Below are 142,898 nucleotides of genomic sequence, written 5' to 3'. Positions count from 1 at the left end.
GAATGATGAACACATGGTGTTAGACAACATGTACAAGTTAGATAACATATACAAGGGTGCCACGGAGACAGGATGTTAACTACCTCATCTGGGGTACAGGAGGTCGTGGGTTCGAACCCGATCTTGACGCTTGTAAATTTGGAGTTTGCGTGTCTCTCTCCCCGTGGTCGCGTGACATTTTTCTCCGGGTACTCCGCTGTTTTCCCCTCCACATTTAGAAACACGCTCTTAAGAGTATTGGCCTGCGAAAAATTTTCACGTGATAAGCCACTTCGTTGAGCTATCGTTTGTGGCCAGGTCGCTCCTGACAAGATAGCTATATAGCTCAGTGGGCCTTACCTGGTAAAATAAAATTAGTTCAGTTTAAGTTTCGATTTAAAGCTTTCGTGACTGCATGGATTCATATTCTTGGTTCTTTCGGTAAAGTCACGTAGAAGGCCAACAACTTTAAACGACGAAACGATTGTTTTTATTTTACCACGTAAGGCGCACTGAGCTCTACAGCTCTTTTTGAGAAGACCTGGTCACAAATGATAGCTCAACAAAGTGGCTTATCACGTGGAAGTTTATAGCCGCCAAAATACTCTAAACGCATTTTTCTAAATGTTGAGGGGAAAACCAGAGGACCCGGAGAAAAATCCACGTGACCACGGGGAGAACGTGCAAACTCCGAATATACAGCAGGCGTCAGGGTCGGAATCGAAACCATGACCTCCTGTATACCAGACGGGGGAGTTAACATCTCGCTTTCTTGGTGCCGCAAACGGCCCGCAAAGCACATTTATCCGTGCCACTGAAAGCATCTTAGCCGTACTAATCGGGCACTCGAGGGATAATGTGTTCTCGACCAGGCAACACTGTGTTTCGTAACTCGAGTGCACTCAATCACTGTCGTCACCGCAAGGACCTCTTGCAAGTGGCAAAAGTGACTTGAGGCTTGTGTTAATGCGTGCCACCGCCAAAAAGTATTTGAAAGATAAAAGTTCCCCCACTCCTGGTGCAAAGAGAGTCAGTGTGTGTGTGTGTGCGTGTACGCGAGAGAACGGCGTGAGTGGGAGAGTGTGGTACAGAGTTAGACGTGTGTGTGTATGTGGGATGGGGATGCGTCACGGAGTGTTGAGTGATCGTGTGAGAACCTCAATACATTAGACAATAACATCGTGGCCTCAAAAGAAATAATATGTGTTCGTATTATAGGAGACGTTTCCTGCAGCGGCCCTTCATAGCACAGCTTGAAGAAGGATTATTGCCCGAAACGTCGCATATGCCCCTCTCCCCCAAACCCTGCCAACGCAATCTCACCAAATATGGAAATGGAGATGAGTTTGAGTGTGGGAGAGAGTCTGTAATGTATGTGTACGGGTCGTTAATATGAGCGTGTTTGTGTGCGTGTGATGATAGTGTAGCGTTAAGCGCGCTGCGCTACGAACCAGTGACGATTATATCGGAACCGGTCATGGGCCTCCCCTAGGTCGACTCAGCCTCAAACGAGGACGCGGTGTGGTGCGTGCAAAAAAAAACATCGCCACTCGGGAGACGAAAGCGGCCGGGTGTGGTGCTGGTCACCCACCCCCTCTCGTGCCTTGCCGGCCTTCATAGGTGCTCGCTAACAGCACTTGCCCCTACAGTCTGCTCGGGCTGTAAAGAGAGAGAGGAGACGGCTGGGGCTGGATTGTTGCCGTGGGTGAATGCACCCCCAGGCATTCCGGTAATTGAATAGTTTTTTTAAGTGACGTTAATTAAAATAAACGCCGAGAGCCAAGTTAAAAATACATTTTAAAACAATAACGGAAATATTAAAAGTTAAAATGTAATAGGACGCCGACGCAACACTTCAAAAAAATTCTGCTCGTTGTGAAAAGGATCGGGGAAAAACCAAACCCCAAACCCACCGTTATCAGCTTCACCAGCCTGAAACCTCAATCTTGATTTGAAGCTTTCGTGACTGCAGGTATCCATACTCTTTGGTTCTTTCGGTAAAGTCACGTAGGTAGAAAATAAAATAAATCACGACGTTTCAGCAGCAGACCATGCTTTCCCACCGAAACGTCGTGATTAATTTTATACCTACGTGACTTAGCCTAAAACCTGTGCCCATATCCTCAAACATGCGCCCGACCTTGCAAGCTAAGCATGCGTTGAGCCTGGATAGTCGTTGAACAAACACGTTGCCGTAGGGCTACGTCGTGGGCAGTCGAGGAGAGTGAAGCGACATAACTTGACAACTGTACTGTACTTCTATGCTCCCACGTCTAATGCGTGCGCGCGCGCCCTCCACAAACGCACATTGGCCTTGATTTGGCCACTGTTGTTACCCCCTTGTTGAGTTTTATTTCAACCGGGTAACCTCGACCCAACGTGGTTTTGAGAAATACATATACGAATCGCGAACGTCATCAATGTTTTAAAACAATTGTCAATTTTAGTGAGGTGTACACTAACTAGCTAGAAACTTCAAGCGAATGCAAACATTTGTTCGGGCTCGCTGCTTACTCTTGGAAACCCGCATTGTTCACCCTCAATGAGTTTAGAAAGGTCCAAGAATATGAATCCCTGCAGTCACGAAAGCTTCAAATAAAAAAGTATTTTATACAGTTCTCGGTTACCAAATGGAATTATAATGTTGTAGTTATTTTATATTGACAGACGCACATACGTGATTATTCACCCATGACTCACGTGTACGGTATAATGTCACACATTTATAAATCATCTCACCTAACCCCCCAAGGGGTCCGCGAATCCCCGGTTGAGAACCAATGGCCTAGAGCGGTCAAAGATTTCCAAATTAGTCCCCACGGAGGTGGCACTCATCCAGCAATGGATAGACAATGGTTGGTGATGGTTGTGATGACAGTACTCTCGTAACGCGTAGCGAATTTCTCGCTTGCTTTCTGTCGGCTTTAGCGTCACACTCTGTTGTTGTTTTTTAAAGTACTTAAGCGGTGAAAATTATTCATTTCATCTTTGTAATCTGCGTCTTTCAAAACGCTCCATGATAAAACAAATATTCGTAGGCATATGTGCAATAACGAAACCGGTTAATATCCCTCTGCCTCCACATATTTAGATCTTTAAAATCCAATACAAACGCGATGATGAAAACGCTTTTCGGCCTTCATCCGCAGTGGATTGCTCATCTATGACTAATGATGATGATGATGCAAATTATTTCTATTCATTTCTACCTATTTCTCCGTTATTCCAATTGGAAGTTTATCGTAAACTATCCATGAATCGAAGCGATAATCGATTCCACACACGTATATTTCGATGCGCGTGTGTCAGAATTTTCTTGATAAATGTTAATCGATGCCGGAGTTCCCAAACTCTCGAATCAACAATCACCAACTTCCGTCACATGGCGAGCGATGTAACGGCGGCCGCGTGGCCTAATGGATAAGGCGTCTGACTTCGGATCAGAAGATTGCAGGTTCGAATCCTGCCGTGGTCGTTACTTTATTTTTAATTTTTAAATGAATTCCCACGTGACATTATAATATAATTTATGTCACACGCCCGCAGGGAAACCGTTAAAAAAACCCTGCGACATGTTCTCATTTGTTTTTTTTAAACAAATTAATTATTTGTATAAAAAAACCGACCGCTGGTTTAGGGGCCGTCCATAAATGACGTCACGCACCTAGGGGGGGGGGTGGGGGTCAGACATTTGTGACGATGTGTGACGAGGGGGGGGGTTTGAGAAATGTGACGTCACATCAAAATGCGCAACTTGAAATACATTTAGACAACACGTTCTACTTAATTAAATAGACTTTTTAATAAATGTTTTCTCTTACAACATCAGAGTGCAGCGCCACATTAAATACGCACTACAATGACAATAGTTTAAAGCGATTTGAAGCATGTTTTAACTTCAAAATGGAAATATGTTTTTTGGCGGCGGGGGGGGGCAGAGCTTTGTGACGTCATATTTAAGGTAGGGTCTGAATTTTTGTGACGCCGTGTGACGAGGGGGGGGTTCAAAAATCTTACAAAATCGCGTGACGTCATTTATGGACGGCCCCCTATTACCCCTTCCAAACACTAAATAATAAACCCAACCGGCACTAAGGGCGTTGGGCCGCAACTCCACCAAGCAGCCGGAGACGAGAAAATCTTTTTTTTTAAACCTTTCTATAAAAAATAAATGTGCGTTTAAATGTTGTTTATATATAATTATTACTTCAACGTGAATTGCCCAAATGAAGGTAACGTTTTAAGTTGTTCATATTCTAAACCGCTGCAACACCCACGGTCTGAGTTGTGCGTCGTGGAGGTCTCTGTGCGGCTGTGAAGGCGTCCGAGTGAGAGATTTCCACTCCTTCATCCCTTGCAATTTGCTTTACATTTAGCCACGACGTTTGAGACCCATCCACCAGGATTGTGAAAAATGCGCCCGTGGCTGTAAAACGGCGATGTCACAACGCAAGGGTGCACCGTGCCAATATAGCAGCAGGTCACGGATTTTGGCAGTGTCAAAGGGGTTGTAAACATTTCGATTTAAAGCTTTCGTGACTGCAGGGATTCATCTTCTTGATTCTTTCGGTAAAGTCACGTAGAAGGGAAATAATAAAATAATAAAAATAAAACATAATAAAATAATTCTCACGACGTTTCGGCCACAACGCAAGCAGCCGTCCTCAGGTCTGTCGGAAAGACAGCGTCTGAATGGGCACCACCAGTAAACAGTCTGCCTCAGCAGCAGACCAAGCTTTCCCACCTGATGACGGACGCTTGTGTTGCCCCCGAAACGTCGTGATCTATTTTGTTTTATTTCTACCTACGTGACTTTACCGAAAGAACCAGAGTATGGATTCCTGCAGTCACGAAAGCTTCAAATCAATATTGAGTTGTATAGTGTGGACTTGAGAGTCATGGGGACAGCATTTTACTGCTTTGTTTTGTATTGTTTATAAATGCCATCACTTTCACAGGAAGGCCAATAACACGACGAGATTTTTCTTAATTAGAACACCATCTTTTCAAAGGTCACTCACAACAACCCCACCTAGTAGACAAGTCACGTGCCGCCACTGCCTATTGTAATATAAATATGCTTTCATTAACCCGCACATGAAGGGCTCACAAGTGTTGTCATTACATCTATCCCTCTATTTCAGGAACGAAACAGGAGGATTTTTCCACAAATCTGGCTGATCATGCTAGATGTCATTTCTGGCGAAACGTCGTACTCAAATTGTAAATGTTAGGAATTTGCTCTCCAACACACCGGAAGTAACGATTTGGCACGTTCTGTTTACGTTACAAACATTACTAATTGGTTGTGTCAGGTGGTGGCGGGTTTAACGACACATTTATATTTAATCGATCTAAGCCCCAAAAAAACTGTATTATGGATGATCTTGGTCGCGAAAGCCTACGTATTAAACTCACTATTATCGATGATTCAAATCATTCGTTCTGTGGCGCATCTAAGAAGCAAAACAAAGACCTGCAATGTGTTTAACAAGAGAAGTATCAATAGAGTTTGACGACGAAGCATCCTTCCCAACGGTGGCCGCGTGGCCTAATGGATAAGGCGTCTGACTTCGGATCAGAAGATTGCAGGTTCGAATCCTGCCGTGGTCGAGGTTATTTTATATTGATTTTTGTAAAGGAAGATATGAAAATAAATAGTTCATCTAAGTTTGCAATGCAACAGATGTCAATGACTCAGGCTGTTTCTCAATCTCATCACTTACAGCTCTTCACAATACAATTGCATGCGGTCATCGACTTACGAACACCCACACTTAAGAACCAGCTTCCATGATTTTTTAAAAATATTTACTTAAAACGTGAACTCGCACTTGAGAAATGAACCGTGGAACTATTTTGACTCTTTACATCTCGCGATATGTCTGCCTTCCCAAGTGCCACTCGAAAAAAATCTAAGTGATTTAGTTAATTATGTATTTGTTCTAGAATCATTGTGTTCATCCTTCCGCCCCCCACCGTGATGATGATGAGAGGCACGCAAACTCCAAATCTACAGCAGGCGTCAGGGTCGGGATCGAACCCACGACCTCCTGTACACCAGGCGAGGTAGTTAACATCTCCTAGCCACCGTGATGATGATGATGAGAGAGAGAGACACGCAAACTCCAAATATACAACAGCAGGCGTCGGGGCCGGTATCGAACCCACGACCTCCTGTACACCAGGCGAGGTATTTCAGATCGCCTAGCCACCGTGATGATGATGATGAGAGAGAGACACGCAAACTCCAAATATACAGCAGCAGGCGTCATGGACGGGCTCGAACCCACGACCTCCTGCGTACCAGGCGAGGTAGTTAACATTTCCTAGCCACCTTGATGATGAGTGACGCAAACTCGAACCCACGACCTCCTGTGTACCAGGCGAGGTAGTTAACATCTCCGAGCCACCGTGAAGATGATGAGAGAGAGACACGCAAACTCCAAATCTACAGCAGGCGTCAGGGTCGGGATCGAACCCACGACCTCCTGTACACCAGGTGAGGTAGTCAACATCTCCTGGCCACCGCGGCGTTCCAAGTTTACATTATTAGTATCGTCTTGGCGACGCCTTCATCCAACAGCGGATAGATCATGGACAATGAACGCCGCACAAGAGGCAAAGCGCCTCGACGTTCGACGAGACACATTGGGAGGGGGATGCAGCTCTCAGCTGATGCAAATTCCACGTTCCTATGGCAGGACACGAACCGATCAACCCCGAGTGGAGGGAGAGGAGGGATCAGACGCCCCCAAGTTGGGAGATGACGTCTACCCGTGGAGACGGAGCGATTAAATGAGCTTGCGCGCAGGGTGTTTGATTGACCGATACATCGATGCCTTCGTCCAGCAGTGGATCGATCATGACAGGTGACGGTGAATTCTCGCACGTGATGTACCCCTCCACCACCCCCGTCTCCGTCGACACCGATTCGAACATGAGTGTTTCATTTGCACGTAAAAGAACAACGCGTCGAGCCTTATCATTCAACGTCGTGTTCTCGTGATCGATTTTAATTATCGATTAACATCATCAACTGCGTAGCGCCACGTGGCGTTTCGCTCTCACCAGTGATTACACCAACTTAGTTGCATGGGCACTAGACAGTGGCCGCGTGGCCTAATGGATAAGGCGTCTGACTTCGGATCAGAAGATTGCAGGTTCGAATCCTGCCGTGGTCGATTTTAATTTTTTTAATATTTTTTCAAATAATGTGTTTTAATTTCAATTGACGTCACACAGCCAGATAATTAAAAACAATTATACGACAACTCTACGCGTTCGGCTCTTTAAAACTAATTTAACGATTAAATATTTATTTACAATCCCGCCGGCTGGTTCTGTAATATACGATGGAGACGCTGCAGCAACTTTGTCAACCCAGTGCTGGATGATGGCTTCTTGATGCCGTGTCGGTGGTGTTGGGATTGTGTGTGGTGGGGGGGGTTAGCTGACCATACTTCACCACGCCGGTGAGTGCGGGTTGGTGAAAGGCTGAGAGAAGCGAAGACGCGGGGCAAACTTTGGAATGATCTGCACTTTATCTGCACTGCCCTCTACTGCTCACAGCGTGTTGCTGCAGGCTTACACACCAAGACCAATCACCACGGGACAGACCCACGTGCATATCCGTCAACCCACTTATCAGTGCCATTCCTTATTACAGGCAAATTCAGACAGTATTGGTCACCACGTGTCCTTTATAAATACTCTTAGGTTTTTTCGGTAAAGTCACGTAGGTAAAAAAATAAAATTAATCAAAGTAAAATAAAAATCACGACGTTGCGGAGGCAACACAAGCTTCCGTCTTCAGGCGGAACCGTCACAGCACGATTGCTGTATCAAGTAAAGAGGATATACATCTTTATAAATCCTTTATAAATCTCAACGTCCATCCTACAAAGTCACATCACAAGGGAGAAAGACAAACAAATTGTACTAAATTTCCCTGTACAAGAATTCGGGTAAACCGTATGGATTGACAGGTATGCGTGCGTGTGCCATGGGTTGGCTGACTGAGATGAGTGGTAGATTGCAACAGTTTAGCTGTCAAATCAACCGGTCACGAATATTGTATCAGCGGCCGGTGAATGTCACGCTACGTTCTCCTTTGTCGGAGCATGATGCACTTCACGCAAGGGCCGCGTGGCCTAATGGATAAGGCGTCTGACTTCGGATCAGAAGATTGCAGGTTCGAATCCTGCCGTGGTCGCATTTTTTTTTAACCCCAATTTTTTTGGTAACATTGCAATAAACGTTAAGTGAAACATACTCTTTGGTTTTTTCGATAAAGTCACGTAGGTAATTTTTTTCAAATACATTAAATTACGACGTTTCGGGCGCAACACAAGCGTCCTCCTTCAGGTGGGGACAACTTAGCGAAAGCACACAGCTTCAAGTGTGTCCAAGTTAAGTGAAACATTCAGCGAATGTTCTCATTCAGACGCTGTCTTCCCGACAGACCTGTTCTTCACCTGAGGACGGCTGCTTGCGTTGTGGCCGAAACGTCGTGAGAATTATTTAATTGTTTTATTTTTATTATTTTATTATTCCCTTCTACGTGACTTTATCGAAAGAACCAATAAGATGAATCCCTGCAGTCACGAAAGCTTTAAATCGAAATTTAATGTTCTAAAACTCCATGTGTTCACAGCTCTTCATGCAATTCAATGAAGAAAGATACGCCGTTTGGTTCATCGCAGCCAGTGAAGGTATATTCCTCGGGGTATGTCCATTGTTAATGCACTGCTTAATGAAGGTGGATGGTTGTGGTTGTTTGACCAGGCCCGCTGTTGCGGGTTGATTAATGAAGGCGAGTGGCGCAGACGTGCAGTACAACGAGGGAGTTTGTATCACTGCCCTCTGCTGCCCATAGCGTAGTCCTGCAGCCTTTCACAGTGGCTATGCATGCAGAGGGCGTGACTCAACCATAACACGATTACCCAGGCTCAAGCTTGAGCTCTGTGTTGGTGCATTTGAAAAGCGAAAACAATTCCCTGTTTAGATCAAGCAACGTCTCCAGTGAGTGTTTATATTCTTGGTTCTTTCGGTAAAGTCACGTAGAAGGGAAATACTAAAATAATATAAATATATGAATATTATAAATAAATCATATCTTTCTGTTTTTTTTAATATATTATTTTATTTTAGTATTCCCCTTTCGGTAAAGTCACGTAGAAGGGAAATACTAAAATAATATATATTTATATTATTTTCCCTTCTACGTGACTGTACCCAAAGATCCAAGAATATGAATCCCTGCAGTGACGAAAGCTTTAAATCTCCAGTGAGTGTTTATATGAGGCTGTGGTTGTAAGAAGACACAGTGAGCGATGTGGCCGCGTGGCCTAATGGATAAGGCGTCTGACTTCGGATCAGAAGATTGCAGGTTCGAATCCTGCCGTGGTCGTTATTTTTACGTATTTCTTCTATATACAAACTAATATGTAATATTTACATTGCATTCATGTCAGTAAAATGCCAAGATCATTTCATATTATTCTCGAATCCACGTGTTCCTCTTACTGTGTCTCAGTGTAAATATTCACATATTCATGCTTCTTTGCACCATTTTATTTTCAGTTTTCTTTGTCAAGGTTTATATATTTCCGATTGTACACACATATATTTACACCAGTGGTGGAAATGTTTTGGACGGCATGCAACAGCGGCATGTTCTTAACCTCAAAAATACGAGTATTTATTTATGGTTTAAAATTATTTAGAGTGGCAGAGGCAAAGCGTGGAAGAGAGCGGACCATAAGAGAATGCAATGGATTGGAGAGGCGGTCACCCAGCAGTGGATGTCGAGTGACTTATTTTACCCAAGTGACTCTCATCTGAATATGAAGGCCCTCTCTTTCACTCTCTAAGCATGATGTTACTATAACCACGAGGGCCGCGTGGCCTAATGGATAAGACTTTGGATCAGAAAATCTTCGTGTAAGGTCTTCATTTTTTAAAGTTTTTTTCCGTGGGCTAATCCTGGGCTGCAACGTGTACAATCCCGGAACCTTTTTTTGCCAGTATCAAAGTATAAGAATAGGTTTTACCCTTTCTTGCAATAAAACAGGTTTTAAGATGTTCATCCTTCAATGATCTCTACACGAAGTGGCGGCGTCACCAAACCGCGAGTGGAGACGGGAGACGAGGTCAAGAGACTCTCACGGCTTGCGAGAGAGTGGGGGAGAGCGCCGGGAGAGACATGGAGGAGGAGAGAAGAGGTAGAGAGAGGTGGGAATGGAAGTTCTAGAGGAGAGGGGTGAGGGATGCAGTGTGGGCCGAGTGAGAGACCACACGGTTTGAGTCAACCTTCGCTAAGTGGGAGGTTGCTCATTCTATTCTGCTACCCCCATTGTCTGGAACTCACCCTTTGCATGCTGTCCGTGCCGTTGACTCCCTGAGTCCGATTCAAGTTAAGGCTCCAGGCCTTCCTTTAAGCCTCAACTTATGACTGCCTCTGTACCTACACGTGTATACACACGGAGCAAAAATAGATCAATTGGGAAAGGGAAACACACGGAGGGAGATATGGCCAGACACAGAGAGGGCTTAGTATAGAATTAGGGGAGAGAGATGGTGACTAGAGAGTTGGAGATTTATTATAGGAGAGCTGGGGAAATATATTGTATTCATTCTAGATTTGAAGCTTTCGTGACTGCAAGTATTCATACTTTTAGGTTTTTTCGGTAAAGTCACGTAGGTAAAAAATAAAAATAGAAATAAATGAAATAATAAATGAAAATAAATAAAGAAAAAGTTTTATTTTCTTTCTATTTATCTTTTTTACCTACGTGACTTTACCGAAAAAACCTAAGAGTATAAACATATTGTAGCAGGGGTGCCACGGTGGTGAGATGTTAAGTACTTCGCCTGGTATGCAGGATTTTTTTTGTTCGATCCCGACGACTGTATAATCAGAGTTTGTATGTTCACTCTCCGCGTAGTCGTGTGGATTTTCTCTGGGTCCTTCAGTTTTTCTATCCACATTCAGGAACGTGCGTTTAGAGGTATTTGGCTGCTATACATTTCGACATGATAAGCCACTTCGTTGAGCTATGATTTTTGGTCAGTTCGCTTATGAAAAAGAGCTTTTTAGCTCAGCTTACCTGGTTAAACATTTTTTTTTTAAACCTTGTAGCTTAGTTCACATGCCGGGATGCGTGAGATGCTGAGAGAGATGGAGAGAGAGAGGGGGAGAAGCGGCGAGAGAGAGAGCTCAAGAGAGCGGTGAGAAAAGTGGCAGCTCTTGTTGATGTTTGAGTTTTCTTATTGAAACGCCACGTGAATCAATGACAGCAACACAAACACTGAGTGCTCAGCCAAGCGGAGATGCACAGGTGGGAACGGGGTGGGGGTTGGGGGGGACCCGACCAAATGTGATTATGAAGGACAAACACTCTCCTCACTCTTGTTTTTTTCCACACTTTCCAACTAACTTTAAGAGTGTTTGATACATTACCTCTGTGCGTCCGTCCGTCTGTATGTAACGGCGTGGGGGAGCAGGGGAGAGGAGGGCGGTGCAGGCACGATCATCCAATGTGAAGTCAGCTTTGGTATGACGTTGGGTTTCTATTACAGACTTAAGCAATTAAAAACTAACTAAATAGATCAAAGCGTTGCCCAAATCCTAGAGACGCAAACCAGAGCAAAAAGGACCATTTGCAGATTTGCAAATGCGTTTTGCCCTGGCAGCTTCCTAATTAAATACGATTAATTAAATGCAAGCGAAAAAACACATTTGCTAGCGTTACATGATCCATCCATCTCTCACTCATGACTTAAGAATGTCACATAGTACTGTATTCCTCCCTGTGTCAGAACGTGATGTCGAAGGACTGACTACCTTTCAAGTGACCCCTGACAACTCCGTGAGCTGATCATGGCCTCGAGCGGCCGCAGAACGACGCGCTCCTACAACTATTCAATTCATCGTCGAGTCAATCTCCGATTCTCTTTCGTCTAATTGGTTTTACCATCTCATTGGTATCGTTGCTGTAGTTTAGGCCATGATCCACCAAAGAAATTGTGGCCAACGGCTTCCGTGCCAAGTTTTTTGCTTTTGTTAACCATATATATATATACCTTGGTTGGTGAGCATAGCCCTCGATTGTCCAAAAACCACAAGCAACAAAACGTAACAGAACAAGGCTATGAGTACCGGAGGACACGGGACGACGATAAATTGCGAATTCCCAAGCGGAGCCACGGTCGCTCACTGCGCACGCGGTCTGCCTTGGGATCGACCGTCGCCCACGATTGCCCTGAAATTTCCCTCCATGCATCACGGCCTCCGTGAAACTGCCCTCCTGCCCGGCCGTGACTGGCCGCCAGGCACCGCCGGCGATGACGATGACGCCCGCTAGATGTAGCGGCGCTGCGCGGGCGTGTAATTGAACGTCTCGCCCTCGAAGGGTACGGCCGGCGAGCGGTTCAGGGTGCTGCTCAGGAAGATGGTGATGGTGCCCAGCACCATGACGGGCCCCACCACGAAGAGGCACAGGCGGTCCAGCGTGCGCGCCACCCGGTACCACGCCTCCTTCTCCTGTCGCCGGCGGCAACGACGGAATCGGCATCAGCATCGGCACGGGCGCGGGCAGCAGCAGTAGAAGTCAGCGGCAGGAGTAGAAGCAGCAGCAATAGCGGCAGCAGGAGCAGCATAAGTAATGTGAGCCGCACCGACAACAGCACTGGCAGCAGTAGTGCTACAAGCTGCAGTAGAAGCATCAGCAGTCGAAGCAGTAGTATCACAAGCAGTATGTATGTTGAACGTGTTTCGCACCCTACTTAGCCATCTGTGCTAATAGGAGGTGCGGGGGGAAGGACAACAAACTAAACACAAAAAGCAGTTCTAAAGAAATTAGTTTTCAATCTAGATTTCAAACTTCATAGCTCCCAAAGGCGTCCTAATATCGGAACGAAGAGCGTTCCAGACGGCCGCAGAAGCACAAATGAATGCGACCGATGCGGTGACCGTCTTTTGTTCCGATGGCTAGCCGAAAGTCGCCGTGAGGATAACCGGAGTTCACGTGATGATGATTTATGCTCCTTGACGAGAATAGCAAAGTAGACGCATCAGCAGTCGCAGCAGTAGTACATTAAGTAGCAGCAGTAGATTAATAAGCAACACCGTCGGCAGTAGCGTCAATCACGGTAGCACGAAGCAGTAACAGCAGCAGGACGAGCAGCAGCAAGAGCAGCAGCACAGTAATGAGCGGACTGATAAAACCAGCAGCAGGATGAGTGCGGTTTTGGGGGGTCGAGGAGGTCGCCCACCTCTCCGTGCAGGTTCTTGTCGCGCGTGTGCTGGGCGATGACGAGGGCACCCTGCACAGCGGGCCTCAGCATCTGCAGCAGCAGCTCAGCCTGCTGCTCCACGCCGTCCGCCACCACCTGCCGCACTGAGTACACACACCGCACGCAGCACATGCACCGCACGCACCGCACACACACCGCACACACACCGCACGCACCGCACACAGTGCATAAACCGCACGCACCGCATACACACGCATGTACACACCCCGCACACACCGCACCATGCACACACCGCACACACTCCGCACAAACCACACACACCGCACACACCCCGCACACACAGCGCACACAGCGCATACACACCGCACACACCGCATACACCACGCATGCACCACACACCCCGATTGTGTACACATGCAGACAGAGAGACGGAGGGCGCTCGCAGATCCCCCGCCCCCCCGGCCCCTCCCGAGCGGCAATTAACCCTTTCCCGTTCCGATGACGTACGTGTACGCCATTTTGATTTTCTTCCGGTTCCGTTCCAATCAACCGGCACTGACCAGCGAACTTGAATAACCCTCATTCAGCAGTGCACTGACATAGTGCCGTTTATCAAATCATGAACACCGCGGAGTCCGGTAGAGACGACGGATTCAGCCCGCACGCAGGCGCCAGGTGGACGCAGAACCGTTGAAGAGACGGACACGGCATAGGCAGGCCCTCGTATGTGCACGCATGTACGTTTGTTTGTACGTACGTTGACCTTCTTTCGCAATGTACGCAGCCAACCATGCTAATCCAGCAGCGGGCAGATCACGCTAGGCGACAAGGGTGATAACGGAGACGGACACGCTCGCGGCGCGAAAGTAGTACCGGCGGGTGTGCGGCGCGTGACGAGGCCGTGCCGCTCGCTCATGCGCTCGAACATGAGCTCGCTGCGCGCCTTCACGTGCACGTACTCCTCCGCCGTGGCGATGAGGCCCAGCGAGCTGCGCCTGCGGGGCCCCAGCCCCGGTGCGCCCGAGTCCGGCGAGTCCTCGGGCTGTGACATGTGCAGTATCTGCGGGAGGCGCTCCAGGAAAACCTGGCAGCACGGCGATGGTGGTGTTGGTGGTGAGGCCATAAGCAAGCGAAAGTCGACGACCATCCCCCCCCACTACCACCCCGCTAACCGTGACAATTTGCCAAACGTCTTGGTTTGGATCGTAGGTGTGGAGGGGTTTCCCACCTTCACGAGGCGGGGGCGGAGTTTGAGGAGGGGCGGGCAAACCCCGCCCAAACTGGACGCCTTTATTAATTTACTTTCAGTCATTTACAAGAAAGATAAAAAAATGGATATTCATTATATGCACCCGCGATTCCTAATGTGAGGGACAAAGTGAACCCCTTGCCCCTTCCCCCTCCCCAAATATAGAAGTCAAACTCCGCCTATGAGCGCCAGTGGTCAACGAAAGTAAAGAGTAGAGTGCAATTTTTTTTCCATTGACGAATCGCCGCCTACCTACCACCGCAGTTGTCACCCCATTGTCTTGTCCCGGGTTTTACAAAGGTAAGCGGCAGTGACGGGCTGGGAATTTTTAAAAAATCTGCCCAGCCATTTGTAAACATCCCGGCCACAAAGTCGTGCTATAGGCAACTATTTATTCGTTTTAATGGGTTGTGAGACAAACTGTGTAGTAATAGTCGCTAGGTTTGCGATGTGGTGATGTGTTTGCGTGACTTTGCTGCTCGATCTCATTGGCCCATTTGGGCTGGGTCCAACAAACACAAATGGGCCGGTAAGGAAGAATCTTCGGGGCCACCAGATATACGGGGACTTAATGCCATCCGAGAGCGTAAATAAGCTACGAAGCGTACACATTATAAGTAATAAAAAATGTTAACAATAAAAAAATTATTCATGTTATTAATAAAAGACCGGCCCTCGGAATGGACCGGCCCATCGGGCACTTGCCCCATGGACTGGCCTATCAGCAGTCAGGGCCTGGCAAGAGGTGGTGCCCCGGGACGTTCACGTGTCATTGGTGGACGCCGTGGTGATGGCGTGGATGGAGGCGGCGGTGGTGGTGGCCTCACCTTGCGCATCCAGGGCTGGAGGTGGTGTGTGCTGGGCGAGCGGTGGTGAAGGTTGAGCACCACGACGGAGCTCAGCACCACCATGGTGACGAGCACCATTATGAACATCAGGTACCTGGGGCCACACCGTCATCAAAATGGCCGCCGTAGATCGTTCGTGTCATCATCACGATGTCCGACGTCGTCATCGGTAGAAGTGGCAGCACCGTGGGCATTGCTGTCATATTCATTACCGTACAGCCACTGTCCGTACAACCACTTCCATCGTCGACTTTACAACCACCATTGTCATCGTCGTCGTACAATCACAATTCCTATGACCTGAATTATCATCATTAGAAGTGTAAGGGTGTTGTAAGCACCCTTAGCAAAATAGCATAAGATAGCAGAGCTGTCACATCCATCGACAGGGGATGGGGACATTGTCTGTGGGAGGAGAGGAGGCAAGGAGGGATTAGTTGAGAGGAGGGGCCAGGGAAGGTTTGAGGAGGGGCAAGGAGAGGGGGGGGAGGACAAGGTGGTGGCCGAGTCTGGGAGATCCACGTGTGAATAAAGAGAAACCTTATGTTAAGCCTCCGTGTTACTTCTTACAGAAGCATCTAAATCACCATCACTATCATGGTCGACATCTATATCATCGTCATCACTATCATTATCGTCAGTAGAGAAAGCAACATCCACATGAACGTCATCATCTTCATTGAACAATCACTGTCCCACCACCAACGACAAAGACCACCCCCCCCCGCCCCCTTATAGCCTTAACAGGCTGTTGGGGCAAGTGCAATTAGTGAGCAGCACCTATGAAGGCTAGGCACGGCACACGAGGGGGGTGAGTGACCACCACCACTCCTGACACCCCCCCCCTGCCCCGCCACCACGTGTCCTCACTTGGCGATGATGGGGACCTCGAGGGAGGTCTCGGGGAGCTTCTGGGCCACGAGGAAGAGGAACACGGTCTGAGCGAGCAGCACTGAGATGGACACAGTCATTTTCTCCCCACCTGCTCACACCAGCATCATCATCAACAACAACACAACCACCACGATTAACATCAGCTGCAGCATCCTCATCGCCACAACCATAAGTTTCATAACCTCCATCATTGTCATCAGAAGCATCATCAGAAGCAGCGGCATCATCAGAAGCAGCAATATCAGCAGCAGCATCATCCCCAGTTGAAACTGCCACCATTAACGTCACCGCCATTCCATCGCCGTGACGTCACCAAATCCGGCTCATCACCTCCCGTCCAGCGGCACCTCCCAATTATTTGTATGTTATCCGATGAATCGAACCACTAGTGTAATTGATCACATAATTAAAGGATATCCCAGCTCTAGAACACGCACAGGGCCAGCTTAGGCTTGATGGGGGCCTGGGACAAGGCCCAGACTGGCCATAGGGCAGTCCATTGATGGCCAGCACACAAAGTGCTCGCCACAAATGAACCACAATACCTTGCTGATCTTGCATTGGAGCATAAACTATTACGCCAACTCCGGTAATCCTCACAGCGGCTTTTGGCTGGTCGTCGAACAAAGACGGTCACTGCATCGTGCGCTCTCAGAGCGTCTGGAACGCTCTTATGATATGAAGAAACCACCGGGAGCTATGCACTTTTAAATCTAGATTGAAAACTCATTAATTACAACTGCTTTTGTGTTTAGTTGTCCTTCGCCCCCCCCCCCCACACACAAATCTGTTTAGCACGGTTGGCTATGTACGGCGCGAAAGAAAGTTCAACATACACACACACATACGGCCTTGCACACAGGCACACGGCGCAGGCACACACACACACACACGCCAGTGCCACTGCCATCATGTGGAAACTCACAGTCGCAGGGGAGGTAGTAGGCCAGGCTGGCTATGAGGCTGATGATGACCATGGGGATGATGATGTTAATGACGTAAAAGAGCGGCTTGCGTTGGATGATGACGTAGAAGGTGATGTTCTGGTACTTGGTGTCGTCCTTGGACAAGGCTTTGTTAATGTGCTTCTTGGCTGGCAGGTGCACAATCTCCCATTCGCCGTTTTCTGCGGACAAGCAGAGGAGGAGAGGGCTTAAGGAAGGGAGGGCATTTACTCGCCAACAGCAGACCGTGTCTTTTTTTCACGATCAGAGGAAACAAGAAGATGCTCTGATATAGTTGGACACTTTGCTTCGTTCATCATTTAGGTTTTTTTTTCAATGCTTTGCTTTATGTGCCCCCCCCCCCCCTTTTTAAATGAAAGATTCAACAAAAGATTTCACGCTCTGCATACCGTGTCAACCCATAGGGGTTTAACCATATTCTTGTACAGGGAAATTTAGTTTTCAGGTCCATACGTCGTACAGCCGTTTGAATACGGCCAAACAAAATGTGTCTATTTGTGCGTCTCCCTTGTGATGGGACTTTGTAGGATGAACGTTGAGATTTATAAGGGCACGGGGTGACCAATAAGGTCTGAGTTGGTCTGTAATAAGGTAGGCACTGGTAAGGGGTTGACAGGTATGGTAAGTCGTTACTAGTACAGCACATCGGTGTGTTGGAGAGTAAATCCACAGATTGTAAATGTTGTGGGTTTACTCTCCAATGTGTACTAGTAACGAATGGGCATGTTCTGTTGACGTGACAAACCTTTCTAATTGGCTGTGTCGGGTGGTGGCGGGTTTAACGACACATTTATATTTACGCGATCTAACCCAAAAAGACCTGTATTATGGATGTTGAGTGTCGTGTTATGGTACATCAGTTCGTCTGGCATTTTGTGCTTGGTTTTTTTTATTACGATTACAGTACTGTGAAAATCAGGAACACATCCAAACCTGTGACCCATTGAGGTTGGCCGGGGTGATGATGATGACAAGATTAACTGCTGCTGATGAAGATGCTGATGACAATTCTCCACAAGCAGATGACGATGAATCTGCTGCTGCCGACAATAACAATGGTGATGTTTCTGTAGTTGCACGATCATTAAATTGCAACTTCTGCTCCTGATGATGATACTATTATTGCTTACGGCAATGAAAAGGATCTTTTTTATCGATGCTGATGATGTTTCTGTAGCTTCTGCTGCGAATGATGATTATATGTCTTACGATGATGACGAACCTGTTACTGCTGATACGAATAATCGACAATGGCTTTCTGATGCTGCTAATGATTATGCTGCTTCTGATTATTCTGCTACTGATGATGATGCTGCTGAAGATGATGCCATGATACCCTTGAATATATCATGGGATCTTTTTTCCAGTATAAAAGTATGAAAAATAAGAAGAGATTCTACCCTTTCTGGTAATAAAACAGGTGTTAAGATGTGCAAAGACCAAATAGAAACCTTTTGCAAGAGATCAAGTCTGCATTAACCACACGTACTTGTGGTGAATATGCAAACAAACATGCTCTGATAATAATACGCATTGTTGTTTAAACTGATTGGTCTACACCAGAGACATCTTCTTTACAAGCTTTCTTTTAACTCACTCTGTCTGTTGTTGTTGTCGTTGTTGTTGTTGTATCCTCAAATCTTCTAACTCAATTTTCACCCACTTCCCAATGTGGTATCGACTGCAAACTTGGTATACTTATGTCATACTGATGACAATACTATATTCTATCATAGCAAATAAAAAATATATTTTTAAACATTCTTTTGTGTATGTTATGTTTCAGCTTGGGTCTAATTGTCCACGGTCAACTGACGTTGGCTGTAATTGGCCACGGTCCCTTACGTTATAGCAAGCTTCTGGGCCACTTGCTGGAGTCGTGGAGTTCTTCCATTACGAGTACATTTCATAAAAGCGTGTTTTTTTATAGTTTTTTTTTAATATTACTTATTTATGGCCAAGTCTCACCAGTGTCAGACCAGATAACGCCGAAAGTCGAGCAGTACAGAGACGATGCACGTATCAGAGTATGTATGAGCGTTACCCGTGAAGGCCTCCTTATCGGTCACGATCCACTCCACGGTAAAGAACTTGTTGGGGGGATCCTGATCCTGATCCAACTTGAGCTGCATGTTAATCTCGCGGGCGCTGTACGTAAGCGAGCTGGGATGGACACCAGTAGCAGCAGAAAAGCAATCATCATTGTCATCATAACGGTCAGTCGAAATGTGTAATCATCAGCAACAAGAGTAGCAATGATACCAGTGGTGGCAACTACAGCATCATCATTATCACAGCAACTACAGCATCATCATTATCACAGCAACTACAGCATTATCAGCAGCAACACCCATCAAAAAGGATTTTTTTTTACAAACGGGAACAGGTATAGATAGACAGGGCGCTCTTCTTCCACCTCCAACCCAGCTTAAATATACGCTCCAAGCATGGTGGTGTTTCATTCTTCACCTGAGGACGGCTGCTTGCGTTGTAGCCGAAACGTCGTGAGAATAATTTTATCATGTTTTATTTTTATTATTTTATTACTTCCGTTCTACGTGACTTTACCGAAAGAACCAAGAAGATGAATCCCTGCAGTCACGAAAGCTTTAAATCGAAAAATGGATAGACAGGTTAGAAGGCGTGTAGATAGGTGGGTGCGTGGATAGATGGGAATTATACAGGCAGGTTGTAGGCACGTGGGTTGTCAAGGGGTGGTGGTTACACGAGAAAGTTGGCAGACAGGAATGTGGGGAAATTAAAGCTATCACATTTCTGGGAGGCTCAACCAAGACACACGGTGAGCTGGCAGGCCCACCTCTTGCCCGCACCATGCGTCACGCGCACGAGTCCCGGGACATTTAGGAAAAGACATTTTTTATTGTAGACAGGTAAACCGGTGTGTTGGTAGGTAGGGGCCGTCCATAAATGACTTCACACACCTGGGGGGGGGGGGGGTCAGACATTTGTGACGATGTGTGACGAGGGGGTTTGAGAAATGTGACGTCACATCAAAATGCGCAACTTTAAATAAATATAGACAACACGTTCTACTTAATTAAAGAGACTTTTTAATAAATGTTTTCTCCTCCAATATCAGAGTATAGCGCCACATTGAATACGCACTACAATGATAATAATTTATAGCGATTTGGGGGGGGGGGCAGAGCTTTGTGACGTCATATTTGAATGGGGGGGGGGGTCTGACTTTGTGACGCCGTGTGACGAGGGGGTCAAAAATCGTCCAAAATCGCGTGACGTCATTTATGGACGGCCCCCTATAGGTAAGTGGTAGATGGGCGGGTGGGTATGCAGGTGGGCGGTTACCGGAACACCAGAGTGCAGTTCTGCCAGTCGAAGGGGTAGTTGATGACGCTGATGGAGCAATAGCTGCGGTAGATTGCGGGTGGCAGCCAGTACACAAGTCCGCTGCTGTCCAGTATTACGTTGCAGTACAGCGCCATCGTGTACTGCCCATCGATGCTGCACACGCACGCAACACAACGGCGACAACTCCGTTATGACTTAGGGGGCCGTCCATAAATGACGTCACGCACCTAGAGGGGGGGGTCAGACATTTGTGACGATGTGTGACGAGGGAGGGGGGGGTTTGAGAAATGTGACGTCACATCGAAATGCGCAACTTTAAATAATTATAGACATGTTCTTAATTAAATAGACTTCTTAATAAATGTGTTTTCCTGCAACATCAGTGCAGCGCCACATTAAATACGCACTACAATGACAATCGTTTAAAGCGATTTGAAGCATGTTTTATTTTGGGATGGGGGGGCAGAGCTTTGTGACGTCATATTTGAGAGGGGGGTCTGACTTTGTGTGACGAAGGGGGGGGGGGCAAAAATCGTCCAAAATCGCGTGACGTCATTTATGGACGGCCCCTTACTCCGTCACCTGGGCCGTGACGGTGAGCATATTTGATCGTACACAAAGACCCCCCCCCCCCCCCCCCCCCCCGTGTAGCATGTATGTAACAGACTGTAGGGGCAAGTGCTGTTAGCGAGGACCTATGAAGGCCGATACGGCACGCGGGGAGGTGGGTGGCCAGCACCACGCCCGACCGCCTTTGTCTCCCCATTCGCGATTATATTATTTTTTACACACCAACAGCAGGTACTCATTTGAGGCTGAGTCCACCTAAGGGGGAGGCCCATGAGCGGTTCAAATAATCGTCACCGGCGTTGGCCGTGAGCGAGAATCGGCCTGAGCCTCTGGGCCACCGGGTTTCGCTGCGCTAACCGTGAGCGCCACCGCTCACGACGCGTCTTCTCGATTCGAAGAACGACGACAAGCAGACACGTGCTCGATCAGCAGCCACGCAACACTTCTTCTTCTTGTTCGCCCATCAAAGTTGATGATGACCATGGCACGTTTGTCATTTTGTTGGGTTTTGACGAGTGCGCAGATGGCTGAACAGGCCAATCCTAGCCCGGAATTCTCTGTGGCACACTGGACAGAGACACTGACGGCATGCAATGCCAACGCACGCGCACGCACGCCAACACACACGCACTGACGCGCTTACTTGTTCTCCAAGACGATTTCGGGCAGCCACACTTTAGACGGCGGAACGCGGAGTTCGAGTATTCCGCCGTATTCCTCGGGGTCCCAACTCAGCCGGTAGTCGGTCCACGTCTGCACAGAGGACAAAGTCAGCGAGCGGCTATTAAGTAGCGATGTTGCGGGTTGGCATAGATGTTAGCCCATACAGTTTACGGTCATATTATTTAGAGGGAAATTGAGTTTCAGGTGAAGGGGCCGTCCATAAATGACATCACGTGATTTTGGACGATTTTTGACCCCTCCCCCCGTCACAATAAGTCAGACCCCCCTCTCAAATACGACGTCACAAAGCTCTGCCCCCCATCCCAAAATAAAACATGCTTCAAATCGCTTTAAACGATTGTCATTGTAGTGCGTATTTAATGTGGCGCTGCACTCTGATGTTGTAAGAGAAAACATTTATTTATTTTATTTTCTACCTACGTGACTTTACCGAAAGAACCAAGGAGTATGGATTCCTGCAGCCACGAAAGCTTCAAATCAAGATTTATTTAAAAGTCTATTTCATTAAGTAGAACGTGTTGTCTAATTTATTGAAAGTTGCGCATTTTGATGTGATGTCACATTTCTCAAACCCCCCACTCCCCTCGTCACACATCGTCACAAATATCTGACCCCCCCACCTCCCCCCAGGTGCGCGTGACGTCATTTATGGACGGCCCCTAAATACAGCGTTCAGCCGTTTCAATACGGGGGGAATTGGGGTAAAAAAAAATAGCGACCACGGCAGGATTCGAACCTGCAATCTTCTGATCCGAAGTCAGACGCCTAATCCATTAGGCCACGCGGCCCTTGCGTGAAGTGCATCATGCTCCGACAAAGGAGAACGTAGCGTGACATTCACCGGCCGCTGATACAATATTCGTGACCGGTTGATTTGACAGCCAAACTGTTGCAATCTACCACTCATCTTCTTGGTTTTTTCGGTAAAGTCACGTAAAAGGGAAGTAATAAAATAATAAAAAGAAAACATAATAAAATATATTATTATATTATTTTATTATTTTATTATATTATATTATTTTATTATGTTTTATTTTTATTATTGTATTACTTCCCTTCTACGTGACTTTACCGAAAAAACCAAGAAGATGAATCCCTGCAGTCACGAAAGCTTTAAATCAAAATCTACCACTCATCTCAGTCAGCCAACCCATGGCACATGCACGCATACCTGTCAATCCATACGGTTTACCAGAATTCTTGTACAGGGAAATTGAGCCTTTTGGTTTGACTTTCTCCCCTGTGATGGGACTTTGCAGGATGAACGTTGAGATTTATAAGGAGCACGGGGTGACCAGTACTGTCTGAATTGGTGTGTAATAAGGTAGGGCACTTATAAGGGGTCGGCGGGGCCGGAAAATATTCACAGACAGACACCGTCTTCTCGGTTCTTTCGGTGAAGTCACGTAGAAGGGAAATAATAAAATAAAGCAAAAAATTGTATTTTTTTTATTATTATAAAATAATAAAAATAAAACATAATAAAATATGTTATAATGTTTTATTATATTTATTATTTTATTATTTCCCTTCTACGTGACTTTACCGAAAGAACCAAGAAGATGAATCCCTGCAGTCACGAAAGCTTTAAATCGAGACAGACACTGCTTCGTCAACTGCTTCTGTCAGTGTCTGTAGTGAACAATGCGATGTGGTGGCTACTTCCCGTGGTGGAGTCGGATGAATTAAAAATCTTACAAATTACAATGTCGAATATTACGGGCGAAGACTGCACCCATTGGCTTTTCCCCAGTAGCTCAATATTTGAAAACTAAGGTTGTTATCTGGTTGTATTACTCTGGGATTATTATTCACTTTTATCATAGTTCTTCATTTTATTGGAATTTCGAGAGTAGTCATTGCTATTTTTATTATCAGCTTTGTATTTCTGCTTAGATTGTATCTATACTTGTGAGTACTCTTTGGTTCTTTCGGTAAAGTCACGTAGGTATCAAATAAAATAAATCACGACGTTTCGATTGCAACAAGCAATCATCATCAGGTGGGAAAACCACAGCAATAATTATTTTTTTTGCTGAATTTTTTTTTTGCTGTGGTTTTCCCACCTGATGATGATTGCTTGTGTTGTAATCGAAACGTCGTGATTTATTTTATACCTCCGTGACTTTACCGAAACAACCACAGAGTATGGATTCCTGCAGTCACGAAAGCTTCAAATCTACTTGTGAGTAGTTTTATTTTTACGTACAGCGCTTTGGGATACTTCGAAATGAAAGGCGCTTTATAAAGCAGTGGTTATTGTTATTGGCTGTCCCATCATCGTTCGTGCCAACCACTGCATTTATAGGTAAGATGGAATTGGGAACCGAAGTAAATTGAGATGTCAAGATGCGACGACTCACTTGATCGATCCACACGTTGGTGAGAAGCGTTTCATCGGCCTCTTTCTGAAATAAAAACAAAACGATTGAAAAACGTCAATGAAGTTCCCACCGTGGCCGTGTACACAAGGAGGGCCCATCCTGACATTTGTTTTTTTTTATAGTGGCCAACGTGTTTGTAATACATGAAGAGTGAGAGATCAGCAAGATTTTGCGGATAATTTGTGGCAAGCACTTTGTGTGCAATGAGTGTGACCTTGTAATGCATTTGTTGGTCAACCTGAAGCCAATTCAGCTCGGCGAGCCCTGGACGGACAGGGCCCGGATCTTGCAGTACCCGTCACGACACGTGCCAAAGAATGTTCTACACGCCGCTGCCTGCTTGTGTTTTTTTTGCCAGACGTTGCAAAAATCGAGCCTTGTCGATACTATGCCACGTGCCACCGTGCGTGTAACATCGTATCGACCGTTCATCGTCGTCATGATGTGTGTCGGCCCCCGGATTTGCCATGGAGGTATATTCACACACGCGTGAGAGCATGATCGAGAGACGCCGCCCACCAGAGAGATGAGGTTGGAGAGCGAGAGCCCCAGAGAGATGTCCACGGGGACGTCTTTGTCGTGCGTAGGACGGACGTCGCGGTTGTAGTTTTTGAAGAGGTCGTTGTAAAGTCGCTGCTCCTCGTTTTCCGCCAGGGACTCACCCACTCCTGGGAAGGACAACGGGAGGGGCGGCGAGGGATGATGGTTTTCTGCACGTGGGACACGGCAATGATCGTTTCACGTTATTGTTCCGACGACGATGTAACCCGCGGACGGTGTCGGAACTCGAGAATGAAACCGGCGCTGCTGCAGCTTCCGTTGAAGCGTGCCCGTGCTGAGACACTTGGAAAGATTGAGCTTCTTAACTGCGTATATAATGATCTTCCCCCCCACCCCATACCGCTTGTATATATATGTACATGTGTTATATATATACAACATTCATATAAAACACAAGATACTTTCGTGGTGCATTGATTAGCCTGTGGGGTGTTAGCTGCGATATGGCTATACGATGATATATACTCTTAGTTCTTTCGGTAAAGTCACGTAGGTAAAAAATGAAATTAATAAAAATAAAACAATAAAAATCACGACGTTTCGTAGACTTGTGCTGCCTCCGAAACGTCGTGATTTTTATTGTTTTATTTTTATTAATTTCATTTTTTACCTACGTGACTTTACCGAAAGAACTAAGAGTATGAATCCTTGCAGTCACGAAAGCTTCAAATCTAGAATTATACGATGATATGTCGTACGATAGAAGATCAATGCTAATCAGTATCGTCTATTAAGCAAAATATCGCCCATATTGTGATTGCCGTTGCTCGTAATTGTTTGTTCATTGTTCAATTTCATGACGAAACATTGAGGAAATAAAAGTCCACATCTATTCTTATGAAGTTCACGAAAAAATATAAAGCTATTACCGATTAAAGTGGAGATTTGCTAAAAAAATTAAAATTCTGATCTTGCCCCCTCCCCCCCCCCCCCCCCCCCACTTTCCCCCACTTAAAATGTGATACCAATCATGCCATCAGCGCTCATGTCAAGCGGCACAAAGTCGTGTTGGAAGACCTCGCGGGGCAGTACGACCTCGTGCGTCAGTATGTACGTGCTGGATGTCAAACTTCTTTCGCACAGTACGTTAGCCAACCGTGCCAATCTCGGCCGGCTACGTACGGTGAGAAGCAAATTCAACGCAGGTATATTTTCGGAGCCTCTTCGGAAAAAATAACCCTTCAGGCGGTCATCTTTCTCACGTACATTACTGCTATATTCTTGGGTTTTTTCGGTAAAGTCACGTAGGTAAAAAATTTAAATAAAAATTAATAAAATAAAAATAAAATAAAAATCACGACGTTTCGGAGGCAACACAAGCCTATAAAAAAATCACATCGTGATTGATTTTTCTTTTATTTTTATTTTACTTTTATTAATTTTAATTTAATTTTTTACCTACGTGACTTTACCGAAAAAACCCAAGAATATGAATCATTGCAGTCACGAAAGCTTCAAACATAGAATTACTGCTATACTAGATTCGTGTTTGTCGTGTGAAATGTGATTATGAGAGTTGCAATCGAGGCCAAATTAAGTGCAAAACCAAAGTAAATGTAAAGTTATTGGGGGTTTTGTGTGTGTGTGCAGTCAACGATCACCGACTATAATTGCGACTCCGATGGCTGAATCACCCGGTGGCTGAAAGGGGCATTCAAATTCAGAATCTCAGCTGTTGTCAACTCAGAGCTGTGACCCCCACGAACCTTCCAGCCATCCGGCCGCCTCCACAAATGGGAGTCAATGCAAGAGCACAGCATCAATGTGTATTTATAACCAGGAGAGTGAGAGAGCGAGCGCGTTGAGACTGCGAGTCTCGCTGGCAAGGGGCACCTGGGAAAGAAAGCAAATACAAGAGCAGATCCAGAAAAGAACGATCACATTTAAAGGCCAACAGATACGATTCATGGGATTTTCTCAATACATGTCTTATATATACCAGATTAATACAAAACACAGGATATTGCCGTGGTATATTCACACTGATGTGTTAGCCGCGATAATGTGATACAATGATAAATTGTACGATATAAGATCCACGGTAATCGGTATCGTCTATTAAGCAAAATATCGTCATGTTGTGATTGCTGTTATTCGCAATTTTTTGTTCATCGTTCAGTTTTCTGACAATATATTTTGGACGTAAAAGTTCACAATGATGCTTATGAAAAAAATGCTATTCGCCATTAAAGTGGCGCTTTGCAAAAGGTTTTCTGGAGTCATTTCCGGTAGTGGCGATCATATGATGTCTTCATTTTCACGAACAACCTTTGTGCCCATGGCTACACAGCGGGAAGGAGAGTGGAGTTATTGATACAATGCATGGAAAGATAAAAAGAAACGGGACAGGCAAGAGAAAAATATGTTAACTACCTCGCCTGGTATGCAGGATGTGTGGGTTCAATCCTGACCATGACGCCTGCTGCTGTATATTTGGAGTTTGCGTGTCTCTCTCTCCCCGTGGTCGCGTGGATTTTTCTCCGCGTCCTCCGGCTTTTACCTCCACATTTAGAGACATGCGTTCAGAGTATCTGGCTGCTATACATTCCACATGATAAGGCACTTCGTTGAGCCATCATTTGTGGCCAGGCTGATAAAATATCCATATAGCTCAGTGGGCATTTCATGATCAAATAAAATTGCGTTGAGTTTTAGTTTAGTTGAAGAGAAATAATGGGAAAAAAGAGGAAAATGATGGAATAACGGGTGCAAATGTTCAGGAAAGATGAATATCGGGAGGGTTGAGGCTACATCAAGGCCTCTACACTGCTGCACGGAGCAGCGTCTGCGTGCATAGTTCAGAGTGTGGGTGGCCACACAGAAGTAACGTAATTTACGGGAGGCTTGAAGTGATTTAAAGAGATGGTCAATCTGATTATGAGATGATGTATTTTACATACTTTGAAACTGGCAAAAAAAGGCCCCATATTATTGTGTAACTGCCTGCATGTGCACCCTAAGCGTTACTGCAGGTCACAGAGTTGCAATGATTGTCCGGTATAAGATGTATGGGCAGACTTATGTGGAGTGAAATGCAGTGAAATGACTTTGAATTGTTTTTGTTTGTTCCTACTGGAAGAACGAAAACAACACGATAACATGCGAAATTGCAATTACATTACAGTGCAACGTTACGACAAACATTTATTGCGATAATCGTCATCTGCTGAAACGTAATATCGTATCGCATCGTGAAAGTGTATATTGCGGCAACCCTGGTTAGCGCATTGGACTCGTAATCAAGAGGTTGCTGATTCGACCTCCCGCGCGGCAGCTGAAATTCCGTCTTCGCCCCCCCACACACATCCACCTCCCTCCTTCCAGCAGTAGAAATGTACGTGGTGGGGTAAACGTGTGAGTACCCCCACCTCTTTCAAGACGACTGACCGGCATGGAAGAGTAGGCCAAACATACCCCTCTAGAAGGGTGTGTCAAGAGCCCCGCTGTAGGTGGAGGCCCTTCTGCCAGCAGGGGCGGGAGCCGGCTATTTCAGGGCTGCGCTTCTACCTTCTACGCTACACTAACAAAGTGCAAACAAACGCGAAGGCTAGAAGCTAACGATCGAATTCATTTACATTTAGATTACCGGAGCAATGCCAATTGGCAATAATTTACCAAGGCAAGCCTCGCCGTGTCTCGAGACTTATTGTCCAGGCTTGTGCTACTGCATTTAGATGTTTGGACATTTACATTTGCAATCAGAGGTTTTCTTTTTGCTTTGTGTGGGAAGGAACCGATGAACCCGGAGAAAACACCCACCTCGCATCCGAGGTTTACGGGAAGTGGTGGGATGGGTTGGGGTGACACTCAGCAATGCCATCGTCTGGCCACACCTCGTTGCCCCACGCCTAAACTAAAGCTAAACTTTTATATAACCGAGTATAAGGCCCATTGAGCGACATTGATTTGTTTTTTCAGAAGCGACCTGGCCAACAATGATAGCTCAACGAAGTGGCTTATTACCTAGAAATTTGTAGCAGCCAAATACTCGAACCGCATGTTGATTCTAAAATGTGGAGGGAAAACCGGAGGACCCGGAGATAAAACCCACGTGACCACGGAGAGAGACACGCAAACTCCAAATATACAGACGTCAGGGTCGGGTACGAACCCACGACCTCCTGTGTTCAAGTTCAAGTTCATTTATTAGGTATAGCCCTGTGAGCCATTCGGCTACCAGATGAAGTAGTTAACATCTCGCGAACGAGGCCAACGTTTGACTTCGTACGGTGCGAAAGAGGTTCAGCATACAGGTCATACACACGACACAGATCAGAGACGTGAGCAGGCGGCTCAAACCAGCTGAGGCTCAACACGTGCGTGTAGGAAGTCGCTGCAGTCGTGTTGGGTGGGAAATTCGACAAATTCACAGCGTCAAATGTTGACATCAACCACTGCCAGTCCAGAGGCAGTGGTGGACAAAAAATTCCACATTGCTATGGCGGGGGCCACCAAGCCTGGCCACGGGACTGTTGCCACCGTTGACTCAATACTTTACTTTAATCAGCGCGTGGGGGGTTAATGGGACGATGTGTTGGGATTGTAACAACCGATGGCTTGAGACAAGCGCTGGCTTTGGGATGTAGCGCTCCAACCTCACGCAAACACACGCAAAGATCACATTCACATACACACACATTGCTCACACACACACACCTCTCTTAAAGACAAATATCCCCCGTATAGCCTTAACAAATTGCCGTGGCAAGTGCTGTTCATCGAGTACCTATTATGACACACAAAAGGGGTGGGTGGCCAGCAATCACTCACGGCCGCCTTTATCTCCCGAGTGACGATGTTTACAACACACCGCGTTTGACACTGCCTCTGCCGTGGGGAGGAGGGCCAGGACTGATTTCGATATCCGTGGGCGGGAATCGAATTTTCTGTCACCGGTTTCGTAGCGCAGCGCTCTAACCACGGCGCCACCAAATAGACAAAGATCCCCCGTATAGCCTGTAGCAGACTGTTGGGGCAAGTGCTGTTAGCGAGCACATATGAAGGCCTGCACGGTACACGAGGGGGTGGGTGGCCAGCACCACGCGATGTTTACACACCGCACCAGGTACTAATTTGAGGCTAAGTCGACCTAGGGGAGGCCCAGGACCGATTCAGATAATCGTCACCGGGTGTTGGCCGTGAGCGCGAATCGAACTCGGGTCGCCGGATTCGTAGAGAAACGCTCTAACCACTGCGCCACCGCTCCTCTCTCTCTCTATCAATCTCGCCCTCACACAACCTCACAGACTCGCTTCTGTTCCCTCGCCCTCTCACCGATCAGGATGACGGCCAGGAGCAGAGGAGCCCACTTCATGGCGCAGGGTCGCGTCTGCGTATTCTGCGTCTTGCGCTCCCCTTCTCTCTTCGGCTCGACTTCTGCGTCTGCGTCTCTCTGTCTCCTCCGTCTCAGTATCTCGATGCGTCGCTATCAGTACCCCCCCCCCCCACACACCCGCTCCACCGTGTGACTGCGACGACGACCTCCAAAACCATGGACCGCGTTCCCCTTCGCACGGCTCCAAATGTAAACGTGACGGCGAGCGCGTTTTTCGGCAGGAATTCACCAACGCTCTCGGACAGAGCGACCGAACGGCTTAAATTACGGCACAATCGGAGCTCCAATCGGTGTTCTCAACAGACAATAGAACATCTTCTTGGTTCTTTCGGTAAAGTCACGTAGAATGGAAATAATAGAATAATAAATAATAAAACATAATAAAATTATTCTCACGACGTTTTGGCCACAACGCAAGCAGCTGTCCTCAGGTGAAGAACAGGTCTGTCAGAAAGACAGCGTCTGACAATAGAACATCACGATTATGTCTCTGTTTGTCTCCGTGTCCTCCCCCCCACCGTGTCTCAAGTGTCTATTGTCTCTGTAGCTGCGACACTGGGCGTCCAATTGTCTGTGTGACGAAGTGCGTCTCTATCGATGTGTCCGTGTCACACCTCTCCTCCACGGAAGGTGTCTCTCTCTCTCTCTGTCGCTTATCTCTTTGGATTGTGTCTGGGCCTCTCGGTCTCTGCCTCGTTGGTCGTCTCGCTGGCTCCGAGCGGCTGTAGTCTCCCAGTCGCCGGGACTGCGTCCTCAGAAGTTGGCACTCTGCGTGTCAGTGTCGCTCTAGTTTTGTCCCACGAGTTGTAACACCGTGCCACTCACTCTGTGTGAGTGCGCCTGTCTCGATATCTGTGTGCGTCTGTCTGCTGGTCTCAGTGTCTCTGTATCCGTGTCTCTGTGACACCGCCACCACCACCACCATGCAGTTGCTCCCCGCGTCTCTCAAGAGCGTAGCAGCTGCGAGGGGGGTGCGGGTGAGTGAAGAATGAGGAGTGAGTAAGGGATGTGAGTGACGGATGAGTATGGGGGGGGGAGGTGAGATATGGGGGTGAATGAGGAATGAGTGAGTGCGGTGATTGAGAGATTAACAAGGGAGGTGAGTTGGGGTGGGGGGGGGGTGAGTGAAGGGATGAGCGTGAAATGCGTGAGGCGGGTGAGTGAAGGGTGAGTGAGCCGGATGGGTGAGCGGGTTGGGTTTGGGGTCAGGAGTGATGGGTGGTTTACGGGTTAGCGTTAGAAGTTGGGGGTCGTTGAGAAGTGAATGTTGGGAGTTCGGGGTGAGTTGTGAGGGTTGGGAGGGGTTGGTAAGAGGTGAGTGTTTGGGAGTGAGGGGTGGGTGAGGAGTGCTTGGGACTGAGGCGTGGGTGGGTGAGTGAGTTGTGAGATTCGGGAGCGATGGGGTGAGTGTTTATTGAGGGGTGGGTGTTGGGAGTGAGGGGTGGGTGAGGAGTGAGTGTTTTGGAGTGAGGGTGGGTGGGTGAGTGGAGAGATTTGAGAGCGATGGGGTGAGTGAGGGGTGAGTGTTGGAAGTGAGCTGTGGGTGAAGAGTGAGTGTTTGGGAGTGAGGGTGGGTGGGTGAGTTGTGAGATTCGAGAGCGATGGGGTGAGTGAGGGGTGAGTGTTGGAAGTGAGCTGTGGGTGAGGAGTGTTTGGGAGTCAGGGGTGGGTGAGTGGAGAGATTTGAGAGCGATGGGGTGAGTGTTGAGTGAGAGGTGAGTGTTGGGAGTGAGGGATGGGTGAGGGGTGAGTGTTGGAAGTGAGGGGTGGGTGGGTGAGTGTTGAGGGTTGGAATTGAGGGGTGTGTGAGGATTGGGGGGGAAGGGGCATTGCCATTCAATACAATCAGGCCACAGGTGCAGGCTTTTTTAACAGACACGAGTGAATGTGTGTGTATATGCGTCACTGTATTCGCGTGCACATGCCCCCACGTTTGTAAATGCGTGTTCGTGTCAGTTTTTGTCTCCGTGTATGATGTACGTGTGCGTGATAGGATGTTTGTGTGTGTACGTGTCTGTGTGTGTGTACTGTCAATACGACTGTTAAAGTGTTTCTAATTGTGAGAGAATGTGCGAGTGTGTATGTTCTTGTGTATGTGTGCATGTATACGAGAAACGTTGTTGGGTATAAGATTAATATAAATGTACAGCAATTCGTCAATCCACTGCTGGATTAAGGCCTCTTCACGTCACTTTGCTCCGGGGGGCAGGGGGTTCACGATACGTATGTGTGTGCATTAGCTTGTGTATGAGTAGGCCTTCGTAGGTGCTCCCTAACAGGACTTGCCCCTACAGTCTGTTACAGGTTATACGGGGGATCTTTGTATGAGTGTGTGGGGAACGGTGGCGCAGCAATTAGCGCGCTGCGCTTCAGAATCAGAATACAGTATTTATTCATACCGGAGGAATCCGATGAATTCTAAATTTAGTTTTTACAAATATCCAGTAGTTTTACAAACCCGGCAACCCGAGTTCGATTCCCGCACACGGCCAACACCAGGGACGATTATCTGAACCGGTCCTGTTCCTCCCCAATGTCTACTCAGCCTTAAATGGGTACCTGGTGCGGTGTGTAAACATCACCTTTGGGGTGGGGGGGGGGGGACAAAGGCGGCCAGTAGTGGTGCTGGCACACGTATGTATGTTGAACTTCTTTCGCGCCGTACATACCCAACCGTGCTAAATCGGAGGTGCGGGGAAGGACAAACTAAACACAAAAAGCAGAGACACACCAACCCCCTCGTGCGTCGTGTCGGCCTTCATAGGTGCTCGCTAACAGCACTTGCCCTAAAAGTATGTTACGGCTATACGGGGGGTCTTTGTCTCTATACGCGCGCGCGTGCGTGCGCGTGTGTCCGTTGCAACTGAGCAGGGTCAGTGTCTCTCGCGCGTTCAATGGAATTTCCGCTGTTATTTTGGGAGCCGCAGTGGCAGATAGGTGGGGTCGTGGTGGGGGGGGTGGTGGGTGGTGGTGGGATGGTGGTGGTGGAGGGGTGGTGGGTGGTGGTGGGATGGTGGTGGTGGTGGGATGGTGGTGGAGGGGTGGTGGTGGAGGGGAGGTGGTGGGGGGGTGGTGTTGGGGTGGTGGTGGGGGGGTGGTGGTGGTGGGGTGGTGGTGGAGGGGAGGTGGTGGGGGGGTGGTGTTGGGGTGGTGGGGAGGTGGTGGTGGTGGGGTGTTGGTGGTGGGGTGGTGCTGGGGGGGTGGTGGGTGGTGGTGGGATGGTGGTGGTGGGGTGGTGGTGGTGGGGGGGGTGGTGTTTCGGGGGGGGTGGTGGGGTGGTGGGGGGTGGTGATGGTGGTGGGGGGGTGGTGGTGGGGGGTGGTGGTGGAGTGGTGGTGGTGGGGTGGTGGTGGTGGGGGGTGGTGGTGGTGGTGGGGTGGTGGTGGGGGGGTGGTGTTGGGGGGGTGGTGGTGGAGGGGTGGTGGTGGGGTGGTGGGGGGGTGGTGGGGGGGTGTTGGTGGGGTGGGGGGGGGGGCATGGCACGCGCTGCTTCAGCTTCCCGACACACCGCTGCTGCTGCTGCTGCTCACAGGGCATTTATATTTCACCATAATCAGCCGCGTGCTCTATCCACTGCTGGATAATGGTCTCGCCAAAGCCGTCTCGCGGTCGCGAACGAGGAGCTTCGTCAGGCTTCGAGCTGCACTGCCCAGTGAGCAGCAAGTAGTCAGCCTCTAACTCACCGCAGAGCGAGGTCTGCACGGCACGAATGCGGTCGGCTCCTTCGTCGATTAGCAGTCCGCATTGCAACTTGCTGCGGTCACCGTACGGAACCGGTTGCCTGTCAGGGCCGGGATACCTTTGCCGGGCATTCGGCTGGTGATTTGGTGACAATTCTGGTCCAGCGCTGAGTGACAGCTGTCACGCAAACCTCGTCGATACGGACATCAACACCGTACTGGCTATCATCAGCGGCACCGTGCTGAAGTCCCACTCCATGAGTGATTTTACTGTAGTTTAAAACATTAATTCTAGATTTGAAGCTTTCGTGACTGCAAGGATTCATACTCTTAGGTTTTTTCGGTAAAGTCACGTAGGTAAACTTGTATTTAAGGGCTGGTTTTTTCTAATTTTCCTCACTTGATGCAGTAATTTTAGCTGTGACGGTCCCACCTGATGACGGAGACTTGTGTTGCCTCCGAAACGTCGTGATTTATTATTTTATTTTATTTCCATTATTAACTTTTAATTTTATTTTTTACCTACGTGACTTTACCGAAAAAACCTAAGAGTTTAAAACATTGCCACGCGGACTTGCAAATGCGCTGTGTGCGTGATAAGCTCTTGTGTCAATCCACTTGCTGTTTAAGGTGGGCTTCACCACACCGTGCGTGTCTTGGGAGTTATTTGACCCTAACTTCACCACGCTGTTGTTCAAGATTTTCCCGATGTTTATATATTTTTTTGGATACATTTGTTAAAAAAAAAATACTACTCGACCACGGCAGGACTCGAACCTGCAATCTTCTGATTCGAAGTCAGACGCCTTATCCATTAGGCCACGCGGCCCCCACGGGTTATTGGGCTTAACTTCTAACACATAGTGTTGGGAGTCGAGATCTACTTCTGTGTCAGGAAATATATTTTACTTTTATTAATTTAACATTTTTACCTACGTGACTTTACCGAAAAAACCCAAGAATATGAAATATAGGCTGCGATCGTCTTCATTGGCTGCCCTCAACCAGAGGTGGAAATTCCTCATCCCCATGCCGGGGGCCATTAAAGCTGAAGGACGACCACTGTTGACTTCAAAAAAAGTGGTAGTGAATTTATTCACCATTGCGGGATGATGGGCAAAGTCAACCTCTGACTCGAATTGCATTCGCCTACGAAGGAGTCTTGAGACTCGCTTGAGACTTAGCTTGTTTAATATGGCTAATCGTTTCGCTATTCCAATGCACCACACACAGAGCTCAGGATTGAGCCTGGATAATGGCATTGGATAGGGTGAGCACTCTACATATATAGGCGGTGTGAAATGCAGTACTACGCTGTTGGCAGCAGAGTGCCGTCAAGCTAATTTTATTGGACTGTACCGCCTACGCTCCTCATCTTTAACGCGCACTGACCAGCGTGGTATAAAGCGCGCTCAGTCTCGCTCGCACCACCGACACGGCGTGGAAAGTGGCCCCTTTGTGCGAATATTCACAGCCTGCAATAAAAAAAATAGCCGGCGCGATTTTAGACGAACCGTGCATTCGTATGCATTTAAAGGAAACCAACCATATGGAGTTTTAAAAACATCATCGAGCCCAGGGGTCGTAAATCTGCAGCTCTTGAGCCGCATGCGGCTCTTTAAAAGACTGCTTCGTGATGTCATGTATGAAGGACCACCGTTTCGTGTTCGCCACGTGCAATTGCGGCTCTAGAAATATAGCATGTTATTACTTTTACGAATTGGAAAAAATGATCGCTCGAATTGTTATGTTGTTTGCCGACCCCTCTTCTCGCCGATTGACATCTTGTGTAAAATAAAATAACAAATAAAATAAAATTACGACCACGGCAGGATTCGAACCTGCAATCTTCTGATCCGAAGTCAGACGCCTTATCCATTAGGCCACGCGGCCTCACCGGTTATAAAGGAGCCTTTGAGTCTTCAGAGCCAACACAGTGATGGCAGTCTTTGTGTCTCTCGGTTCAAACGGGCAACAGAGCGGCGATCATCTTCATTGGCTTGCCCTAAGCCCGCGATTTAATAGGGAAAAAAAAACTTTATTGTTAATAATATTGGTCGCGAAAGCCTACGTGTTAAACTCCACATTCCTACGATAAGGGACAATTCCATAAACAGGACCAGAGCATGCTGACTTCACACAAAGTGGGTACTGATTTTATTGACCCGTGCGTGGATGATTGGCTGAGTCCACACCCGGCTCCAGGTTTGAGCTCGCGCCCTTCCAACTGCGCGAGTCGGGCGCAAATAACAACAGTGCCAGTCGCAGGTTGGACCATCGTCATCATTAACCGTGATATATCCACTGCTCGATGTAGTCCACCCAAAAACATTCGCCATCTCTCACGGCCCGGCGATGCAACGCTCCAACACGCAGCTGCACACGAGTCGATCTTATCGCTCCAGAACCTTCTCAGATGTCAACCACAACGCCACCGCTCCCCTAACCACAACGCCACCGCTCCTCTAACCACAACGCTACCGCTCCCCTAACCACGCCACCGCTCGCCTAACCACAACGCCACCGCTCCTCTAACCACAACGCCACCGCTCGCCTAACCACAACGCCACCGCTCCTCTAACCACAACGCCACCGCTCCCCTAACCACAACGCCACCACTCCTCTAACCACAACGCCACCGCTCCCCTAACCACAACGCCACCACTCCTCTAACCACAACGCCACCGCTCCCCTAACCACAACGCCACCACTCCTCTAACCACAACGCCACCGCTCCCCTAACCACAACGCCACCACTCCTCTAACCACAACGCCACTACTGCTCTAACCATTGCGCCACCGCTCCTCTAACCACAACGCCACCGCTCCCCTAACCACAACGCCACTACTGCTCTAACCATTGCACCACCGTTCAACCTCAATCCGACAACGTCAATCAACTCACGTTGCATTGCGGATTCGATATTCGATTCGCCTACGCCGCACGCAGATCGATTCCGATTCGTTTAAATTATCCTGCGGTATTACGCGGACTCGGGACGTGCACAGCAATGTTCGCTCGTCACGTTCAATTTGAACGATGGTTCATTTCGCCGCCCTCCGTTGGGTTGAATCGTGCCGACAATTGTCCAACATTGCACAGAGCGGGACACCATCGATTCCGTTCTGAATTGTGCATCGATTGCTGGGAAGCACGCGCTGACGTCCGCGAACACGTGAGTGCCCGCATGCTCATTGTGCGTTAAGTAAAATAGGCAATAACGGCGTGAGTTCCCTTTAATATCTGACGCAATTGGCTTAATCGACGACTAAACACCTCTAAATGTGTGGTAATTAAATTAATTTGTACACGTTTTTTTATCCGGCGTGCGAAATAAAAAAAAACGTCGACCCATATTGTAAAGAAAAGTCAGCCGTCTACAATAGGTTCGCTGTTGACGCGCGCCCGCTTCGTGTAACGAGTTTGATGGTTCAATTTTTGACGGGCTTATTCGGAGCCGAGAGGTTCCTCAAGCCTAAGTGTGGCGCGAAAAAAATAGCCTCAGCTTTCTGCGCGTGTGATGTGCCGTATTTCTGTGCTCTTCCTCTTCGAGACATTTGCTCAAAATTCCATTTTCATATTGCTGCGTTGACACACACTCGTCACTAAACGCAATGTGGATGGTAGATATGTCCAGGAGCTAAATGACATTGTCGAGGTCTGCTGCTAGCCACGCGAAGGATTTTGGAGCGGTTTGTCGCCGAGGCACGGAAGGAGGAACGCCAGCATTCGAGAAGAAATACTAAATTACAATACATTCCTGCGGAGGGAGTTGGTAGGAACGTTGGGTTGCTCGGTCAATGGCCAGGGTCAACGGCCAGGGCGTGGTGTATTCCGCAAATATGGCCGACTGTGAGGGCGGGCACAAGCCGGCGTGAGTAGGTTAAACATTGAGTTTTATAAGGGCACCACGGGGTGACCAGCCCCTCCCCACCCAGCCCCTCCCCACCCTCCCCACCCAGCCCCTCCCCACCCTCCCCACCCAACCCCTCCCCACCCAGCCCCTCCCCACCCTTCCCTCTCCACCCAGCCCCACCCCTCCCATTTTTGGATGCACGACGGACGGACACACACAATAATCCCCTGTGGGCTGGTGTAACCAGGGGGTCTCTACCAGTAAAAAATAACTTTCACTATTCAGAAAAGCAAGTGCCATTTGGGCATGACACATCCTTTAAGCGGTGAGATTGACCAACAACATGGGTCATTGGGATGCGATTTATTGCAGGAGAACGAAAAAACTAAAACAATTTGAATGCGTTTCATTCATAAAACAAAAGTCGAAGTCGACCGCGGCAGGATTCGAACCTGCAATCTTCTGATCCGAAGTCAGACGCCTTATCCATTAGGCCACGCGGCCTCCGTGCTTTGAACTGCATCATCCTACGAATGAGTCTTTAGACTCGCCTGAGGCATTGCTTGTTCAATACCGGTCATTGTTTAGCTATTCCAATGCACCGCACACAGTACTCAGGATTGAGCTTGGCTAATCGTTTTTTGGATGGGTGACCGCTCTATTTGTCTACAGCGATTATCACGGACAGAAACCTGTAGTTTAGACGCATTATTATTTGTGACATGGAGAGAATTGACACTGGTCCCCTGGCTACCTATCGTGTTTTTACACGCTTCAATTTAACTCACTGTCTGTTGTTGTCGTATGCTCAAATCTTGTAACTCAATTTCAACCCACTTCCCAATTTGTTATCGACTGCAAGCTTGGTATACTCATGTCATACTGATGACAATACTATATTCTATCATAAAAAAAGTATTTTTAAGAATGCATTTATGTACGTTATGTTTCGGCTTGGGTCTAATTGTCAACGCTCAACTGACGTTGGCTGTAAATCACCACGGCCCCTTACGTTATGGCAAGCTTCGGGGCCACTTTCTGGAGTTCTGCCATTACGAGTAGGGTACATTTCATTAAAGCGTGTTTAAAAAAAAGTATTTGTTAATATTACTTATTTGTATTGTAACGTCCTGACGTTGTCCCCTAGTGGAGATCTATGAAAAATATATTTAAATCTCATCGGATTCCTCGAGTATAAATAAATGTTGTGATTCTGAAAAAAAAAACTGATTCTGTTACTTTGACGGTTAAGTGAGTGCGAACAAAAATCCGTCATCTTTTGTTTCATCTCCACGATCCTCACCCAGTAATTCCCAATTGGAGATTCATAAGTGTAACACGTGGGCTTTCGCGACCAATATTATTCAAAATAAGGTTGTTTTTTGGGGGTTAGACCGCGAGCTTAGGGCAAGCCAATAAAGATGATCGCCGCTCTGTTGCCCGTTTGAACTGTCATACACAATGACTTCGATCATCCAGCTTATCAAGTGGGGCCGCGTGGCCTAATGGATAAGGCGTCTGACTTCGGATCAGAAGATTGCAGGTTCGAATCCTGCCGTCGTCGAAGTTTTTTAAAATGTTTTCTTTACTATTTTTATTTTACCAGCTCAGGCCCACTGAGCTATGATGCTCTTTTTCAGAAGCGACCTGACCACAAATGAAATCTCATCGAAGTGGCTTATCACGTGCACATTTATAGCAGCCACATGCTCTAAACGCGTGTTTCTAAATTTGGAGGGAAAAACGGGAGGACCCGGATAAAAATCCACGCAATCACGGGGATAACATTCAGACTCAGCAGGCGTCTGGGTCGGGATCGAATCCACAAACTCCTGTATACCAGGCGAGGTAATTAACATCTCATCAACCGACGAGATTTGTTTTTTTAACTACGTAAGTTCGGCTTTTTAAATGCAAATTAAGGAAAGCTTTATATTCTTGGGGTCTTTCGGTAAAGTCATGTAAATAGGCTCAAAGAAAATAACCAAAACCTACGTTTCGATCCCAACACAAGCGTTCGTCATCTTCCTGATGACGAACGACCTATCTACGTGACTTTACCGAAAGACCCCAAACAATATGAATTCCTGCAGCCACGAAAGCTTTAAGTCAACGAAAGGTTTGTCCAAAATCGCGCCGGCTGGATCATTGCATACTATTAGGTTATTTCGGTAAAGTCACGTAGGTAAAAAAAAATAGTAATAAATGAAACTCAATTAAATAATAATAAATGAAACTCAATTAAATCACGACGTTTCGGAGGCAACACAAGTCTCCGTCTTCAGGTGGAACCATCACAGCACAATTTGTGACGGGCCACTGGCGTCCCCTAGTGGCCTTTGATGGGGCCACTTACGTGCAGCCCCTGACAATACACAACTTGTGGCACACACCCCCGCCATCCATAATAGAGGTTTTTGTTGGGTTAGATCGCGTAAATACATAAATGTGTCGTTTAACCCGCCACCACCCGACACAGCCAACTAGTAAGGGCTGTCACGTAAACAGAACGTGCCAATTCATAACAAAATAATATATTAATATATTTTAGTAGGGAAAAGTTGAGATATTTTATTATTTATTTATTGTTTCAACTAATAAAAATAAAACAGAATAAAATAATATATAAATATGTTTTTGTATGTTTACATTTTATTATTTCCCTTCTACGTGACTTTATAAAAGAATATAAAAATATATTTAATTATTTTTCTTTTTATTACTTTATTATTTCCATTCTACGTGACTTTACCGAAAGAACCAAGAAAACGGAGTGCTTTGTTTGAAACCCTTTCAGATGGTCTCCTCCAGAGAGGACCCTTTCCTGTGCGTAGTGTCACAAATCATATCACGCTCACAAATTTTATACCAAAAAATTAAAATTTTATTTACCAACAGAACAAAACTGTACATTTAAAAAAAATAACCGATAAAAAACATGATAGAAAATACTTTACATAAAATAACATTACAATTGTATCGATAATAAACAAGCAGATGTTTTGTACAGATTTGTTTTTAAAGATAAAACTATTTGTTGAATCAGAATCAGAATGTTCATTTAGACTGGAGGGATCCAATGAGCATTGAAGCTCTGTTTTTGCACAGTTGTCCAGCAAGCTACAATTTCACATTTCAGTATGCTTGACCAGGCAAGAGACCGTTGAGACCCATCATCTCTTGTTCACTGACAGCCTTTATTGAACCAGGTGAACGTTCAATTGAGATGCATTGGTCTCTTGCGTTTGACGTCCTGATTCCGACCAGACCAGAGGCCATAACTATTCGTCTTTGCTGCTCCACGTCCTTTGTTACTGGTAGGAACCTTCTGGTTACACCAGCCCACAGGGGATTATTGTGTCCGTCGTGCAGGGAAGGGCTGGGTGGGGAGGGAGAGGCTGGGTGGGGAGGGTGGGGAGGGGCTGGGTGGGGAGGGGCTGGGTGGGGAGGGTGGAGAGGGGCTGGGTGGGGAGGGTGGGGTCGGGCCGGGTGGGGAGGGGCTGGTCACCCCGTGGTGCCCTTATAAAACTCAACGTTTTACCTACTCACGCCGGCTTGTGCCCGCCCTCACAGTCGGGCATATTTGCGGAATACACCACGCCGCCGTTGACTCTGGCCATTGACCGAGCAACCCAACGTTACTACTAGCTCCCTCCGCAGGAATGTAACCAGGCATGAGCTCGAGATTTGAAGCTTTCGTGACTGCAAGGATTCATACTCTTAGGTTTTTTTTCGGTAAAGTCACGTAGGTAAAAAATAAAATTTAAATTAATACAATTAATAAAATTAATAAAAGTAAAATAAAAATCACTTCTATTAATTTTAATTTTATTTTTTACCTACGTGACTTACCGGAAAAAAACCCGAAGAGTTGGCATGAGCTCGCCAATATTATCTTGTCGGCCTTTATTTCACCATGCGAAAGTCTAATGCGAATCATGATCTCCTTGTAATTTGCATCCCTTTATTATTTAAACCAGACAAGGACCCGTCACGATGCGTTAACCTCCTGCGATTGACTCCCTTTATTCACTAAGGCGGGTGAGAGCTCGTTGCGATTCATAATTAATTTTAGTTCACGTCCTTTAACTGAACACCGTCTACGCCGGTTGTCAGAGGCGGTTGCGTGGGCAACTCTGTGTTGTGGGCAGCAGAGGGCGGTGCAGCAAAACCGTTGTTGTGATAACGTCTTGACTGAAAGCTTTCGTGACTGCAGGAATTCATATTGTTTGGGTATTTCGGTAAAGTCATGTAGATAGGTTAAAATAAAATATTATTAAATAATAATAAAATAATAACAACAAATAATAATATTATATTATTATTTAATAATAATATTTTTTTGTCATTTTCTTTGAACCTATCTACGTGACTTTACCGAAAGACCCAAATAATGCGTTGTTGTAATGTACTGTATTTGAATGGGGCCACGTCTATTTCCCCCCCACCCCGCCTTCGCTAACCTGCACTGACAAGCGAGGTCAAATACCCCCCCCCCCCCCCCCACCGTGACCCACGTGGTGGGGGAAGGCCCTCATCCAGCATGGCGAGGCTGTGCGTGGTAGAACACGAGCATCGGCTCAACATTGACCCTGACCACAATCTTGACCGTGATCTTGACCCCTCTGACATCATCGTGACCTTCAATCAGACCTTGACCCTGATTGGCGACGCACCTACACGCTGACTCTGACTCAGCCATGACCTTGACCCCTCAAATCTCCACCAATCCCCACCAACCAAAACCAGTCACGGCATTGACCCGACCCCTCCCGACCTTGAGAGAGCCGAGACATCGGCCCGAACCTCGACTCTTTGACGGCAAAACCCTGACCCCAAAACCCTTTAGCCCGACCTCGACCCAGCCGCACGAGCCTGGCCCTGACCCCGCGTGCCTCGGGGTGCCCGCGCCGCCCTCAGGGCGGGGGCGATTATGCGGATGAGCCGAGTCTGCAGGGAGTCTCCCTCGGGGCCCAGCGCCGTCGAGAAGAGGAGGGCCTCCCCGTTCACCAGGGCCCGGACCCGTGCAATCCTCGTGCGCGACTCCAGCCACACCTAGAGCGGAGGGGGGGGGTACGATGGGATGGGGGGCGGAGGAAATGGGGGGGGGGGGGTGTTGACAAGTGGTGGCGTTGGAGGAGGGGGTGGTTTTATGAATGTAATTATTGATGCGTTCACATGCAGATCATTCAATTTCGAGTGCCTCGACACGGAGGCGTTGGGTCTCTGTGTCTGTGTTGTCTCTCTCTCTGTGTCTCTGTGTTGTCTCCCTCTACTTGTGCGTCTGTCTGTGTGTCTCCGTTGTCTGTGTTTTGTCTCTCTCTCAAATTTAGCAATCTTTGGAAGAACGTAATCAACCAGCTAAGGTGCTGACTGTTGTGTTAGCCGACTCCCTGTGTTGTATTGCATTGCATGTCTAAGTTCACTAGGTTTCATCTTCTTGGTTCTTTCGGTAAAGTCACGTAGAATGGAAATAATAAAATAATAAAAATAATAAAACACGAAAGCTTTAAATCGAAATAAAATTCACTAGGTTTGTTTTCTACCTGATGACGATTGCTTGTGTTCTAAAAACACAGATTCTGTTTCTAGCAATCCGCGGGGTTCGTGTGGGGGCCGGTGGGGCGGGCGAGGGCCTCACGTGCGTGAACTCCATGAGCAGCTTCTCCTCGGGGACCCTGAGGACCCATCTCCAGGAGTCGGTCTCCCGAGAGAGGGCTTCCTCGGCCGCTCGGAGCCCGGGACAGGAGGACGCAGGCGGCAGGAACGGCGGACCCGGGGCCAGCCGGAGGGCTTCATCCACCTGCTGTTGCTCGTGGTGGGATTGATGCACCTGTTGCATTTGATTCGTTTGTTGGGTGTCATTTAGATCCTGGCTGGATCTATTCAGCTGTTGGTAGGGTCGATTCGGTTGTTGGGTTTCACTTAGAAGGTGTCGGGATTGATCGAGCAGTTGGGACCGATTACTTATGTGAGATTGATCCAGTTGCCGATGTGTTTCATTGAGCTGATGCTGGGATTGATTCAACCGTTTAGTGTGATCCAGCTGCTGGTGATATCCATTCAGCTCCGCGTGGGATTGAGTCACTTGTTCGGTTCGATCTAACTCCGGGTGGGATAGGTACCCCTCGCGATGGGACTGATTTAGCTGCTGATTGAGTTGTTCACTTTGATGTAGATCCTCATGGGATGGATCCGATAGATTTTGACTCGGCACCTGCTGAGTTTGATGCGGTTGAGGTTGGGTTAGATCCGGTTGTTGTAAATAATCTGGCTGATGCTGCTGCTGGAACTGATGCTGTTGTAGATGCAGTTCAGTTTGATTCAGTTGCTCGGACAGATCCAGTCCCTGGCTTTGGTTCTGTCTTTGCTTGGTTTGATCCAGCTGCTCGTGAGATTGATCATTTATCCACTGATGAGATTGATACAGCTGGGATTTATTGAGCGGAATAAGACCATTGAGAGTTGTGCTTTCGTTCAGCGGCTGCTGTGTCTGATTGAGGTCTTCTGTTTGATTCAAATGCTGCCATTGCACTTGATATGTATCCTGGGATGGATTCACTTGAAGGGTTTGATTCTGCTGCGCTTGAACCTGATTCAGTTCGTCCTGGGTTTGATTGTGCTGCAGTTGAACCTGATTCAATTCTTCATGGGTTTGATTCTGCTGCACTTGAACCTGATTCAGTTCTTCCCGGGTTTGATTTTGCTGCACTTGAACCTGATTCAGTTCTTCCTGGGTTTGATTCTGCTGCAGTTGAATCTGATTCAGTTCGTCCTGGGTTTGAATCTGCTGCAGTTGAATCTGATTCAGTTCGTCCTGGGTTTGATTTTGCTGCAGTTGAATCTGATTCAGTTCATCCTGGGTTTGATTTTGCTGCAGTTGAATCTGATTTAGTTCGTCCTGGGTTTGATTCTGCTGCAGTTGAATCTGATTCAGTTCTTCCTGGGTTTGATTCTGCTGCAGTTGAATCTGATTCAGTTCTTCCTGGGTTTGATTTTGCTGCAGTTGAATCTGATTCAGTTCGTCCTGGGTTTGATTTTGCTGTAGTTGAATCTGATTCAGTTCGTCCTGGGTTTGATTTTGCTGCAGTTGAACCTGATTCATTTTTTCCTGGGTTTGATCCTGCTGCAGTTGAATCTGATTCAGTTCGTCCTGGGTTTGATTCTGCTGCAGTTGAATCTGATTAAGTTCGTCCTGGGTTTGATTCTGCTGCAGTTGAATCTGATTCAGTTCGTCCTGAGTTTGATTCTGCTGCAGTTGAATCTGATTCAGTTCGTCCTGGGTTTGATTCTGCTGCAGTTGAATCTGATTCAGTTCGTCCTGAGTTTGATTCTGCTGCAGTTGAATCTGATTCAGTTCGTCCTGGGTTTGATCCTGCTGCAGTTGAATCTGATTCAGTTCGTCATGAGTTTGATTCTGCTGCAGTTGAATCTGATTCAGTTGATGTCGTTGCTCGGTTAGATTCGGCTGCTTCTGGCTCTGATTCGTTTGCTGCTTCTGCCGAGTTTGATTCATTTGCTGCTGAAGCAGACTCGTTTGGTGCTGCTGCTGCTGCTGCAGTTGTTGCAGCTGATGTTGCAGTTGATGCTGCGCCTGTTGTTGATGTCGTGGTTGCTGTTGTTGTTGCTGCTCTAGCTGTAGGTGCTGCATGTGAATGAGGTCTGGTTGCTGTCGCCCTAGCATATGTTGTCTCCGATTCAGCGGTTCCAGAAGTTCAGTCACTTTAAATACCCGACGTCGCTGCTGTTCCTGCTGCTGCTGTTCTGGCTGCTGTGGCTGCTGTTGCTGTTCCGGTTGCTGTTCCAGTTGCTGCTGCTGTTCTTGCTGCTGTTGTTGTTCCTGCTGCTGCCGCTGCTCTTGCTGTTCAGGTTGCTGTTCCAGTTGCTGCTGCTGTCCCTGTGGCTGCTGTTGCTGCTGTTGTTGCTGCTGCTGATTCTGTTCCTGCTGCACCTGTTGTTCTGGTTGCTGCTGTCGCACTCCCCGCTGCGGCTGCTGCTGTCGTTGCCACTTCTCATCCTCCTGTTGCTCCCACTGCTGTATCTGCTGCAGTTCTTCCCACTCCTGCTGTTCCTGTTGCTGCTGCTGTAGTGGGTGGGAGATGGGGGCACTCAGAGGCCCCGGGAAGCCCCCGTGTCTCCTCCTCAGCTCCGACTCCCGACCCAGTGATCGCACCAGGCCCCCCAATACATCCCGCAACTCTGTGGAAAAAGAATGAGCACGCACGCAGGCACGAGCGTCAGCGCACGTGCGCCACCTACACACACGTGAACGCACGTGGACACTTCCACACACGTCAACGCATGCGCACGTGAGCCAGTGTGTATGCAGGCGTGGTGTGCACTTGCAAGCCATCGCATGTGAATGAATTGAATGCTCGTATCACTGAAGCCTTGAAGCTGGGTGAGCCTAGGCCCGGGTCCCACTCACCACACGCCCGCTTCTTCTTGGTGCAGGAGACGCGCGACGCACGCTGGCACACGTCGCCAGACGCCGGGGAACCCAGCAGAGGGGCCTGGACACCCCACACAGGACACACACACCGTCAGCATCATCATCAGCACCATCATCAGCACCATCAACACCGTTAGCATCATCAGCACCATCAGCATTCATCATCAGCACCATCACCATCAGCACCATCAGCGTCATCATCGACACCATCATCAGCACCATCATCAGGCCATCATCAGCACCATCAACAACCATTAGCACCATCAGCACCATCAGCATTCATCATCAGCACCATCAACAACCATTAGCATCATCAGCACCGTCAGCATCAGCACCATCATCAGCACCATCAACAACCATTAGCATCATCAACACCATCAGCATTCATCATCGGCACCATCATCACCATCAGCACCATCAGCAGCCATAAAATAACACAAGCCAGAACAAAGCATCGTTCTTCATCATCATGATTAAAACTTTGAGTTGCTGCAGCCTCGTCACCACCACCAAGTGGAAAGAACTCGTGGTTGGCCACCATCAATGGGGATCATCGTTGGTATCTTTCAGGGGTCTCTGGATCGCAGGGATCCCATCGCGGGGTTACCCTCAAGGTAACTGCGAGTGGCTGTCTCTCTGGGCCAGGTCTCTGGCTATGGGGGGTCCCCAGGGGGGCTGTGTGAGTTCTTCTGTCTGGGTTCGGGGTTCTCATCACGGGGGGTCCCCAGGGGGGCTGTGCGAGTGGTGGTCTCCTTTAGAGGTACCTGGGCCAGGTCTCCCGCTACGGGGGGAGGGGGTCCCCAGGGGGGCTGTGTGAGTTATTCTGTCTGGGTTCGGGGGTTCTCATCACGGGGGGTCCCCAGGGGGGCTGTGTGAGTATTTGTCTCCTTTAGAGGTACCTGGGCCAGGTCTCTCGCTACGGGGGGGGGGGGGGGGGGGTCCCCAGGGGGGCTGTGCGAGTTCTTCTGTCCGGGTTCGGGGGTTCTCACCGAGGGGGCCCCTGGGGGCGTCTGCGAGGGGCGGCAGGGCCGGGAGTAGAAGGAGCAGAGCTGCGAGTCTCTGTTCTCGCGCAGTGGCCCGGCCTCGACAGCGCGAAGTTGTCTCAGCTCCGCGCACGTCGGCTCCCGGCTCCCCGCGGGAACTGGGGCAGCAGCAGCAGCAGTAACATCAGGGTCAAAGGTCAATAGTTTTTGTGAATTTTACCCGATTTTCACGCGAAGCTCTCAAATGAGTCGGCGTTCACTGAAATCGATGGAGCGGAGTTCTCCGGACAAACGTTCCAATGTGCACGCGTGCAGGTGGGCCACTTAATCTGTAGACGTCGTGTCATTGTGCTAAGTCGACAAACTGAAGTGGTACAAGGAGTGAGAGACGCGTCGAAAAACAGCAAACCAAATTGAGTGTTCATCGTGGGAGTGGTCAATGGTGAGTGATTGACAGGCGAGCGGTAAGTGGCAGGTGATTGATGAGTGAGTGACAGGCGAGCGGTAAGTGGCAGGTGATTGATGAGTGATTGACAGGCGAGCGGTAAGTGGCAGGTGATTGTAGATTGGAAGTTTTCGTGACTGAAAAGATTCATACCCTTTGGTTTTTTCGGTTAAGTCACGTAGGTAAAAAAAGTTAAATGAAAAAACAACTAAATTAAATCACGACGTTTCGGAGGCAACACAAGCTTCCGTCTTCAGGTGGAACCGTCACAGCAAAATTACTGTATCAAGTGATACAGACGTAAGCTTGTGTTGCCTCCGAAACGTCGTGATTTAATTTAGTTGTTTTTTCATATTTGTTTTACCTACGTGGCTTTACCGAAAAAAACAAAGAGTATGACAGATAATCTTGGTTCTTTCGGTAAAGTCACGTAGAAGGGAAATAATAAAATAATATAAATATAAAACAATAAAAATTCTCACGACGTTTCGACTGCAACACAAGCAATCATCATCAGATGTGAAATCCACAGCAAAAAAAATATTTTTTTCAAATTTTCTTGCGGTGGATTTCACACCTGATGATGATTGCTTGTATTGCAGTCGAAAGGTCGTGAGAATTGGTATTGTTTAATATTTTTATTATTTTATTATTTCCCTTCGACGTGACTTTACCGAAAAAACCAACAATATGAATCCCTGCAGTCACGAAAATTTGAAATCAAAAGTATGAGAGATGATTGATGAGTGAGTGACAGGCGAGCGGCAAGTGACAGATGATTGATGAGTGAGTGACAGGCGAGCGGCGAGCGAGTGACAGGCGAGCGGTAAGTGGCAGGTGATTGCTGAGCGAGTGACAGGCGAGCGGTAAGTGGCAGGTGATTGATGAGTGAATGACAGGCGTGCAGGAGGAGCCTTACGTGCCATCTGCTGCCGGGCCCAGTGCGAGAAGCGAGGCACGCGCGCGTACACTCCGGGCTTCCCCACCTCGGCGCAGCCGTCCCCCCACGACACCACGCCCAGCAGCACCGGGGCGGCGGGGGCGGAGGGGGCCCGCGATGGGTTTGGGGGGGTGCACACCAGGGGCCCCCCAGAATCGCCCTGTCCCCCGACACACACGCGCGTGCGGAGAGTTTGCGTTGCACAAAGCCGGCGAGACGGAGCCTCTGCTGGACGTATGTGAAAAAGAGCTTGATGGCTCATCTGATTCTTCCAGTATAAATACATGTTCTGATTCTGGTACGATTCCGATTCTGCCTCGCGGTAAAAGGGCGCTGTTGTACTGCACGTCTACGCTCCCGCATCTTACTGCCTTCGCCTACCCGCATCGGCCGTCATGGTGAAGTATTACAGGGTGGCCAAAGTAACTCACCCCCCCACGATACGGACGGCATGGGGAGGCCCTCATCCAGCAGTGGATTCACAAAGTGTCGTCTGCGCAGTGGTTAGCGCGCTGCGCTACGAACCCGGCGACTCGAGTTCCATTCCCGCTTGCGACCAAAAACAGTGCCGCACCTCCGATTATCACGGTTGGCTACGTACGATGCGAAAGAAGTTCAACAAACATGCGAATATTTGACCCGGTGCTGGGCCTCCACTAGGTCGACTCAGCCTTAAATAGATACCCTGGTGCTGTGCATAAGCATCAGCAATGGGGGTGACAAAGTCGGCCGTCCACACCACCCCCTGCGTGTGCCATCACCCGGCCTTCGCAGGTGCTCTTTTTTTCAGTTTCATTTTGAGTTTCATTTATTTGGTATAGCCATGTGAGCCATTCGGCTCTTGAATCGGGTGCAACCGCAACAAACAAGAACATGAACAAGAAACCATCTTAAAGTGACTACGCGCAAACAGAAAAATCCAGGAAAAAAACAACAAAGTCTTCCAGAAAAAGCACCGTGTATCAGTGCTGTGTGCAAAAATCCCAGTGGGATGCAAGTCAAACAGCAACAACCAACATCACCTGCCGTCAACAGCCCGTCGAATGCCAACGGGGTTTAGTCGGCGTCTGCGTCGCGTGCGTTGCTGTGGCTGTGGCTGTTGCTGTGGCTGTGGCTGTTGCTGTGGCTGTTGCTGTGGCTGTGGCTGTTGCTGTGGCTCTGGCTTTGGCTGTGGCTGTTGCTGTTGCTGTGGCTGTTGCTGTGGCTGTGGCTGTTACTGTGGCTGTTGCTGTTGCTGTGGCTGTTGCTGTGGTTGTGGCTGTTGCTGTGGCTGTTGCTGTGGCTCTGGCTTTGGCTGTTGCTGTGGCTGTTGCTGTTGCTCTGGCTGTTGCTTTGGCTGTGGCTGTTGCTGTGGCTGTTGCTCTGGCTGTGGCTGTGGCTGTTGCTGTGGCTGTTGCTATGGCTGTTGCTGTGGCTGTGGCTCTGGCTGTGGCTGTGGCTGTTGCTGTGGCTGTGGCTCTGGCTGTGGCTGTGGCTGTGGCTGTTGCTCTGGCTGTGGCTGTGGCTGTTGCTCTGGCTGTGGCTGTGGCTCTGGCTGTGGCTGTGGCTGTGGCTGTTGCTCTGGCTGTGGCTGTGGCTCTGGCTGTGGCTGTGGCTGTTGCTCTGGCTGTTGCTGTGGCTGTTGCTCTGGCTCTGGCTGTGGCTGTGGCTCTGGCTGTGGCTGTGGCTATTGCTCTGGCTGTGGCTGTGGCTGTGGCTGTTGCTCTGGCTGTTGGTGTGGCTGTGGCTGTTGCTGTGGCTGTGGCTGTTGCTCTGGCTGTTGCTGTGGCTGTTGCTCTGGCTCTGGCTGTGGCTGTGGCTCTGGCTGTGGCTGTGGCTATTGCTCTGGCTGTGGCTGTGGTCGCCGTCGTTGCGTGCGCACCTGGCAAGTGTCGGCGGCGCCGTCCATGCGACCCGCGCACAGCATCCCCGCCGTGACGTGGGCCGGGCCCAGCGCAGAGCGGCACAGCGCCTGGGGCTGCAGGGGCAGCCGCGCGGCGAGCAGCACCCGGGAGCCGGGGCCGTCTGCGGGCAGCAGAGGGGGGCAGCAGCAGCGGCAGCGGGAGAGCACGTGGCACTTACAGATTGTACAGCGGTGATTGTGCTGCACGGACTAGGAGGCGATTGATTCTAGATTTGAAGCTTTCGTGACCGCAAGGATTCATATTCTTAGGGGTTTTTTCGGTAAAGTCACGTAGGTAAAAAATAAAAAATAAAATTAATAAAAGTAAAATAAAAATTTATTTCCCTCATTTAGGTGCAAATCAATTTATAACATTTTTGACATGCGTTTTTCTGGATTTTTTTTGTTGTCATTCTGTCTCTCACTGTTCAAATAAACCTACCATTAAAATTATAGACTGATAATTTCTTTGTCAGTGGGCAAACGTACACAATCAGCAGGGGATCAAATACTTTTTTCCCTCACTGTAGCTAAATAAATAATGATGTTTGTTGACTTCGTAATTTTTGTTGCAATATGTAAATACGGACTTAGACCCTTCCCTCCTATCAGCCTCAGGCCCCTCATAACTGCTTGTGCCCGCGCACGGGACGTAGCATTTCACAGCCCCTAACCCGCGCACCTTCCTGCAGGGTGCCCCATCCTGCGACGGTGCAGGGGGTGCCGGGCGGGAGCTGGAGGCTGCTGGGGGGCAGGGCGAGCGTGGAGACGTGGGCGCTGAGCGGTGCCGGCTGAGCCAGCTCCATGAGCGCCACATCGCAGTCGAAGGAGCGAGGGTCGTACTGGAGGACAAGGGCGCGCACGGACACCGGGTTTGCCGAAATCACTTTGTGATCCGAGACGGCGCTGGTAATTCGAATGAGATTAAATATAAATTTTAATTCGTAGCCATCGAACAAAGACGGCCACTGCATCGCGCGCTTTCAGGTGCGCTTCTGCGGCCGTCTGGAACGCTCTTCCTTACGATATTAGGAAGCCACTGGAGTTATGCACTATTAAATCATTGAGATTGAAAACTAATTTCTTTGCAACTGTTTTTTGTGTTTAGTTTGTTGCCCTTCCCCAGCACCTCAGATTAGCACGGTTGGCTACGTACGGAGCGAAAGAAGTTCAACATACATACAAACGAAATTGCGATCAGGATATTAAGCATTTATGGAATAAATACAATTCATGGAGCAGTGAATGGCTTTTAAGATGCAGTAGTGTTATATGTGTGACAGACTCCACCAGTCTGTTATAATCATAAAGCTACGAGCTACACACAATGGAGTCCATCCAAGCGTCGTGGTGTCACCACCGCCGCGTTTCAGTTTCATGTATTAGGTATAGCCCTGTGAGCCATGCGGCTCTTGAATCGGGTGCAACCGCAACAAACAAAAAACAAAAACATGAAACAAAAACATGAACAAAAAAACATCTCAAAGTCACTATGTGACTATGTGCAAACAGAAAATCCGGGAAAAGACAGCAAAATATTCCACAAAAATCACCGTACACCAACGCTGTGTGCAAAAATCCCAGTGAGATGCAAGTCAAACAACAACAACAACCACAATACAACTTAGATTAAGTCCATCAGTCTAACTCCGTACTACAACAAACAAACATGGCCAAAACAAAAAACTTTTCGAAATCACCAAAATAAAGCCATAAAAGCAATGTAACAGTGATCATAGGAATGACGGCGGCTGTCGTTGTTGTTGTGTGTGAGGCTTACGTGCGGGTGGATGATGATGCGGTTGATAGCGATGGTCGACTCGAAGGGATCGACCTCCACCAGGTCATGTTCTCCCAGCACGGCCGCCCAGTCGTCCTCACGTTTGCTCCTGGGACAATCGACGCGGGAGGTTACGGAGGTCAACGCTTGTCGAGCCAGAGGTCACGGGCCCCACGATCCCTAGCAGCCAGCACATTCCGGGAAGCTCAACCAAGACACGTGCACAGCTTTCAGAACTCTCTATCCACCCAACCCCATTCGTGGCCACTCACGTCACAGCCGAGGTATGCTAGAGTGAGACCCCAGGTGAGACGCCACGTGAGTGCCCAGATGAGGGCGAGCCAGTGGCGTAGCTAGGATATTTTGCGCCCGGGGACGAACTATAAAATTGGCGCCCCCCCCCCCCCCCCCCGTTTAATCACATACCAAAATGTAATTACATGACATGTAGGCTGTGTGTGGCGGGATATATAAACTTTTAGGTTGAGGTGTAGATTTGTGCAGTAGTTTCAGGCTGCCGCGCCCGCCGCAATAAGTTATAATGTGACGTTGTAAGCCTCATTTTGGCGCCCCTTTACCTTGGCGCCCAGGGACATATGTACCCCCCTGCCCCCCCCCCCCCCTAGCTACGCCTCTGGGGCGAGCCCGGGTGGAGATAGAACGAGCCGAGCCCATCCCACAGGTGAGACAACCCAGACAAGTGACTTATCCCCGGCGAGCGATCCCAGCTAAAGCGTGGAGCGGTGCCTGGACTGGCGCCCACCTGTGGAAGCAGTGCGCTGCCGTGAGCGCCCACCTGCGTGCCACCAGCACGGCGCCGCACGCGTGCGCCCCGCGGAGACGTGCCGACACGAGCCACGGGAACGCGCCACGGGGGGGCTCCGTGCCCCCCACGATCCGGGGCACCCCGACACCGCGCTGCCTCGTGCCCCTCCCCACTGTGCCCAGCGCCGGCCCGGCCGGTGTTGCCCGCCGCGCGCCTCGAGACGGGGTCGGCGTGGCGACGTCGCCACCACCGGCGTCGGTTGCTTCGTCGCTTGCGACGGCCAGATCTGAAAGGTCAAGAGGTCAACAGTTTCTACTGGCCTTTTAAAACGAGCGGAAATCCCACGTTCCTGCGGCGGGAGGCAACACTTTGGATACTTTAGAATGGCTGTTGGCTTCTAACAAACGCGGTGCTTATTTGTTATCGGTGACCCTGACACCTGCTGTATATTTGGAGTTTGCACTTTTCTCCCTTTCTTCTCGTGGTCACGTGGATTTTTTTCCGGGGCCTCCAGTTTTTCTCTTCACATTTACAATCAACATCACGCGTTTAGAGTATTCGGCTGCGATAAATGTCCACGTGATAAGCCACTTCGTCGAGCAATCATGATGTGTGAGAGCCAGGTCGCTTCTGAAATATAGCTATTGAGAGCTCAGTGGGTCTTATTTGGTAACACAAAAAAAAATTCGGGGGCTTGGATTGACTCCCGACCCGGGAATAGAACTCAATTGTCTACGTACGGCGCGAAAGAAGTTCAACAAACATGTTGTACACACAACTGTGAGTCGACCGAGTCGCGTACCGCACGCGCGCCTCCTCGCGTCGCAGCGCTCCCGCACGAGGTCGCGGCACGTGGACTCCGAGAGCCGGGCCGCCTCGCACAGGCGCACGAAGCGCGCACAGCCACGCGAGGACGACTCCGTGGGGGCCAGGGGTCCCTGCACGGAGCCCGAGGTCTCTGGGCCAGAAGTCTCGGGGGGTTCGTCCCCCGAGCTCATCGTCTTCGAGGTCAGAGACGCCGTCTCTGACTCCGTGCTCTGTCCTCTGGGACCCAGGGTCGCCTCCTCCTCCTCTTCCTCCTTCTCCGCTGCCGCTGCCATCTCTGAGCAGCTTGGCTCTGCCCCTGTGAGACCAGCTGCTGTTGGGAGGGGGGGGAGGGGAGAGACAAACACGGGTGGGCACATAGGTCACGGAGAGGACTGGTGGTTGTGGGTGGTAATGGTGATTATGATGATGTTGGTGGTTGTAAAATGTGGAAATGTGTGATTTATTTCTTTTGGTGGCGATGGTGATAATGACGTTGATGGAGGACAGCGTGATGATCATGAAAGCAGAGTTGTGTTAATGGTAGTGGTTGTAATCATGATGGTGCTGATGATATTCATTATGAGGATGTTCGGGACAATCATTAATTACCATGGGACCTTTTTTGCCAGTATCAAAATTTGAAAGAAATAATCAGTTTTTTGGCAGAAGGAATAACGCCTATTCTTATTTTAATAATAATAATAATCAATGAATGAATGACCATTGTCATTCTCCTGTTGTCAAGAGCGGGGAATAGCTTTAATGATGACTCTGTTCCCGATTATGCCGATGCTACTACTGATGACGATGGCGGTGCCGATGATGATGATGATTCTCCTGCTGCTGCTGCTGAAAACGGCACCTGCGCCGTAGCAGATGAGCAGCTCTCGATTGCGCCTCGCGGTGGAGACGCTGAGCGCGGAGAGCGCGAACTCGCGCGAGGCGCGGAGCAGTGCAGAGCCGCGCTCCGAGAGCACTGCGAACACAACACCGAGCACCCATCGTCAACATCACCGGCACCACTAATATGCCAACATCGTTAACATCACCGGCACCACTAATATACCAACATCGCTAACATCACCGGCACCACTAATATACCAACATCGTCAACATCACCGGCACCACTAATATACCAACATCGCTAACATCACCGGCACCACTAATATACCAACATCGTCAACATCACCGCACCACTAATATACCAACATTGTTAACATCACCGGCACCACTAATATACCAACATCGTCAACATCACCGGCAGAAGAACACCATCACTCGATCACCATATAATTTCACCACTATCATAGGCAGAACATCAACATCATCCGTCATCATTTTCCTGAACATCATCGTGAGAACATCGTTACCACGACCATCGTCATTACAGTCACAATCAGCAGCAGCGTCTACGAGTGGATTGACCAACGGGTTGAACGCGTGCGTGCACACGTTCACATCAGACATGTTCAATCCACTGCTGGATGAAGCCTCCCCCGCCCCGATGCCATCGCCACCTCTTAACGATGTTCATGCGACGACAGATTCCATCGCTCCATCTCCTGAGCGACTGACATATTATTCTTTGGTTCTTTCGGTAAAGTCACGTATAAAGATAAAATAATAAATTAAATAATTGCATACGACGTTTCGATTGCAACACAAGCAATCATCATCAGGCATAAATGAAATAGCAACAAAAAATCTAACCAGAAAACTATAGACAGACATATAAGCAGACATATATCACCAAGATACATAGAAAGAGTAACACAGGTACAGAGAGGGAGATCGTCTCTGTGGGGTGGCCTTAAATAGACAGAGGGGGGCGGGGGCAGAGAGAGGGAGGGGTTAGAGAAAAAAATTACATGTCAATGAGTACGAAGAGACGCGTAGTAAAGTACACGTGACTTTACCGAAAGAACCAAAGAATAATTCCTGCAAGTCACGAAAGCTCCAAAATTAAGATCGACTGACATATTCCTTAAGTAACGTTACTGATCAGCCCTTGCTGGACATGCGTGAAAAAAAGAGCTTCATTGCTCATCGGATTCCTCCCAGTGTAAGTACATGACAGTACCCACAATCACATTCAGATAATTAAGTAGACGTCCTCTTATTCTTGGTTCTTTCGGTAAAGTCACGTAGAAGAGAAATAATAAAATAATATTAATATAAAACAATACAAATTATCACGACGTTTCGACTGCAACACAAGCAATCATCATCAGGTGTTGCAGTCGAAACGTCGTGAGAACTTTAATTGTTTTATATTAATATTATTTTATTATTTTCCTTCTACGTGACTTTACCGAAAGAACCAAGAATATGAATCCCTGCAGTCACGAAAGCTAAGCTTTAAATCAAGATTTAAACGTCCTCTGTCAATGGGATGCCGCTGTAAACTGTGGGGAGCATTCGAAAGCACGTGGAGGGGGGTTGGGGGGTGATGGGGGAAAACCGCTGCGGCCGTACGAGACGACCCCCAGCGGACAGGCAGACCGAGACCCCCACCGACCCCCCCCCCCCGCTGCCCGGCGTCTCTCACCGTCCAGGGCGCTGGGTGGGAGCGCCAGGAGGGGGGCGGCGGAGCGAGGCGGAGCCGCGGTTGGGAGCGCGAAGGAGAGTGCAGAAGAGAGGCTGCACACGAGCAGCGGCAGCAGCAGCAGCAGCAACATCCTCGCCCTGCACAGCCTTTAACGGACTGGTGGGTGCTGAGTGCTGTGAGCGAGCGCCGATGATGACCGGCACGGCCAGAACAACGCCCGGCCGCTTTTGTCTCCCCAGTGGCGATGTTTTTACACACCTCACCAAGTGCTTATTTGAGGCTAAGTCCACCTAGGGGAGGGCCCAGGACCGATTTAGACAATCGCCACTGGGTGTTGGTGGCCGTGGGCGGGAGTCGAACTCGGCTCGCTGGGTTCGTAGCGCAGCGTAGCGATAATCGCTACACAATCGTCACTTGGACAACCTCTCACTCACACACATTCCCCCCCCCCTCTCTCCAAGATAAATACTCAAGCGTGGTCCTCCTGATGATAATCTGTCCCCCATCTCCCGTCATGGCAATGTGGAATTTCCCACCGCTGGCTCAGAAGAGGTATCACTGAGGTTGTTCGTTTGATTTGGCCAATTTATAATTCCACACGCGAGGGGGGGGGGGCTGTAGAAATAACGTTTTGAGACTCATATTCCTGATTCTTTCGGTAAAATCACGTAGAAGGGAACTAATAAAATAATAAAAATATTTAATTCTCACGACGTTTCGACAGCAACACAAGCAATCGTCATCAGGTGTGAAATCCACAGCAAATTTTCTTGCTGATTTTCTTGCTGTGGATTTCACACCTGATGATGATTGCTTGTGTTGCAGTCGAAACGTCGTGAGAATTAAATATTTTATTATTTTATTATTTCCCTTATACGTGACTTTACCAAAAAAAACAATAATATGAATCCCTGCAGTCATGAAAGCTTTAAATCAAAGTTTCGAGACTCGTCGAGATTTGCCTGGAGTTACATCAAGTAACGCGCCACGCGTACGCAGCAGACATCCGAGTCGGTTACGGTGTTGGCAAGAAGATTTCACTTGCCACTGACGTTAGCAGCGGCCACGGAATCGAACTGAGGAGTTCAGGTTCATAGCGCAGTGCGTACGTAAATCAATGCGCCACGGCTCCCCAATCAACGAATGAAATAACAGCACAGCATTTTTTTTAAACGATGATGGGGGCGTTTGTTGTGCCAGTCACTGATGACCCGGATAACACCACCACCGTCATCATCATCATAATTTTCAACTCGTCACACGCCAGAGCCCGTTTTAAGCACTGAAACCCCGGGTTTGACCCCAGGATTGTAATCGGTGCCCCCACTCGGTGCCTCTGACCCGGTGCTATCTTCCCGGAGACGATTTTGACCTTTCACCCAACGTCCCCTTTGAACTCATCTTCTTGGTTCTTTCGGTAAAGTCACGTAGAAGGGACACGTCGTGAGAATTATTTTATTATGTTTTATGTTTATTATTTTATTATTTCCCTTCTACGTGACTTTACCGAAAGAACCAAGAACACGAATCCCTGCAGTCACAAAAGCTTTAAATCGAAATAAAATCCCCCTTGAAGTTCCATCACCCCAGACTGCGCTACCCTGATTCCCAACACCGCCCCTCTCCCCTCCCTATCTCCCCCTGTCTCTCTCCTTCTCTTTGTTTAATGGGCCTTTGAAGTTGCGTTTCACTCTAATTGGTCTTGGCTCTCTCTCTCTCGAAAACGGACACGCACTTACGGGTAATTGCGTTGCGACGAAATTAAGGGTTGAACCATGCAGCAGTATAGGCGCCTCTGACTCCGAGCAAGGATGAGGGTTGGGGATGATGCGCGGGTGATATTTAATGGTATTTTAAGGGGTCAGCGTTCATTCTTGTCTCGGGGGTTAAGATGTTGGTTCAGGGTTAATGATAGAGCAGGTGTTAGGTTTAGGTATTGGGTTAGTGATAGTGTGGAGTTATGGTTATCAATGATAAGGAGAGGGTTTGGATGGGGGTAAGGTTAAGGATAGTGGTGTACGTTTGGGGATAAAGGCATGGTTAGGGATAGTGATAGAGCAATGCGTATAGGGTAATGTGTCATGAGCAGAGTCAGGATTGAGCATAGGGTTTGGGTTAAAGTTACAGTTACTATCCGCACAAAGTGCTCATTAGCCTCCATGCTCATTTCAACACGTTCATATCCCGAGACAACATTGGTCTTCGTATGGAAAAACTTTCCCCGCGATAGATATGTGGAAGTTGCCACCTACTGGCTCAGGCCAGCAAGAGGCTTAAGTCTAAGACTCGCTCCATTGCAAGAATTAGTTGTATTAATCATTTTCATAATCATGGTCCATCCACTGCTAGTTGAAGGCCTTTCTAAATTAAGTCCAGCAAAGTAACAACAACAACAATAATCCACCAAGAACTTGCACATGAGCAGCTTGCAGTGCATACCTGTCAACCCCTTATCAGCGCCCTACCTTATTACAGACCAATTCAAACCCTATTAGTCACCCCGTGCCCCTTATACATCTCAACCTTCATCCTACAAAGTCCCATCGCAAGTAGAGAAACACAAACAAATACACAAACACAATGTTACCCTATTGAAACGGTTGTACGCCGTATAGACCTAAAAACTCAATTTCCCCGTACAAGAATACTGGTTAACCGTATGGATTGACAGCTGTGGCATCGCTCCATCTCCTCGGTGGCCGGCACACAGTCCTAGCCTCAAGCGCCGAACACGATCTACAAAACTCCAGCAGCCCACGTACCTCCGATTAGCAGGGTTGGCAGCGTACGGATCAGAATAAGTTCAACTTAAATTTCGATTTAAAGCTTTCGTGACTGCAGGTATTCATCTTCTTGGTTCTTTCGGTAAAGTCACGTAGAAGGGAAATAATAAAATAATATTATTTTGGTATTTATTTCATTTTATTATTTCCCTTCTACGTGACTTTACCGAAAGAACCAAGAAGTTCAACTTACGTACGGCAATAACGGCCACCACTTTCCTCAACCGAGCATCACCCTTCCAGAAACGCCCAGAACTTTCAGTTGGCAGCGGTGCGCGAGCACAGACGGCCACAAAACCCAACGCATTCGTCAATACCACCGTGGCCTTTTAAATAATATAAATGTACATGACCGTCCGCTTCGTTATCTCTCAGCTATGACCAAGGTGAGTTGCTTGACACGTCACCTATTAAGGTGTGTTTCCCCCTTTTTGAAGGCCACGGTGTAAATTGACGCATGCGCTGAGTTCTAAGTTCAATGTAAAATCGTCTGGTCGGCATCGGGCTAGAGGCGGGCACGATTTGTTTACCAAACTGAAAACAAACAAGAGTTGACGTCATGTCCTAATTGGCGACTTATCGAATTCCGGAAACTCTGCGGAACTAAAGCGCCCCGTGAAATCCTGACCGCCTGCCAGAGACGAACGTGACTGCAGATGTCACAAATAACAACAACAACAGCATCAGCAGCGGTAGCTCAAGGCGGAACACATTCATTAGTGAATTAATTATGATAGCAAAGATAAATATTCCCCGTACAGCTTTTAACAGACTGTTGGGGCGCATGCTGCTAGGGAAGGCCGCCCCTGTCTCCATTGGGATGAGAGCTAGAGAGAGAGGCTGGGTACAAAAGCAGTGTTACTACATTCATTTTATAGTCTACCAAACACGCAAATAGTTGTAAAGATTTACAATAATTCGACGATAAAATCGAATTTCGCTCACCGTGCTCATTCGAAAATTAGAATTCTAACTCTAGTCCGAGTCGATCACTGGTGGTAGATCGACGTCAGTTTAACTCTGCACTACAGTGAGGATGGACACGTGGATCGCATGAAATACACACGTTAGATACACCACATCGATTTGTTGTGAAGGGTGGGCTCAGGAAGTAGAGATCGCTCGCTGAAGGGATGACGGCTCAAGTGGTCGACACTTAACAGCTGAGTGGCATCCACAGAACCGAAACGCGGCCGAGATCACGTCCCCCGCTGGGAGATGGAACGATGAAATGGGACTGCGTTGCACGAACTCGATATGATGATGATGCTGATGATGGATAATTGCATCGCATGCTCGGTTTGGCGGGGGATGCTTTTGTCCAGCCACAGTTAATAATGCTGATGATAAGATGGTCACTGCATCGCGCACTTTGAAATGCGCTTCTGCGGCCGTCTGGAACGCTCTTCCTTGCGACATTCGAAAGCCACTGGAGCTATGCACTATTAAATCACCAAGATTGAAAACTCATTGCTTTAGAACTGCTGTTTGTGTCCGGCTCGTTGTCCTCCCCCCGCACCTCCGATTAGCACGGTTGGCTACGAACGGCGCAAAAAAAGTTCGACATATGTACATAGCCGAGACGAGCAGCCGGTTTTCAAAGATGAACAGCACGTGGAGAGGAGTAGATGGAAAGAGATGAGTGAGTGAGTGATGGTGATGTCTTTACCTCTTAGCGCTGGAGGCGATTCGCGAATGAAGCACCGCTCAGATCGACGGGTGCTTTACATGCTCGTCTAGAGGCGGGGGGTTGAAGATCGGTAAGTGCTGGTCTGGCCAAATTGGGGGGGTGGGGAGAAGCTATTGGGAGGGGAGGAGAAAAGATGAGCGGTGGGGGCGACCCACATCATCATTATCATCATCGCCACCACCACCGTCACCACCTCCTCCCCATCTCAGCAGCTCTTTTGATTTTCCAGCCAAAGAGTTTTACGCGACAACAAAGCGACTGCTCGTGCATGCACTGCCAGTGTGGCAGCGTGCGTGCGTGCGTCTGTGCGTGTGTCGGTGTGTGTTTGTGCGTGTGTCGGTGTGTTTGTGCGTCTGTGTGTGTGTGGGGAGCGGTAGTGTAGCGGTTAGCGCGCTGCGCTACGAACCTGGCGACCCGGGTTCGATATCCGCTCACGGCCAACACCGGTGGCGATTATTTGAACCGGTCCTGGACCTCCCCTAGGTTGACTCAGCCTAAAATGAGTAGCGGTGTGTAAACATCGCTACTAGGGAGACAAAGGCGGCCGGGCGTGGTGTTGGCCACCCACTCCCTCGTGTGCCGTACCGGCCTTCATAGGTGCTCGCTAACAGCACTTGCCCCAACAGTCTGTTAAGGCTACACGGGGGATCTTTGTCTTATCTTTGTCTTTGTGCCAGCGTGACGGTAGTTGAGCGGTGAGCGCGCTGCGCTACGAACCTAGCGACCCGAGTTCGATTCCCGCTCACGGCCAACGTCAGTGACGACTATCTGAATCGATCCTCGGCCTTCCCTAGGTCGACTCAGCCTTAAATAAGTTCCTGGTGCGGTGTGTAAAATCCCAGCACCGGGGAGATCAAGGATACCGGGCGTGGAAACCCACCCCCTCGTGTACCGTTGCCGGCCTTCATATTGGTGATCGATAACATCACTTGCCACAACAGTCTGAAGTAGGCTATACTGGGGATCTATGTATGGGTATTAGCGGTGTATGTGTATGCATCTGCGTCTGTGTGTGAACCTCGTAGCGACTTGTTATGTGGTAGCGGTTCACACACTGCCCTACAATCCTTGCTACCCTAATTCTGCCAGCAATTCACCCGGCCACCCGGGTTCGATTCTGAACCGGTCATTGACCAACCCAGGATTCCAATCTTTCCCCAACCCGCATTTTACCAGCGTGGTCAATTATGGTCAAACAACCCCCATGATCGACACGATCCAGGACACGTCGTTCGAGTCACGATGACCGATGGTGGAGTGACAGCCAAGGAATTGAACGCTTCCGAGACGGAGCGTGTGTCCATGGTGGTGCTGCAGGGTAGATTACTACAAAGCAGGGTCGTGCGATATGGTCAGCAGTGGCTTGTGGAGGCCTTCATCCAGCAGTTGATCGACCACCACTGATGAAGGATGATGCATTGATGGGAGATGTTGAGGGAGGGAGGGAGGCAGTGGAGTTGTGAGCTATGACGGGCGCTGCTTCGTATTCCCCAATTAAAACCTGAATTAAGAAAGCGTTGATCTGAATTTGCATACGGATCGCGCTCGAGCCTACGGAAAGCAGCGACAGAAAGCGGAGAGAGAAAGAGGGGTTTACAAAAATAACACTTCTTTAAAAAAAAAAGTACAAATAACCACAGGGTGGGGGGGGGAGGTAGAAATCACGTTTTATTGACTGCTTTGCGGTGGGTGAATGTTGGAGCGGTTGGTGGTGTGATGGGTGCGTGGGGGGAGGAGAGGGGAGGGGTGAATCATGGGGATTGGGAAGAAGAGCGCCAAGAGTAGGGAGGGAATTGGTGGGGGGAGGGGGGAGGAGAGAGATGGGGGTGGGCGGTGCGATTGATGTGGGGAGTGGACGGGCTGGAGTTGGCCCATTGGCCAGAGGTTGTAGTAGTTGTGGTGGTGGTCGCTGTTGAGTGCCGCGTGAGCGGAACGTCTGGCCCGACCGAAAGACGAGTACTGGGTGGTGGGAGGAAGGGTGGGGGCTGATTTTTTTTTACAATGAGCACGGAAGAGGGGGAGTTATTGTTGTAGAAGGGGCGGTGGCGGGCGGGCAGGGGTTGCATCGTGATTGAGTCACTAAGCTGGATAATGATGGAGAGCTGGGCCAGATAGTTCCACACTTTGTAGGAGTGCATGAGGTCTAAAATGAAATAGTATGAATGGTGGGGGGCATGCCCCCCCCCCCCGTTGCACCCATCACCCTTTTACTAAACCCTGACTCCCCCTGTAGCCACAGCCCTGGATGCAAGCCGCTCACCCCCCCAAAGTCTCTCTCAGACATGACGTCAGCCAGACTCTTAACATCCACGCGGGGAGTCTAATGATCAATGGCGAACTTAATTCATGTGACCCCCCACTCACCACCACCACCACCCCCCTCTCTACCCTTCGTCTCCCGTCATCCTCTCTCTCTCTCTCTCTTTTGTGAGACGTAACGGCCCCCTTTGTGAAGCCACCACTGCAGCCCTGTGCAGCGTGACCTTCATTAAAGGGGTGGGAATCCAAAGACGTGGGGGCGGACACGGCAGTCAATTTTAAATTAAACTGTAAAATAAAATTACGGGCGAAAGAGGATAAGTAACGGCACAATCTGCGCGTGTTTTATCACATATTCCGCTAATGTTTTTTTTGTTACTTGACTATTAGGATTTGTCAGATGGGGAGAGGGGTGAGCAATAAGCCTTCTTATGCAGCCCCAGCTATCGTCACTCGCACACTGATGTTTCCCCTTGGCTAGGGAATCAAACTCAGTTCACCGGGTTCACAGTGCAGTGCGCTAACCACTGCGCCACCGCTCCCCCACCATCTCGTCCCTGCTCCTCATGTTGATTTCGCCGGGTGTGCACCCCCACCCCTCTCTCCCTGTACCCCCTCGGCTCCTTCATCTCCACTCGCTTGCCCCCCCCCCCCCCCGTGCTCCGCCACCATCTCCACACACTCCCTCTCTTTGTTTAATGGGACTTTGATCTTCAATGCGTTCTAATTGCTCTTGGCCAATGCTTTAGGCATCGTCCACTCCCCCCCCCCTCTCTTCCCCCACTCTTTCTCTCTCACCCACATCCAATGCCCTCAACTGTTAATTCCCACCCTTATAACCCGTAATTCAGTCCTCTCGGATACATGTATGACACACATATGCGGGCGCAAAGATACAGATGACCCGTTAAGCTCCCCAAGCTGTAGGGGCAAGTGCCATTAAGCGAGCGCCTATTGGGAAGCCGGCAAAGCGCACGGGGTGTGATTGGGTGATGTGCTTCATGGTCAGGAATTGTACCAAGGGGCCGTCCATAAATGACGTCACGCGATTTTGGACGATTTTTGACCCCCTCGTCACACGGCGTCACAAAAAGTCAGACTACCCCCTCAAATATGACGTCATAAAGCTCTGCCCCCCCCAAATCGCTTTAAACTATTGTCATTGTAGTGCGTATTCAATGTGGCGCTGCACTCTGATATTGTAGGAAAAAACATTTATTAAAAAGTCTATTTAATTAAGTAGAACGTGTTGTCTATATTTAAAGTTGCACATTTTGATGTGACGTCACATTTCTTACCCCCCCCCCCCCTCTCGTCACACATCGTCACAAATGTCTGACCCCCCCCCCCCCCAGGTGCGTGACGTCATTTATGGTCGATCCCCTACCTACCAACACACCGGTTTACCTGACTACCCTAAAGCCACCAAATGTGTCCAGTTTGGCACGGGACATTCAACAAAAAATGTAGGCAATAGGAGGGACTGCCAGCTCACCGTGTGTCTTGGTTGAGCCTCCCAGAAATGTGATAGCTTTAATTTCCCCACATTCCTATCTGCCCCCATTTCTACACTGTGAGGTCTCGGTTTTTATTCATAAACATGCGTTTTATAAACTCGCGTTCAGAGTATTTGGCTGCTATAAATTTCCACATGATAAGCCACTTCGGCGAGTTATCATTTGTGGCCGGGCCACTTCTGAAAAATAGCTCTATATCTCAGTGGGCCTTAAATGGTAAAATAAAATACAAGTTTTAGTTCAGTTTCCATTTGTGATGCAACAATCTCCCCATACGATTGTTTTAAACCGCCAATTTAAAATGTTTCTGCTTAACGTCACGTAATTTGCGTGGCACTTGGCTCCCCAGGAGGCTGGACGACAGACGAGACTTGTCGAGGAATGGCAGCCAAAGGATGGAACGTGGACCGAGAGGAAGACAGCCGATGGTGGCGCCAAGGGATTCGTGTCGGGTGGCGGAGGCGTGGGGACGCCCTCATCCAGAAGCGGAGAGAACACGGCTCGTTACTTTTCTGTCTCGCAAGCATGAAACGATGTGCAATGTAAATCGACCGGTTACGGTTGACAAGAGCACGGAGCCCCTCCTGTTAAGCGGCAAACATAACGAATAAGTTCGGCACACGTGTGATCTTAATTGCCAAAACAGACATTATCGTTCTTTTATTGCAAGATTTAGGCTGGAGGAACCTTTTCGGCTCCGAATAAGCCCTGCAAGAAATGAACACTCAAATTCCGTACGTGGCTCGGTCGTATTGTAAAAGAGATACCGACACAAGGTTGCAGGGGGTTCGTCTTTTAATCCTTTTCTCTCATCCACACCTGTCCCCAGCCGTCCCAATCTCGTTTCCGCCAAAGGCCCCCTCTTCCCGCCCGTTCTCCCCTTATATCTCCTCGATTACCCCTCCCACTAACCCTCCTATTGGTGGAAATCCTTCCCCTGACACCCCTACAGTATTATTGGAGACACAAAACTCATCTTTACAATATGGGGACTCGATTTTAAATACACCAAGGCGTATTTATGAGCTTGTTTAAGAAGTACATTAAAAATAGATTTAATTACAAGCGAAATATTTATTTTGGTACATCGGAGAACGAAATATAAATGCTTTCTCTGTGTTGATTACACACGTCACAAAGATGTTCAACGTCATATCCGGTGAGATCGGCCGCGTTTCACGAATGTCCCGATCGAAGAGACGTTACGCCGGTTAAAATAAATAGATTTTTTTTTAAACGTGCACTTTAAATGCGGGACTGTAAGCCCCAGTCACGTTCTATTTGGAACACAACGAGCTTGCAATTGTATCGTCCACTTAGCAGATTAATAAATCAGCGCAGCGCACGGCGGTTCACAGAATCGAATTTTTTACTCGGCACTTTGAACTGTGTCGGAGGTGTCGTTTTAACCACTTGAGGGCTTCTGCGAGCTGGTGTTGCAGTCGAAACGTCGTGAGAATTGTATTGTTTTATATTTTTATTATTTTATTGTTTCCCTTCTACGTGACTTTACCGAAAGAATAAAAAAAAAATAAAGTGGCATTATTTTATTATCGACCCTCGTTAGTTCCTTATATTTGACTTTGCTTGGCTGTCGAAAAACGCTCTTCTTGCGTTTTAAACCGACAGTAATGTACCCTTCTGAATTGAGAGCAATTGTATGCCGTGTATAAATACGGCCCGGCACATGCAATGGCCATATCACGGTGAATGAAGAGAGCGAAGTGTATTTTTGAACAAGGGACATTATTTGAAAAGTAACAAAGCCTCCGCGTCTCGACATCGTTCTCTTTTGTCTTCGCGCCCTCTCCCACCCTCCTCCAACCCCGCCGAGAGCTAAAATCAGCGACGTTCAACTTTACACGTCTCCGTCTGCCTCTTTTGTCTTCGATGTATTTTTTTTTTACTTCGTTAGGTTTATTTAATGTTTTTTTTCTTTATTCTTCTGAACTCTCCTCCACAAACCAACCCCGGCTCTTCATCCAGCAACCACGCACACGCTTTGTGTTCCTTTAATCTTTTGTTTGATGTAACGTTTGAAGCTCGTTGTATACTAATTGCACTTGGCGTTGCTCTAAGTGTCTCTCTTTAACCCTACCCCCCAACACAAAAAACAAAGATCCCCCGTGTAGCCTACACAGACTTTCGGTGCAAGTGCCGTTAGTGAACACCTATTAAGGTCGGCACGGCACGCGAAGACGATGGGTGATCAGCACCACCACGCCCGGCCCCCTTTGTCTTCCCGATGCCGATGTTTTGCACATGCCACCAGGGACTAATTTAAGGCTGAGTCGACCTAGGAGATGCTCAGGACCGGTTTGAATATTCGTCAGCTATGTTGGCTGTGAGCGGAAATCTAACTCGGGGCACTGGGTTCGTATCGGAGTGCACAAACCACGATACATACGCGTCTCTCTGTTTTCGCAGTCTTCATTTCCATCGAACGCCTCATCCCCCAATCACAACCAACCATCATACCCATGTCTATCTACAACCACGTGAATACACAATTTGACATTGGAAATTTTTGACTTACAACTTTCGTGACTGCAGGAATTCATATTCTTTGGCTCTTTCGGTAAAGTCACGTAGATCGAAAATAATAAAATAATGATGACGACCGCATGTGTTGCGATCGAAACGTCGTGAGTTTTTGGTTTTATTTTTTATTATTTCACATGTTAACAAAGTGTTGAACTCACTCAACAAATACAAAAACACTGGAGTCGTTAACAATCAACGTGAATCTGTTGATTGAATGAATTTCAATCAAATGTTAGCTAACTACCCTTGACAGGAACTTTTATTTCACATCATGTCACTCGCGAGGCAGTCTTGCGAAAAGGCGGCAGCTGCTTTAGTTTTCTCACGTCTCGCACAAACACAAATCTTTATTTGAACAGCAACTCCAATTGTTGTTCATTTTACTTGCACCAAGCAGAGAGCTCTGTATGCCAATTTTTATTTTTTTCTAACTTCACGAGCGGAACCCAAACGAGACGACGTTCATTTGAATCTCCAAGCGTAAAATAAAGTAAGACCACCACTTAAACGTCTTTTGGTTCGCTTAAAATCTAAACACGTTGCTTCATTAATTTAATTATAGTACTGCAAGAGTAAAAAAAAAACCTATTGACAAGACAGCAGCGAAAAGAGACGAGCAATCTTGAGGGAGACTGTGCCTTTAAAAGTGTCGGAAGAATAGAAATAATTCTAGATTTTAAGCTTTCTTGACTGCAAGAATTCATACTCTTAGGTTTTTTCGGCAAAGTCACGTAGGAAAAAAATAAATAATCATAAAATAATTGAAAAATAATTTAAATAAAATAATAAATCACGACGTTTCGGAGGCAACACAAGCTTCCGTCTTCAGGTGGAACCGTCACAGCACGCTTGCTGTATCAAGTAAAGAGAAGTCCCAAGAGACCCGACCTTATACTGGTTAAGGGTGGAGGAGCCAGGGTGGGCCGCGGGAGAGGAGTTGTTGTGAGATGGTTCGTACGACTGCTGCTTGTTGGTACTGAGCCTTTGTCATGTAGATGGCAGGAGCAGATAAGCAAGTCAGGACCAAGCAGCCCCGTGCTATGCTGCTGGGTGGGTAAAAACACAAAATAGCTTTTGTTTTTTTCTTACAAAAATCGAGCAGTTTTAATTGGCACACACAAGCGTGTACAAGTTTAAAAATAAACAGAAAGACAACGGGGGCATCTTTTGTATCGGGTAAAAATGTACCCATAATGCGCATAACTAAAATAATAGAGTAACTCGCTTGACCCTCTTCTTGGTTCTTTCGGTAAAGTCACGTAGAATGGAAATAATAAAATAATAATAAAAATAAAACATTATTAAATAATTCTCACGACGTTTCGGCCACTACGCAAGCAGCCGTCCTCAGGTGGAATTATTTTATTATGTTTTATTTTTATTATTTTATTATTTCCATTCTACGTGACTTTACCGAAAGAACCAAGAAGATGAATCCTTGCAGTCACGAAAGCTTTAAATCGCTTGACCCTCTTGATCCTCTCAATTGCCCAGAAGACCCCAGACACCAACGGAGGAGGAACCAGCAAGACGACACGAGCTCTGTGTCTCTCTGTGCTAAAGCCCTCTCGTCGTGGCATTTAGATCCTGAACATTTTCCTTGCCGCCGTATGCTAGAATATCATTTCTCCTCGGTCACATGTAATGCCCATCAAACAAATATAGAAGAAAATAAATGACGGTAATAACGGGCCAGGACGACTGATTGAATAAGCAGAAAGGGCTGTATGATGAATTAATATAAATATGACCGCAGCTTATGTGTACAGCACGAATCTGACTAGAACTAGCAGCTTAAACGTGTACTTACACAGCACTAAATAATACCGTATTATGATTGCTACGTATATAAAGCCAAACAACTCAAGAAACACAATGAACTAAACATTATTTTTAATTTTACCAGGTAAGGCCCACTGAGCTACATAGCTCTTTATCAGAAGTGACCTAACTACAAATGATAGCTCAACGAAGTGGCTTATTAAGTAGACATTTCTAGCAGCCAAATACTCTAAACGATTGTTTATTAATGTGGCAAGAAGAAACCGGAGGATCCGGAGAAAAGTTCACATGCCAACTCCAAGTATACAGGCATCAGGGTCGGGATCGAACCAATGCCCTCCTGATACCAGGCATGGCAGTTAACATCTCGCCACCGTGGCCACCATACGATTCCAACCAAAGTTCAAATATTTAACGATTCCGACTGAAACAACTTTATATGCTAAGACTGCAGACTCGAATCTCTATCACTCCACTTCCCCGTTCTGTCAGCTCGGTCCGTCCAATCTGACGTCCCCTGTCTCTCCCAGTTCTGCCCGGCAATCAGCTGAACAAATCCCGGCTCCCACCAACACTCCATGCTCACTTCCCATCCAATAATGTCTGAATTGGTCTGTTATAAGTAGGCACTGATAAGGGGCCGTCCATAAATGACGTCACGCACCTGGGGGGGGGGGTCAGACATTTGTGACGATGTGTGACGATGGGGGGGGGGTGAGAAATGTGACGTCACATCAAAATGCGTAACTTTAAATAAATATAGACAACACGTTCTACTTAATTAAATAGACTTTTTAATAAATGTTTTCTCCTACAACATCAGAGTGCAGCGGCACATTAAATACGCACTACAATTGCAATTGTTTAAAGCGATTTGAAGCATGTTTTTTTGGGTGGGGGGCAGAGCTTTGTGACGTCATATTTGAGGGGGGGGGGTCTGACTTTTTGTGACGCCGTGTGACGGGTGGGGGCAGAGCTTTGTGACGTCATACTTGAGGGGGGGGGGTCTGACTTTTTGTGACGCCGTGTGACGGGGGGGGGGCAGAGCTTTGTGACGTCATACTTGAGGGGGGGAGGTCTGACTTTTTGTGACGCCGTGTGACGGGGGGGGGCAGAGCTTTGTGACGTCATACTTGAGGGGGGGGGGGGTCTGACTTTTTGTGACGCCGTGTGACGGGGGGGGGCAGAGCTTTGTGACGTCATACTTGAGGGGGGGAGGTCTGACTTTTTGTGACGCCGTGTGACGGGGGGGGGGCAGAGCTTTGTGACGTCATACTTGAGGGGGGGAGGTCTGACTTTTTGTGACGCCGTGTGACGGGGGGGGGCAGAGCTTTGTGACGTCATACTTGAGGGGGGGGGGGTCTGACTTTTTGTGACGCCGTGTGACGGGGGGGGGCAGAGCTTTGTGACGTCATACTTGAGGGGGGGAGGTCTGACTTTTTGTGACGCCGTGTGACGGGGGGGGGGCAGAGCTTTGTGACGTCATACTTGAGGGGGGGGGGTCTGACTTTTTGTGACGCCGTGTGACGGGGGGGGGAGCAGAGCTTTGTGACGTCATACTTGAGGGGGGGGGGGTCTGACTTTTTGTGACGCCGTGTGACGAGGGGGGGGGGTCAAAAATCGTCCAAAATCGCGTGACGTCATTTATGGACGGCCCCTAAGGGGATGACAGATATGCCGTGGGGGGGGGGGGGCTTCATCCAGCAGTGGATTGAGAAAGCACTGTAAATTGTTATTGTTCTTACGAATCATGATGTAGCAAACATCATTGACGTGGATTCCCGCCAAAAATAAAACGTTGCATTGTTGCTGGTTTGTGCAGCCCCACTCGGCCTGGCACTTGTGACGTCACTTCCCGGATGTCAAGCGCACAGTAACTTAAACATTTTTTGTTCACATTAAATTGGATTAAAAACAGCGAAGGTGTTTAATAGGAAATACATTTACCTTTTTACGTGTATCTGTAAAATGTGTTTTGTCTTTTATGTAAAATAAAGTAGGCCGTAATATGTGGTTCCCATAGCGTTAAATGTCTATTGCTCAATACATATCGGTTTCAATGTCTAAGCACTGTATCCAGAGCCTTCATTTGGCTTATTTTTTGGAGGCCCTGAGCTGAAGCGAGAAGCTTTAAGTTTGGGGTTAAAATATAAGAAAGAATAGTGGATGGCGATGATTTTCTATTTTTGTTGAACGACTGCGTGGTCGTTAAACTTATTTAAAGATTTGACGCTGATATCGAGAAAATGTGTGACGTGCCTTAACAATTCGTTGCACTACAGTAGTTTCAATTTCGAACTATATCGGCTCTCTCCTTACTTTTAGCGGGATTATACAGCATTATATATACACACATTTCAGAAATAAACGTGTCGTAATGTTTTTTTCGAATCTGTACCCAAGCTAAGTAATGTGTTATCGTCTCAATCCTGTCATCCACTGCATACAATCAATTCCATTTCGTAATAATTGTGTTTGTCTCGCTACATATATCTAAAGTATGTATTTTTTAAAGGGCATTAGCCCACAGCCCTTTCAATATTTGACTATCCCCGAAACAGCATTTTTATTCACGCTAACTTTTTTTACGCCTTAAGCAACCCAACTATGGCGACTTTAATGCCCCTTCTTCTTGGTTCTTTCGGTAAAAGTCACGTAGAATTAAAATAATACAATAATAAAATAATTGTCACGACGTTTCGGCCACAACGCAGGTGGAGAACAGGTCTGTCGAGGAGACAGACCTGTTCTCCACCTGAGGACGGCTACTTGCGTTGTGGCCGAAACGTCGTGAGAATTATTTTACTATGTTTTATTATTTTATTATTTCAATTCTACGTGACTTTACCGAAAGAACCAAGAAGATGAATCCCTGCAGTCACGAAAGCTTTAAATCGAGACTTTAATGCTGTTGGTTCTCGGCAGTCCAGAGGGCATTGCATTGCGGCTTCCTTGAAGCACATCCACTGCCCCAACATTCAGGACGTGCTCCCCCGTTCTGTCAGCTCATTCCGTCCAATCTGACGTCCCATGTCTCTCCCAGTTCTGCCCGGCAATCATCTGAACAAATCCCGGCTCCCACCAAACACTCCATGCTCACTTCCCATGTCTATTGTTTGTGCTTCTCCCTTGTGATGGGACTTTGTGGGATGAACGACGAGATTGATCAGGGCACGGGGTGACCACTAATGGCTGAATTGGTCGGTAATAAGTAAGTACTGATAAGGGGCCGTCCATAAATGACGTCACGCACCTGGGGGGGTCAGACATTTGTGACGATGTGTGACGAGGGGGGGGGGGGGGGTGAGAAATGTGACGTCACATCAAAATGTGCAACTTTAAATAAATATAAACACGTTCTACTTATATAAATAGACTTTTTAATAAATGTTTTCTCCTACAACATCAGAGTGCAGCGGCACATTAAATACGCACTACAATGACAATTGTTTAAAGCGATTTGAAGCATGTTTTTTTTGGGGGGGGAGGGGGGCAGAGCTTTGTGACGTCATATTTGAGGGGGGGGTCTGACTTTTTGTGACGTCGTGTGACGAGGAGGGCAGAGCTTTGTGACGTCATACTTGGGGGGGGGGTCTGACTTTTTGTAACGCCGTGTGACGAGGGGGGTCAAAAATCGTCCAAAATCGCGTGACGTCATTTATGGACGGCCCCTAAGGGGTTGACAGATATGCCGTGGGGGGGGGGGGGGCTTCATCCAGCAGTGGATTGAGAAAGCGCTGTAAATTGTTATTGTTCTTACGAATCATGATGTAGCAAACATCATTGAGGTGGATTCCCGCCAAAAATAAAACGTTGCATTGTTGCTGGTTTGTGCAGCCCCACTCGGCCTGGCACTTGTGACGTCACTTCCCGGATGTCAAGCGCACAGTAACTTAAACATTTTTTGTTCACATTAAATTGGATTAAAAACAGCAAAGGTGTTTAATAGGAAAGAAATTTACCTTTATACGTGTATCTGTAAAATGTGTTTGGTGTTTTAGGTAAAATAAAGTAGCCCGTAATATGTGGTTCCCAAAGCGTTAAATGTCTATTGCTCAGTACATATTGGTTTCAATGTCTAGGCACTGTATCCAGAGCCTTCATTTGGCTTATTTTTTGGAGGCCCTGAGCTGAAGCGCGAAGCTTTAAGGTTGGGGTTAAAATCTAATAAAGAATAGTGGCTAGCGATGATTCGCTATTTTTGTTTAACATTTCGTGGCCGTTACATTATTTAAAGATTTGACTATGATATCTAGAAAATGTGTGACGTGCCTTAACAATTCGTTGCACTACAGTATTCTTAGGTTTTTTCAGTTAAGTCACGTAAGTAAAACATCAAAATAAAAATCACGACGTTTCGGCCACAACGCAAGTAGCCGTCCTCAGGTGAAGAACAGGTCTGTCGGAAAGACAGCGTCTGAATGAAGTGTACAGTGTTAGGATTTGAATGTGAGAATGTGTTTGATGGGGGGGGGGGCTCTGTTTCTATGAGTAGAAGCCTCCCCCACCTTCAGCTGCTTGAAACCCCCGTAAGTTCTTCCTCTGCTGATGTTTCACGCCACCACTCGTCACCTGAACCTCTGCCCAGGTTTCTTTGGCACTCGCGCGGTACACGCCTGGTACGCGGTGAAGTTTGAGTCGGTTTATCCCGCGGACGGAGACTGGCTTCCCGCCATAGGAATGTGGAATTCCCACCGCGGGATCAGCGCAGACTATTGCGAATGCATACTGTTCATCCCACGGGTTTGGTTTTGAGACTGTTGGGTTTGTCCGCCGGTTTTTAGATTTATCCTTGGGGTGATGCGGAGTTGTGGAGGTGAGGCTGGGTTAGGATTTAGGCTGCGTTAAGGTTGTTGTTGTGGCTGCTCCCACTCTAAGATAGGATTCGGTTCATCTCTATGGTTGTGGTTTATGTTTAGTACTAAACTCTAAACCTAACACCAATCTCAAAGCTAACATTAACCCTAATACTAACCCTATATGTAGCTGTCGCCCTAACTCTAACCTTACCCCTAACACAAACTCTAAATGTAGCTCTAACACTAACCATATGCGTAGTTCTTACACTCACCTTACAGCTAACACTAACCATATAGCTAGCTGTAATCCTAACTTTACCCCTAACAATAACCCGAACACTCGTCCACACAATAGCTGATACTCCTGTAACAACAATGTCAGAGACAGGCTTTGTTTCAGTAATCGTATCGTTATTCGTCCAAGATCGCGTGACGTCATTTATGGACGGCCCCTAAGGGGATGACATATATTCCGTGGGGTGGGGGGGGGCTTCATCCAGCAGTGGATTGAGAAAGCGCTGTAAATTGTTATTGTTCTTACTAATTATGATGTAGTCAACATCATTGAGGTGGATTCCCGCCAAAAATCGAGCGTTGCATTGTTGCTGCACAGTAACTTAAAAAAAATTTGTTCACATTAAATTGGATTAAAAACAGCGGTGTTAAATAGGAAATAAATTTACCTTTATACGTGTATCTGTAAAATGTGTTGTCTTTTATGTAAAATAAAGTACCACGTAAAATGTGTGTCCCATAGCGTTAAATGTCCCTTGCTCAGTACGTATACGTTTCAAGGTCAGAGTACGGTATCCAGAGCCTTCATTTGGCTCATTTTTTGGAAGCCCCAACTTGAAGCGAGAAGCTTTGAGTTTGGGGTTAAACTTAAATAAAGAATAATGTTGCGCTACGCTTCGTGCTCATTTGATTTATTTAAAGTTTTGTGCTTTGTGATGATGGTGGTGTGTACACACACTGGTATCGATGAAATGTGTGACGCGCCTTAACAATTCGTGGGTTTTATACTGCACGACAATTCATTATGATCAGAAAAATAACGAGCTAGCAATCGTAGGTTTTCGTACTTATTGGGTTTTCATACTCTTTGGGTCTTTCTTTCGGTAAAGCCACGTAGATAATAGTTTTCTTTAAAAGTTGTACTAAACTGTGTGGAAAGAGGCGATGGGGGTGGGTGTTTTAAGTGATGTAAGAGGCTAGGAATATAATAGTTAAATATGACGGGAGGAACTGTGCAATGGTCAATCTTGTGCGACTTTAATGTTCACAGGTTTTTTTTTCGATTATTGCAATCACCCTAGTAAAGAAGCATGATAAAATGAATGGTAACATGACTTTCGCTTTCAACGCTGGCCAACATAATCGTTCATCGCACTACTTTTAGCGGGACTATGCTACATTATATACACACATTATTGCTTCTTTCGGTAAAGTCACGTAGGTAAAAGTAATAAATACATATAATAGGAGTAAAAATTAAATAAAAATATTAGTCCTCTATTATTTTAAAGAAAAAAATTCTTAAATAATAAAATTACTGTTTCATTACTATTTTATTTTCATTATTATTTTTTTTATTACTTATTTTATACCTACGTGACTTTACCGAAAAAAACCTAAGAGCACTTATACAAGTTTAACTTTTTGACCCCACCCCTAGCTTCAAAGCTCATGGGGTTTCTCCAGGATAAATACTGATTCTAACGGGACAAATGTTTGGTGCTGTTAATACCAAACGCGCTGCGGTTTCATTGGCCCTGTCTCGCTCGCCGTATTACGCAAGTGGAGGGGGGGATACAATTAAAAGTTCCAAGTGTCGAAATATTTTCCACAAAAAATAAATACGAGGACAAACATAATTGCGACGTTTCATATAGGTGTACACAACATTTTCTAATCAAAACACAACATTTTGTTAAGTACAAATCTTAATTCCCGCTGACTTCAACCCCCCCCCCCTCCAACCTGACACTTGGAATCGCCACCAACGTCACGTGACGATATTTTCGCGCCAAAAAAAGCGCGGGAAAGTTGCGGCCTGATCGGCGAGTCCAGAGATCGGTTTCCTTTTCGTGGCGGCGCGGGACATCAATTCGCTCGCTAAACTAAACGAGCCAAGCGCTGTTCGTTGCAAAGAGATGGCGCCTAAAGACTACGCTACTGAGAAAGGTAAATTGCTTGCTTTTTGCGCTGTGCGTCTCGAGTCTTACTTTAATCGTCATGAACCGTCATCGATCCACTGCTGGATGAAGGCCTCCCCAAATCCGCCACCATCTCCAGCATTCAATCTAGATTTGAAGTACATCTCCATCGATACGGTGCAATAGTCCCCCCGGGCACGCCAGGTGACGATATACTCGCTGCGTCTCCACGATGAACACCCTCCTAAGCGGTTCCTTAATGAACTATACAAGTCGATTTGTCTCTCTCGCGCTCACCTCATCGCTTTCTTAGCCACCCCTAAGATGCAAATGCAGCGTTGTCACAATGGACGAGTCTATCCACAGGACAATCAAGCGTGTTACGTGTACGTGTCCTTTGTCAATCGACTGCTGGATGAGGGCATGCTCCACTCTGTGACGATCGCGGAGGTTATTTCTCCATACTTCAGCCATTATCGTACACACTCTTAGGGGTTTTTTTCGGTAAAGTCACGTCGGCAAAAATATGAGTAAATAATAAAATATTATAAATAATAATAGAGATAAAATAATAAATCACGACGTTTCGGAGGCAACACAAGCTTCCTTCGTCAGGTGTAAAAAAGGCACAGAAAAATAACTGTAGTGGGAGTTATTTGTGATGGGGCATTAATATATTATCGTGCATTATTTGATTGGTAAAGCCAGGCAGAGTACATGGGAGCATAGCAGTAGGGTACAACAACGGGGTTTTGCTGTCCTGGCCTCCGCAGCCTGTAACAACAACAACCTGTTCCATGCATGGTGGTCACTCATTCGAGTCTCTTTGGAGGCGCTCTGTCCACGATAAAGCTTCTGAGTTTACCCTTCCATACTGGACGTCTGTGAACAAAGAGCTTAATAGCTCATCGGATTCCTCCAGTGTGTATATATATATTTTTTTAAATTCTGTTTTGGGTCCATTCTTACGTATGGTGACATGTTCGGGAGCTAAATGTCAACTTCGAGGCCTGCTGGTCACGAGAGGCCTTCAAGGTGGAAGATTTCGTGTAGTATTTGCCGTTCCCCTCCACCCTTCGTCGAAGGCGCGCACACTAAAGTGATATTATTGTACTCTTTGGTTCTTTAGCTAAAGTCACGTAGGTATACAATAAAATAAAACAGTTTATACCTACGTAACTTTACCGAAAGAACCAAAGAGTATGGATTCCTGCAGTCACGAAAGCTTCAAATCAAGTTTGGTATTATTGTGTATGATCGGTCCATAGTTTTAGGTACATGGCCACAATCGCACACTACTGATACTTGTGTTTAAGTTTCCTTTTACGAAGAGATGCGGCGTATCGGCCTCTTCATATCCTGGTGCGTGCGCTCGATGGTTTTGACACCATTGTGTTGTTGGAGTTTCGGGGAAATTTGGTTCTCGGCTCATAAACTACGTTTCCTAATAACGTCAATTTTGTGTTTAAAGAAACAAACAAATTAAAATGTTTGAGCTTTCTCTCCAGGAAACTTCCGTTGTTAAATGCAAAGTAAAAGATGTAGTTTTTCCACAGGTGGCGTTTTTACTGTTGAAAGTTCATCTTCGGCTGTCTCCGCGAACTCGATATTTTCAACCACACCCCATTATTAAAATAAATAATGACAATATTTAGCTGGTTAATGAACTAATCTTCCCACTTGTGTAGGAGGTTCTACCTTGGGCTGTATGTTGTGCCAGGTTCAGTGACATTGAGACTGATAGACATTACCCCTGTGTGTGTGTGTTGTGTTTGTGTGGTCACAGACACCTGCAAAAAGTTCCTGCAAGAGTTTTACAAGGATGATGGTCTGGGCAAGAAGCAGTTCAAGTATGGTGAGCAGCTGGTAAGAGAGGCATCTTCAGAACCTTTCGTCACATGTCCTTGGAAGAGAAGTGTGTGCGATGTGTCAACATCGCCACTGGCGTGGTACTAGCCAATCACCTCGTCTACAATGTCGGCCTTCATAGGTGCTCGCTAACAGCACTTGCCACAGCAGTCTGTTTAGGCTACACGGGGCAGCTTTGTCTTTGTCTCACTCGTGGTGCCAGACTTAACTGAGGAGAGCTTACCGATCTAATTGTCACATGGTGTGTGTTTTTCATGGCCAAGAAATGAAATTGGGTTTCTGAACCTATTTGGCAAACTTACCGGGCATCACTTTTTGTTTTGCAAATTTTTATTTTGGGGGTAGAGTAGAGTGGTAGCGTGGTGGTTAGTGCACTGCGCTACAGTACTGGCGAACCAAATTCAATTCCTGCCAACGGCTAACGTCAGTCGAGAGTCGTATCGGAATCTTTTCTCAGACCTTCCTGAGCTCGACTCAACCTTTTTAAAAGGGTGCCTCTTGCAGTGTTGTGACAAAGATCGTAAAGGCAGTTGGGCCATGTGTGGTGTCCCTCAAACCACCACATCTTGTGCCGCACCTGCCCCGACATAGCGCCAATGGATAAACTTTTATCCTTGCGCGCAGGTGCATCTGGCTCAGCGCGAGCAGGTGTCTCTCTGCATCGACCTGGATGACCTTGCGGAGTTGGAGCCAGAGCTGGCTGAGCACGTTGTGGAAAACGCGCGCCGCTACGCCGCACTCTTCGCGGACGCTGTGAGCGAGCTGCTGCCCGAGTACCGTCAGGGAGAGGTGAGTGCAGGGGGGCTTTTCCCACCAGTTGTGAACAGCTGTGATGCAGTGGTGAGTGCATTGTGCTATGAGCCCGGCGACCTTAGTTTTTATTCTTGGTTACGGCTAGCTCACATCGGCGGCGAGATATATCTATAACCGGTCCCTTCACCAACCTCCCTTGAAGTTGAGTGAAACAACCCCCACATTGTTCGGGAGGTCTTCATCCTCCAGAGTGAGTGACAAATGAAGAATCTCAATGGACTTCCCGCCATTTGTTATTTAATAGGTGTTTGCCAACTACACTTGCGCCAGTGGGAGCCCTCACCGAGTCTGTGCATCGCTCTGGCTTGCTATTATCCCTGCAGCCAGTGCAGAAGGACGCGCTGGACGTTTACATCGAGCACCGGCTCATGCTGCAGAACCGGCATGGAGACGCGGATGCACACGACCCCAAGAACCAGTACCCACCGGAGCTGATGCGGCGCTTGTACGCACACACACGCATATACACATTTGTTTTCGTGCTCGCTCAAAGGCAAACGTGTCTTGTCATTGTGATTACTATCACCATCGTTTTCTTTATTTTTTGGAGGAATTGCAATGTCCTTGAAATACTGGATTAAATTCACTGTCTCTACCCACACTATTTTGAGGATACATGCCATATCATTATCATTGTTTTGATAGAATAAAATACATTTCAAAAGTAGATATTAGGTACCAACCACTGCACTGTCCATTAATATTTGTGTGTGTCTCAACATTGCGTGTGTACGTGTGTGAGCATCCTGTGCGTGCTGTGTGGTTATGAATGTGCCGTGTGTGTGTGAACTTACCTTGTGTGTATAAGCGTGCCCTGTGTGAACCGTGCCCTGTAAACATGCTGTATGTGCGCGTAAACGTGCCACACGTGTGACTGTGCCCTGCATGTGCATGTGTAAACTGTGCTGTGCGTGTCAACGTGCCTTGTGTGTGTGTGTGAATCGTGTGTCTGTGCGCTCCGGCAGTGAGCTGTACTTCAAGGCGCCTGGCACGTTGAAGCCGCTGAGCGTGCGTGATGTGAAGGCCAACCGCATCGGGGAGCTCGTGACGGTGCGCGGCGTGGTGACACGCGCCACCGAGGTCAAGCCCATGATGGTGGTGGCCACCTACACCTGCGATCAGTGTGGCGCCGAAACCTACCAACCGGTAACATCCCGACTCTGTGCTTACACCTTTGTCCGTTGTAATTCTTTGTCGATTTGAGCAGCATTAAAAATAGAGCAGGGGGCGCTTCAAGCAATTGATTCCTTGACCTTAAATCAGAAAAATATAAACATTTGGAATAAATGACCTCACCACTATTCCCATTTGTGCCGCTGGACTGGAGGTGTTTGACGGGGATTTTTGACGTGACGTCATTTGGCATTGTCACCCGTATCGCGCAGGGCATTGCTTGTAGGGAGTTTCCCACCTTCGGGAAACAGAATATGGGGTTGGCCTCCATTTAAATAATCTTCCACAATAAAAGTACAGGAAATCCCTGGGTGACAGAAGGGTTAGGTTCCCGAGAAACGATTCGTAACCCGAATTTTCCGTATGTCGGAAACTGAACAATTTTCCCCCAAAATCAAGATAAAATCCCATAGCTGGATATAGTTGTGCTTCCCCTTCTGTTTTCTCTCAATACTGTGTTGCGCTGTTGTCCGTTTTCTATCGCGACCTGCATTGTATCGCTGAACTTTCTATAATTCTTTCATTTAATAAAATATGTACCCTAACACTAACCATTATTAAACTAATGGAATACACACTGTGTTCAATTGTTTATGAATACCACAAAACATTTAATATTAATTGTTAACAGAAAGCAGTCATGAATGTTCGTTTACCGTGGATTCATTAGGCTAGGCCTAGACTTTCAAACACATACACACAGACAAAGGTGGAGTAGGCTCGTCTACACATACACACACAGTACATAGAGTAAATAACTCGTGAAATAAACTTAAAATGAAGCAAACTAGTGGATATGCGACGTTGCACTGCGTGCACGTTTTGAGCGTTGCACAAACGTCACCCGCATGGCCTACCATCCCTTTCCGTCGCGCGGGCAGATCGCGTCCACCTCCTTCATGCCGCTGGCGCTGTGCCCAAGCCGCGACTGCCAGACCAACAAGTCCGGGGGACGACTCTACCTGCAGAGCCGCGGCTCCAAGTTCGTCAAGTTCCAGGAGCTCAAGATACAGGAGCACGTACGTGACCGCCACACGACAGCATCTGCAGTTTGGGTTTACGTTAGGCAGAAAGTGTTTTTCGCGAATTTACCGCGGGCGGATATATACAGCGCCCCCCGCATATCATCGTCGGCCACGGTAAATTCGTCCTGGAAGAAGCGACTCCGTAGGCGGTCACTGTCGCACGATCCTGTAACAATCCAGCATACAAGCTGTGTGCTTTGACAGTACATGCAGTTCTGGTTATGTTAGGATGTACAGAGTGTTCTCGAAATAATTTGGACATGTGTACCCATGTTGAGTTGGCCCAGTATTTCCAGTTCACACCATTGTTTGTCTGGAGAGATTGCTTCCTTGGTAGATGGCAATGAAGTTTATACCCCTGCATTAGCACCCACCCCCTGAGCCAGTTAAGACACTGAGATCATGTTGAGTCTGTTTGGACGCAAGTATCAAAGTATCACCTCTCATTTCGTTTGGCCAGTGAAGGTTATTGTTTTGGCGAGGACCACTCACACAGCGCAGCAGCTGTTGACATCTCTTGGGGTGGTACTTGTGTTGATACAAGTTGATAAATCACTACATAACTACGCTACACTCCCCTATTCTGCTCTCCCCCCGTGTCTTCACATTTCCCCCACCTGTGTCTTCACGTCTCCCCCCACACACCCCACCGTGCAGAGCGACCAGGTTCCCGTGGGCTCCATCCCGCGTGCCATGACGGTGTGCGTGCGCGGAGAGAACACGCGTCTTGCTCAGCCCGGTGACCACATCTCCATTACCGGCATCTTCCTCCCCGTACTCAAGCAGGGCTTCCGTGCCATGCAGCAGGTGACAGCATTTCTGATTTAAAGGTCCCCTCGTCGTACGGCAGAAAATTTGATCGGAGGTCGTCGTATTGCGGGCTATTTGGTCAGAGGCGGAATGGCTCACGTGGTTCGTAATGTCCGTATCGGAGACAATGAGCTGGCACTCCTGAGATCTACGTCGTCACCTGCGATAATATCTCGCGATGTTGCATGTTATGCTCTGTGTGACATCATTTCATTGTGCGGCCAAGTTAATACTTTCCAAGACAAACACGTGTTCAAAGTGTTACGTAATCACGCATGATTATTCCTCGCTTGCTTTTGACAAGTTTCATCCGTGTGTCGCCCAGTCATCGTCACCCTCAATTGCGGTGGCTGCCCGATTATATTTCACAAAATCGCGCGAAGCCGTTCGGCCTGACCTAGGGACTCATCCTGACCCTAGTGACCCCTGGCCGTCTCCCGTGCTGTCCTCCAGGGGCTGCTGTCTGAGACGTTCCTGGAGGCGCACCGCGTTGTCAAGATGAACAAAACCGAGGACAACGAGCTCGACGTGGAGGAGCTGTCGGAGAGCGAGCTGAGGCAGATCACGGGTAAGCCAGGGATTTCTCTCCTTTCGTTTTTTAGTCGTTTTCACCACCGTCTTCCCCGATCGCGCCTTCGGTGTCAAGTTGTGACGAAGACGTGCGGAAGCGGAAGTAGAGCAAGCCGAGAGGGGAAAAGTGAAAGACGACATGTTATGCACGCGCTCACCTGCGTTGACTCCGGAGTGGATTTGTCTTTGTGGGAACGGCAGCGTAACGGTTTAGCGCGATGCGCTACGAACACAAGCACCCAAGTTCGATTCCTGCTCATGGCCAACGCCAGTGACGATTATCTGAACCGGTCATGGTCCTTCCCTGGGTCGACTCGGCCTCAAATGAGTACCTGGTGCAGTGTAAGCAAAGGAAGTTGGGCGTGGCACTGGCCACCATCCCCTTGTGTGCCATGCCGGTCTTCATAGGTGCTGCTCGCTTAACAGCACTCGCCCAAAAAATGTTGTCACTGCTTACAAAAGGGGATCTTTGTCTCGTGTACGCGTGGTGAGCGCTCTCCGGCACTAACCTATGGCGTTCGTGACGCAACAGAGGAAGATTTCTATGAAAAATTGGCGGCATCTATTGCGCCCGAGATCTACGGGCACGAGGACGTGAAGAAAGCGCTGCTGCTGCTCCTCGTGGGTGGCGTAGACCGCTCCCCACGCGGCATGAGAATCCGAGGTGTGACCCCCCCCCCCTCCCAGCCATCTCCTCCCTTCTCTGCTCACCTCTTCCCACCTCTGATTAGCACGGCTGACTACCTACGATGCTAAATAAGTTCAACCTACACACGGTTCAACATACATACCTCTCTCCCGGTGGTGCCTCCCCGGTCTCCTGCCAAAGCAGGTCAATCACAGCTGTGATTGTATCACGAGCAGGGTTGCCGCGATGTGACGATATCGTGATAGGTCGTTCGATATGAGATTCGCAATAATCGTTTAGTTTGTTTGCTAAATATTTTTTAGTCATGATTATCGTTGCTTATTGTAATTACTTCACGAAATATTTCTGAAATAAACAATAGTTGAAATAAAATAAGAAATAGCTATTACACATGAAATTAATGCAGTGCAAAACATGGGAGAATATTAATAGGTGACATGAGGTTTATACGAATTTATCGCTGTTATGGTTCATTTAATTTATTCCTATGTGACGGACAACATTTGCTTTGTTAGGGATACAGATTGCAAAGTTGCCATAACTAGAAGTCTTGCAGCAGGCTTATGTTGTGTGAACTTCAGTGGAATAACTTTCAAGTAATCGTTATTTGTGCTGTAACTACAACAAAGCACACAAAAATACAATAAAAATGCTAAACAGCAATTACAGATTTATGGGAAACTGAAAACTCACAATCGTCGTATTGTGAAATTTTTTTCATTGCGGAAACCCGACTTTACCTCTTCGTTTGAAAGCCCTGGGTGGTATTGCTGATGATGCAAGAGTGTCCGTGCATGAACATCACTTGCCAGCTTTCAAATGGTGCTCGCCGATGGCCCGTGCCACTGCGGTGCATTGTGGTTAACAGGAGTGTGTCTCGCCGTGTGTTTCCTAAAGGGAATATCAACATCTGCCTGATGGGAGATCCCGGTGTGGCCAAGTCGCAGCTGCTCTGTTACATCGATCGACTCGCCCCCAGAAGTACGTGCACATTCGCACAAACACCTTCCTCTGGCATACATTGATAATGTGTATGTTTGTCTTTGTGTAATTGTGTTTGTATGTAGTGTAAGTGGTTAGTGCATTGCGATTTTCGATTCCCGCTCACGACCAATAATAGTGGTGAATATTTGAATTGGTCCAAGGCTTTTCTTAGGTCGACGCAGCCTTAAATGAGTACCTATTGTCGAGTGTAAATATCACCGCTTGGGATACATATGCAGCCGAGCGTGATGCTAACCACTCATCCCCACGTGTGCCGTCCCGGGCTTAAGAGGCGCTCGATAACAGCACTTGCCTCAACAGTCTGCACCACCGATTAGCATGGTTGGCTACTAATGGTGCGAAAGAAGTTCATCATACATATGGGGGGGGATCTTGGTATTTGTACCCAAAACTCCTATACCACTGCAACAATTTAAAGGAAAAATTGGAAATATACTTGCAACTTACCTCGTGTAGCGTAGCAACATAATAACGTTGCCCCCTACGGCAATACTACTGCAGACGATACTCGCCTGCAAAACATAGCGCCTTAACAATATCCTTTGTGCTCATGAATGAATGGCGCAATGACAAAATATACACAACTACAAAATGACGAGCAACCGCCACGAACCCTTGCGTGCGCCCGGTAAAGTGCGTGTTTGCGCGCGCGTGCCTGCCTCTTGTGCGCGCCTGTGCAACCCTTGCAGGCCAGTACACGACGGGGCGTGGCTCGTCGGGCGTGGGGCTGACGGCGGCCGTGCTGCAGGACCCACTCACGGGGGAGATGACGCTGGAGGGCGGCGCTCTGGTCCTCGCCGACCACGGGGTCTGCTGCATCGACGAGTTCGACAAGATGGCCGACAGCGACCGCACCTCCATCCACGAGGTCATGGAGCAGCAGACCATCTCCATCGCCAAGGTGACTTGGGGGGGGTGGGGGCTTCGACCCGGCACTGCGGTGGCGTGGTGTTAATTACCTCGCTTGGTATGCAGGAGATCGTGGGTTCGATCCCGACCCTGATGCCTGCTGCTGTACATTTGGAGTTTACGTGTCTCTTTCCCCGTGGTCGCGTGGATTTTTCTTTGGGTCCTCCGTTTTTTCTCTCCACATTTAGAATCGACGTGCGTTTAGAGAGTGGGCCTTACCTGGTAAAATTTGTTTAGTTTAGCTTACGCACGGCGCTCTGCGCCGGTGGTGGAGGCTGAACGGGAGCGGCGGGGCGCGCAAGTCGAATCGACGATTGCGTTTGGCAGGCATTAGTGTCAATCAAATGTCTTTCTCGATGTTCAGCTTAGACCAGGGTTCTTCAACTGGTGGGATATGGCAGTGGGGGGGGGGGGGTATTCTGTTGCAGTCGCTGACTGGGGATAAAGGTACAAAACAGTATTTACAGACATGGAAGACAAACACGTTGGAGAGCGTAACAATCCACGCGTGTGCACGATTTTTCCCCGACTCGTTTTGTTAAAATCTGCTCATCACCTCATCCCGCCCTCTTAATTATTATTTCCCTCTTTTCTCTCCACCGCGGGTCCGTCACCCAGGCTGGCATCATGACGAGCCTTAACGCGCGCTGCTCTATCCTGGCGGCCGCTAACCCCGCATACGGCCGCTACAACCCCAAGAAGTCTGTGGAGCAGAACGTGCAGCTGCCCGCGGCGCTGCTCTCTCGCTTCGACCTCCTGTGGCTCATCCAGGACAAGCCCGACCGCGACAACGACATCCGGTGAGTTGTGGGTTTTAGTTTAGGCGAGTGAGCAGTTTGGTTAAGAGATGACGAGGTGGCTCAGAGGTGAGAGCGCTAAGCTGACACCGCTGATATCCTAGGTACGAATCCAGGCAGCTCATCGGTTAAATCGGGTCGTCAAGCATAGTGAAGTGATGGTCTTAGCCCCGTCACCAATGACTGCAAAAAAAATATTCAAATTAACTTTGGTTCCGCATTTAATTTGCCTCAATTCCAGATGTGAGAGTTAAGAATATCAGTGACGGTCATCACAATCGTTATCGTCAGTGACAGAGAAGGTGGCCTCTAATGTGTGGTCCAGAGGTCACTTGAAGGATTTGTCGAAGTAGCTCTGTGGTATTTTCTTCCCTGGAATCTTTTTGTTTAACACAGAGTTGCACTGCTTTGTGAGAGTTCTAAATTGATTCTTTCTCTAAAACTTGGCTTTGTTAACATAATTTGGTAAAAATTGGGATAAAAGCTAAAATTAGTTTTTTTATTTCTTATTGCATCACATTCCCTGAAATAAATTCAGTATCTTAGCATTGCCAGCTCAGCCCTTGGAACTCTGAGCCACCCAGCCACCACCTTGATTACTAGTTGATGTATTGCGTGTGAATGAGAGCGTGTGCGTGTATATACCTTAGCACTTCGCACCTATCCTGGCACGAGCATTTTGGTGATTTCATTCACTTCGTGGCGAATGGCGGCTGTTGTGTGCATGAGTGTGTAACCGTGTATGTGGATGTATGTTATACAGGTTGGCGCAGCACATCACCTACGTGCACCAGCACTGCCACCAGCCACCCTCCCAGCACACGCCACTCGACATGAAGCTCATGCGGTAAGAATCTGCTTTCTCCTCTTCTATTTGCTCGCTCGTTCAATCACCTGTGCATTCGTTCATTTGCTCATCCACTCACTTACTTAGTAGCACATGTACTTATCCACCCATACGCTGACTCACCCACTCCCCGAAACAATAACTCATCTAGCCATTCATTAGCTCACTCGCATATTCACTTGCTCGCTTACTCACCCCACTCGCTTACCCCACCCATCTACCCGATGACCAACCCACCCTCTCGCCCATTTATTCATCCACTCACCCAATGACCCACCCGTGTGCACCCACTGACAAAACTCGCCCAATAACGGAGACACTCGCACACTGACCCACCTACTCGCCCAATCATTTGGGTGGGTGGGTTTTACAACGGCGAGGATTTATTTTGTCTCGTGTGGTTTCTCGGCAGGCGCTACATCGCCTTGTGCCAGCGGCGGCAGCCGGCCGTGCCCGACACGCTGGCGGACTACATCACGGCGGCGTACGTGGAGATGCGCAAAGAGGCGCGCGTGAGCAAGGACACGACGTTCACGTCCGCGCGCACGCTGCTCGCCATCCTGCGGCTGTCCACCGCACTGGTATGTGCGTGGTGTGTACACCGGCGTGTGACCATTTTAAATCCTGCATGTGCAGGTTTGCGTAAAAACACGCACGCCCACTAACAAATGTGTCTTCTGTGTATTCTTGAGGTGTGTGTTTGTGTCTGTATATAGGCAGTTGGGTAGAGCAGTGAGCACTGGTTAGTGCGCTGCACTACGAACGAGTTAACTCGAGTTTGATTAATAATTGAGCTTTTTGGGTTAGATCACATAAATATATAAATGTGTCGTTAAAACCCGCCACCACCCGACACAGCCAACTAGTAAGGGTTGTCCCATAAACAGAACTTGCCAATTCGTCACTAGTAAACCGAGTTCGATTCCCTGTTACGGCTAACATCGGCAGCAGGTGATATCTAAACCCTTCCTGGGCCCTCCCTTAGCTCGATGGCATTAATTGAGTTACCTTGGTTCAGTGCGTAAAAATATCAGCGATGGAAACACAAAGTGGACGCAAGGGGCATTGTGCCGACCGCCCCCAGCCTCCTCATGCGGTGCTGTAGGCGCTGGCTCGCGGCGCTTGTCCCAACAGCCTGTGTGTACGCTGTCTGCGTGTGCTGCAGGCTCGGCTGCGTCTGGTGGACGTGGTGGAGAAGGAGGATGTAAACGAAGCCATGCGACTCATGGAGATGAGCAAGGACTCGCTCATAACCGACCGCGGGCAGCCGACCAGGTACCCAACCCAGTTCTCTTATCACCCACCCCGATGTGAGGGAAGTTGAAAGGCGAGAAGTGCGAGGAGAGAAGCCGAAAGAGAATGCCATAGAGGGTTTTTTGGGTTAGATCGCGTAAATATAAATGTGTTATTAAACCCGCCACCAATCAACACAGCCAATTGGTAAGGTTTGTCACGTAAACAGAAAATGTCAATTCGTTACTCGTACAGTACACCGATGTGTTGGAGAGTAAATGCACAACATTTACAATTGGGTATAACGACACATTAATAACCCAAAAAAACCTATTTTATGGATGATATTGTTTGCGAAAGCCTACATGTTAAAACAGAGAATGTGTTGTGATATGCAGTATGATGGTTGAACATGGTATGGTTCGGGTAGAGTCCTCAACATGGGTGGGAGAATCAATAACTGAGGTTCATTGGGAACGGTAGCTATGTGAGTATCGACAGACGGGTGATGAGGAGGTGACTGAATGCCAGTGAGCTAGTGACTTCACGTTGAATTCTCTCAATTATAGTCGCCCCTCACTGTCACGTGGGCAGTTAATTCTGAAGTTTCATCGACGTTGCTTTTGCCGCCATCGTTGCAACGAATGTGACTGTCGTGATGATACTCGCGCAGGACCCAGCGCCCGTCGGACGTCATCTTCAGCCTCATCCGGGAACTGGCGCCTGCCGACGGCACGAACCGTCGCGTGCGCTATGCCGAGGCTCTGTCGCGGTGCGTGTCGCGGGGGTTCACGCCGGCGCAGGTTCACACTGCGCTCGACGAGTACGAGGAGCTGAACGTGTGGCACGTGAACCAAGCGCGCACCGCCATCACCTTCATGTGAACCCGCCCGTCCGCCTCAACATTGACACACGTACACACACACAAACATACACTCTTATGATCGCATATAAATATGCGTGTAGTTGCCCGTGACAAAAAATTGCGTGTTCGTATTGGCAATCACGCAATGTCTGTTTTAGCGTATTTACAAAAAACATTAAAACCTTGTTGCCACGATGTAGTCTACCTAAACAAATGGAAAAAAGAGGTAACTTGTCAACTATAAATTATGGAGAAGGTAAATCGTTAAAGCCCCTATTGAATACCACTTGCCATTTTATATCCACGTTCAAGAATCGCACCCAGGTTTTCAAGATCGTAGTGCAGTGCTTAAACCACTGCAACACCAATCCCAAACACTCTTTTAACAATTATGTAAACAAAAGTTTGATTCCAGGTCCCCAACTTTATTCATGATAGTTTTCAAATTGATTATGCTTAAGGAACTGGTTATCAATCTGATGCAATCTTCCGAGCAAAAAGAACGATTATCACGGTTGTACGTAGGTTGAACTTCTTTCGCACCGTATGTAGCCAACCTTGCTAATCAGAGGTGCGTGGGGGTGGGGAACAACAAACGAAACACAACAATCGCTTCTAAAGAAATGGGTTTTAAATCTAGATTCACAAGTGCATAGCTCCAGTGACTTCCTAATATCAGTTGGCTACCTACGATGCGAAAGAAGTTCAACATACATACAAGTACAGACTAAAATCCTATTCTGTAGTGTTATTAATCCTGCCTTGCTCCATAATGAAACATCCTTTGTAAGGTAATGTGTGTAGGCTAAAATGTGTACTTCACTTGTCAGTGTTGTACACGTTTGCTTTTCACTATCGGTTAGTTTTTCTACCCCAGTACGTGTGAATAAAAATTGTTCGTGATTCGCATCTACATGTTGCACACATGTTGTTAATCGTTGCGATCATCATCAGCTGTGATCAATCCACTACTCAATGTCGGCCACCCCAAGCCATCGCGCTCTCTCTCTCGGATTCCTGTTATGAAACAGTCCATCTGGCACCTTGTACATGAGCCAATTTCATCGCTCCACCATCTCTGTGTTGGACGTCCTTTTCCGGTGCGTTCCCTCCTCTGGCTCCCTCATTAGTCTTCGTCACCGGCCATCATCCCTTACAGCTGTGTCCCCTGCCCAAGCCCCCTTGCGTTTCTTAAGTTAAAGTGAACATCCACGCTCTCTTCTCTCTAATTCACAGCGTACATTTCTCCACGCTGCTTTGTATAGCTTTCAATTGTATTCATGAATGTCCTTTTTCATGTACCACAATTAATACAACTTTGAACGCGCACCATTCTGGTTACCATATTTCACTGCTCTCAAGATAGGCTATGTGCTCTCTATGTTTGGTTGTGTTCTTTTTTGCTAGAAAGCTATGTTGATGACTGGTGTGGTTTATTCAGTCTGGTTTAAAATGTGTTACAAGGTTCACTTGTGATAGTAGTTTGTGATGCATGGCTTGTAAGGGGCCATCCATTTAGCATGGAGGGTGAGGGGGGGGGTTAACCAAAATTCCTACGCTTGCGTACGGGAGTCTACTGACAATGTACGCATAGGAAACGGGGGGCGGGGGTAAAGTCTCGATCAAATCAGTCCACCTTGATCGTTTCTGCGTGGATTAAATATCGGTTTGTATAGGATTCAGAGGGGGGGGGGGTGCGTCAAGCTTACATACGCAGGTGGAGGGAGGTGTGTAAAGAGTACGCGTGCGTACAGGGAGGTGGGGGGTTAAGTTTTTACAGATTTTTGCGTACATAATAAATGGATGGCCCCTAATGCAGTTACCTGGTCCAGTTTAGTATTGCAGCAGATGTAATCCTCTGGATGTTACGTTTCCTGTTTGAATAAAGTGCTCTTTCAATTGTTACTTGTCATGTATTTTTTTTACCAAATGCAACTTAAAAAGACGATTTGAATTTGGCGTGTCAAACTGCGACTGCATCTCTTATGTTTGCTTAACTAGGGAAGCGTCAGTCTTGTGACTGCTTTTCAGGAGGGTCCTGCCAAGTTTTTGCACCAGGGGATCATGATTGCTATGTACAAGTATCGCTGAGTAATTCGCTGGTAGTTTTTTTTGTTTCAAATTTGACATTCGGACCATAACACGCATTGCCCTACTATGCAAATGATGTCAGGGGATCTTTCACGAGCGCTGTGACAACGCGTGGGTTTTTATTATGGTTATATGCCCGTAGTAATGATCAAACCTGCAACAAGGGGAACATGCGCTATCATACGGCCCCTGATGCGCAGAATTTGCCATTGAGTTAATTTCGTTCCTAGATTCTCCCTCGCTGCAGGAGGATCAAAGGTTCAAATATATACTATTTAAGGAGCTTGAAACGAATGCAATACCATTCTGAAATAAAATTTCAACAATACAGTTCGTGCCCCGGTAGTTTAAGGTTGCATGGGGTGGGTATATACAGCTACTGTAATTTATCCATTCGAGTAAAATCGAAATTTCGACGATATTATCCAAGCCAAAAGGATGAAGTTTTTCGTCGTGTCTCCCACTATTCAGGTTGGGTCTATGCATAATTATCTCGTGGCTTGTAACTAATATGAGTTCATTCTAGATTTGAAGCTTTCGTGACTGCAAGGATTCATACTCTTTGGTTTATTCGGTAAAGTCACGTAGGTATAAAATAAATGAAAACAACTAAATTAAATCACGACGTTTCGGGCGCAACACAAGTGTCCGAAACGTGATTTAATTTAGTTTTCAATTTTTTTTTACCTACGTGACTTTACCGAAAAGACCAAAGATTAATCTGACTTAATGTTAATACTCGCCGAAAGTGAAGGACTTTGACCATATGGAGAGGCATTTAGGTTTAAATACCAAGAAACGACGGTGGAAATGAAAGCGATAGACACGTATTTGTTAAAACGTGGCCAGGCGTGTTACGTCTCCTCGGATCCTTGGGATGATGGTGGCTTTTGAATATTCACTCATTAAAACAAATCTTAGCAGCTACAGAACTTCCAAGCTGATAATGTTTTATGTGCATACCCGTGAGTGCTCGAAGGCCGTACTACAAAAAAGATTAGAATGTATACGAAATATGATAATTGTTTTTTTTACCCTTTTATCTGGCAACAAAACTGACACCTTTTTTTTACAAGGAGTCATGTTTACATTGGCCACAATACCTGCGGTCGGAATGCAAACAAAAAACACAACTCTGATAATGTATGCACTGTCCTTGAAATTGATTGGTCCACACCCGAGACAGCTTTTCTTAGAGCCTAGTCTCACATGGTGTTGGACCAGATGACGCCTTTTGGCGTGTGGACCAATCAATTTCAAGGACATTATCAGAGTTGTGTTTTTTGTTTGCATTCCGACCGCAGGTATTGTGGTCAATGCAAACATGACTCCTTGTAAAAAAAGGTGTCAGTTTTGTTTCCAGATAAAAGGGTAAAAAAACAATTATCATATTTTTCTACTGGCAAAGGAGGTTCCAATGGAGGTATACGAAACTTAACAGTTTTTTTTCTCGTTCTGTCGTCATCTTTGTCTCACCTCAATTCCACGGATTGGGGTTTAAATGCACGTGCCCGCCAACAGGGGGAGTGCACAGGGCTTAATACCCACAAATCATAGCGGCTTCTCAACGCGAAAAGCCAGATACGCACTCACTTTAGTGAAGTTAAATAAAGAAATGAAGGTAGTAGATGTATGACTATTTTAATTTAAAATAAACTTTGAGAAGCATTTTCTGTTGCTAATACAATTGCATTTAGTGTCCACGTAAGGGGCCCCATAGTGTACATTGTATGGAGGCTGAGTATAAGTATGGCCGAGAAGACCTGTAAGCCTTTGATGTGTTTTCGGGTTATACCGAATTGTTATTTTTGGAGGGAAGCGGCCGAAACTCTTGGGTTTGTCGCTTCCTCTATACAGTTTTAAAGAAAGGGTTTTCAATCGATACCGTGCGCGATTTGTATATAAGTCCCGACTGTCGTTGAGGTATGGCTCACGGTTGTAACCACGCACAGAACAGTATTAGTATGGCATAGCGTTGTAGTCACCGAATGAAATATACGTTGTCGAGCGCAAATGGTTACCGGTACTCTTTTATTTGGGCATACCAATTAAAGCAATGTTGATTTTGAGAAAGACGTTCTTAAGTTGCCAACCTTTTAGAAATAAATATTTTAAGATTCTTCCACGAATCCAAAGAAGTCGATCTGTTATCCATATAATACATTTTGGAGGATGGGCAAATTCAAGTTAAATTTTCGCTGTTTAATCCATCTCTTATTAATAACACCGGCAATTAATCATGAGAGAAGCGACACCCGTATAGGTTTTGGCCTCTTCCTTACAAGGATACAGTAAAAATGCAATCATTAAGTTAGTAATATCTCCATAATCTTCATATTACATTTCATAACCTGTAAAAATTATACAACCCCAGGAAATGTTGGACACTCCCGCCCATTCCTCCACTTTTTGTGGGCTTCTCAGGCTTCTGTTATCCAAAAACATGTCTTATAAATTAAAATAATTGTTTTAAGCTTGAAGCAACCACATTGTACAATATTATGGTGCCCAAGCAGTCAGACATTTGAGTCTTGATGCGCATGACGTCACTGCCTTGATGTCACCTCATCGCTAACACAAAAATGTGAATACTCAAATGGGAAGTATTGTATTACACGTAATTATCGCTGTTGTTTATGACTTTTCGACTGCAACACAAGCATTCATCATTTTTCACACTTGATGATGATTGCTTGTGTTGCAGTCGAAACGTCGTGAGAATTTTTCTTGTTTTATATTTTTACTATTTTATTATTTCCCTTCTACGTGACTTTACCGAAAGAACCAAGAATAATAAATTCTGTTTTTATTTTATTCTTTTATTTTTTCCCTTCTACGCGACTTTACCGAAAGAACCAAGAATATATAAAAAAAACCCCCACTAAGGGTTTGACGGCTCTGATTAAATCGTGCCTAATCGAATCGCTGCGCGCTCGAATCGACGCACGACAACGCAGCGACGGGAATCGATTCCCTTTTCGTTGGGTTCCGGTTACCCCCCCCCCCTGCCGCCCCCCCCCTCCCTGGCAACCGTTGCCAGGGGCCCAAGCGGCGGGGGCTTCGCGCGCGTTGTGAGGCCGCCGGTTAAAAAGGAAAACTTCCATCGGCGGCTTCGTCGTCGTTGTCGTCGTCGTTGTTGTTGTTCAACCAGTTTACAACAAATGTGCAAGTTTAAAACAGCTGCTTGAGAGGAGAAACCTCGTGGGCTTTCGACGCAAGCGTCGTTTGCCGGCTGTGGATCACGAGAAGAGGTGAATGATAACACTAACAAAAAATGTATATTTTTTGAAAATATCTTAAAATATTTTTTTATGTTCCTGGGTAGTAAGTGTTGTTTTCTAATTGCTTATGCCGCAAAAGTATTGAAAATGGTTATTATCACCCAACAAACTTTGCTTTTGTGACCAGGACAGTGAGAGAAAACGTGGTGTGCGTTTGCGTCATTCCTTCACGTAAAGTCGTGGTCACAAAAGCAAAGTTTGTGGGGAATAAGAGCAATTTTATATACTTTTGAGACATAAGCAATTAGAAAATAACACTTACTACCCAGGAACAAACATCGTGTTAACCAAGTGTAACAATAATGACGCTAAACGTCGTGGTGTGGGTTTCATTAAAGGCGTTTGCGCCCGTTAAGTCTGCAATTGTCAATGGCGAGTGAACCAAAGTTAAGCGATTTAATATTTTTGCAAAAATTAAATACTCACGTATATAAGGAACGACGAGAGCATATTAGCCGTGTGTTAGCGCAAGTTCTGCGGTGAGAGATGTTTAAAATAGTCTTGAGGTTTTTTCGGTAAAGTCACGCAGGTAAAAATAAGAAATAAAATAATAATAAATGCAAATAAATCACATTTTCTTTTTTACTTTAAATTTTTTACCTACGTGACTTTACCGAATAAACCTAAGAGTATGAATCCTTGCAGTCACGAAAGCTTCAAATCTAGAATAGATATTTAAAATGTATTACTTTAAGCTTGAGCCCACGTGTAATTATTGATGCGTTAGAACGAGTTTTTTTTATTTTCTTCAAGTTACTATTTTTCTACGTGGATTATGTTTTTTTATGTTTGTTTAAAATAATGACTTACGATGCGAGATTATATTGTGTATACAGACATAGGTAGTGATATGGCATTCACCCAGCAGTGGATACACAGCGGTTGATGATAGTAACCGCATTCGAACGTTAACTTTATAATGTGAAACCATTAATAATTATAAACACGCTTTGATACCGTACTTTTAAAAATTTAAACGATTTATGTTTCAGTGTAAGAAGTTTGTCTTGTCTTCTTGGTTCTTTCGGTAAAGTCACGTCGAAGGGAAGTAATAAAATAAAATTAAAATAATAGTTATTTTTATATTTTTTTATAATTATTTTATTGTTTTATTTGTATTATTTTATTACTTCCCTTCTACGTGACTTTACCGAAAGAACCAAGAAGATGAATCCCTGCAGTCACGAAAGCTTTAAATCGAAATTTAAGTTTGTCTTGTTTTACACGCAGTTTAGCCGTTTAATTGTTGCGAGTCAATGAAGACTTAAAAATGTTCTACAAACGACAACAAATATCCCTTTTTCTACCTACGTGACTTTACCGAAAGAACCAAAAACTATGGATTCCTGCAGCCACGAAAACTTCAAATATAGAATGAACAATTAACCCAAAATCACAACAACGCTTGGTCCTGCAATCCCCGTTGTTGTGTGGTGTCGGTAACTGTGAATGCAGTTGAAGGAGTTAACATGCGCTTGTTGTTATTACAATAAATAAGCCAAACACGCTGCCACATGGCGTCCTAATTCCACTGGCAAACACGGGCCAGCTTTGGCCACATTTGGTGCGGCGTTTGAATTCGCGGACGGAATTCCAGACAGACCCCACTGGCTTACAGTACAGTACTTTATTATTCATTCACTCTGGTGCCCCTAATTCCTGTAGAGTGACCGTGCTTCGTCACCACGGCATGATACCCACAAGCGATGGGTTCTATTCGTGCGTGTGGCTAAATGTTCTTGAGTTAAATGCCGATGTCTGCCGTGAGCCACGACGAGAGGGTTTTGCTGTTCGTCCTCCGTTGCAGTTTGGGTTGTACGGCCACAATTGTGTGACCGTGGCTTGTCCTTCATTTTACATCCACGAAGATGTGCCGCATCGGCGTGTTGATGTGTTGATGCGGTTGATGTCTTCGAGGAATGTCAAAGCCGGGAGATGCGATGTTAACACTGACCGAGCCAATGTTAAACAGTCCAGCGTGTTGACCAGGCAATTATTAAACCGATATCACGAGTTTCGTCGAGTCGTCTGGCTGCCCGCAGTTGATGAAGCCATCAAGCTCACCAAGCCAATAGCAGCCTTGTTAGCCAACACATAACGGACTCAACTCAGTCAGGGTTGACCCAAGGTAGCGAGTTGATGACGTCGATTATTGGGCGTTGACCAATGTAAAATGCGTTGACCAAATGAGGAGGTAGACTTGGGTAATCAATCAACCTAGCGAACTGGTCAAGCGGAGTTGACCAACGCAGACTTGAACAATTATATGAGTTGACCAGGCCAGAAAGTTGACCCATCTAGGAATTGACTTGTTTATTAATCAGCATACAGAAACTTGTCTGCGTTCATGAGCAAAAACCATCCCGCTCAGCCACCCAAGTAAGCAGTCGCTCTGTGTGGGTTTAAAACTCTCTGGCTGCAGACGCCAACAAAGCCGCTGGGAGACAGCCACGCTGGGTCCTCTCAGCGTTTTGTTTTAAATTCCTGTTTCGTTTGGCTTGTTGTGTGGAATGTTAAAACCACCGGGAGGCGCGTAACGGGTTCCCAATCATGGCCAAGGGGTACAGTGTTCTGGACCACAGGCTATGTATGGATCAGATACTCCATAAAGTTGTACTCATCGCAGAATTCTCGAGTTGTATTAATTGTCAACAAAGTTATGATAAATGATTAGAGTCGGGAGTATTTTCAGTAGTGGTCTACCATCGATTTTCTAAGTTTACGGTTCGAGTGAACGGTTGTATTGTCTTGTAATGACCAGAGTTAGCAAATTATTCCTTTTATATAATCTAAAAGTGGATTACCAAGAAGAAGAATAACACGTTAGGTGAGTGAGATCGCATGTTCATGCATGTTGGTAGTGGCTACTAAAAGTTGGGATGTGTTGTACGAGATGCAGAGTTTGATAAAATAATGTTTTGAGAGATGAAAAAAAAGCTTCAGTACAGTCTACATTGTAAAAAAATGCAAAAGCTGGACGTTTCAGTTTAGCATTCAGGCAGCTGGGAATGCCTCCCTTTGGTTAAAAGCATGTGGAAGATAAAAGTTAATGTTTATACATGGGGAGGGGGTGTGTAAATGACAAAGTCACAGTGGACATTCTTAGCACAAATGTCCATTATCAGCCCTGAGCCTGTGGTTGGAAATTCCACGTATGCATGGCGGGTGCCAAGTCTGTGCAATTGACTTTGTGCAAAGCAACACTTGTATTCACGATTGGGGGACGTGGACTGAGTCAGGCCTGACTGGGATTTGAACTTATAACTTTAGTACCGTGAGTCCTGAACACTGCAATATGTATTGCTAACAGATCATTTGTCTGATTATTGATTAATTTTGACTCACACTTTTACCCTCTGTGACTTTTTCATGCTATAAATTGGAAATATTAAATTCATCTTAATTTTAAGCTTTCGTGACTGCAGGAATCCATACTCTGGTTCTTTCGGTAAAGTCACGTAGGTATAAAATAAAATAAATCACGACGTTTCGGGCGCAACACAAGCGTCCGTCATCAGGTATTATGCCAAGTCTCCCACGCAAATGAGTTTCAATGTTTCAGTGCTATCATCTGGTTCTAAACAATGTCAAATACATGTTTTATACATATATTTCCCAATTACATTGCAGCATCCCACTGGTGGTTGTCAGCTCATCTACAAACCCCCATAAAAGCTGACCCATCTTTCTCAGCCACAAGGGGGAAGCCAACCCATCAACTTAGTCTTGGCCGCTTGGCCATGCAGCCTCTTGCCCATCTTGTGGTCGGTCATTCAATGCCAGATGGTCGGTTCATACAAAGGGGGGCATACCTTTAAGGTCACATGCCAACCATGCACCAGTGATCTGGCAAAATGAAGTGATTGCTGCTGCTGTTAATCCTGCTGTTACGGCTGCTATTAATCATCTAGCTGCTGCTATGCAGATACCCAGATAGACATCCAGCCTGTCACTCAACTGGCCGATCAGCCGTTGGCAACGTTGCTACCCATTCACCTGGCAATGTAGCCACATCCAGCCTCCCCCACCCTTCCACCCCTGTCCTGGCCACCCATCAACTAGAACAAGTGGTCACCCAGCCTCCTAGCCACCCTTACCCACCCAGAGCAGAGCGTCCTGGGCGTGTACAGTGAATGGTTGGACGTGTGCAGGAGCGTGGGTGACTCGGTTATAAAAATGCAGTTGCCTCACAACGGAGTCAAGCTACGGGTGGTGGGGGGTGTTTCGTTACCGAGGCAACAGGGGGGGCTGCATTAGTAACCGCGATGCAGCTCACGGACTCCTTACACAGCAGCGTTACGGGGTGGGTTCTGTGAAGACGGCAAGGGCCCTATTCCAATTTCTTATTGTTGCTGTTGTTTGGATGCTAGGGTTAATTTGTGTGTGCGTGCTGGAGGCTTGAATCGAACTGATCGTTTTTGGTCATTAAGGAGATTTGCATTGCATTTGTGAGATTGGCGGCTTTATCACGGATTAAATGTGTTTAGCTGTAAATCGTGCATTCTGGCACCCGCTGTATATTTTTTGCACCGTTGTTTTACTGTAACACGTTTAATAGAGAATAAGCATTCATGTATTACGCGACAGATGTATAAACGTGGAAACGGTGACAGTGGGAGATATGTGTGGCTTATTTGAATGTGTTTGACTGTGGTGGAGGTAATGTAATGGGTGTTATGTCGGTTGGTTGTGCTGGTGATGTGGTTGTATGCAGGTGTAGGTAGGTGCTGGTGATGCCAGGACAGGCGGATTTGCCCATGATGGGCGGCTCTTTCAATCCAGGGGCCTTCGCGGGCCCTGCCGCCTACACGCCCGTGCTCATGCCTTTCAAGGTACCCGTCACAGCCGTGTGTACGCTGGTATGTGTGCGTGCGAGAGAGAGATTAATCGTATGTCTAAAACAGTAATTTCTCATTTAAGATGCACTACTGGAAAGATGCCTCTTTAAGCGAGAATGCTTTAAGTGCTGAATTAATGAATTCACATTACAGGGCACAAATAAATAAAGCAATGCAATTTTGCTGCGCATTTGCACTATGCAATCAGCCTGCAGTCATCCCACGGCGGGACAAATAACCGACACGAGGGTACACCTCGTACTTTATAATTCCGTGCATATGCCCGGAATTGCCATACCGCTCAGCCACGCAGCTCAAGAAAGTTGTTTGTCGTCGACCACTCAGAAAGCGCGTTATAACGGTGCGCGTTCCACATTATGACGGGCGCGTACTGTGTTGTGCGCGAAAAGTGTTCCCAAACAGAAGAACTGTGTTGTTGTGAAAACGCGTCTAGCGAGGACTTATGTTCAAGACATAGGGAGAGATTATGTTTCGATTTAAAGCTTTCGTGACTGCAGGGATTCATCTTCTTGGTTCTTTCGGTAAAGTCACGTAGAAGGGAAGTAATAAAATAATAAAAATAATGCATAATAAAATAATTCTCACGACGTTTCGGCCACAACGCAAGCAGCCGTCCTCAGGTGAAGACCTGGTCAGACCTGGTCTTCACCTGATGACGGCTGCTTGCGTTGTGGCCGAAACGTCGTGAGAATTATTTTATTATGTTTTATTTTTATTATTTTATTACTTCCCTTCTACGTGACTTTACCGAAAGAACCAAGAAGAAGGAGAGATTATGTTGATAAGCCTTTGGTCAAATTACCCGGAATGCGCCCCATCTCGTCAGACCTCGGAAGGTAAGCAGAGTTGAGTCTGGATAACGCTTGGATGGGTGACCACCACGAACTAACAGGTTGGTATAAGCTGTGCGGCTACATGGAAGGCACAATAGGACAGTGCTGTAAAGTGCATTGTTATATTGTACTTCTATGCTACCAGGTCTGTGTTTTTCACCTTGACCAACCCGCATTGACCAGCGTGGTGATGTATGGTCAAATAACCCCCACGGTCTACAGGGCGTGATGAGGGCCTTGTCCAGCAGTGGATTGGCGAAAGAGCTGTGTGTTGATTTATATTTGTATTGCGATGCAATTATTGACTCATAATTAATCTCCACTGTGTTGAGTGTTGTGCCTTTTCGCGTTTGGATTTCACTCCAAAAGTTGCGTATGCGCTTTGGCAATGTGCATTGTGCAGTGCACGACATATGGTCTGTGTCGTAAGCTGTGCGTCTCATGGTGCGTACCATCGTCATGTGCCACGCGGAGTGTGCTGTGCGTCATGCGGTGTTCATGTTATCGAAAGAACAACTTGTTGTTGCCTTTAAATGATCAAAACTGCAGTTCTTTTGGTTCATCAATTAATTATTTTAAATTAAAATCCACCGTACAAGGTACCATTTGGTGGAGACTATAAAAAGAGGGTGCCCAATGAAGACTTGGATTAAAAACATTGTAGAATGGATGTGCTTGACCACAATCAGCTGATTTAAAACTAAAAACTTTTTTTTATTAAGGCCCCAGTGAGCCATACAGCTCTTTTTCAGAAGCGACCTGGCCACAAATGATAGCTCAACGAAGTGACTTATCACGTGAAAAGATAAGAGGGTGATCATAACCAGAGCTGCCAGTTTTATTGGATTGTTTTTGTGCTTTTGCTGTACCTCAAGTTCCGCGAGCGCAGGGAGGCTGTGGACTGGCGGCGTCTGGGCGCGGTGGACGTGGAGCGCGTGGCTCGCGAGGTCGACGTCGCCACGCTACAGGCAACTGACGCAGCCTCCTCCAATTCCCTCCACTCACACACACTGCAGCCATCTTCTGCCTGTCGTAGCCTTCAGCAGCTACACCGCGTGTAGCCTTTGTCAAAATCAACTGGAGTGTACTCGGTCCAGTTGATTTTGTTAAACTCTGCTGGATTTGAGCCTGATGACTGACATGTGTAAAACATGTGTTTTCGGTTTCTGCATAGGGTAGTGCAGCAAAATCCAGTTTTGTAATGTACTATGCTCCAATGCATATGCTCACCATCTTCACCAACCCTCTGATGTGCACACTGCTTGGAGATCCCTCCTCATGGCTTTTCCCACTGATAATGCCCTCAATCTGTTGAAGTCCAAGATTTAGACTTTCCTTTTCTTCTAATTTGACTTTTTTTTTCATCTTGACTCTCACATGCTATGCTGCATTTAAGTTTTTAGCTTCCTACCATCCTTTTTCCAAGCTCGATGTTTTGACATGGGAATATTTGAGCTTTTTTTGCTGCATGCTGACCCGAGAAAAGAGGGCTCTTTGCAAAAATTCAAACACATTTGACCCTGACAACTGTCCATTGGCATCCCTACCGCTAATTACTTGCTAAAACAAACGCGCGTTGGAAAGCATTCCATAATCCACGCTATGTTTTATTGTTTTCTTAACTAGTTTTGAGTTGCTTCTTCCCCTAATCTCCCCGGCGGCGGTGCGTGCTTTCCCCACTCACAGGAGTACATCACGACAGTGACGTACTGCGATGTGACCAGCGAGCGCTGCGCGCGCTGCCAGGCGCCCGCCGACCCGCTGCTCGTGAAGCTGCTACGGTTGGCCCAGCTCACGGTCGAGTACCTGGTTCACACGCAGGGCTGCCTGGGCGCTGGCGCGCACGCCGCGCACACACGCACGCAGGTAAACGGCTCGACTTCGGTGCACGGGCAGTGCAGCACTGGCGTCTGTAGCAGGGAGAACTTGATAGGAAGAAAATCACCTCCACAAAAAATAAATGGCTCTTATCTTTCACATACCAGCAGACATTAATTTCATCCAGGTTACTGACCAGCAATTGTTTTTTATTCTTGCACCCAGCACACCACTGCTAAGCACGGTTGGCTACGTACGGTGTGAAAGAAGTTCAACATACATGTTAGTCACGTGCTTACTCCAGTCTGCCAGCGACCCGGAAAATATTGAGAAATTAAACTTTGCATACCAGGCATATAACCATGCATCGTTTCATCAATTAAAATAGCTTATTGTACTCATATATAATACATTAATTAGTTTTTAAGTATATTATTCATGTGAATCATATGCAGATATAATTAGATGCAGCTGTGGGGCTGTGGTACATGGCGGTCAGCGGGGGATGGTGCAGCAACATTCTTTGTTCTACTGTACTTCTGTGCCCCCACATTTATGCTCGCTGCCTTCATCAACGTGCACTGTCCAGAGTAGTGAAGTATGGTCAATAACCCCCCACTACCCGCATAGCATGGCAAGTCCCCTACCCAGCAGTGAGTTTACCACAGGGTTGAGCACATCTATGTGTTTGTATTGATTCTTTATTTTATTCTGTCTCATTTGTAGAGTGTTCATTCAAATCGACTGATTGATTGAACTACACTACCAGCATATGATACATTATATGGGTTTTATCTTCCTTTAATTAACAAAAGAATGGAAAATTCTACTTTAAGTTAATTGTACAACTGACCACAGGGACGTGCACTAACTGGGAATCAATGTACATGGAACCCTAAAGACATTGGACCTTGGAGACGTCGAATGAAGTATACATGGGACCTTGGGGCACAGAATCTGACTTAAAGTGCACACGCGAACAAGTTGCACAGGAATCAGGGCACACCCAATGTGTGAGTCTCAGTGAAACCCAGCAAAACTAAGACACAAGAGACAAAGGATATGATAAACATGGGATCCAGGACACAGATCGAAGACACACAGAACCTGAGACGCAAGGAACACACTGTATTCAGGACATGTGGGGTCTAAGACATAGTACCTGGGGCACACAATACCTGGGATGAATTGAACTTAGAAAAGATAGTACTCTAAACACAAGTGACTGAGAAGATATGGAACCCAAGATGCATGCGGAAAATAGAGTAGGGGAAGGGGCAGGCTGGGCAAGATAAAATGGCCAAAATGGCTGCGTGGGTCCTAATTTTTTTTGTCCGTGGCTCCAAAAGCCTTTTAATCAGACCTGGGAAACACCTGATGTGAGACACACATCCTGCATATCTAGGTCAGGGACACATGGCAACCAGGACACGAGGCGACACGACTTAACACGTGGCTTAATTACTCACGAAAAGCACTTTCTTTTCTGACAGCCTGTAAGGCTAAACCGAGGAACGTCTACTTTTGTGGGCACGCACGCACGCACGCACGCAGGGTCTAGCGGCGGAGCTGGGCCGTGCCCGAGCTGAAGCGGAACGCCTTGCGGAGGAGCTCAAGGCCGCGCGCGACGAGTGTCGCCGCAGGAAGAAGTTGGTGGCGGCGTTGCAACTCATGCTGCAGGCCAACGCCAACCACTACCACAAGGTGCCCACCGCCATGCAGGCGCTCGCCCCAACCCAACTGTGTCGCCCGTCACTTGGACTCGGTTGCCCAACTGACCCGGGCGGCCTGGTTACTGGGGTCACCGTAATATGGCGATACAGCGAATTAAGGTCCGCGATAATCATATCGTCCTTTTTGCCGAGTGTTGTTGCATTTTGATAATGGTTGCTCATCACGTTTTTTGTAAAAATTATATTTGGTATTTTTTTTAAAGCAACCACGTGTTTGTTCATTATGGCGCTTTTAAAATAGAGCAAAGGACAACGATAATAGAATAAAAATGCCCCGTGCAGTAATAAAGGTATAGAAATCTGATATTGCAATGATCATCATATTGTAAAAACTGATGCAGGGTTTGTGTGGAACAAACGAATAAGAGGTTTCTAGGAGTAAGCAATAATGGGTCTGTGAAAGGCAGAGTGGGTTGCCATTCGGACTCTGAAAGATCATGAGAGTTTTTGTCTGCACTTCTGCCCATCTGAACTTCCTCCACTGGTTTGACAACAAACATCAGTATGGCCTGTATGTAGATTTCTATAAAAATATAATGCCATTCTGTCTCATAGAGGTTCAAAGCATGGTCGTATACAGGTCAACAATCCCTAATCTACATAGACTGATGCTTAACAACATATGCACCCCGTAGTTATCCAGGATTTCATTAAAAGTTCTGTATTCCAGGCATGTGTTAGCATAACCAGGGTTAGAATATTGTACAGACTGCTAAAGCTTCATCATTATCATCATCAGCCATGAATCAATCCTCTAATGTGGGAAGACCTCTCCAAGCCGTCGTCATTCTATCATGATCCTTTAGTGTAACATTTCAGGGGTGCCATGGTAGTTAACGACCTCAACTGGTATATGGGAGGTCGTGGGTTTGATCCTGACCCTGGTGCCTGTATATTTGGAGTTTGCTTTTTGGTTCTTTTGGTAAAGTCACGTAGAAAGAAGAATAAAATACGTACCTTTACCGAAAGAACCAAAAAGTAATTCCTGCAGTCACGAAAGCCCCAAATCACATTTGGAGTTTGCTTGTGGTCACGTTCATTTTTCTCTGGGTCCTCCCGGTTTTTCTCTCCATATTTAGAAACTTGCGTATAAAGTATTTGGCTGCTATAAATTTCCACATGATAAGCCACTTCGTTGGGTTATCATTTATGGCCAGGTCGCTTGTGCAAAAGAGTTATATAACTCAGTGGGCTTTACCTGGTAAGAGAAAAAAAGTTTAGTTTAATCGTTTTTAGTTTTCATATCGCACCAGCATTCGAGCTGATATTTCATCACTCAATTTCCTCCTGGGTGTGTTCCCATCTTTGGCTTCCACTCCATAATTATTCTGGATGACCAGCCATTATCCCTTCTGGCAACATTTCCTACCAAAGCTCACATTTCAAGTCGAATAGTGCACAAATACGCATGGAAAGGTGTGTGCTTGGAACTACATTGAGAGATAGAAAGTGGAACATGTAAATTAGAGAGCATACGCAAGTTAGATATATGATATTTCTAAAGCTTATATAGACATATTTGGAAGTGAATGTTAAACTCTTTAATAAATAACTTATGATATTTCATATGTTAATAATTTTGATACTGGCAAAAGAGGGTCCTCCCATAGATATAGTACATGGAATTAATTTCAGTGACATCAGATTGATCAGTTTCATGAATTTTCACCCCCTGGTGCCACGAACATAAGTCTCAGCCACCAGATGGGTCCATGTGGAGTTTTGCCCCTAGGGTAGGTACGCATGAATGCACGGGCGCATAAGGCCATGCACTCGTAAGATTAAAACGGAAGCAATTGCCTTTTTCATGGTTGATTTAAAAAAAAACGTCGTGCTTTAACGCCGAACCTCGCTGCCCCGCCGCACACGATCACGTCAAAAGCGAGTGAGCGTGTGCAGCCATGCGACGCAGTGCACGCATGGAAGAGAAGGCGTCTTCAGACTCCTTACACCGAGAGTGGGAAACCTTTCCATTGCTGAGGGCTGTATACGTAACGGTAAAGGTGTAGCCCCACAATTACCTGTTCACGCCACTGCTGACGGAAAGGCCTCTAGTAGAGGGCGATCTAGAGAAACCCTCTTCCAGTAATTTTGGCCTACCGTTCCATGCTGGCCTGATGTCTTGAAAAGAGGTAGGAGTACCCGCACTTTACCCTGCCACTCGCTGATCGACTAACTGTGGAGTGTTAATTATACTGTTGGGTGGACAGAGGCGGGATAATTTATGAAACTTGACAATTGTTTCAACTGCTGCGCTGGGAGAACGAAGCAGCGACTAGATTGAAAGTCCAGGGTTCTAACTCTTAGAACACATCAGCATTCTGAGGGCTGAAGAGGGCTTACAAATACTTTTGGTGGGCCATGCATTTGATCACACTCGGACTCTATTGCATTGATTGTGTGCTCAGAACTACTTGAAAGAGAGAAGGTGACTGAACACACTAAACGTAGAAACACAATGTTGCCAGGTCGAAAATATATTCCTCTCTAGTACCTGAGTAGTGCAGCCGAGATGCTTCCAATGATGCATTAATGTTGTTGGTGCACCATTCTAAAGTGGTAAGGCTCATGCGACCCAAGGTCGCATGATATAAAGTCATAAGTTCACAATGTGACTGCCCACGTTGGAGGCATGGCTGTGCTGAGAACGCCACTGACCTTTAAAGGCCTCTCTCCCCGGGGCGGATAATGTCTGTCCGTGGACTGCGGAGCAGGTTTTCTGTGATACGGTTAACGCTACGTGACAATACAATTTACATGCAAGTCCCTCTTTGAGATCTGGAAAGCTTAACTGACATTCATTCAGGATGCGAGTTCAAATCCTTGTCTGGGGTTGTCCCTCTAGGTTCGATAGAACAAGTGCCCCTCTGTGGTAAGTCAGTAGTGGTTGTCCTACTGAGAGACTGGTCTACTCCATAGGAATGTGGAATTTCCACCACAGATTCATGGCCCCCAACAGATTAGCTCCACTTGACGCAGTTATCTGGCTTGACCACCTGAATGTAAAAGTGTAGTTGTTGTACTGCATCGACATCAGCCATACGAAAGAAGAATGGTCCTTTGAACATGGAGACACATGAACTTAATTATTTGGGAGAGCCTTACTGAGTATCCGATCACTGAGTTCCCACTCAACCACTCGAATACTGTGCCTACCTTAAGAGGTGCTTGCTAACAGCATCTAAAATGCATCTCACCAGGGCTCCTTGTGTGTGCCTGTATTTATGCGTGTATGCAGTGCCAGTTTTGTGATAAGGCCTTCATGAACTATGCCTACCTTCAGAACCACGTGGAGCGCAGACATCAGGAGGTCACAGAAGGAGGTACCTGGACACATACACACACAGAAAGACCTGAAGCAAAAGAATAATACGTAATTTAGCCCTGCAGACCATATGAACAACTGCTGTTTGTGAACACCTATTACGGTCTGCACATCACATGAGAGAATTTTATGGCCGGAATCACGCCCAATTGCCTTTTGTTTCCCCAGTGCTGATGTTTACACACCACACTCATTTAAGGCTGAGTTGACCTAGGGGAGGCCTAGGGCCGGCTCAGATATCACTCACCACTGATGTTAGCCATGGCTGGGAATCAAACAAAGGTCGTCAAGTTTGTAATACAGTGCACAGACCACCTAACCACCACTAATCCAACCCTATGAAAACAAAGACATATCCTTAATAGACCTTTGGGGAAAGTGCTGTTAGCGAGCATCTATGAAGGCCAGCACGGCACACGAGGGGGTGGGTCACCAGCACCATGCCTGGCCACCTTTGTCTCCATAATGGCTACCTTTTCCAACACACACACAGACACACAACTGGAGAGCCAACCGTTGTATAATACGGCACCACATGCTGTAACGCAAAAGTGGTAGCGCGTCCGTCCGTCCATCTGTCATTGTGCGCGCGTGTTTGCAGAGCGCCAGAAGAAGCGTCGGGTGGAGAAGCTGGAGGAGGAGCTGGAGGGACTGAGGGATGCGCTGAAGCACACGCAGGGCGACCTGCAAAACGAGAGGCAGGCGCAAGCCTTGTTAAGCCAAAAGGTATGAGAGCAAAGACAAGATTTATTTCATATACCATTTAACAGACCTTCACTCATGCTCCTCTTGCTGCCTTCCATTGCCTGGAACTCTCTTTCCCCAGCCATCTGTGCTGTCAACTCCTTGCTCCTGTTCAAGTCTGGGCTCAAGACCTTTTTTTTCTTCTGCCTCTCTGTATAAAATAAATGTGCCCACTGTTAATGTGCAGTGTCTGGAGATGCAGTCGCAATTCAATGCTGCATGCGTCCAGATTGTATATTATAAAGTGCCGATAAGATTCCTCGCTAAATAAATTTCAATATACAGTCTTTTTTCAATCCATTCTGGGTGACGGCATCTTCACGCCATGTCTGTCATGCTTCACCACACTGGACAGTGCAGGTTTTGAGCATGGTGATTAACGCATTGCGCTGCAAACCTGGCAGCCAGAGTCCGATTCTAAGCATAAGATAACACCAGTAGTGAGTGATACCTGACAAAGTCCTGAAGCCCCTCTTCCTCACCGCTTTCACCAACGCAAAATTAACACATTTGGCACTTTTTATTCCCACAGTTCAATATGAACAGGTGTTGGCACCACACGCCCAAAGACAAAGATCCCCCTATATAGCCTTAACAGACTGTTGGGGTAAGTGCTGTTAGCGAGCACCTATCCCTGGCCGCCTTCGTTTACCTAGTGCCAAGGTTACACACCATGCCAGGTACTCTGAGGATGAGTCGACCTAGGGGAGATGCAGGACAAGTTCAGATATTTGTCACTGGTGTTGGCCGTGAAGAGCAAACGAATTCGGGTTGCCGGATTCGCCGCTGCACTGCCGCTCCCCACGCACGCATGCACACTTGCGCGGGCACGCTCACGCTGACAAGATGACGCATGCGTACGTGCTTGCGTCCCACAGGAGCAGGAGGCGCATCGCGAGCGTGAGAGAGACGTGCGAGAGTGGCAGGAGCGCGAGCGCAAGGCCGTGCACGGGGAGGTGCAGCGCACGCGCGAGGACCTGCAGCGTGAGATCAGCGTCCTGAGCGAGCAAAATGTGGCTCTAGAGATGGTGAGCAACAGTGCTGGGCGACATGAGCAACGATAGGACATCAATATCAATGACCAGCTCCTGTGTATACGACCTCGATGGTATCGCGTCATAGGTCATGGTGATACATTTTCTACAAAACACAACGGCCGATGCTGCCGAATCACTTACCTTCAGCAGTGTCATAGGTAGTCGACCCTGGTTAAAAAGTGAAAAAAATGTACCCCTGACCCTCTAAACATAATTTAAGTTTGTGTGTGTGGAGCTATGAGCTACTCAGTTGTTGGGCATTTATGATGTCGGTAACCTACGCCAATGCGGACCACTGCTCTCTGATGAAGAGCGCTGCTGGCTTCGGCTGAGTGGGTGGCCGAGGTCGGGGTCGTTTGAACATTGAGGCCATACAAGGCGATGACGACGTGGTTGAATAAAACCTCGGCCAATGTATCGCTGCTCTAGTGAGCACTCACTGCCGAACGTGCACGCGCAAACACGCTCGCGCAGGCGCACACGACGTGAGTGGCACTGGTTTTTTACAAGTATACGCGCAACCCTTTATGTCGATCCACTAATGTGGCGTAACATCATTGGCAGGGGCCTTGGGGGGAGGAATGAGATGGGCACCCCCCAAACTGTCCAGCCTCTGCCCCTCTTTGTAGCCCAGCACGTGGTTCCCAGGGGGAATTGCATCGCTTACACACTCCATATTTGTGGGTGTTTTTGCATGTGCAGCGTGTGCAGGAAATGGGGAAAAGCCGCACAGAGGATGATATGGAGAAGCAGAACAACAGCTTAATGGCCCTGAAGGAGCAGCTGCGCAAGCAGGCAAGTACTTGTTGCATGTATAGCTCTTTCGTCAGTCAACTGCTGAGTAAGAGTGTCCTCACTTTGTGTGGATTGTGGGGGCTATTTGATGACCAAACATCACACTGATCAGTTGCGGGTTGGTGAAGGCAGGCAGCATAGAAGGAGAGCATAGAATTACAATACAACAATAGATTTTCCTGCACTGCCCTTTGATTGCAACGTGTACCCCACAGCAGCCTATCACAGCTATTTATGCATGATGGTCACCCATACAAGCACTTTCCAGCATAAACTTTTGCTTAGCTTCCTGAGTCTAATGAGATCTGTTGCATCTCTGGTATTTTGGTCTTAGGGAGGCTAGTGCTTACTGGTTGTGAAATTGACTTGCAATGATTAACATGTCTTTTGACCAAACCACCCTTATACAAATAATATAAGGCCACTGGAAAGTTGGATAGAGCGATTGTGCAGTAGTGATGAGCTCACGATACTGTGAACCCGACCGACCACCTGGCCGCACCTGAAATCAGTGGTGAGTGGTAGCTTAACCGATCCTCGCACCTATCCCACACCACTTCACAAACCCGCATCGACCAGCGTGGTCAAGTATGATCATACAACCTCCATGACTACAATGGCATGGAGATGCCGTCATCCAGCAGTGGATTTGTAAAGGGTTATGAATTATTATTAATCACTGAAACATCTGGTTGGGTGGAATTGTATGATGACCATTCACTTGGCAATTTTTAGGTCATGAGTTCAAATCCCAGTTTGGGATTGTTATGCTTTTGCAGACATCTAAGGGGGTTAGGGTCAAGCAAGTTCCTAGTGAGATTACTAAAAATAAAAACCGGGGGTCTCCTGAGGTTGCACAAGACAGGATGAAAATCTGTCTCTTCCCATTCCAAGTGCTTTTGTGCTTCTCCAGGGCTTTCTAAAGGCAGTGTTGCCAAACTTGGCACAGCTGATTTGCCCAGTGCTGTGCTTTGTTGTTAATCCTGCTAATTAACATTCCACTGGGTTGTGTTGTGTTGTATATGTTGGGTATGAAAATTTGTTATGTTGTATGCGTGCGTGGGTGAAATTATTATGTTGTATATGTGGGTTATGAATATTCAGTGGAAATAATAATAATTAAATGAAATTTGGCCAAATGTGTAATTACCCGGAAATATGTTAATTTATGTAATTACGCACATTTTAATTATGCCAATTCGAGAGGTAATCGTATTAATTATGCGAGTGGGTGTAATTATGATAATGCAAGTCGTTATGATAACCAGACCCCGGTTCACCCCGTTATCGCTTTAACGTTTACTGAGTATGTATTAGTGTGTTTATTAAGGTCACCAAGTTCAAATCTCAACGCAGAAGCAGATCTTATGCATAGATTTCAGGAAAGAATCACACAACCACTTCTGTATTGATCAATTTATTACTAATTCAACCTTAACTATGATATAGTATGCGAACTCTCAATCCCGGAACGTCAATACGGCATCAATACAGTATCATCAACGATTGTCGGATTTCACTTCGACAACTGCACATGGATCCCGCCTAACGCGATGGTTGTTAGTGAGAGAGAGAGTCGTTAAAACGTGCAAATACTATGCTAAGAAAACCTTAACGTTAATAAATGATTATACTCAATATTGTTCACGCAGTACCGCACTCCTTATTGATCATACGCAACCCTTATCACGTTGTTAACACCTTGGGTCACGGAACAGTTGAATATTCTGTAGAGGATGCGAGTACGTGCGGCGATTATGACTGAAAGATACTTGAAAGATTATACGGCGATAAAAAAAAAACACAATCAAAAACAGTTATTATTCTTAAAGGCACCAATCTCAACAGATACATCGGCAGGTTATCTCAGAACGGCTCGGAGTAAGGGCCTGCGACGGTGCTCCTTTTCCGAAGATCGTTATCTTATACCAAGTTTACTAATTGGGGACCAGATCACCTGATAAGGATCCGGTGGGCCACCACTCCCCACGTGAGCGTGGCTCGGCGGAAGGAGGTGCCAAGAATCAGTTCGTATTGATGGATCTGTTGGGAATTTATGCGATTAAGAGTACAGCCCACTAAATATTAAAGATAAAAATTAAGAATACTCTTATACGACGGAGGCCACCACTCGGTCTCGTTGTGATGCCTTCCCAGCCACGGATGACTTAGGGGTTCGAGTGTGTTTGAGTGGTAAGAGTTGTCTTGAATAGTCAGTGTTCGGAGTCGATTCTTTATGTCAAACAGACGCCTGGTGGTCGTGTGGTGAGGGGGCGGTGCGCGTCATACGTATCAGGCGCTCTCCTGTCACCGTGGTGAATTGGCTCGGATGGCTGTTGATACGCTGTCGCAGTTCGGAACCCGGTCGGTAGGTGGCGCCCACAACTCGCTCGTAGCGTGCAGCGTTGGATCGTCGCCAAGTCGCGACGCTCACCACCGGCGGCAGCGGAGATCTCCGGCGGCAGCAGAGATTGACGAGCTGAAGATGAGTCGAGCCGACCCGCTGGTCGCAGCTCGCTCCTGAGTCGACCCTCCCGGTCGAGCTCGCTCCTGGGTCGACCCGCTGGTCGCCCTCGCTCCTGAGTCGACTCTCTGGTCGCACTCCTGAGTGGACCCGCTCTGTCGCACTCGTTCCTGAGTCGACTCTCTGGTCGCACTCCTGAGTGGACCCACTGGTCGCACTCGTTCCTGAGTCGACCCTCCCGGTCGAGCTTCTGAGTGGACCCTCCCGTCGCACTGGTTTCCAATGTTCAGGATCCGTTCCTTTATGCTGAAAAATCCCCCTGGATCCCGCCCACAAGGCGGGGCTTCCGATTTTTGCTGTGTCAGGATCTGTCCGTAGGCAGGTGTGTCCATGTGTGTGTCCGTATGTCCTTGTGTGCATCACTGACGGTATATTCCGTTGTCAACTCCCTCCATAAAACCCACGAGCAAACAACCAGATGTTACAAATTGTCTCGAAGTCGTCTCTCTGTCTGGGTGCAATTTATCTCTTGTCTGGCCTTCTTCATGAACCCAAAACACAGACGTTACAAATCGTCTCATAGGCGTCTTTGTTCGTGTTGCACAACCTGGAGGGGGGCAACACTCTCTCCGACCCGGCGCACAAAGAAATGGTTAAAAGTTTTAAGTTAACATTTGTCCCTTACTATTTCACAGTTATGATTCTGTATGTAACCTAAGGTCTGTCGTTTCCCATCGTGGTGCCCGACCCAAGTGTAGGTGTTTCCACGAGCGTACACACACTCCTATCCCGCGCTGCGGGGATACAAAGACGGCCGGGATCTCCCTTTCTCTCCGACCCTGGGTTTAACATCGTTTTTTTTATTATGTATTATATTCGACCTGGTTGTGATTCATCCCGTTATCCTGGCTTTTCCATAAGTTTTACTTTTGTCTTTCATGCATATACTTATTACTATAAATTTATTTCCGATATCTTAGGTTAAGGGGTAAGTTTCTTGATCCTAGGAATTCGTATTCCTTGGTGCCTGGATGGTTATATAAGCGGAATATAGTTTATGGTGAATAGAGTTAACATTGATGTTATGTGCGATACTATGTATTGTGATGTCTTTAACTTAACTTGTTTGTCAGGGCTTTACTGACACGAAGTTGCATTCATAGCCCGCAGTCTTTGCCCCACCCTATCTCTGCTCGCCGTTGTTGTTGCCTGCCGTTAATTCAAGGCCTCATTAATTTCCGTCACTCCTGAGTAGGTGAGGGCGGTTGAACCTTGGAGTCAGTTCTGGTTTTTGTCTGCCTGCTTCTTCTTGTGTCCCCTGACCCCGGGAGTTATTATTCTACTTTATGGCCTGTCGAAGCCCCACTCGCTGTTGCTGGGCTGGTGTTGTTCCCGGCTTTTTGCTTACGTTTGCAGTTCGCCGTGCTCTTGATTTCCTTCCCTCTTCAACCTTATATTGACTATTCGCTCCTGTCTGGGTGCGATTCAATTTTGACTTAGGAAGGTTCTGATTGTCATATGCTTCGGGTCGAATTGTATAGAAAGTATTGAAGTATGGAAATAACATTTCATATTGACTTAATAATGGTGATGGTTCAGTAGGCGTAACTTGTGGCCTGGTTTAATTGGAGTGGGTGTGAATATCGATAACTTTAGCCTACCCTGTTGTTAAATTCCGACTTTAACGTTACTTTAATAGCAATACAGAATAATTGAGCTTTTTGTCTTAACTAGGCGAATGCGAACTTCTGGTGACCCCCGCAGCCGTGTTGTTCAGCTGGGTCTTGTGCCTTGAGAGATATACAACCCTCTTTTAAATCACCTCTCCCCCTGTCCACCTTCTGCTCTGGGAGTGTTTATTCTTGATTCCAGGTCCAAGGCCCCCTCACATCCAGACGCGCAGGGTTGTTTACATCAGCTCCCCCCCTGTGCACGTGTTCTAACTAGCTCGGAATTCCTGAACACACAATCAGTGATGATTCCTGGCTTTCTGTGGTTGTGATTTAGACAAAGGCGCCTCTGTTTCTTCCATTGCCTTTGAGTCGACACTGCCCTATTATTTGCCCATGTGCTGAGGTCATAGAATTCGTTTTGACTTCAGTAATATTAACATTCAGTATTGGATTAGCAAATGGGCAATGGTTCATTGATGTAGCTCGCAGCCTGGTCTCCAGTTTGAGCGAGCGCGAGGATCGATAATTTAGCCTACTCTGTTGTTGAATTTCGAATTTTGACGTTACTTTAAAACCATGCAGGATGATTGGGCTTTTGCCTTAACTATGTCTGGCTGACACTCCCACTGTCTCTGCCGCCTGCACGGGTGACATGTGCCCGTTCATCAGGCCTTATCTTCCCTTGAAGCAACGTTGTAAATTCTGCCATCCTAGCCCTCCTCCGGTTCATTACTTAACAACACCTGGTGTTTTGCAGTTTGCTGCGCTTGGTGTGTTTCACTCATTAAAAAAAACAAGTAAAAAGATAATATATAAAAATCATCAAATATTATTAATCTCAATTATGGAAGAAGGGTTAGTATACAACATTCCGCCCTTTTAAAAATGACCAGTGGTCAAATGGCCACGGGTTATTTTTAAAAAAAATGTATACCCTTCTTCCATCATGAACCATCGATTGTCCTCAAGTTTTGCTGCTATTCCTTACAACGCGCGCGTACGTGTCACAACTTAACATGGTTATTTTGAATTGAGCAAAGAAAATTAAACAAGCGTTAAACATCGATATTGCGTTACATCGGTTCTGATACATCATGACTCCGACGAATATTCATTTTTGTTTTTGTTAAATCCTGGGAAACGCTAGGTAGCGGTTTCGAACGCATTTATGCGTTACTTTCCTCATGTTGCCTCGTTCACCACTTATCACTTCGATAATTCGATCACGGTTTTCGGGGTTCGTTTTTGTAGTTTCTTCTCTCACTCTCTGTGTCGTGGGAGTGTGTGGTGAAAAATTGTGCTGCACATAACCAGAATTCGCGCACCCGACCCACTTTGACCCTTGGTTCGAGGCATTCGCTCTCTCTGCGATTACATGCACATTTGCCGAGTCCGTGTGTCGATTTAATTCTGTCCCTCGTAATGTTGCCCTCTTTGTTTTTACTAGTGTGTTGGATTTCAACACCATTCCCGATACGTCATGGACATTCGTCTCCATTTTAGCACTCCGATCCACATAATTTTTGGTTTCCCTTGGATATTTTCCATTCAAAGGCTCATGCCTGCGCTCCTCAGGGCGTGTCCCTGCTGTCTGTTTTTGTACTGTCCGATCACGCTTCAATGCAACCCTGTCCTTGTATTCGATCCGCGCGTCATTTACGGGAGCACTGTCCACGTTTTTGCCCGCCCTGTCACTTGCAGCCTGCCTGTATTTCACATTGAGCGCCGGGTTTAACACCTCGGCGGGTGTGGCGCGTATGGGCTGCCCGCTCTCAATCACTGTGGATGGTTCATCACGTATTTGGACCGTATTCTGTGTTATTCCTCTATTCCCTCCTGGTATAGCCGGTGGAGGAATTGGTCGGAATTGTATCGATTGTGTTTGACCTCCCATCCTGCGATTCTCGTGAATGTTCGCATCCATACCTCCGCGGTATGTGTAACACCTTCCCGCTAGGTGGTTATCTTCCCATCTCTGTGCGTAATTTGAACCTTGCGTGTGTCGTGGGATGGGGTGTTGATATGGTTCTGTTCTGAACCTCCCCCTCCTACGATTCTCCTGCACCCTTGGCCCAGTGTTTTTCCCATTTGGGTGCCAAATTTTTCCTGGATTGTTACTTCGCCATCCCTGTGGGTAATCTTGACCTTGCGCATGTCGGGGCATGGGGTGTTGGTATGGTTCTATTCTGAACCTCCCCCTCCTGCGATTCTCCTGAATGTTCGGCTTTGTGCCGCTCTCATTCTCGTGCCAACCTCTCTCTGGGTTATTTTGCCATGTGTGCGTGCGTTTCTGCTGCTCTCTGCATGGTGGGACTGCTCGGTGATTTTTATTCCTCTCTGAGAGGCTGGGTTCCTCATCCCTCTCCCTGTGTTCTGGATCCGAATTATGATTCTTAGCTCTGTATAACCATGCCATGTACGCCTTGCTCTCTATGCGGCGTAAGGATGCGGTTTCTGGATTCAAAACCATTCTCACCCTTTCTGTAATCTCTGGGCTCAAGGATTCAAAAAACATTATTTTGAACATTTTATCCCCTTCGTGGTATTGATTCACATCGCCTGCGTAATACGCTCTTTTAAATTGGACGAGGTAGTCACGTGGATCTTGGTCCATGCCCTGGGTCATCGATTTTACAGCATAAAACCCCTCAGTGAGTGTCGAATATTCTCCAAACTTCCGAATCACTGCCAGGCTCAATTGTTTAAAATCATTTCTAACCTTGTGTGGTAGTGACTTTACCCATGGAATAGATTCTTTATGTAAGGTCCGTTTCAACAAACTCGCTTTTTCATCCCGTCTCCTCAGCCCTCTAATCATTGCCTCCTCTTCCACTGTCGCGATATGTGTGTGGATATCCATAGTCTTATTGTGGGGGTCAAAATCGGGAATTCTGACTAGAGCCTTGTCCATCAACTTAAGGGTTTTACTGGTGAACAGGTATTCCGAAAGTTGATTGCTGACAGCGTCATCATCAAACAAGTTATCATCAGGCAATCTGTCACTTTGGTCTGTGCTGTGTCTCTTGTGTTTAAGTGGTGTGCATTTTCTGTGTGCGCGCCCAGGGCCGTGTCGCTCGTGTTGCCATTTCCCTTCAGTTTTTGCCTCTGCCCTTAGTGTACCATGTCCTGGCGATTTTACTTTAACTTTTGTGCGATCAATCCCTGGACTCTGTCCACGTACCCAAGAGAGTGATTTGATGTTACTTCCATATTTATTTTGTGGCTCAACGTCTGTGAGTTTCGCTGGTGTCGCGAGCTTTGACTTCTCCTCCCTCTCGAGGGCGTCTGCTGCTTCAATTTGTTGTTCTATTTGTTCTTCTATTGTAAGGACTCTTCCCTCTTGGTTTGGATCTAGGGCCTTCGTGGTTTCGGGCGGCTCAATTGAAAGTTCCTTTTGCGTTACTATCGGTTGAGTTGCCTTGGCTTCATCCGAGGGTAATACGCTCTTGCCCTTGGGTTCTCCTTCATCAGTTTGCAGTTCGTCGGTTTGGCCTCCAGGGGGCGGTATATACTCCATGAGGGGACGGTCATTCGGTGATACTGACTCTAAGTCGGCTTCCTTTCGGACTTCTCTCAGTCTGTTAGTCATTAGCTGAGTGATTCGAATTCCTGCGGGGAGCTTGTCTTCGTTCCTGATTGTCGTTGATAGGTCGTCGAGCTCTTGTGTTATCACTTGGATTCCCGTGGAGTCTCTCATAACGTCTTCATCTTCTGAGTCCCTTTGTTGCTCCGGCATTGACTGTGCCCAAATTTGTCGGGATTCAAGGTTCACAATGGGTTTCAGGCGATTCAGTAGTTCGATCCCAAAAATCAGTTCTTTACCTGGGTATTGTACGACATATAGTGGATGGTTCATGTTGATTTTGTTGAACGTCAACTTCGTCATAACTTTGCCCAATGGTCGCATGTGGGTCCCTTCACATCCTGAGTAGGTAAGTTTACTTGGCATCATTTGTAGTGTTTCATTCTTCCTCTGGAGGGCAGTCTGGAGTTCGTCAAATAATTCTCTGGATATCATGGATATTTCTGCTCCAGTATCACAAAGGCCCTGGCTGGTCAGGGTGTCTTGCAGTATTACTTCCACGTGGACTCGTCCGACTGGTCCTACGGGAATCAATTCCCCCAGATGGTACCCTTTTCCCTCTGGTACCACTTCGGTGATTGCTTCGAGGCTTCTTGTCTTCTCTACGTTCACTTGGGCTACCTTTGCTCTGGGTGTGTCCTCCTCCTGTGTGGGTATAGTTGGTATTCTTCCCTTCGCTACTTGCATGGAAGTCTTCATACTCCCTAGGAGCTCTTTTTCCATCCTAATGTGGTGAGCATATCGATTCCTGTTAGCTAACGGTGGTCTATGCTCTATTGCTGGTGGAGGCGGCAGTAGGGGACGATATGGTGACTGGTTTGGTGGGCGTCGGCCTCCGCGGGGTAGGTGTGGCCCGTCACTCTCTCTTCCTCCTCCATAATTCCAGCCTCCGCCCTCTTCTGAATTCCATGGTGGTGGCGGCTGTGGGTGCCAAGTTCCTCTGGCCTCGTTCCTCCCCCACGTGGAACGTTATTCAGCGTGTTGTGGACGGGTGTTGATTCTATTGGGTTAGGCGCCCTCTCCTGGGGGAATTCATGTCCACCCCGTGTGGCGCTAATATTATTCCTTGGAGATTCGCTTCCCTCCAGATCGAGGCATTCTTTATCTCTGGTGACGATGTGGGTTTTGGCTATGCCAGTGGTTTTCCGTCCGTTCACCCAGGCCGTGTGGGCCTTGCTTTCAATCTGGCGTAGGGAGGCAGTCTCGGGGTCCAACATCATTCCTACTATTCTCACTATTTCAGGTCTCAATGATTGGAAGAACATCACTTTTAAGACTGTCTTATCTCCCTGGGCATTGTCCACGTCCCCTGCGTAATATGCTTTCTTAAGGCGCAGGAGATAATCTCGTGGGTCTTCGTCTACACGCTGGGTCATCAACTTTGCCGCGTTCAATCCTTCGGATAGTGTGGAGTATTCCCCAAATCTCTTAACTACTGCTCGGCTCAATTGTTTAAGTCACTCTTCACCCTATTTGGCAGGGAGGCTACCCATGGTCTGGCGGGTTCATGTAGGCTCCTTGATAATAAACATGCCTTTTCTGCTGATTTACCCAGACCCCGGATCTTAGCCTCCTGTTCTACTGTAGTTATGTGAGTGTGGATATCCCTGTTTTTGTTATGTGGATCGAAATAGGGAATTCTCACGAGTGCTTTGTCCATTAGTTTTAGTGTCTTACTGTTAAAAGTGTGTTGTTCGTCATCAGTGGTGTCGGTTCTTGAGGAGTGCTCCCTTGAGCTACCCTTGTCTCCACTATCACTGTTGTCATGTGTCCCGTGTCTGTGTCGTGATCTCCCTCTGTCCGAGGATTCGTATCTGTCCCGTTGCTTGTGTCTCTTGTTTTCCTTATGTGGGTCTTGTGATTCGTGCTTGTGGGTTGGTGTGCGTGATCTCCTTGAGCGGTGTCTATGTGGTGAGTGTTTTTGTCCTCGACCTTCATGCTGCCTACTACGTGTGTGGCTGCCTGCTAGGTGAGGTGTTGAATTTATGTTTGTCTCGTGCTTCATGGTTATCGGGATTCCTGTCTCTGGGATTTTTGGTGCGGGTGGTTTTGCGTGGGTGATTTTTACATGTCATGCGTCCCTCTGGTGAGCTCTCTCTGGTACCCATGTCGTGTTGGTCATTGTCAGAGGAGTCAGTGTTAGATGAGCCGTCACCATCACGGTGGCTCTGCTTAACATAACTTTTGTAGTGCCTTTTGCACCTGTTACGTGGGTCAACTTGGCTCGGTGATTTCTGCTTATCCCATGGCTCATGCTTGTGTGATGTGCGTCTCTCTGGTGAGCTCCTGTTATCCGTGTCGTGTTGGTCATTGTCAGAGAAGTCAGTGTCAGATGAGCCGTCACCATCACGATGGCTCTGCTTAACATCACTTTTGTAGTGCCTTTTGCACCTGTTACGTGGGTCAATTTGGCTCGGTGATTTCTGCTTATCCCATGGCTCCTGCTTGTGTGATGTGCGTCTCTCTGGTGAGCTCTTGTTACGTGTGTCGTGTTGGTCGTGTTTGTGCGAGGTGCGTTTCTCTGGTGAGCTGTCTCTGTCATCTGCATCATGTCGGTCATACTTGCGTAGCGTGCGTCTGCCGGTGTTCTGTTTATGTCATGTTTCCCGTCTTGCACCAGCTCCGCCCTTTCCCGCTCTATCATTACAGTGTATCCTGATGACTTAGGGTTAATTATTTGTCTCTCTCTAACGTTGGGGTGGTCGGCCTCATGTTTTCCCGTTTGTATTATTATTTCCTCTTCTCTCTCCTCGATTTGCGAGGGTGTTACTTTATCAAAATTGCTTTGCATAGTAGCCATACTCATTGTGGGATCTGGCCCTGGGCTACGTCCCCGTGGCTCGGAGTGTGGTAAATTGTTACTCCCGTATGTGTTCTGTGTATCAACGTCTGGGTGTTTCACTGGTGCATTTAGTGCGGATTCTTTCTCTCTCACGAGGGCGTGCAGACGCTCTACCTGCACCATTAAGGACAGTTTCTCTTGTCTCTCCCTTTCAAATTTTTCCTCATTCCATAATCTTTCTCTGTCTGTCTGTGCGAGGAGATACGAGTCTACCCTCGCTATTTCTGCAATTTTTACGTCACGTTTGGCTTTGCCACATTTCATCACGTCCTTAAGTAGTTTCCTTCTATGGGCCTTAACATCTTCTGTATGGCTCCCCTCCCATATATCTCTCTGCTCCGTCTGCTGGCTAGCAGTCCGTCCAGTACGTTTTAACACAAATTCCCGATATTGTTTTTCCATAGATTCCATCTCCTCCTCAGAGGTCCACTCTGTATCAGTGTTATGCGTTGGTGTGTCAAACTCAGAATGTTGTGGATCCTGTGCCATCTCTATTATGTAGTGTGGTTAATAGACTTAAGAGTGTATCTTAATTCTAACATCTCATGTGCGTCGTGAGTTACTCAAGAATTCCCCTTCAGAGCACATATAAACAATTATATCACAGGATGCGTCAGTTTAACTCGAGCAAATAATCTCAGCCCAGCTGTCTTTGTTACTCTGCTACTCTGGTATTTCCCTTCAGAGCGCGTTTTGTTTGTATACCCCCGTTTACAATCACAAGGCAACGTTAGTTCACAACACTTTGATTAACACATCAGTGATTCGTTCCTGAATTCATGCATAAACTGTCTGCGAGAGATCCCGGAAGACGAGCCCCCATTATGTTGTATATGTTGGGTATGAAAATTTGTTATGTTGTATGCGTGCGTGGGTGAAATTATTATGTTGTATATGTGGGTTATGAATATTCAGTGGAAATAATAATAATTAAATGAAATTTGGCCAAATGTGTAATTACCCGGAAATATGTTAATTTATGTAATTACGCACATTTTAATTATGCCAATTCGAGAGGTAATCGTATTAATTATGCGAGTGGGTGTAATTATGATAATGCAAGTCGTTATGATAACCAGACCCCGGTTCACCCCGTTATCGCTTTAACGTTTACTGAGTATGTATTAGTGTGTTTATTAAGGTCACCAAGTTCAAATCTCAACGCAGAAGCAGATCTTATGCATAGATTTCAGGAAAGAATCACACAACCACTTCTGTATTGATCAATTTATTACTAATTCAACCTTAACTATGATATAGTATGCGAACTCTCAATCCCGGAACGTCAATACGGCATCAATACAGTATCATCAACGATTGTCGGATTTCACTTCGACAACTGCACATGGATCCCGCCTAACGCGATGGTTGTTAGTGAGAGAGAGAGTCGTTAAAACGTGCAAATACTATGCTAAGAAAACCTTAACGTTAATAAATGATTATACTCAATATTGTTCACGCAGTACCGCACTCCTTATTGATCATACGCAACCCTTATCACGTTGTTAACACCTTGGGTCACGGAACAGTTGAATATTCTGTAGAGGATGCGAGTACGTGCGGCGATTATGACTGAAAGATACTTGAAAGATTATACGGCGATAAAAAAAAAACACAATCAAAAACAGTTATTATTCTTAAAGGCACCAATCTCAACAGATACATCGGCAGGTTATCTCAGAACGGCTCGGAGTAAGGGCCTGCGACGGTGCTCCTTTTCCGAAGATCGTTATCTTATACCAAGTTTACTAATTGGGGACCAGATCACCTGATAAGGATCCGGTGGGCCACCACTCCCCACGTGAGCGTGGCTCGGCGGAAGGAGGTGCCAAGAATCAGTTCGTATTGATGGATCTGTTGGGAATTTATGCGATTAAGAGTACAGCCCACTAAATATTAAAGATAAAAATTAAGAATACTCTTATACGACGGAGGCCACCACTCGGTCTCGTTGTGATGCCTTCCCAGCCACGGATGACTTAGGGGTTCGAGTGTGTTTGAGTGGTAAGAGTTGTCTTGAATAGTCAGTGTTCGGAGTCGATTCTTTATGTCAAACAGACGCCTGGTGGTCGTGTGGTGAGGGGGCGGTGCGCGTCATACGTATCAGGCGCTCTCCTGTCACCGTGGTGAATTGGCTCGGATGGCTGTTGATACGCTGTCGCAGTTCGGAACCCGGTCGGTAGGTGGCGCCCACAACTCGCTCGTAGCGTGCAGCGTTGGATCGTCGCCAAGTCGCGACGCTCACCACCGGCGGCAGCGGAGATCTCCGGCGGCAGCAGAGATTGACGAGCTGAAGATGAGTCGAGCCGACCCGCTGGTCGCAGCTCGCTCCTGAGTCGACCCTCCCGGTCGAGCTCGCTCCTGGGTCGACCCGCTGGTCGCCCTCGCTCCTGAGTCGACTCTCTGGTCGCACTCCTGAGTGGACCCGCTCTGTCGCACTCGTTCCTGAGTCGACTCTCTGGTCGCACTCCTGAGTGGACCCACTGGTCGCACTCGTTCCTGAGTCGACCCTCCCGGTCGAGCTTCTGAGTGGACCCTCCCGTCGCACTGGTTTCCAATGTTCAGGATCCGTTCCTTTATGCTGAAAAATCCCCCTGGATCCCGCCCACAAGGCGGGGCTTCCGATTTTTGCTGTGTCAGGATCTGTCCGTAGGCAGGTGTGTCCATGTGTGTGTCCGTATGTCCTTGTGTGCATCACTGACGGTATATTCCGTTGTCAACTCCCTCCATAAAACCCACGAGCAAACAACCAGATGTTACAAATTGTCTCGAAGTCGTCTCTCTGTCTGGGTGCAATTTATCTCTTGTCTGGCCTTCTTCATGAACCCAAAACACAGACGTTACAAATCGTCTCATAGGCGTCTTTGTTCGTGTTGCACAACCTGGAGGGGGGCAACACTCTCTCCGACCCGGCGCACAAAGAAATGGTTAAAAGTTTTAAGTTAACATTTGTCCCTTACTATTTCACAGTTATGATTCTGTATGTAACCTAAGGTCTGTCGTTTCCCATCGTGGTGCCCGACCCAAGTGTAGGTGTTTCCACGAGCGTACACACACTCCTATCCCGCGCTGCGGGGATACAAAGACGGCCGGGATCTCCCTTTCTCTCCGACCCTGGGTTTAACATCGTTTTTTTTTATTATGTATTATATTCGACCTGGTTGTGATTCATCCCGTTATCCTGGCTTTTCCATAAGTTTTACTTTTGTCTTTCATGCATATACTTATTACTATAATTTATTTCCGATATCTTAGGTTAAGGGGTAAGTTTCTTGATCCTAGGAATTCGTATTCCTTGGTGCCTGGATGGTTATATAAGCGGAATATAGTTTATGGTGAATAGAGTTAACATTGATGTTATGTGCGATACTATGTATTGTGATGTCTTTAACTTAACTTGTTTGTCAGGGCTTTACTGACACGAAGTTGCATTCATAGCCCGCAGTCTTTGCCCCACCCTATCTCTGCTCGCCGTTGTTGTTGCCTGCCGTTAATTCAAGGCCTCATTAATTTCCGTCACTCCTGAGTAGGTGAGGGCGGTTGAACCTTGGAGTCAGTTCTGGTTTTTGTCTGCCTGCTTCTTCTTGTGTCCCCTGACCCCGGGAGTTATTATTCTACTTTATGGCCTGTCGAAGCCCCACTCGCTGTTGCTGGGCTGGTGTTGTTCCCGGCTTTTTGCTTACGTTTGCAGTTCGCCGTGCTCTTGATTTCCTTCCCTCTTCAACCTTATATTGACTATTCGCTCCTGTCTGGGTGCGATTCAATTTTGACTTAGGAAGGTTCTGATTGTCATATGCTTCGGGTCGAATTGTATAGAAAGTATTGAAGTATGGAAATAACATTTCATATTGACTTAATAATGGTGATGGTTCAGTAGGCGTAACTTGTGGCCTGGTTTAATTGGAGTGGGTGTGAATATCGATAACTTTAGCCTACCCTGTTGTTAAATTCCGACTTTAACGTTACTTTAATAGCAATACAGAATAATTGAGCTTTTTGTCTTAACTAGGCGAATGCGAACTTCTGGTGACCCCCGCAGCCGTGTTGTTCAGCTGGGTCTTGTGCCTTGAGAGATATACAACCCTCTTTTAAATCACCTCTCCCCCTGTCCACCTTCTGCTCTGGGAGTGTTTATTCTTGATTCCAGGTCCAAGGCCCCCTCACATCCAGACGCGCAGGGTTGTTTACATCAGCTCCCCCCCTGTGCACGTGTTCTAACTAGCTCGGAATTCCTGAACACACAATCAGTGATGATTCCTGGCTTTCTGTGGTTGTGATTTAGACAAAGGCGCCTCTGTTTCTTCCATTGCCTTTGAGTCGACACTGCCCTATTATTTGCCCATGTGCTGAGGTCATAGAATTCGTTTTGACTTCAGTAATATTAACATTCAGTATTGGATTAGCAAATGGGCAATGGTTCATTGATGTAGCTCGCAGCCTGGTCTCCAGTTTGAGCGAGCGCGAGGATCGATAATTTAGCCTACTCTGTTGTTGAATTTCGAATTTTGACGTTACTTTAAAACCATGCAGGATGATTGGGCTTTTGCCTTAACTATGTCTGGCTGACACTCCCACTGTCTCTGCCGCCTGCACGGGTGACATGTGCCCGTTCATCAGGCCTTATCTTCCCTTGAAGCAACGTTGTAAATTCTGCCATCCTAGCCCTCCTCCGGTTCATTACTTAACAACACCTGGTGTTTTGCAGTTTGCTGCGCTTGGTGTGTTTCACTCATTAAAAAAAACAAGTAAAAAGATAATATATAAAAATCATCAAATATTATTAATCTCAATTATGGAAGAAGGGTTAGTATACAACAGTTGTCCATGACAAAGACCAGAGAAGTGGTGTCATCTTGCTCGCAATAAAATTTGCATTGCATGGGTTTTTGTGTACATCATTGTATATTGTCGTGCAAGCTGGATATTATTTCCAACCGTACTCAACATTAGTGGCAAGTGCTCTTCTACCCCAATCAATTTAGCTTTAAATCAGTATCTACCACAGTGTGTTTACATTAATATTTGAAAGACAAAAGGTGGGTAGGCATGGGTGCTGGATACATACTACGTCTGCTTGTGCTGTGTCCCTGATTAAGTAATCGTGAACAGTATTTGCCCTTGCAGTCTGTAAGGCTGAATGTGTTTTGTGTATGTGTGTGGACAGCTGTTGGTTCAGATTTGCTACAATCTTATAGTCTAAATTATGTTCCTAATCTTGCACATCATGAGCACATAGTGCTCTAACCACTCAAGGTGCAGTCCTGACTGCCACATGCATAATTGACATGCTCCATACTGGTCAATTTGACAAGTGGTGCACCCAGCAAAAAAAATGTTGGAGGGGACGCATTGCAAAAAAAGCTGCATATGAATTTCGCTTAATATGAAAATCGGGTGACACAAACTTGTTATCTAGTCCCTACAAATTTGTGCTAACCGATTTGCACGATAATAGTGAAAAAAAATATGATTGCATAGTTTTCATTAAACAAATTAAATTTAAATGAACATTGAACAATGATGAATTATTTTCAGTTTTACATCTTTAGAATAATCTATGATATGCAATGGCCATCTAACATCTAACAAATGTCCCTTTCATTAACCCCCACCCGAGTGTGCCTCTGATGCCGACCACAAGCTCCAGCTTCTCACTAAGCCCTTTTGTTATCATAAGCGTCTGTTATGTCTTCTAGGACATGAAGATGCAAAGTCTGCAGAATAAACATGAGCAAGAAAAATCTCAGGTACTTACGCATCCATGCAAACAGCGACGCGTCCACTCTAACACAAGCAAAAGTTGTATAAAGTTAGGAGCACCTTGCACCCGTCAAGAATTATAAGAACGCCCAAGTTAGGCTGCATTGGCTATGTATTGTTAGTGCCAGCATGCCAGTTATGTGGGATGACATTTTTAATGTTTGAAGTGGGAACTGTGCTTCTGTTTTGCGCTCAAAAGGAAAAAAAACTGATCAGGTCATGGTTCAATGGTCGTGCTTCGCGGAGGACTTTAAAGATTCCATGACATAATTTGCAGGGTAGGCCATTTTGTGCCGGTGTCATGATCCAAATTTTCCAAATTGAAAGTTACCCGCAAACTGCTCAATTGGAATTACACGGAGCAATCATTGCCCCCCCATACTGGCACACTGTTGCCTGTTTGCAGGGCAGGTGCTGTATCACCTTGGGCCCACAGAGACAGCTGCCATTGGGGGTTCCTTTTAAACGTTTGAAATGAGATGTGATGTAAATTGCCTTGAGACACCCCAGCGTGCAGAATGCTATATCAAAAACAAATTATGATTTACATGATATTGATGTCTAGTGGAACATGGGGTTCCGCTAGAGATGTGGGGTGTTGTGGATGATGGTTTTTCCATTTGTAAGAAAGCATACAAAGCTGTCTCACATGTTACTACCAAGGTAGGACAGTGGATACTTGCTCAAAGTAGATGAGAGCCCATCGATAAATTACCAATGATGGTGCGGTATACTTGGCGACCTGCAGAGCAACAACAGCAATATCGTTCTGACAGTTGCTATGCTGCCACTCAGTAGAGGTTGCTAAGGATGGAATGGTGGCACAGTGCTTAGCCAACTATGTGCTATAAACCTGCAAACTCAATTATATTCATGACCATGGCTAACATCAGTGGCGAGCGATATCTGAACAGGTCCTGTGCCCCTTCACGAACCCACACGGACTAGTGTGGTGGAATAGCTTGACTCAATCCCCATGACTGACACAGCATGGAAAAGCCTTCTTCAATCATTGAACCTTTGGATGGCGGTGTGTGCGTGTGTGCGTGCATTCAGATGCAGCGAGACCTGGATTCGCTGCACGATTCCCTTTCAAATGACCAGAAGGCTATGAGCACTCGGCTCTCGGAGCTGCGGAGGCTGGTGAAGGAGCGAGATGCCCTCATCCGCGAACAGAAGCGCCAGGTGCCCACTTTGCGATTGCATATTAGCCGTTGTTAATCCGCTGCTGGATGGAGGCCTTCCCAAGCGGCCGTCATTTGTCACGATCTTCTGATGTAATAATCCACCACCTACCTCCGCACCTCAGCTGTTTAATCGCTCCATTTCCCCGGTGGACATGCCCTGGGCGAGATAGAAGACAAGGATAATATAAATGACTTGTAAACGAAGTTATACAAATGTAGTTATTGTTTATCTTCGTAGAATGCATCGTCTATTTTAAGTGCTATCATTGAAAAATGATAAAGGTAATGGAATCACGATTCCTGTCTGTTAGCACTTTAACGGCCTCAAATTTGAACTGCTTTTAACAAGAGATGTGCCAAACATTTATAGTTAAAATTATCCCTCTTGTTGGGCAAAAAATCTGCCAACTCGAAACAAAATGGCGGCCATTTGGCTGCCATTTAAAAAACTTGAAATCTAAACCTCGACACATATACCATATATAAAACTCTTATAACTGCAACTTTACATCTCATGCCCCCCGTTTGAGCCCCAAAAAGACACATTATAATGCATTGTTGAGGTAATTCATGATTGCTATATACTAATTGTGACATTAATATGTGATATCTGTAATGTTTTATATGATTTTGTGGTAAATGCAATTTAAAATGTAACTCAATAAAGACGTATGAAAGTTATGAAAACGCTTATGAACGCAATACAGCACTTACACGCGTTCAAATTTGCATTGTTTCTTAAACTAAAAATTTCCGTCATGTGGGCACTTTGTCAGTGTCCCTCAACGTGTGAGCAGTGTAAGGAGATGCTCATAATATAACCAGCACTCGTGTGCAATACGTGATTTGTTTTTACGTAAGCATGGTTAATTTGTATCCCGGATAAACTTCCAACGGGTAATCGAGTTGACTGTATTTGAATAAGTGTAACTTGAGAATCAAATGTTCTACATATAATGGGGGTTTTCTGAAATACTTTTTGTTCAAACAGATTCAAGGTCTTTCTTCAACAAGAGTAGAAAGTGAGTATCTTTTAAAAACTCTTTTGACTTGAATGCACATGCAAAGTACGAGCACATACATACGGGTGTGTGTGCCTTCGTGTGTATGGGCAGTGGAGATGTTAGTGATGATTAGCATGGTTGGCTACGTACAGTGTGAAGGAAGTTCAACATGAGTGCACTGTCCTATAATGTCAGTGTCATTTGGCATTGAAGCCTGCCTAAGACTTCCACTAGGTCATCTCAGCCTAAACGTAAGTGATGGTGCGGCACAGGTGGGCAGACATGCGTAGTGCTGGCAACGCAACTCTGCGTAGCACTTTCATCCCTAATGGATGTTTGCAAATGAAATCTGCCCCAAATATTTATTCAGGCTGAGGTATCTTTGACGTTAATGTGTATGCATGTATGGAAGGCATCTGGAGGAACACAGAATCAATAACCTAAAAGCAAATTAAGTTGTTTTTTTTCTTATAAATTACATCAGAACCCCAGATAGAGTCTGAAGAGGAGGAGGAGGAAGAAGAGGAGGAAGAGGCTGAGGAAGAAGGTGAGATTATAGTTTACCAAATGAACATGTGTCCACATTTCTGAGTTTATTTCTTGCTGATATATTTTTTCTCTAAAATCTTAACAGCAGTCAATTTATTATTAAGTAAATGAGCAGGAAATGGGGTTTGTTTGAAAACAATTTAAACAAACAAGTTTTAGTCTACTAACCAGTGGGTCATCTGGATAAATGTCTCCCAGTGGCACTTTTTTGACAGGCCACACTGTACTGATGAGATGAAATGATGTTGAAATAAGCTTAAATATACAAATGTCACTGGGATACATCGGTGTGCAAGGCTCAGAAGTCGATGAATTACATTTTAATTTGGTGATTATTTTTGATATTAAGAACATATTTTGATATTGATAAAGGATTAGCCCTGTCCATGCCCTAACGTTAACCCTGGCTGTGATGCTCTACCCAGCGTCCTATCCATGTCTGGTGTCTTCCGCACTTTCGTCCGGCTCACATTGTGCAATTCGTCTTTTCCCTCCGCACTTGTACAGTTGCCGCGATATGGCACAACCACAGTATGACATTTTGTACGATATGTAATCCATTATCATTCTATCGTGCGTATTGATAAATATTGGAACAGCGCGATCTAACCCAAAAAAAACCTGGAATATGAGCGCAATTATCATTGCAAATTTTTTATCATTAATAATTTATTTCCCAACAAAAATATTATAAAGTAACAAACTTAATACGTTGTAAATAAATAATTATGTTTCTGTTAAATGCATGTTTTGCAAAATGTTTCCAGAGTAATTATAAGACAATTATTTAATAGTTTTTTAATAAATTCCCCTATTGCCGGCATGTGCGTTATAATCATTATAGGTTGTAATTATTAAAAGTCCTTAAGACATGGCAAGCTTATGTTGTGTGAACTGCAGTGGAATAGCTTTATTCGATTAGAAGTACAGCAACGCACAAAAAACTGTTAAACACAATGATAAAGTTATGGGAAACTTATATCGCGATAATCGTCATATCGTGAAAAATGACATCGCGTAAACAGTGGCCTGCTTCTCCCCGTCTGCAACGCAATCAGTGTTTGTTGTTTGTTAATGTGATCCAGTGCTTTTTTGTGCTATTTTAAAATCATTTTTGAAAATCCTTTGTGAAACAAATCGATTTGAAATGTGCCTTCTGTGTTTTTTTACGTTTCTGTGAGAGATAATGACGGGATCCTGGTGGTCAACAAAGATCCATGCTATTTGGCCTATGAGACTATACAGTTGTTATAGGACCAGGTTAACCATTGTTTACAAGAGATTGAATGACCTTTCAGGTCAGCATCTCCCCCCCCCTCACTTTAACAATTCAAATTAGCGATCGCATTGTTTGTAATTATACGACAGTCATAGTACCATCCTTGCAAATTACAGTTTTGGATTTTGTACTAAATTGCTTTTGCACAAATCTACGTCCCGTCTTCACGTGAAACATTTTTTAAAATGTAAAAACACGTAATGTGTATGAAAAAGTTATGAAAGGTGTGCACGTGCCTCCATAGAAACGTAATGATTTTACGATTTAATCACATTTTTATTAATTCACTCTCGCCCCTCCCTGCTGCCTCGCTTTTCCCCCTAACTTGTGTTCACTAACGGCGTTAACACTTCATGTTGTATTTTCTGTATGATGTTTGGGCCTTGTTTACTTTATGTAACATTGATATTTAACAATACATATTTTGAGTTTAACAAATACACTCTTTGCATTGTATTGCTGTTTTAATCCACTTCTTAATGTTTTCTTATGTTTATTTTTTTTAACATTTGTTGTATTTTTATTAAGCATGATTTTCCTTTTTAAAATGGTTTCTGGTTTCACTGAATTTATTTTCTTACTTCCAAACATTCCCGAGTCTCTTCGTCTATTTGTGACTTTGTTTTTTTAAATTTAAATCCAATTCTGTTTAACCATTTTATTTTAACCGACAACATTTCCCAACCTCCCACCTTCTCCGCGTCTTTTACTCCCTGCCTCTTGATTCTCGCTTTTCGCCGCTCGCCCTCTCGGTACCAAATCCGCGCGTCGCGTCGATGGCAGTTGATGCAGAGAGGAGTCTCCAGACGATCACGGAGGCCACGGAAGACGACAGCATCGGTAAAACCCTACGGCTCCTGGCTCCCCTCGAACCTCCAACTGCCCTCGGACTCCTCGCTCTGCTGTTGAGAAATCCTCCTCGGTTTAGAGCTGCAGTTCAGAGTGTATTCGGCCTCTTAATTTTTTCGGCATCTTAATTACGGTGGAAGGTAAAGGTGCAGCCCTGCAATTTCTTGCTCATGTCGCTGCTGGCAGAAAGGCCTCCATGAGAGGGACCTCTAGAGAGCTCCCCTATGAGTTATTGGGCCTGATTTCCCATGCCGGCCAGACATCTCGGAGAAGGTGGGCTTAGCCACACTTTACCCCACCACATGCGACTTAAGGATCGACTAACTGTGGTGAACTCATTTATACTGCTGGGTGAATGGGGAGGGTGTATTTAAGAACGTTGCACCACTGTTTAAATTTCCATGCTGTGAGTTTGAATCGATCCAGCGACCTGTGGATTGTTAGTCTGGTGTGCGAACCATTGCACCATGGAAGCTTGCTAAATAAGCATTGATTACAAATAATGTCAGCATAGATGACCACTGGCCCATGCTCAATTGAGCTTGAAGACACTTTAACCAGACTCATCGGGCTTCACAGACAGTGGGAATTGGGTGACAAAGAGTGCTTCAAGGAACTTACAGCGACAACATTTTCATGACAATTGCTGTGCATTAACAAGACGGCTCACTCTCGTTAGCGACATATTGCAGTCAGTAAAGTAGCTTGATTATCACTGATTAGGGTCATCCAATGTGTTTATTCTTACAGTACTGCCTGGGTCCTGCCACTGCTCTTAAGCCTCCCTCTTTCTCAAATTCCCCTCCTGTTTGACACTCCGTATTCCCATCCCTCTATATTAAACGCACCTCTCCTCTCGTCATCCATGTCTTACCTATCTCATTCATTCCTTTTCTGAGCACCCCCATATTGCATCCCGTGACCCAGCGATCTCTGACTTTGATTCCTGACCCCTCCCCCCACCCTCCTCTTCCCTGCTCTCTGCCATCCTCGCCTACTCAGAGGAGCTGGAGAGCTCGGGCGAGCGGAGGCCACCAGGCCCGGGCCTGCTGCGGGAGCTGCGCGCCAGCCTTCAGAATGCCCTCGATGAAAAGCTGGAGGGCATGGGCGTGCGCCAGGTGAGGGCACTGCACCAGCTACTCCTGCCCACAGTTGGGTTTTCAATTATTCGACAGTCGACGTACACTGGTGCATGAAGGAGTGCCACCTATTGCATGAGAGAGGCTTGTTAAGGTGACTCCATAGTGAGAGCTACCATGCAATTTTTAGAGATTGTTCTCTGACAGCTTTAGACGACGGTAATATTAGAGGCCATTCTCTGATGCAAGGGAGTTTAATTATCTCACAACAGTGTAACTCCAATACGCCAATAGGAATATAAATGGCGAGAGGCGGTCAGTTGGCTCAGAAGTTCAGAACGCTGAGTTGAGATTCTGGGTTCCATCCAGGCAACCGTCTGATTCTCAAGTGAGCTGATGGTCTCAGCGACGTCGACAGTGACTGTACAAAAGTTATCTAATTAATATGGTTTTGAACTTCATTTGGCTAAATTCCTACTATAACAACTGAAACAAAATGTTAACTGCCATTTAACAAATATGGCTCTCATGTGGCAGGGCGGATGGGAAATTGTTGCCCCGAGAGATGACTTGAAGGGATATCTGAGGTAGCTCTGTTATATCCGCTTCCGTGAGCTGTTCTCTATCTACTTGGATCTCTCACGGAGAGATAATATATAGGGAAAATTGCATATATATTTGTTTTAATGTAAGGGAATAATCATGGTGATGTGTGCGAGATCTACTATCGTGTTCTACCATCCCGCGTGTATGCTTTGTGCAGGGCGCTCGAGGGATTTCACAACAGGTCCTGCTCTCCTCGTTGTCGGTGCTGCGCACCCAACGATCGCAAGCGACGCGCCGACACGCACGCCTGCCCACCATCCGGCGCCGCCTCAAGCGGCAGTTGGAGCAGCGGGTGCAGCAAGCGCAGCAGGCGGAGGCCGGCACCGGCGGGGCCGCGGCGACGGTTACAACAGCCCCTCGTGGGGGGCAAAGTGGCGGTGCACGCGGGGGTGGCTCGGCCGGAGGGCCCGGGTCCCGAGGACCCACTAGCGGGGGCGCGGCCCGCAAGCCCGTGAATGGCGTCGGCCCCAAACAAACGAAGGGCCCCTCTGGAAAGGCGGCCGTCAAGTCGGAAGGTGATGGCAGAATTTACAGTAAAAAGAATAAAATCACGACGTTTCAGAGGCAACACAAGCTTCCGTCTTCAGGTGAAACTGTTGCCTCCGAAACGTCGTGTTTTTATTTTTTTATTTTTATTTTATTAATTTTAATTTCATTTTTTACCTACGTGACTTTACCGAAAGAACTAAGAGTATGAATCCTTGCAGTCACGAAAGCTTCAAATCTAGAAGAATTTACAGTGCTTGTGTGACCTGCACTGCTGGGTCATACAAGGATGTATGTGTGCGTACAACCCTTTAGTCCATCCACTACTGTTCTATGAAGGGGGGTCATGGGGGTTTGTTTGACCATCCTTCAAGACATGGACAGAGGGGGTCGGTGAATGTTGGGAGCGTAGGCGGAGGCATAGACGTGCTGCTCGTTATTTTTTTTGATGAACCCCCTTTGAATGCTTTTGCAGGAAATCCCCGACGTGGCTCCCCGGGGCCGCAGACCAAGGTGATCTACTCAAGGCCGGCAGCGGCAAACGTGGCGGCCAAACCCAGATCGCCCGGCAAACAGGCCGCAGGAAAACCCGGAGCAAAGGCGGACTCTGGAAAGACATCCAATGCCCGCACCCCAGCTGGCAACGTGAGGTGCGTTTATGGGAACCGCCACGCACACACGAGTGTGTGCAACAGTATGCTTTTGTGTGTGTGTGTATTTTGGCTGCATAACGCTGTGTGGAAGCTACCTGGTTTGTCGCTCCACACGAAGCTTTGGGTCTTCTCAGCCACAATCATGTCCTACCTTCGCGATGCCTGCGAAACGTGGACCCCCCTAATGGAACATTTTCGCCGATTAGAAACATTTAGGCTGGTCTGCCTTCGATCAATTTTGGGTTTATCCAGGCTGGATTGTGTGAGGAGCTCACAAATTCTTGAAAGATCTTAACAAAGTCCCATCGGTGAGTTCCTCCGACAGGCAAGGCTGCGTTGGCTGGGTCATGTAGCCCGCATGCCCAGCCACCGCATGCCTTAACAGCTTTTCGGTTGGATACAGGGGCTAAATGGGCACATCACAGAGATAGAGTGACCTGGTACAAAAGGATGTGGAGCTGAGTGGACTTGCCGATGAGTGGTACCAGCGGTGTCAAGATCGGCCTCTGTGGAGGAGGCTCGTGAAAGACACTACTGGGCAGTTAGAGGCAGTCACACTGCAGCAACAACGGAGGGCAGCGGAGTGATGCTCACAACAACGAGCGGCGCGCCGGGTGGCTAAAACACAGCAAGTTGGCACAGTAGGGGGCACAGGTGGTGCATTGGCCAGTCATCTCAGTCAGCCGACCCATGGCACCTGGGTCTATCCCATGACCTGTTGGCGGGTGTTCGACACTTCACGTGGCCTTAACGTGCACAAGCACCGTGGTGACGTCACCACCACTTAGTGGTGAATGGCGGTAGTTGTGTGTGTATTTGTCTTGTATATATGCATGAGTTAGATTTGTATGCGCGTGTGGAAGCGTCGGCTATAGTAATACAGAATTGAGTAAACATGGACAAATGAATCCACTGGTGAATTATAATGATCGTCTGAAGTTCATAGGATAGACCTCAGACATTCGAGACATACAAATATAAGTGAATGTATGGAGTACACCAACTTCTGAGATTACACTGAAGACATTTGTTCTCCCTAATGTCACAGTTCGTGCTTGCTTAGCTTCACTTTTTACGACAGTCTATGAGGTTAAGTGTTTTATCTTTCTGCTTTTATATAAAACACTCGTATGTGTACATGCTACACTTATATATCTGTATGTGTATGCTTGTGTTCATTCTCATTGACGTTCACGTTTCTTAAGTCATTCCATTTAAACCAGTTCATGGTGTCTGACCATGGCCTATGTGTCGTGCTCACTCCGATGTACTCTCATGCACACAACCAACACAAACCCACACCCACGTGCCTGCAGACACAGGCAGAAGCCAAGATCAGTGTCGTTTGCGTAAGTGCGTTCAGATTGGTTGGCTTGCATTTTGTGAATGACGTTCTGTTCTTGATGACAATGTTGAATTTGTTTCCTTCAATCCTGCGACCATTACATTAACTACATTAACATAAATGAAACATAAATACATAAACAACCAAAAAGGTAATTCAGTTATCTGGGTATTATTGTTTTCATGCTCAGAAATTGAGCTGAATTAATGTTGCCTCTGATCGCAGTATTGCAGGAAATAATTGCCTTGGTAACGGATGTGTTCTGCTTTTCAGTAATACAGTGCAGAATATGGTTGGGCATTTTATTTTCCTGCATGCGCACTTGTGTGCATTTTCTTTTGTTAATTCTGACGCACCACCAGTAACCGCGTGTGCCTGATGTTGCCAAGCACATTCATTGGGCATTGACTCAGGGGTCACTGGCTGTTTACTCATTTTACATTCAGTGGTTCACAAAAAAACAGGTTCGTCACCTTTCCATCAGGTCAGCTAACTGGCTCGCTAGACAGGTTTCTGGTAAGTTTGCTGACAAGCAGGGTGGTCGGCTAGCTGGTTTGCTAACTGGATTGCTAGTTGGTCATTTGGTTAAATGGCTGCTTGAATTGGCTAACTGGCCTTTCACTTGCCTAGCTGATTAACTGATAGACTGACTGGCTGCCTGGTTTGGTGGCTAATAGAGATTCTGACCCGCCCAACTTGATAACTGGCTGGGTGCCTCTGTGAATGACCAGTTGGCTAACTCGCAATTCAACTGGCAAACAGGCTGGCATTTTAAGATGCCTGACTGTTTAATTGCACAGTTGGCTAACTGACTGGCTGGCTGTCTCATTGGTTTGCGGACAGGCTAGCTGGCTGGGCCAGGGCTGATGGTTGGGGTGACTTCCTTGGCACGCCCGCATGTTAACTCGACCCACCAATTTTGTTGTTGTGACATTGTTTTCTGGATCCTAGCATGGTGTCTGGTTGGGGTCTGTCTTGTACTTGGTTGCACTGTTTTGCTGTGATGTCACTGGTGGGGGTGTTTGTGCTATTATTTTCCTTCAATCACTTTCCTTTCGCCCTGCATCATACCTGACGAGTAGATATTCAAAAGCGCACTGATTGTTTGGGTTTCTACTTTGTATCCTGGCAATGAGCGGAAATGCTACATTTTAGTGATGGGGATCAATCTCTTTGCAGGCCGAACCACTGTTGACTTTCCATAGACGTAGTGCAGTTTTAACAGTTCCTGCTTATTTTACCCAATCTGAAGGGACAGGACTCATAACCCGTGACAAGAATCTAACTTGTGACATTTCAATTGTGAGTGAAGTACTCGAGTGTGCTGAACAGCTTATACTGTGTGCATGCATTGATACTTTTGAATATGAACGTAGTATTTTGTATTTTCTATGCTTGACATATTGTGCTTATATATATACATATATGCTTCCTTTAATTGATAGGTAAGTCGTACACACACCATGCACATGGTCAACAAATTGCCTTGTCGCCTCAGCACCCCTCCCTTCACGTCAGACGACGACTCTGACATTAGCACAAGTCCACCGGCCATCCGTAAACACGACGGCCCTGCCACCCGAACGGCTGAGAGGGAGCCATCCACAAATGGGCGAATCGCGCGCCAGCTGGCCGAGGAGTGGTCCGATGGCAGCGAGCTAGAGTCCATTACCATCCCCGGACAGAAAAAGCCCCAGTCCACCGCCCATCCATCCCCACAAGGTGAGCGAAGAATGCGCCAGTCAGGCTTGCGCCGTGTGTCAGCCCTTAACAGGCACTTGCTTGAAGCAACCTCCCCAACAATGTATACCACTGTCACCAATTGTTATACGCTTATGGGCATAAGCATGCATGTTTTTATATCCATCTGCAAATCCGATGCGAATGTATTAAAATGCAAGTCAGTGCCATTAATTATTTGCTTATGAAGTATAAATATTATGCTGTACATAGAGGGGTGAATATCGTTTGACAGAGAATGGATGGAGAGGGTTGTGGTCAGCGCAAGTTGAAGGATTTTGTTTTTTAAACAGAAGTACATACTCGAGTGCTACAGTTGTATTGCATCTGTTGTTTGTGTCTGTTCATCTCTCTGTCTGTCTGCATGTCATTTATTATGCATGTCTGTTCCCATCTGTCAGTTCGTCTGTTGTCTGTGTTGAACTGCACCCGAATATCGCACGGCAGATGTAGCTATCTCCTACACTAATGGACAATTAAGAACAGCCAAAATATTGCTTGTGGTCACCAGTATAACATTATCGACCACTCAGTAACGCCAATGCCTGCGTTGATCATTTGCTAGCAGCATTTCAGATATTCATTACCAGGCTATTCCTGAAGCTGTCCACTGTCTCATTCACCAACGTCAACATGAACTTATAAAGATTGCTAAGAAACTCATCATAGAAACTAAGTAGAAGCTTTATTGTATCTGTCTGTGCCCATTTGTCAGTCCATCTTGCCTTTCTGCCAGCGTGTCACTGTCCATCCATTCACGTGTCTGTGTGTGTATGTGTGAATACTGTAGGGGAGAAGGTGCAGATTTTAAGCCAAAAAATAGAGCGGCAACTCAGCAAGCCTGGAAGTAAAAAACCACCGGGCGGAGTCCACGTGATTACCTCCACACCAAGCCATAATCCCAGCAAGGTGAGGTGCTGATGTCACCACGCACAGAGCCAAACAAGGGTGAAAAAGCTGCGATGCAGGTGGGCAGTGATTCATACGGTGACCTCAACCAAAGCATATCAATAAAGCTTTGAGAAGAGAATGTCAGCAAAACCGATAGCTGGAGTGAATGGTGACTGTATAAGAAACCTGTTATTGAGTGGTGTCACACACATCTATGGTAAAATACATGAAGAAACCAAAGCAATGTATAGAGAAACTTTATGTCAAAATCACTGTTTCATGGCTTGTCAAAGCCATAGAATTTAATTTAAAAGAATCCAAAAGCTCTCCGATATGTTTTCGTGTTGTACCGCATATTGTTCAACACATGCTGCGAACTTCTTAAAAAACTTCGAGACATTGGACATCATGCGGGACGACAACATGTGGGACAACCAAAACGGCACCGCCACAAACACCTACGCAGTAGTAAAAGTGTAAAAGTTCTATTGCAAGTGTCACACCTGGCCCCTATGAAAGCAATTTTCCTTCTTCTCTGCCTCGGCAGGCGAGTTCCGCCGCGGGACAGAAACGCGTGAACGAGGCGGATGACGAAGAGGACAACTGGGACATCTCGTCGCTGGAAGACGTACCCGTAGGAGGACGGGCTACGGCACGGTCGGGACCCGTGCCGGCCCCACGCAAGGGCGCATCTTCGCCGGGGCAGCCACACTCAACCGCTGTGCCCATCACCTCCACTTCCAAGGCTGGTGAGACACTCACGGGTGTGTATGTGTTGTGTGGTAGAAAAGGACGCTGAAGCCGGCCGTGTAGGGGCTGACGCCAAACTGTTTATTCAGGGCTTACGCTTAACTCGGGGGAAGGGGTTAATACAACGGTTATTAACTAAGCTCCCCAGGGGAAGGGTACTGGGAGTTCCCTATACCCCACCAGGCTATCGGGCTCTTCCCACAGCACTGACCAAGGATTCAGCCAACTCGGCCAGCCGGGTAAAGTAGCCCCTTAGCCTGGCTCTCTACCCGCTATCCCGGAGCCCCTTCCTAACCACTCACTCCTCTGACTCTCGGCGAAGACCCCGTCCACGTCACGGGTCTCCCCTCAAATACCCCGGGGGGCATGACGTCACTTTACCCTGACGGCATTCCCCCGAGGCGAGTGTCACCTGACGTCAGCACTCCACTCGTCAACATATGTATGTACGTATGTTGAACATCTTTTGCACCGTACGTAACCGACCGTGCTAATCGGAGGTGCGGGTGAGGGACAAATTGGAGGTGCGGGGGAAGGGATAGGGTGTGGGGGCAGGGGTGGGGATTCTTTTCTTTACTGAGCGCCCAAAAGGACTTTCAATTATCGTTGGCAGGACACACATTCACACGCCCATTCTGTCACTGCAGAATAATCAGAATCTTTATACTGGAGGAATCCATGAGTTATAAAGATATTTTTCACAGATGTACATTAGGGGCGGGTCAGAAAGTTACAACAACAAACAAAGAGTATGGATTCCTGCAGTCACGAAAGCTTCAAATCAAGAACAAACAATACATAAACACGATATGAGTGCAAAATATAGGAAAGGTAAGCGAATCACAAAAAAAACTAAAACTAAACACTTTTTTTTTCACCAGGTTAAGCCCACTGAGCTATTAGCATCTTTTTCAGAAGAGACCTGGCCACAAATGATAGCTCAACAAAGTGGACAGTTATAGCAGCCAAATGATCGAAATTGTTTTGTGTCACAACAGTGGTATTCGTTTTATCTACCCCAGGCAGATGATGGATTTCAACACGCATCCTTTCGATTGCGAGTGAAGCAGTCTGCTTACAGCTATACTCGGCCTATAACAAAGCATGCATTCACCTGTTCAAATGTGTTCCTACACTCACAATGCACGCATCGAATCATATGGGAGAATCGGTTATTTTCCATTCGTGTATTGTATGTTATGGTTTATGTAACCTATCAGCTTCTAGAGTTGCTATATCCACCACACTGTTATAAAAGATACATTTTTAAGTGAATCACAGCCCTAAATTGTGACAATTCATGGAATCATGAGGGGAGGGGGGCGAGTCGTGTGCTGGACCAATAAAGTAACAGTCGGTGCTTGCTGCTTGCTACAGGGCACTTGCCCCCCCACCCCAGTCTGTAAGATGAAATGGAGGATCCTTGTGCCGACTGTGTGCTGCACAGGTTTGAAGGAGCAAGGGTCAGGCAGCACTCTGAAGAGCAGCCTGGTTACCGTCACAGACTGGACCAACGATGACTTCTCCGACCTGGAGTTGTCCTGAACTCCAACCCCGTGGATCTAATACCCTTTTTCCACTGCACAACCACCAAGCCATTCCAGGGCCGTACTGAGCCAGTCCGGCGCAACTCACGAGGCACCAGGTTGCTTTTTCACGACCGAAGCCGAGCCGTGCCGCTTGACGTCATATGCAATAAGTCGAGATGTCTTTTAATAATGCAGTGCCACCGTGTCTTCACAGTGAACTCACTGACATCACAGACATAATGGACAGGTCCTGTAGCCATGCTCCTGGTCTTGCTTGGCCCCCAGCCAGATGCAGATGTCTCGTGAGGCCAGCATGGCTTGGCACGGCACATAGCAAGTAGAAAACCACTCGGATGTGCCAATAGAAAATGGGTAACAAAGGGGTCTAAGCATACTGTGGCACGGGTGCTAGAGGAACACCACAGCAACAGCACCATAGAGGCTAAATACGCACTGCGATGAAATCTCATTGTAACGTCCCTCAGACTAACATACTTTTTGCATGAACATATTTAGTAAAAATCCCCAGAAGATGTACGGCATAAATAACGTTAAAAATGTTTACAAAGAATGTACTTCATATTTATTTTCATATCAGATTAACATTATTTGGAAGTTCTGGTCGTTTTTTTTACTTGGCACTACATGAGAACCACTTTGTGGACCAGTCTTATCCCTGTCCTATGGATACACTCGCCCCCGCCATAAGAACGACTGGCTTAGAGCTGTAAACGGGAAACGAACTCCACATAAAACGCTAATTTGAGCAAGAAATCACTATTTTTACAACGTATATCTCACCATCGTAAAGCATGGTCATGATGCAGCCAATTAAATGTGGTAGCTTCACAGCTATTGACAATGGCAGTGCCGTGCAAACTGGTTCAGTAAAGCCAACACGCGTTGCAGCACTCGTTACACTGTTAAAGTTATATATATATATATAGGTTTGGCATTGCCCTGTGGACCAATTTAATTTCTCAGAGCGTGTTAGTCGAGCCAAGGCGAACAAAAATTCTGATTTCTTTGGTCGGTAGGGTGGCAAACTTAACAAATTGAGAAACCACTGTGCTATGGACATTGAGCTTCTCTGTTGTCTCGTCTTATTGGCCTATTTTGCACATTTTATTGTCATTTCAAATTATAGTATTTTCATTATAAAGTATAAAACGTACGTACGTCGTAATGAGATTTCACTTTACAGGGACTATCACATTCCAATCTGAGCATTACATTTGCTCACAAATCAGTACTATAGGCACTTACAACACCTCAGAGCCTAGCCCAGCACCACAGCAGATAACAACACAGAGGATAGGATAATGGGGCAGAGGCTATCTAACACTACAGAGGATAACAACACGATTTGGGCTAATAACACTGCAGATGCTAGCTCACTACTCCAGGAGCAAAAACAACATCACATATAGTGTATGGTGTGATAGCAGGATGATGCAATAGCTATTTGAACACAACAGAAATTTGCACAGTACAACGGTATATCGTGATGTATTGTGCGGTTTAACACAACACTATTTGGGCAAACCTAAATCGTGGGGGCTCACACAAATACTACACAAGGTAGAACACAACATCAGAGGCAAACTTAACACAGGAAACAAGAATTACTAATTTGGCGAGGTACGATGTAGGTTGGCACAACACTAGAGAGAGTATGTGCAGATTAGCATGTACAACACTACGCTACATAACTTAGGACAATCGATAACAGGGCGTGCTAATGTGTGAAAATATTTCTCAGGAACAAATTAAGTGGTACGAATGCAATAGAATATCATCGTTGTACTTGCAGTAGTACTGTGTGGTAAAGTGGTACCTTATTTCAAAGTTGTATTCATAATGCTTTGTAAAAGGCAGTATCACATTCCCATGATTTATTCAGGTACTTCATATTGTATGGTGTAAAAACACTATCGATGTTGGGACTGGTTACGTGTGTATACATATATGATAGTTATGGTGTTGCCATCTAAGATAATCTTTTTTACATTTTAAAAATACATTTGAGTGTCTTCTTTTTTATTTATTTTTCTGTTTGAAGTTAAATGTCTCTGGGTTCGTGATTATTCACTTTTTTAAATATCTTATTGGCAAGTGAGTGCTGTGTTTTGTGTGTCAGACCTGTGCAGAGAAAGTTAAGAAAGTCAATATGTAAGCCACTTTTGCCTTGTTTTTTTACATCCATTTCAGTGCAAGCGAGCAGTTTTTGCACGTGAAACAGGTATTTTATTAAGACAAAACTCCAATATAACTTTTCTAAACAATTATGGGGATTTGAAACCCTGTACAAAATTCAAGTCCTGTCCAAAAGTAACCGTTATATGATATATAATGTGGGATTTTAGTTGTACAAAGACTTGCGTGGATTCAAACTCATTGCAATAATGTACAATACTACAGTACCTCGGATACTTTTAACTCTACAATAGTTAAACATTATATGAAAGGAGTTCTATTCGTAAATCAACTCGTAAGGGATTTGGTTAAATACACTCGTATTGTATGTGGCAAGAGGCTCCCGAACTAATTTTGTAATAGGTTCTTCAAAACGTGGGAGTGGTGGTGCACTCAGTCTGCATACGACTGCTGAATTCAATTCCCGGCTACGGCGGACATCGGCAGCAATCAATAACGGGTCGTGTCCCCTCCCAATCACCACCCACACTGATCAGCGTGGTGAAGTAAGGGGTCAAACAATCCTCATGACTCGCATGGCATGGGGAGGCCTTCATTGGGCAGTGGATTAAACAAGAGCTATGCATAATTTCACTTTTAACCTCAACATTTGGCAGAGGAATCTTACTGCTTGGTTTGGGCTGTCTTTGTGATGTGTCTCTAACGTTAACTTCTGACAGGTGTCCCACATTCCCATACTGTACTCTGGTGTAGTTTTTGTTCTGTCAAGCACATTTACAACATATCAACAAATTGCTTCATATATTCTTGCACATTGCAGGTCAGATCATGAAAGTTGTTTTTTTAAGTGTAACCGTGACACATAGGTACATTAGAATAAATTTATATTGTGAATGTTGCTTTGCCGTACAGATATAACCCACAATATCTGGATAGAATACTGATCTAATTCTGGAACCATATTTGCTTTTGGTACATTTTGAAATGTTTATCACCTTGTCACCAACATGACAATTGTTTACGGTTATACAGTAATGTACGAGTTAATAACTGCACAATTTCTTCGCTTTGCTGGTAACATTTTCGATGTGTCTCCCACCTCGTAGAATCAAATTTCAATAAAGTGGTTCAGTAATAAACGTTGTCAAGCTGTGGTCATGTCATTGCTAATAACATATACATATATAGGGAGCTCTAGGATTATTGGTGCAACTGGACAGTATACAGCTCAATGGATCATGTCAGTGCTGCATGAAGTTGCATGGAGTTAAACGTGTGGTGTTGCTTTTAGAGAATTGGTTGTAATTTAACGTCCCCCTTAGGGTGCAATAGCAATTCTGAGGTGTCACAAGCCAAATTAACATTCACCAAAATGTTCAGAATGCCATTGGAACCTCCTTTGCCAGTAGCAAAATATGATCATTGTTTTTTACCCCGAGCTCTCATACTCCGATGGTGCATTGTCTTTGAGTTGTGCGCCTTTTGGCGTCATCTGGTCCAACACCATGTGAGACTAGGCTCTAAGGAAAGCTGTCTCGGGTGTGGACCAATCAATTTCAAGGACAGTGCATACATTATCAGAGTTGTGTTTTTTGTTTGCATTCGACCGCAGATATTGTGGTCTATACAAATATGACTCCTTGTAAAAAAAAGGTGTCAGTT

At 46.7% G+C, this 142,898-nt stretch overlaps 4 protein-coding genes and 10 non-coding genes across 16 annotated transcripts; 8 read left to right on the top strand and 6 right to left on the bottom strand.

The window, feature by feature from the left end:
* The first annotated feature begins 3,381 nt into the window (after nt 1-3,381).
* TRNAR-UCG (transfer RNA arginine (anticodon UCG)) lies at nt 3,382-3,454 on the top strand. The gene has a single exon. It is a non-coding gene; the product is annotated as a tRNA-Arg (tRNA).
* Nucleotides 3,455-5,519: 2,065 nt separating this feature from the next.
* On the top strand, nt 5,520-5,592 carry TRNAR-UCG (transfer RNA arginine (anticodon UCG)). The gene has a single exon. It is a non-coding gene; the product is annotated as a tRNA-Arg (tRNA).
* A 1,498-nt stretch (nt 5,593-7,090) lies between these two features.
* On the top strand, nt 7,091-7,163 carry TRNAR-UCG (transfer RNA arginine (anticodon UCG)). The gene has a single exon. It is a non-coding gene; the product is annotated as a tRNA-Arg (tRNA).
* Nucleotides 7,164-8,121: 958 nt separating this feature from the next.
* On the top strand, nt 8,122-8,194 carry TRNAR-UCG (transfer RNA arginine (anticodon UCG)). Its single transcript has one exon. It is a non-coding gene; the product is annotated as a tRNA-Arg (tRNA).
* Nucleotides 8,195-9,318: 1,124 nt separating this feature from the next.
* TRNAR-UCG (transfer RNA arginine (anticodon UCG)) lies at nt 9,319-9,391 on the top strand. The gene has a single exon. It is a non-coding gene; the product is annotated as a tRNA-Arg (tRNA).
* A 1,388-nt stretch (nt 9,392-10,779) lies between these two features.
* Nucleotides 10,780-31,405, bottom strand: CHRND (cholinergic receptor nicotinic delta subunit). The gene is made up of 12 exons (XM_061552984.1): nt 29,999-31,405; nt 24,683-24,831; nt 24,143-24,187; nt 21,739-21,848; nt 20,523-20,678; nt 19,240-19,358; nt 17,156-17,356; nt 16,207-16,318; nt 15,316-15,430; nt 14,113-14,323; nt 13,258-13,382; nt 10,780-12,526 (listed from the first exon to the last, which is right to left on the bottom strand). Exons 1-12 carry the CDS (start codon nt 30,036-30,038, stop codon nt 12,344-12,346), a joined length of 1,566 nt encoding a protein of 521 aa, XP_061408968.1. The 5' UTR covers nt 30,039-31,405; the 3' UTR covers nt 10,780-12,343.
* TRNAR-UCG (transfer RNA arginine (anticodon UCG)) lies at nt 22,495-22,567 on the bottom strand. Its single transcript has one exon. It is a non-coding gene; the product is annotated as a tRNA-Arg (tRNA).
* A 3,090-nt stretch (nt 31,406-34,495) lies between the features above and the next one.
* TRNAR-UCG (transfer RNA arginine (anticodon UCG)) lies at nt 34,496-34,568 on the bottom strand. The gene has a single exon. It is a non-coding gene; the product is annotated as a tRNA-Arg (tRNA).
* Nucleotides 34,569-35,559: 991 nt separating this feature from the next.
* TRNAR-UCG (transfer RNA arginine (anticodon UCG)) lies at nt 35,560-35,632 on the bottom strand. The gene has a single exon. It is a non-coding gene; the product is annotated as a tRNA-Arg (tRNA).
* A 2,395-nt stretch (nt 35,633-38,027) lies between these two features.
* TRNAR-UCG (transfer RNA arginine (anticodon UCG)) lies at nt 38,028-38,100 on the bottom strand. Its single transcript has one exon. It is a non-coding gene; the product is annotated as a tRNA-Arg (tRNA).
* Nucleotides 38,101-39,087: 987 nt separating this feature from the next.
* TRNAR-UCG (transfer RNA arginine (anticodon UCG)) lies at nt 39,088-39,160 on the top strand. Its single transcript has one exon. It is a non-coding gene; the product is annotated as a tRNA-Arg (tRNA).
* Nucleotides 39,161-42,143: 2,983 nt separating this feature from the next.
* LOC133341856 (putative uncharacterized protein DDB_G0271606) lies at nt 42,144-56,329 on the bottom strand. Its single transcript, XM_061550650.1, has 12 exons — nt 56,200-56,329; nt 54,514-54,627; nt 53,647-53,982; nt 52,842-53,130; nt 52,079-52,187; nt 50,981-51,140; nt 50,278-50,420; nt 48,396-48,576; nt 47,038-47,189; nt 46,025-46,109; nt 43,238-45,795; nt 42,144-42,651 (listed from the first exon to the last, which is right to left on the bottom strand). Exons 1-12 carry the CDS (start codon nt 56,327-56,329, stop codon nt 42,442-42,444), a joined length of 4,467 nt encoding a protein of 1,488 aa, XP_061406634.1. The 3' UTR covers nt 42,144-42,441.
* Nucleotides 56,330-75,528: 19,199 nt separating this feature from the next.
* Nucleotides 75,529-89,844, top strand: LOC133343262 (DNA replication licensing factor mcm7-like). Its single transcript, XM_061552716.1, has 16 exons — nt 75,529-75,757; nt 77,516-77,595; nt 78,223-78,387; nt 78,735-78,856; nt 79,377-79,557; nt 80,466-80,603; nt 81,267-81,416; nt 81,873-81,987; nt 82,522-82,653; nt 83,536-83,619; nt 84,333-84,544; nt 85,171-85,352; nt 86,113-86,196; nt 86,609-86,777; nt 87,362-87,471; nt 88,103-89,844. The coding sequence occupies exons 1-16, from the start codon at nt 75,727-75,729 to the stop codon at nt 88,311-88,313; spliced, it is 2,166 nt and encodes a 721-aa protein (XP_061408700.1). The 5' UTR covers nt 75,529-75,726; the 3' UTR covers nt 88,314-89,844.
* A 3,584-nt stretch (nt 89,845-93,428) lies between these two features.
* On the top strand, nt 93,429-142,369 carry LOC133343139 (cilium assembly protein DZIP1L-like). Of its 3 annotated transcripts, none has more exons than XM_061552629.1 (21): nt 93,429-93,636; nt 98,381-98,498; nt 100,234-100,320; nt 101,039-101,224; nt 102,731-102,880; nt 106,148-106,232; nt 106,836-106,960; nt 107,857-108,006; nt 108,718-108,810; nt 125,069-125,119; nt 126,189-126,317; nt 127,311-127,341; nt 127,808-127,870; nt 129,935-129,991; nt 131,003-131,118; nt 131,843-132,200; nt 132,647-132,821; nt 135,668-135,891; nt 136,700-136,818; nt 137,348-137,564; nt 138,998-142,369. In XM_061552629.1, the coding sequence occupies exons 2-21, from the start codon at nt 98,400-98,402 to the stop codon at nt 139,093-139,095; spliced, it is 2,613 nt and encodes an 870-aa protein (XP_061408613.1). In that variant the 5' UTR covers nt 93,429-93,636; nt 98,381-98,399; the 3' UTR covers nt 139,096-142,369. The 3 variants fall into 3 exon arrangements, with proteins under 3 accessions (XP_061408613.1, XP_061408615.1, XP_061408614.1); XM_061552630.1 differs by having other exon boundaries at nt 93,430-93,636; nt 137,348-137,549; XM_061552631.1 differs by lacking the exon at nt 129,935-129,991.
* The last annotated feature ends 529 nt before the right edge of the window (nt 142,370-142,898 follow it).

The sequence above is a fragment of the Lethenteron reissneri genome, chromosome 2 (genome assembly GCF_015708825.2).
Source record: "Lethenteron reissneri isolate LAM-NWPU_2019-01 chromosome 2, ASM1570882v1, whole genome shotgun sequence".
Taxonomy (NCBI): Eukaryota; Metazoa; Chordata; class Hyperoartia; order Petromyzontiformes; family Petromyzontidae; genus Lethenteron; species Lethenteron reissneri.
Note: the sequence above shows the minus strand (reverse complement) of the source record. Positions and strands in the feature narration are given on the sequence as shown.

What these genes read in the sequence shown, in the direction of transcription:
- LOC133341856 (XM_061550650.1), bottom strand. Translation starts at nt 56,329, where the DNA reads ATGTTGCTGCTGCTGCTGCTGCCGCTGCTCGTGTGCAGCCTCTCTTCT. An exon ending in GCTCATCTGCTACGGCGCAG is followed by an intron (nt 53,983 to 54,513) that starts GTGCCGTTTTCA and finishes CCCTCCCAACAG; the next exon opens with CAGCTGGTCTCACAGGGGCA. An exon ending in CAAGAAGAAGCGGGCGTGTG is followed by an intron (nt 45,796 to 46,024) that starts GTGAGTGGGACC and finishes CTTTTTCCACAG; the next exon opens with AGTTGCGGGATGTATTGGGG.
- LOC133343262 (XM_061552716.1), top strand. Translation starts at nt 75,727, where the DNA reads ATGGCGCCTAAAGACTACGCTACTGAGAAAG. An exon ending in CGATCGACTCGCCCCCAGAA is followed by an intron (nt 83,620 to 84,332) that starts GTACGTGCACAT and finishes CAACCCTTGCAG; the next exon opens with GCCAGTACACGACGGGGCGT. An exon ending in GACCGCGGGCAGCCGACCAG is followed by an intron (nt 87,472 to 88,102) that starts GTACCCAACCCA and finishes ATACTCGCGCAG; the next exon opens with GACCCAGCGCCCGTCGGACG.
- LOC133343139 (XM_061552629.1), top strand. Translation starts at nt 98,400, where the DNA reads ATGCCAGGACAGGCGGATTTGCCCATGATGGGCGGCTCTTTCAATCCA. An exon ending in AGGGCATGGGCGTGCGCCAG is followed by an intron (nt 131,119 to 131,842) that starts GTGAGGGCACTG and finishes TGCTTTGTGCAG; the next exon opens with GGCGCTCGAGGGATTTCACA. An exon ending in GGCTGGTGAGACACTCACGG is followed by an intron (nt 137,565 to 138,997) that starts GTGTGTATGTGT and finishes TGTGCTGCACAG; the next exon opens with GTTTGAAGGAGCAAGGGTCA.
- CHRND (XM_061552984.1), bottom strand. Translation starts at nt 30,038, where the DNA reads ATGAAGTGGGCTCCTCTGCTCCTGGCCGTCATCCTGATCG. An exon ending in CCAACGTGTGGATCGATCAA is followed by an intron (nt 21,849 to 24,142) that starts GTGAGTCGTCGC and finishes TCCTCTGTGCAG; the next exon opens with ACGTGGACCGACTACCGGCT. An exon ending in CGATAAGGAGGCCTTCACGG is followed by an intron (nt 17,357 to 19,239) that starts GTAACGCTCATA and finishes GCTTGTCCGCAG; the next exon opens with AAAACGGCGAATGGGAGATT.